A 132,585-nucleotide genomic window follows, 5' to 3' on the forward strand; every position below is an offset into this window, starting at 1 on the left:
TTTCAAAGAATTATGTTGCCTTTAAAATCAATGTATAAAATCAAAGTGGGCAAAGAACAAATGCAAATATTTTAAAAATGTAGTTAGATTCCAAGTTCTAATAAAACAGCATTTTGTTCAAGTCATTGAGCAATTCTTCACCAAATTTAATTATCTCTTCAGTATTTTAAAGGCTTTGTTGTAGAATAAAGTGTTTTATTACTTTCAAAGAATTATGTTGCCTTTAACATCAATGAGTGTTTTCTCTTCTTTTTTCCATTTTAGAGCCAACCACAACTACTACTCCACCTGCAACCACGCCCGCCACAAGCAGCAAACCATCAGGTATAATTATGCATCAACTCTCTCCATTGTTCATCTTCTCAGACATATTTGTCCCCAACCTTATAGTTTCCAAGCACCGCATGGCCCAGTTTTACCTTCTCCTCAAAATCCATGCACACAACTGCCCTGGTAGACCCATTGTTTCTGCCTGCTCCAGTCCCACTGAAATGAATTCCACCTACCTGGACTCCATCCTATCCCCCAGGTCCAAACTCTCCTGCCCTCCACTAATACTCTACTCCCCTGGTCCTCACCCTTAACAAGTTCTCCAGCTCCTCCCACTTCCTCCAAGTCCAAGGCGTAGCTATGGGCACCTGACGGTTGACACAAAATGCTGGAGTAACTCAGCGGGTCCCGGCATCTCGGGAGAGAAAGAATGGCTGAATTTTCGGGTCAAGACCCTTCTTCAGACACCCGCATGGGCCCCAGCTATGCCTGCCTCTTTGAAGGATTCGTTGAGCAATCCTTGTTCCAGGCGAGCACTAGCCCTATCCCCAAACTCTATGTCCATTACATTGACGACTGCATCGGTGCTACCTCCTGCACCCATGCAGAACTCATGGACTTTATTAACCACTAACATCCATCCTGCACTCAAATTCACTTGGGCCACCTCCGACATCTCCCTCCCCTTTCTTGATATCACCGTCTCCATCACAGGAGATAGACTATCGCCTGATGCCTATTACAAACCCACTGACTCCCACAATGATCTAGACTACACTTTTCCCAAACCCTGCTTCCTGCAAAGACTCTCTCCTCTACTCCCAATTCCTCCGTCTACACCGCATTTGCTCCCAAGATGAGATGTTCCATACCCGGGCATCCTAGATGTCCTCATTCTTTAGGGAATGGCGGTTACCCTCTCCCATCATAGATGAGGCCTTCACTCATGTCTCCTCGGTGCCCCACAGCTCCACCCTTGCTCCCCCTCCCCCGATTCGCAACAGAGACAGACTCCCCCTAGTCCTTACCTTTCACCCCAACAGCAATCGCATATAACCTATAATCCTCTGACGTTTTTGCCACCTCCAACGGGATCCCACCACAAGTCACTTCTTCCCATCTTCACACCTATCCGCCTTCCAGAGAGACCGTTCCCTCCGCAACTCCCTGAGTAACTCATCCCTTCCGACCCAAACCACCCCCTCCCCAGGTACCGTCCCCTGCAACCGCAGGAGGTGCAACATCTGTCGCTATACCTCCTCCCACGATCCTGTCCAGGGACCCCGACAGTCCTTTCAGGTTAGGAAGAGGTTCACTTGCACCTCCTCCAACCTCATCTACTGTATCCGTCGTTCAAGATGTGGATACTTATACATCAGCGAAACCAAGCGTAGACTGGGCGATGGTTTCATTGAACACCTTCGCTCAGTCCACCTGGTCCTACCTGATCTCCCGGTTGGCCATTCACTTTAATTCCCCTTCCCATTCCTACACTGACCTTTCTGGTAATGTGTTTTATTGCTATAAAATAGTTATGTTGCCTTTAACATCAATACTAAATAAATTCATCACATTACAATAACATCACAAATGTAAATTGAAACCTGCAGACAGAATTTCAAAGCAGTCACGACCAGAAGTCCAACTTTTTCAGTGTGGAATAACAAGTGACCTTTCATGCGTAAGACCAAGAACAAATTACAATACATAGCACTTACCTAACAATCAAGAACATAGATTTAGTTAGATCTCCAAGTTCCAATAAAACAGCATACCGATCAAATATTATTGAGCATTTCTGCACCAAATGTTATTTTCTTTTTAGCAGTAGAAAGGTATAGAATAAAGTGTTTTATTACTTTCAAATAATTATGTTGCTTTAAACATCAATGTGTCTTTTGTCTTCTTTTTCCATTTTAGAGCCAACCACAATTACTACTGCACCTACAACCATTCCCACCACAAGCAGCAAAACAACAGGTATAACATCCAACTGAGTCAACAGCAATCTTGAGAGGTTCCTTGTTATAGTTATGGTTATTCCAAAAGTGGACTAAAGCCAATTAACAATTGTTAAAAAAATGTGACTTGTTAACGTGTATTCCTCGGCTATTATCAACAGTCAACAGTCAACAGAGCTTTATTTGTCATTCGGTACCAAGGTACCGAACGAAATTACATAGCAGTCACACAAAAAAAAAAAAAAGAACACAAGACACATGACCCCAACGCAAACGTCCATCACAGTGACTCCAAACACCCCCTCACTGTGATGGAGGCAACAAAACTTCCACTCATCCCCGACCGACCCGCACAGTCCCCGCGGCCGAGTCGCACCGGGCGCTGAAACGTCTCGCGGCCGAGCCGGGCGATGGAAGGCCCCGCGGCCGAGCCGTGCGCAGCTAAGTCCCGCGGCCAAGCCGCGCCGGGCGATGTTAGGTCCCGTGGCCGAGCCGCACCGGGCGATGGAAGGCCCCGCAGCCAAGCCGCACCGGGCACTGTTAAGTCCAGCGGCCGAGCCGCACCAGCGATGAAAAGTCCCGCGGCCGAGCTAGTTCTAGTTTCGACAGTCATCCCCAAATTAAAACCATCTAATGTTGTATGGTCCATGAAATTTCAACCTGTTAAAGTTCTGATTCAAGTATTTTACATGCAATTTAATACTCAGCAATGTGTAAAGAATGTCACTACTTAATAAATTCATCACATAACAATTACATCACAAATGTAGATTGAAAACCTGCAAGCAGAATTGCAAAACATTCACAACCAGAAGACCAAACTATTTTCTGTGGAGTAACAGGTGACCTTTCATGCATAAGAGAAAAAGGAAAAAAAAATCCCGGGATGGCGGGTCTGTCATATGAGGAAAGATTGGAAAGACTGGGCTAGTATTCACTGGAGTTTAGAAGGATGAGAGGAGATCTGAAAGAGAAGTATAAAATTATAAAAAGACTGGACAAGCTAGATGCAAGAAAAATGTTCCCAATTTTGGGGAGTCCAGAGCCAGGGGCCACAGTAAAGGTGAGGCCATTTAAAACTGAGGTGAGAAGAAACTTTTTCACCCAGAGAATTGTGAATTTGTGGAATTCTCTGCCACAGAAGGCTTTGGAGGCCAATTCACTGGATGAATTTAAAAGAGAGTTAGATAGAGCTCTTGGGGCGAGTGGAATCATGGGATATGGGGAGAAGGCAGGCACAGGTTACTGATTGTGGATGATCAGCCGTGATAACAATGAATGGCGGTGCTGGCTCAAAGGGCCAAATGGCCTCCTCCTGCACCTATTTTCTATGTTTCTAAGACCAAGAAAATATTATAATCCATAGCACTTACCTGACAATCAAGAACAGAAATTTAGTTAGATCTCCAAGTTCTAATTCAACAGCATACTGATCAAATCTTATTGAGCATTTCTTCTCAAAATTTAATTTTCTCTTCAGTAGTTGAAATGTTTTGTCGCAGAATAAAGTGTTTCATTACTTTCAAAGAATTATGTTGCCTTTAATATCAATTTGTCTTTTCTCTTCTTTTTCCATTTTAGAGCCAACCAAAATTACTACTGTACCTACAACCACTCCCACCACAAGCAACAAAACAACAGGTATGATTATGCATCAACTGTATGCCTTCTTCATCATCCTAGTCATATTTAAGAAAACACTGAAGAAGGGTCTCGACCCCAAAGGTCACCTAATCCTTTTCCACAGAGATGCTGTCTGACCTGCTGTTACTCCAGCTTTTTGTGTCTCCATTCGGTTTAAATCAGCATCTGCTGTTCCTTTATACACTAATATTGCTAAAACATGCCAAAACAATTGATCAAAGTACAATCTCATGCCGACCATCAATCACCCATCTCACGCTAGGTCTGTTATCATGCTTTCTCATCCACATTTTGCAAAGCAAAAGAAAAGCAATAGAAAAAGATTGATTATTGTTTTTGCCAACTTACTTCAAAATGTCAGCAGGAGAAGGGAAAGACATTGTGGCCTTCCATCACAGTGAGGAGAGGACTGGAGGAGACTCACTGTGATGGATGTTTCTTTGATGGATGTTTCTTTTTTTGTGTGTTTTTGGGGTTGTGTAATTTTAATGCCTATTTAATGCTTTTATTGTTGGACTGTGGGTGACTGAATTTCGTCCAATATTGGATGACAAATAAAGCTATCTTGAATCTTGAATCTTGAATCTTGAAAATGGCCAAACTTCAAATGATCACTTCACACAATTATTGTAATAAATGAAGTAATTATATAGATGTAGCTAAATGTAGTCAGGAGATTTTTTAGAAAATAATTCATTCCACTAAAAGAAGAAAATTATGATGTACATTTGCTTTGTTACATGGCATATAGTCAAAGACAACAATAGCTGAGCCATCACTGTTAACCACTCAATTATCATATTTTCCCAGCTCCTCTCCAATCAGGAAGCATAGTTTAAACATTACGAACCACACATTAGACCGTAGTGATTGGTGGTACATATGGAGCCATTTCTCAGCAATAATTTGCATGCCTAACACATTTGTCTCATAGAAACGTCGAATCATAGAAAATTGGTGCAGGAGTAGGCCATTCGGCCCTTTGAGCCTGCACTGCAATTCAATATGGTCATGATTGATCAACCTAAATCAGTATCCTGTGCCTGCTTTCATCTGACTCAGATGGAAATCCAGTCAATATTGTAATCCCCTCACCAAATCATGGAGCCTTTGCCAATTGGAAATCAGCTGCAGTTCCATGGCTTAGTTAGCAGGTAGCTGATTACAAGATGCTAATATTTGTCTTCATAACAAAAACAAATAAATGTATTAAGCTTAGAATATTAGGGATACTTTATATAACTTCTAAGAGTAGATATCCTAGTACAGCCCAGTATTTTATAAGATGCCAATATTTGTCTTCAATAGGAAAACAAATATCTAGTCAGCTTAGAATTTTAGGGATACTTTATATAATTTCTAAGAGTAGATATCCTAGTAAAGCCCAGTATTTTTTGTGCATAGGGAAGCTTTGGTCAGTTTGACTTCTTAGGCAACTGAGTCAACAGCAACCTTGACAGGCACCTTGTATTGCAAAGATTTTTAAAACTTTGTGTTGTTAACATGTATTCCTACGCTATTATTCAAAGTTTGAGTTTTGACTATCATCCCCAAATTAAAACCGTTTAATGTTGTATGGTCTGTGAAATTTCAACCTGTTAAAGTTCTGATTCAAATAATTTACATGCAATTTAATACTCAGAGATGCATAAAAAATGTCAATACTTTATAAATGCATCACATTACAATTACATCACAAATTTAGATTGTAATCTGCAGGCAGAATTTCAAAGCAGTCACTACCAGAAGTTCAAACATTTCACTGTGGAATAACAGGTGACCTTTCATGCATAAGACCAAGAACAAATTACAATCCATCGCACTTACCTGACAATCAAGAACATAAATGTAGTTAGATCTCCAATTTCCAATAAAACAGCATACTGATCAAATCTTATTGAGCATTTCTTCTCAACATTTTATTTTCTCTTCAATAGTTGAAATGTTTTGTCGTAGATAAAGTGTTTTATTACTTTCAAGAATTATGTTGCCTTTAATATCACTGTGTTTTTTCTCTTCTTTTTCCATTTTAGAGCAAACAACAACAACTACTGCACCTACAACCACTCCCATCACAAGCAGCAAAACAACAGGTATAATTATGTATCTCTCGTTCATCTTCCCAGACTCATATTTAAGAAAATACTGAAGAAGGGACTCGACCCCAAACGCCACCTTTACCTTTTCCCCAGAGGTGCTGTCGGACCCACCTAGTGACTCCAGCTTTTTGTGTCTAACTCTGGTTTTACCCAGCATCTGCAGTTCCTTTCTACACTGATATTTACTATCTACACAATACAAAAAAATATCTTTTATTGTCATTGTACAAGTACAATGAGATTGAGAATGTCACTTCCATATCGATGCTAGTAAATATATAAATAAATCACGGCGAAAATGAAAACAACAAAAGGGGGGGGAACGAAAAAAGGAGGAACAAGGTAAAGTGCAAACAAAGGTTCATGCAGGGGTCAGTTGTGCCAGATGACCCTGGGGGCAGAGACAGATCATGGCGGGCTCTCAGCAGGACCGATTCAGAGCAGCTATAGCTCTAGAGATAAAGCTGTTTCTTAGTCTGGAGATGCGGGCAAAGAAGGCCTTGTACCGTCTGCCAGATGGGAGTAGTTCAAACAGATGGTGGCATGGGTGTGTGGAGTCCTTGTAGATGCTGATGGCTTTCCTGAGGCAGCGTGCATGTAGATGTCCTCCAGGGCTGGTTGCTGTATCCCAATAATCCTCTGCGCTCTGCAGACGACCCGCTGAAGAGCTTTCCTATCCGCTGCTGTGCAGCTGAGATACCACACATAGATGCCGTATGTCAGTATGCTCTCTGTGGTGCAGCGGTAGAAGGTCATCAGAAGCTGTTGTGGCAGACCGACCTTTTTTTAACATTCTCTGGAAAAACAGCTGTTGCTGTGCATTTTTGACTAGTGCAGCAGTGTTTGTGGCTCATGTGAGGTCCTGTGAAACGTGTGTGCCCAGTAACCTGAAGCTGGACACTCTCACCACTTCGTCCCCATTGATGAGGACTGGAGCGTATTCCCCATTCTGTGACCTTCTAAAGTTGATAATTAGCTCCAAGGTTTTTGATGTGTTTAGGGACAGGTTGTTCTCTGAGCACCAGCTCGCCAGGTTCTGCACCTCCGCTCTATAAGCTGATTCATCGCCGTTGGAGATCAGCCCGATCACCGTTGTGTCATCCGCAAATTTGACGATGGTGTTGGTGGCGAATACATGGACACAGTCATGTGTGAAGAGGGAGTAGAGGATGGGGCTCAATATACAACCGTGCAGTGTACCGGTACTCAGGGTGGTGGTGGAGGATAGGTGGCGGCCCAGTCTCACTGCCTGAGGGCGCTCCGTCAGGAATTTCAGGATCCAGTTGCACATAGGCGAGCTGAGGCCTAGCTGGTGGAGTTTGGAGGTGAGCTTGGTGGGGTGACTGTGTTGAAGGCAGAGCTATCGTCTATAAACAGCATCCTCGCGTATGTTCCCTGTCTCTCCAGATGAGTCAAGACGGTATGAAGAGCCAGAGAGATGGCGTCCTCTGTGGATCTATTTGCTCTGTATGTGAATTAATGTGGATCTAGTGAGGCAGGGATGGTGGCTTTGATGTGGGAGAGGACCAACCTTTCAAAGCACTTCATAATTATCGGTATGAGGGCAACTGGACGATAGTCATTCAGGTTGCTGATGCTTGCTTTGTTCAGCACCGGCACTGGTGGCTGGCTTCAGGCACTTTGGGACCGTTGCCAGAGATAGAAACAGATTGAAGATCTTTGTGAATACTTCAGCAAGCTGGTCAGCACAGTCGTTAAGTACCCGTCCTGGGACTCCATCCGGGCCTGCAGCCTTGCGTGGATTGATCCTCTGCAGCGCGCGCTATACCTCATGTGTGCTCAGTGTGAGCACCTGATCATCCTCCGAGGCTGGAATTTTACCGCTCATGTTGTTGATTCCGGTTTCAAAGCGAGCAAAGATGTTGGCCAGTGTGACATCACTTTGTGTCAGGCAGGGTTGCTCTTGTAATCAGTGATATCCCTGATGCCTTGCCACATGCTTCTGGTGTCAGTGCTTTTGAAGTGGTCATCCACGAGTAGTCTGTGGAGGTCTTTGGCCCTTTTTTATGCCTTTTTTCAGGTTTGACCTGGCAACATTGGATTTAAAGGCATTTTAGCAGATTTTGTACCTCTTTATTCATCCACGGTTTACGGTTAGGAATCTTCTTGTCCTCTGTGACATTCTCCACACAGCTGTTGATGTAGGAGAGCACAGTGGATGTGTACTCCTCCAAGTCTACCTCTGTGCCATGGGTGCCTGTTGTGCAAACAGGTCCCAGTGGGTGCGTTCAAAGCAGTCCTGGAGTTGTAAGGTGGATTCCTCAGGCCATTTTTTGACTGTCTTTATTACAGGTTTGGTCTTGCGGATGAGAGGTGTGTATGCTGGCATCAGGATCAGTGAAAGGTCGTCAGATTGTCACAGGGGTAACCAGGGGAGAGCTTTGTATGAGTCCTTGATGTTAGTGTTTAATTTGTCCAGCGTGTTTGAGCCCTTGGTAGGCACTGCACATGCTGGTGGAATTTGTGGAGCACAGCTCATAGATCGACCTGGTTAAAGTCTCCTGCAACAATGAAGGCGCCCTTGGGGTGAGCATCCTGCTGCTTACTGATGGCCAAGTGCAGCTGTGCTAACGCAAGATTAGCATTAGCTTGTGGAGGAATGTATACAGCCATTATGATAAATAAAGAGAATTCCCGAGGCAGGTAAAACGGTCTACATTTAAGCAGTAGGTTTTCCAGATCTGGGGAACAGTACCTCTCTATTTCAGTGTGGTTGGTGCACCAGTCACTGTTAATGAAGATACAGAGCCCCCCAACCTTGCTCTTACCGGAGTCCTTTGTTCTGTCTGCACGATGTAGTGACCGGTTTGTGAGCTCCACAGCCCCATCGGGAACCAGCGCGTTGAGGCACGTTTCCATGAAGATCAGTGCGCAGTGGTACCAAACCATATACCAAACCATGGGCGATGCTTGATCGTGGTACCTACAATTTTTCTAAAACATGCCAAAACAATTGATCAAAGCACAATCTCTTGCCGACCATCAATCACCCATTTCAAGGTAGTTCTATGTTACCACGCTTTCTCATTCACATTTTGCAAAGCAAGAGACAAGCAACAGGCAAAAATTGATCATTGTCTTTGGCAATTTACTCCAATTGCCAAACTAGAGATCACTTCAGACTTAAACAATGTAAAAAATTGAGCAATTCTATAGATGCGGTTAAATGTAGTCAGGAGATTTTTCAGAAAAAATAATTATTCTAACCAAAGAAAATTATAATGTACATTTGTTTTGTTTCATGGCATATAGTCAAAGACAACAACAGCTGAGCTACCACTGTACACCACTCAATTTACCCCTGGAGTGGGGTAACGGGCCGACGAGATCCACATGGATGTGGAGGAATCGGACTGCGGGGACTGTGAACTGCTGGACGGGGGGCCGAGTGTGCCGGTGGACCTTGGAGGTTTGACAAGGGATACAGGAGCGGGACCAGGCGGCCACCTGCCTCCGCAGCCCGTGCCAGACAAAGCAAGCCGCAACCAGAGCCGAAGTGGCCCGGATGGACGGATGTGCCAGGCCGTGAATGGTATCAAAAACCTGGCGCCGCATGGAAGTGGGCACTACCGGGCGGGCGCGTGGCAGAGAAATATCGCACCAGAGTTTGGTACCAGTGAGACCACAGGCTACCTGTGCCAACCGCAACCCCGAGGTGGTGTGGGGGTACAGGGAGGGGGTGTCTTCCAGGCGCTGAGCCTCCGCGAGCTCCTGGAAATCCACCCCGGAACTTACCTCGGCAACCGCTGAAACCGCTGGTCTGGACAGGGCATCCGCCACAGCGTTTAGTTTACCCGCAATGTACCGAACGTCGGTGGTAAATTCCGAAACGAAAGTGAGGTGTCTCTGCTGGCGGGCCGACCACGGATCGGATACCTTCATAAAAGCAAACGTCAGTGGCTTGTGGTCAGTGAAGGCCACGAAACAGCGGCCCTCTAAAAAATAGCGAAAATGACGGATCGCCAGGTAGAGGGCCAGGAGTTCCCGATCAAAGGCACTGTAAACTATCTCGGGGCGAGTGAGCTGGCGGCTGAAAAATGCCAAAGGGTGCCAGAGACCATTAACCTGCTGTTCTAAGACGCCTCCCACCGCCACGCCGGAGGCATCGACGGTGAGGGCGGTGGGGGCAGAGGAGTGTGGGTGGACGAGCATGGTGGCGTTCGTGAGGGCCAGCTTGGCCGCCGCGAAAGCCGTCTCGGCAGCAGGGGACCACACGAGCTCGGTGGGGTTACCCGCGAGGCATTGGAAAAGGGGGTGCATGATCCGAGCAGCCGCCGGGACGAATCGGTGGTAAAAATTCACCATTCCTACAAATTCTTGTAACCCTTTGATAGTGTCGGGGCGGGGAAAAGAGCGGATAGCAGCCACCTTCTCGGGCAAGGGAACGGCACCGGCCTGTGTGATCCGATGACCCAGGAAATCGACTGAGGATAGTCCGAATTGGCATTTGGACGGGTGTAGGATCAGACCGTGGTCCTGCAACCTTTGGAATATGGAGCGCAGGTGGGACCGGTGTTCGTTAGCCGACCGACTTGCCACGAGAATATCGTCCAGATAGATGAACACAAAAGACATACCCCGACCCACATGGTCCATGAGGCGTTGAAACGACTGGGCGGCGTTTTTTATGCCGAAAGGCATCCGCAGCCACTCAAAAAGCCCGAACGGGGTGATCGTGGCGGTCTTAGGGATGTCTGCAGGGTGAACCGGGATCTGGTGATACCCTCGGATTAAGTCCAGTTTTGAGAATACCGTGGCACCCCCCAGGCTGGCGGAAAAATCCTGAATATGCGGGATTGGGTATCGGTCAGCCGTGGTGATGGCGTTCAGACGTCGGTAATCGCCACACGGTCTCCACCCCCCAGATGCTTTTGGGACCATGTGTAACGGTGAGGCCCATGGGCTGTCTGACGGGCATATGATCCCCAGTCGTTCCAAAGTGAGGAACTCTTCGCGAGCGACTGCCAGCTTATCAGGGGGTAGGCGTCGGGCTCGGGCGAAAACAGGCGGTCCCTCCGTAGGGATGAAGTGCACGACTCCGTGCTTGGCGGCAGGTGTGTCGAAACGCTGGACTAGGAGCTCCGGGAATTCAGCGAGTATCGCAGCAAACGGGTCGGAGGTCGTGGTCGGAGGGTCAACGCTACTGGACGACGGTCGCAGGCACTTCCCGCGGACGTCAGGGTTCAATGAGAAAGCCCAAAGGAAATCCGCGCCCAGGATTGCCTGGCCTACATCCGCGATGATGAAAGTCCAGTTGTAGGTCCTGGAACCAAAGGACAGGGACATGTCCCGTGTTCCGTAGGTACGGACAGGGCTGCCGTTCACCGCAATGAGTGGGGGGCCGGTCTTAACTGATCGAGCTTCCTGGCAGGATACAGGCACAATGCTGACGATCGCCCCGGTGTCCACGAGGAAAACGGTACCGGTATGTTGCTCAGCAAGGTAGAGGCGATGGTTCTGGCCGATCGAGATTGCCTCTACATTTGATCGGCCGAGGCATTTCTCGAGAACGTGCAGGGGCTTCTACAGTTGCGTGCCGCTGCTCCCCACCGTTTATGAAAGAAACACCAGCCGCGCTGGTGTGTTTCTATGTCGCGGGCCTGTTTCAAAATGACCGCCGTCGACGTAGCAGTTTGGCGGGTTTTTTGAAAAGTGGCGGGCGGATGGGCGCCATCTTGGCCGCGCGGTCGGTCGCTCACCGGTGTGGAAACCCGATTTACTGAGCCGGGGAGCCTCGTCTTTGCCGCGACCAGTGCGTCCGCCTTTTCTGCGAAATCCATCGGGTCCCCGAAAGTAACGTCTGCTAGGACTACGCGGACGTCCTCTGGCAGCTTCTCGCGGAATGCCTCCTCGAACATGAGGCATTTGGTGTGCTCTCCCGCTAGAGTCATCATCTCCGTCATGAGGACCGACGGCGGTCGGTCCCCGAGCTCAGGTAAGTGCAGGAGTGTGCTGGCCCGCTGTTGTTGGCTGCGGCCGAAGGTTTTCAGCAGCAGCGACTTGAGGCCCGCATACTTGCCGGTTTCTGGCGGGTCGGTGACGTACTGCGCGACCCGTGCGGACGTCTCCGACGGCAGGACGCTCAATAGATGGTAGAACCTGGTTTTGTCCTCCTGTATGCCCCGGAGGTGGAACTGTGCCTCCGCTTGGGCGAACCACAGGTGTGGTTGGTGGGCCCAGAACGGGGGCAGATGAACGCCGACTGCGATCGGTGTCGATGCCTCCCGATGGGACATCTTGGTGATCTGTGATCACGTCGGGGTCACCACTATGGTGAGTCGTAAGGCGATGTGCGTTGAGGTAGACGTTTATTAGAAGATTAACAACCGTGACAAAACCAACGCTGTAAACGACTAACAACCATAAATCTTACAGTCTCTCTTGGAGTCCTAAACCAGTCTGCCTGGTTCCTTTACCTGCGCACCACCTCACCTCTTCTACCAATCAGAGGGTTCGATGGTCTGGACCAATCCCTGTGCCCCTACAGCATCTCATTACAATTATATCACAGCGTAGATTGAAATCTGCAGGCAGAATATCAAAGCATTCACTACCAGAAGACCAATATTTTGCTGTGGAATAAAAGGGTGACCTTTCACGCATAAGACCAAAAACAAATAACAATCCATAGCACTTACCTGACAATCATTAGCATAAATGTAATTAGATTAAAACCTATTGAGCAATTCTTCACCAAATTTAAATATATTCAGAATTTTAAATGCTTTGTCATAGAATAAAGTGTTTTATTACTTTCAAAGAGTTGTGTTGCCTTTAACATCAATGTGTCTTTTCTCTTCTTTTTCCATTTTAGAGCCAACCACAACTATTACTGTACCGATAACCACTCTCATGACAATCAGCAACACAACAGGTATTTGCATCAACTATATCCCTTGTTCATGTTTCCAGAGTAATATTTACTATCTACGCAAGTACAAAACTATAGGCCATGCTTGATCATGCCACCCACAATTTTTGTAAACATGGCAAAACACTTGATCAAAGCACTTGATCTCATGCCGTCCATCAATTATCCATTTCACACCAATTTAATGCAGAAAAATGTGAGGTGTTGCTTTTTGGGAAGTCTAACATGGGCAGGACCTACACAATGAATGGTAGTTCTATGGGGAGTGTTGTAGAGCCGAGGGATCTAAGAGTGCAGGTGCATAGTTCCCTGAAGGTGGAGTCGCAGGTAGATCGGGTGGTCAAAAAGGCATTTTGCACATTGGCCTTCATCAGCCAGAGTATTGAGTATAGAAGTTGGGTGGTCATGTTATAGTTATCTCAGACATTGATGAGGCCACATTTAGAGTATTGAGTTCAGTTCTGGGTACCGTGTTATAGGAAAGATGTTGTCAAGATGGAAAGGGTGCAGAGAAGATTTCCAAGGATGTTGCCAAAACTAGAGGGTCTGAGCTTGAGGCAGAGGGTCTGAGCTTGAGACAGAGGTTGAGTAGGCTGATACTCCAATCTTTGGAGTGCAGGAGGATGAGGGGTGATCTTATATAAGTGTATAAGATAATGAAACAAATAGATCGGCTAGATGTACAGAGTTTCTTGCCCAGAGTAGGTGAATGGGGGACCAGAGGACATTGGTTTAAGGTGAAGGGGAAAACATTTAATAGAAAGCTGAGGGTTAACTTTTTCACACAAAGGGTGGTAAATGTATGGACAAGCTGCCACAGGAGGTAATTAGGGTAGGGACTATCCCAATGTTCAAGAAGCAGTTAGACAGGTACATTGGTAGGACAGGTTTGGAGGAATAGGGACCAAATGCTGGGGGGTGGGACTAGTGTAGATGGGACATGTTGGCCGGCGTGGGAAAGTTGGGCCAAAGGGCCTGTTTCCACACAGTATCACGTTATAACTATGAATCTAAGTCTCTGAATCTAGTACTTCAACTGTTGTCCTTCTCCAGCATGCAGGTTAATTGTGTACCATCTTACAGAAATAAACCATGTTTTATCTAATATGCGATATCTCAACTGTGTTTTGTCTCTGTAGTATTAGGTCACATTGGCACCACTTTCCGCAGATCAGTCCAAAACCTTTCTCTCACTCAAGTCTCCCTTGACGTATTCTTTCATCATTAGCAATTCCAAATTCAAATGTTCCAAGCAAAAAAAAACACCAAATCAATATAAAATGTTCAACCCTTTTTCTGATCCCATGGAATTTCCTGTTTTGAACTGTGGCTTTTAATTCTTCCTTTCAATAAGATATACCTTTTCACATGACATGGCACAGTGAGGCATTGTTATGCCACTATGCAGCATAGGTGATACTTCACTACTTATAGGTTTTGCCTGGGATTGGCCCAAAGGTAATTTCAGAGTGTGCCCGAAAGAATCACCACCATGAATTTTGGGGCAGCATGGTGGCACAGCGGTAGTGCTGCTGCCTTATTGCACTTACTGTGCCGGAGATCCTGGTTCGATCCCGACTACTGGTGCTGTTTGTACAGAGTTTGTACCCTTGTCCGCGATCTTCAGTTTCCTCCCACATTCCAAAGACTTACAGATTTCTAGGTTAATTGGCTTGGCGTAAGTGTAAATTGTCCCTAGTGTGTGTCAGATAGCGCTAATATGCGGGGATCGCTGGTCGGTGCGGACGGTGGGCCGAAAGGCCTGTTCTCGTGCTGTAGCTCTAAACTAAACCATGCAGACACTGAAAGCTACAATTGAAGCACTGTACCATATAATATGAATCCCAGATTCATCTATGTTACTCCCTCAAGCATGAAGATGAACAAAGAACAATGATTGGAGGAATTCAGCACGTCAACCACCATCTGTGGAGGGAAATGGACAGTCAATGCTGCAGATCCACTTCCCTCCATAGATGCTGCTCGACCGGCTGTGTTCCTCCAGCAAATTGGTTGTTGCTTCAAATTCCAACATCTGCAGTCTCTTGTGTATCAAGACGAACCCCTTTGCGTTCACCTCAATTTTCATCCTGTCAACCCTATCGATGCTTCTCATTAATTTATGTGCTTCTGTTAGGTGTGGTATTCAATTTCATTAAGCATTGTAACATAAGTGTACAAGCTAATTTTGGTTAAACAGCTTGAACTGTTCAGTTTGGCACATAAGCAAATCTTCATTCTGAGGTCAAGGAGCTTATCCGTATTGTCAAGCAGCACATGTTATTAACCATACTGGCTTCAGACCACACTGACTAATGAGATGATATCTGAAGTTTTTGTAATAAGGAGCAAAGGAAAAATAGGTTGAAAATTCATGTTTACTCTATATTTCTTTCATTCCGATTGTGTTGATGGTTTTACTGGCTGATTATGTTTAGAAGGTAAGCTTAAGGAGATTTGACATCAACAAAAGAACCTTTGAGTAGGAAGGAACTGCAGATACTGGTTTACACCAAAGATAGACACAAAGTGCTGGAGTAACTCGGCGGGACAGGCAGCATCTTTGGAGAGAAGGAATGGTGACGTTTCGGGTCAAGACCCTTCTTCAGACTGCTTGAACGAGGATGGGGGAGGAATGAGGAGAGAGAGAAAGCCAGGGTTACTTGAGGTTAGAGAAATCAATATTCATTCTGCTGGGTTATAAACTGCCCAAGCAAAATATGAGGTGCTATTATACTTGCAGTTAACTTTTTTGGTTTTGTTTTAACTTTTATAAAAGCTTTAACTACTTGATCCCCATTCCCTAAATCACTCTTTTCTATACTAATTGCTTCATCTCTTGCATAAAAAAATATCCAGGTCTCCAACAGAAATGGTCATAATAACCTTTTGAGTTTTACACTTCATTTACAGGAAGTTTAAAAATGATATACCCACTAAATCAACATTTTTTTTCATGAAAAATGAAGAGGAAGTGCTACGATATTTCCATATCAGTTCGACTTTCAGGCAAACATGTTGTTCACATTAAAAATTGACTTCCTATTTACAAACCATGTAAAAGGCCTATGTAATTGTGGATTCAATTTAACAACATATGCAAGTTAGATTTTTTTATTTTTGAAGAGCATTGAACCAAATGGATATTAATTTTGACTATCATTTTCCAGACATAGATGAATGTCTCTCTAGCCCATGTATGAATGGAACATGTTCAAATATACGAGGAGGTTACCAATGCGTATGCAGAAGTGGCTACACAGGAACGCTCTGTGAAATTGATAGGCAGTACATTCTGAATTCTACTGTTTTTGTAAAGCTTGAAAAAATTCATAAACCTACAATGCAGGACACTGTCATATTACAAACATAATCAGATATTAAACCTCTATCTGCCAAGTATTTGGTAATGATGATCTTTCCTTAGAGAAAATTATCTGTACCCAAGATGGCATAACAATTATTTAAATTTGTGTAGAGATCTGAGTGATTTCATCACACATGTTTCACTGTCCCTGGTTTATTGGGAGTCGCTTACCTTTTGGTAGAAACAAATAATTTTGAATATTTTTAATTTTATTTTTCTTCACTTCTCAGATATTGACGAGTGTTTCAGCCAACCATGTCTGAATGGAGCGACCTGCATTGATCACGCAGATGACATTCAATGCGTCTGTTTGCTTGGATATACCAATCGATATTGTCAAAGTGGTGGGAATTTATTTATTTTCAGTACAATTTATTAAGGAAACAATTCATTGTTAGATAGTGTGCAAAGAATACTCATAAAATATATTAATTGCTTCATAAATAATATTCCCAATTACACCTATTACTGCTGCAAATTTTATTAGACCTTTGCATAACCTTATTGCCCTTCTCTGTATTTCTGCAGAATATTTCAAACGTGTCTCCTAAAAGATCTTTTGCCAATTCTAGCATGATCTAAGTCATCTGATTTTGTTGCTATTAACTCAAACCATGATGTACAAAGTACTATTTCCACAATGTAGATGACTGTTTGGTGCATTCAAACCATTAGCTGCAATGGGGAATGTGATAATCCTGTAAGTAGAGCTCACAACTCATTGCCTCTAATATTCTAGGAATTAAAGGAGTTCTCTGACGCACTGACTTATATCCAATGGACACTGAAGGAGAGGACTTCTTAAAAAACAATGATATCCAAGATTTCTCTCCTTTAGGACCATTCTGAGTATCCCTTCATACTTGATCTGCAATAACGCTTTTGTGCTTGAAGCAGGGTAAACATGGTAGTACAATAAGGGGAGCTGTGATGAGAGCCAACATTTAACATTCCCTCACCAATAGCTTGTTGCTCCTCTTGAGAAAGGTGTCCAAAATAGCATTGATTACAAACATGTACATCGGAACAGTGGTTTTTGCAGATCTGTTTCAATATATATTTTTAATTGAATAAATATTGTGCAATTGATTAATAAATTGCACAAATGAAAACTGATTTAAGCCGAGTCCACACCAACCAACGATCCCTGCACACTGACACTATCCTACACTCACTGGCGACACTTTTACATTTATACCAAGCCAATTCACCTACAAACCTGTACGTCTTTGGACTGTGGGAGGAATCCGAAGATCTCGGAGGAAACCCATGCAGGTCACGGGAAGAATGTACAAACTCTGCACAGACAAGCACCCATAGTCAGAATCGAACCCTGTTCTCTGGTGCTGTAGGGCAGTAGCTCTACTGCAACGACGCCATGTCGCACAGTGAAATGTAAAAATGACATACAGTATACTTCCTTCAATGATTGGGGCAATGAGTATAAGAAACATGAACACATGTTGCTGCTTCATAAACTTCAGTCAGATCAAATTTGGATTATTCTGTGTGGTTCTGTTCACCCCATTACAGAAGGGATGTGGAGGCTTTGAAGAGCTTGCAGAAGTGGTTTACCAAGATACAGTCTGGATTAGAGAATATTAGTAATAAAGAGAGATTGGACAAATATGGACTGTTCTCACTTGTAGCGTCGAAGGCAGAGGGGAGACCTGATCAAAGTAAATAAAATAATGAGTGGCTTAGATAGGGTGGACAGTCAGAATCTTTTGACAATGTCAAAGAGAGAAGGCTTGGCTTTAAGGTAAAAGGAGGAAAGTTTAAAAGAGATATGCGGGGGAAGTTTTTTTTACTCCGCGTTACAGGCACATGGATCTTGCTGCTGTGGGTGGTGGTGAAAGCTGGTGTTATAGTGGCATTAAAGAGGCTTTTAGATGGGGGCATGAATTTGCAGGGAATGGAGGAATATTGATCATGTGCAGTGAGTAGGGATTAGATTAATTGGCATCATGTTTGACATGGACATCATGGGCTGGAGGACCTGTTCCTGTTCTATGGACTATGTAATGTATTGATCAGAACTGCACAGAACTTCATAATTCTAATGCTTTTTCACATTTACATCTCATCCAGATCCATAATTTCTTTCGGCTGTTCCTCCCCTTTTCTCAATCTGCCATCATATCTTTTCCTCTTTAATATCTTCTCCATCTTGAGCTCTCACAAGCCTTTCATTTAGGCTTCCTCTTCACCCTCTTCACAATATCTCGGTATCCTTAAACCTGCAACATCTTTTTACTGTTACCAGTTTTTCTGTAAAGTCTTAGCCTTGAAACATCAACAGTCTCTTGCTCTCTCTCTCGTTCTCTACATCTAAATTCCCAATATTTCTATTTACATTACAAAGTACGGTGAAAAAAAATCTTGATTGCACAGCTTCTAAGGCAGATTGACTTGTTTACTCTCTTGAATATGAATTCCAGAGTATGACCATTATCAATAACATTAATGCAAATGCCTTTCCGATTTTAAGTAATGCTGATCTCAGGAACAAGAATGGAACACATCTGAATGTTTCCAACATTTTCCACGTGTAGAAGTATATCGCAGATATCACAGATGCTGACAATCTGAAATTAAAACAGAAAATACTGAAAACACTCAGCTAGCTATTGTGATGAGAAAAATAAAGTTAATGTATCAGGTTAATGACCTTCCATAAGAACTGACGGAAGGCTGGGATAGTGCAAGGCAATAATAATGCAGATTATAGCAAAAAGAAAAATTAAAAGGGAATTTAAACAAATGCTTAGGTTTAGGTTTATTAAGTTCACATATACCCAGGTACAGTGAAAGGCTTCATTTTACATGCTATCCAAAAAGATCATATATATCATACATAGATACAAGCAGTCCAAACTCAAACACAATAGAATACAGCAAAGAGGAAAATGCAGTGTACAGAATTAATTTATCAAATGAAAATTTGCTTGGTAAACAATTGCTGACTAAAATAATTTGTCTTGTTAATTTAATAAATCCTTTTCTATATTTCAATTACCTGATTAACGTTTTTTTTTCTATTTTAAAACAGTAATTAGTAAATGTCTTAGCAATCCATGCCAAAATGAAGGTGTCTGCCAGGACCGCTTTAACAACTATACTTGCATATGTCCTGACAATTGGAAAGGTCAAGACTGCACAACAGGTTTGTTAGAAGATATATTTTACTTTATTTACATAAATCAGATTTACTATTATTTAAACATAAATACAATGGTAGTAATACTCACATAAATCACAATGAAAGCATAGTCAAGGAGTCAGAAAGAGATACAGCATGGAAATTAGCCCTTCCTTGCCCTCCATTAACCATCCATTTACATGAACTTTACACTTTTATTCTCCCCTCATTGTCATTAACAATCCCCTCTTACTACAACTTACTGACACACTCAGGATAATTCGCAATGGTAATTTTAACCTACCAACCCATACATTTTTGGAACGTTGGAGGAAACCGGAGCACCTGGAGGAAACCCACACAGTCACTGGGAAAACATGCAAGCTCAAAGCAAACGTTGAAGTTTGAATCCAGGCCTCTGACACTGTGAGGCAGCAGGTCTATCAACTGCATCACTGTGCCTGCCACCCAAGGCAAAATATAACAGTTTTGATATTTCTTAAAGCAATCAGTTGTACATATATTCACTGCTACTTAGAATTATTGAACACATTTAAATAGGAATGGCTGCAGAGCTAATCCATTGTTAGGAATATATAGAGGTGTACAACAAAAATGTTTTGGATTCCACTCCACCAATGCAAGTGCAATACTGAAAACTTCTTTTCACTTTAACATGATGGACAAGGTCATTGGTATAACAGGGGCTGTTATTGGCAGCACATCATTGGCAGCTGGCTTAGCTATAACTAATCATCTCTCCCAAGTACGAACAAAACTCTGCAAACGACAAACTGGTCAATGTATAAAATAATTCATATTCCACCATTATCTGAAGCCACTCCAATAAGAGATTAACTCTCTCCAAGATCTATTAATTTATTTTAGTGAATGTTTCTGAGAATTATTTGGTGTCGGTTCATATTGCTTGTATTGCGCAAAGCTTGAACTCCACTTTTAAGTAAGAGACAGGTCGAAGATCAAGATCCAGATCCAGAACCAGAATTTTAAATTTGGCATATTTGAGGTGGAACTGAGGAGAAATAGAAATGTGTCCTCTATATCTATTACATCTATCCAGATCAGATATTTTGTGGTCTAGGTTCAATGGTCTGGACTTTGAATCGATGAATTTCTAAGTCATCTTTTAATTGAAGAAAAAGCCGGCAAGAAATATTGTCATATTTATTTATCAGAAAATCAAAGACAACGGTTTGTTTTCCTGGGAGAGAGCGCTGTGGGTGACCTGATTCAGATATACCAAGTTGTGAAGAGCTTGGATAGTGTATGCAGTGAGAAACATTTCCCATTTGGGTGGGTGCCCAAAAATAAGGTGCATCAGTAAACGTTAGGGGTAAGATATTTTGAAGGGGCTTGAGGAAGATTTTTTTACCAAGAGGATGTGAAATCTGGAGTGCACCTCCTGAAGGAATAGTGCAGCATTTAGAGGAAAAGACTAGAGACATCGAGTAGAGTGCTGGAAATGGGATTTGTTTAGATAGGTAATTTATGGCTGACATGGGAACTGTGGGCCAGTGGGTGAATCCCATGCTGTGTGGCTCTAGGACTCCAGAGAGGAGATAGCTTCATGTAATTCTCACTAATGCATCACTTGTGCTCTTGTCACAAATAATAATGCAGGGCATGAAGATCCCAGAAACACTGTTATGATGGAGGATAATTTGTTTTTAACGTTTCTATCCTAAAAGCAGCCTAAATAACTGTGTACGAGTTTTATTGCTTTGACATATTGCAAGTTATTGCTCTGAATTTTTAATCTCTCATCTGGACTTCTTGGGAATGGTTGTAATATAGAGCATAATTTTTTAGATCATACTTTTTGAAACTTTTTATTAATTCATAAATGAAGCACCTAAATCATATTATTTTATAATAAGTTTTTACATTTTTAACATCATTATGTTCTAATTCAGATGTGGATGAGTGTGCTCTAAATACTCACAACTGTGATCGGCGTGCTGGGATCTGTACAAATACACTTGGATCGTTCAACTGCTCCTGCAGGGAAGGGTACGAAGGTGATGGATTCATTTGCAGAGGTACAGTTTCATTGCAATATTAATTTAATTATTGGAACCAATATATTCACGGTTTTGTTTTATGATTACAAATCTTTGTCGATAAATTGTAATTTTTATATACTAAAAATGTATATATGAAAGATTTTTAACCTTTTGGTACTGCTTTTCACCCAGAGAGTTGTGAATCAGTGGAATTCTCTGCCACAGAAGGCAGTGGGGCCAATTCACTGGATATTTTCAGGAGAGAGTCAGATATAGCTCTTCGGGCTAACTGAATATAGGGATATGGGGAGAAAGCAGGAACAGGGTACTGATTTTGGTTGATCCGCCATGATCATATTGAATGGCGGTGCTGGCTCGAAGGGCCGAATGGCCTCCTCCTGCACCTATTTTCTATGTTTCCCTGAAATTGAAGTTAAAGTGCCAAATAGCACCCTAAATATTATGGCCAAATGAGAAAAAGTAAAGTAAAGCTTTGATTAAAATAATGAAGTTAATTAATGTGTAAATTTATTTTTAATTTTTTAATTTTGATATTTCATTGGTTTAGTAGAACTTCTGCCATAATTTATGAATGAACAATGTGCCCTTTTTATCGGCATATATTGATCTATGATTATCCTTAAAATAACATTGCATTTAGAAACGCTGACAATATAATTTACTCACAGATCATTTATGAAATGTCAGAATTATAACTCAGGCCAGTTTTGGGCATGCTTGCAGGAAATTGTTAATTTGAAGCACATGATGCAAAATGCATTATGTGTACGAGAGTCGTGAACTTCAGGCCTCCTTTACACAATTTCAAATAAAACAGCAAAATTGAACTGAAACGTAAACTTAATGCACAATCTCTTCGCATTATCCAAAACAAATCAAACTGCTAGTTCTCAGCAGGTGCAGATGCTTGGGCCCTTGAACTAATAAACTAGTGTGAAGGCCTGGTCTTATGTTTAAAGCCAACACCATTTGCCAAGTCAGTATTAGTGCTGCAAAGCGCACCAATTGTGCATTGCACATAATCAACATCACTGCAGCAAACTCAGAGGCTGTAATGCATTACCAGCTCAGTTCAGTTCAGTTCTGAAGAAGTGTCTTGACCTGAAACGTCACCTATTCCTTTTCTCCAGAGATGCTGTCTGACCCGCTGAGTTACTCCAGCATTTTGTGTCTATCTTCAGTTTAAACCAGCATCTGCAGTTCCTTCCAACACCAGTTTAGTTTAGTTCAGTTCAGATTAGATTAAAGAATGTGCAACTAAGTTAAATTAACAGGCAATAATTTTTTTGATGATCACATATAAAGGACTGAAAAGTCTATTTCTGCTTGGCATTCAAAGTAACTACCTATAATTCCTAAGAAATTATCAAAGCCTTTGTTGAAATAAACAATTAGAAAGTTCTGCATTTTCATGTCTCACTCTGTGAAGGGTTAATGTTCAATGTGATTTCATATTAATTATGTTAATTAATTTGAAATAAAAACAGAAAATTATGACAATATTTAGCAGATCACCATAACACCCTTGGAGATGCTGCCTGACCTGCTGAATAGTTCCTGCAGTTTCTATTTTTATTTCAGATTTCCACCGTCTTCCATATATTGCTTTTGTATGTACTTGCAGCTGTATTTAAATGACAATTACATTCAATTTTTCTTGAAACAGAGAAACGACTATTTGATTACGGAAAATCATTTGGAGATACAAAAATCAACAGAAAGGCATTGGACGTTAATTCTCCAATCATCAATATCCCAAATGGCTTTCCATTTGATAATGTCTTTTATTACAGATTATATGTAAGTTGAAGATTTTTATTTTCAATAGCCAATTTTATAATACAAACTGAACACTCGTTTGCTTATTTAAATGCTTATTTAAAACTCACCTCACTGCATCTATTTATTTTATGCACAGATTCATATGTGCAACACAAGGATATAGATATGATTAGCACAAAGCACGGGGCTCAGAAAACCTTACTGCTTCAAACCTTGCTTTTGGCAACAGAGATTTTCCAGTCCTAAGCACCATCTATTGGTTTTTGAAAGGGGTACTTGCTTGCAGAGTGCTGAATTTTGGTAAAAGGTGCAACCATTTGCTGAAGATAGACACAAAATGCTGGAGTAACTCAGCGGGTCAGGCAGCATCTCTGGATAGAAGGAATGGGTGACGATTCGGGTCGAGATCCTTTTCCAGAGATGCTGCCTGGCCCGCTGAGTTACTCCAGCATTTTGTGTCTATCTTCGGTGCAAACCAGCACCTGCAGTTCCTTCCTGACCATTTGCTGACCACTGCTGTATAATTTGTCACATTATCATACAGCACAGAAAAAGACCACTTGACCTTTCCTGAGTCTACAGGCAATATGAAAGATTAATGTAATATTTTACTTTCTGTCGATCCCTGCAAAAGTTCTCCTTTCCAATTTTAAATCTGTGGCATCTTTTAGAGCTAATATTGAAAAATATTTTCAGCATCTTAAATGAAAGTGGTGATGCATAAAAATAATTTTCCTCATTTGCTTCCTTGATGTTTAGGCAACTATTCGGTACTTTGGTTACACCACTGGAAAAGGGTTTCCTCCATCTGTTGTATTGAAATCTTCACATAACTTTCAGCATTTCCTTAAACCTCCCAAATGATTCACATCTGAGTTAAGGTCTGCTGATGAATGTTTGGAAAAGGACAGGTAGTTTGAGTGAAAGGAAAGAAAGAGGAGAGTGGATTGTAACTGGGTTTCCCCATTTTACCTTGTTTTAAAAGCATCAGTCCAATTACTGATCAGGATCATAGAGGACAAAATAGAGAGAAGGTAGATGTTGTCCCCATGCTTATGCTAAGATCATAATCAAATTGGAGTCTGTAATTTAAAGTTTGATGGTACATCACTTTGCAATGATCCGCTAAATACATTTGGCATCATTTTGTCCTTCTTACATAAATCTAATACAACACCAACAGGTTTAAATTTTGATGTTACTTTGAGATAGTTTTGGGTGGGACAGAAACGGAACCTCAGCTCTACCAGTGGAGCTACAGAAATGGGCAGAGAAATGGCGGATGAACTTTAATCCAAGCAAGTCCTGAGGTGTTGGATGTTGGGAGGTCAAATGTAAGGGGAAAACATACAATGAATGGCAAGACCCTTAACAGCATTGATGTACAGAAGGATTTGGGGTCCAAGTCCATAACTCCCTGAAAGCAGCGACAAAAGTAGACAGAGTGGTAAGGAAGGCATTTGATATGGTTGCCTTTATTGGTAGAGGGCTTTGAGTATAAAAGTCAGGAAATTATGATGCAGTTTTATAGGACTTCAGTTAGGCCGCAGTTGGAATCTGGTCTCGCAAATTACAGGAAAGAGATGGAGGCTTTGGACTGGTACAGAGGAGGTTTACTAGAATGATGCTTGGATTCGGAGCGGTTGGACAGATGTGGATGGTTTTGTCTGGAATGATGGAGGTTTAGGCGAAACCTGATAGAAGTACATAAAATTGTGAGAGGCATAGAAAGGGTGGACAGTCAGAACTTTGTTCCCAGGATGGAACTATCGAACACTAGAGGTCATAGCTTTATCGTGAGAGGGGCAAATTTTAAAGGAGATGTACAGGCTAAGGCAAATGAGGGTGGTGAGTGTCTAGGACTCGCTGCGGACAATGGTGGTAGAGGCAGATACGAGAGTGGCATTTAACAGACTTTTGAATAGGCACATGCATATGAAGAGAATAGAGGGATATGGACTATGTGCTGGCAGATAAGAGTTGGACTTGGCATCATGTTTGGCACACACATTGTGGGCCAATGGGCCTGTTCCTGTGTCGTTCTGTTCTACTTTCTATGGAGCCTATAATTTTAGCATCTGCCCAATTAATTCTCAGCAAAACTGTAATTGCCAGGGATTAACAAAAAGATAATGATTTAATTCTTAATATCTTAATCTTAATATGCCTTTATTGTCATTGTACAAACAGTACAACGAAATTAGAAGTGCTACATCTGAAACAGTGCGACAGTGCAAAACTTTCAAAGACAATCGTACAAACATAGGAACCAACACAACAAATACCAATATCAATAAAAAACAATAAAAAACCTAATAAACAATGAATGAGTTTTACACCTAAAATGCTGAAAATATTTAAAAAGTGCGACGAAAGTGAGAGTCACATCAAGTCAAGTGTTTCCATTCACAGTTCTTATGGCCCAGGGAAAGAAACTGTTTTTAAGTGGGTTTGTGCTGGCCCTTAGGCTCCTGTAGCGCCTCCCAGAGGGCAGGAGAGCAAACAGTTCATATCCTGGGTGTGTGCTGTCCTTGATTATATTTCTGGCCCTGTTTAGACAACGCGAGCTGGAGATGTCCTTCAGAGAAGGTAGTGAACGGCCGATAATTTTCTCTGCTGTCTTAATAACCTTCTGGAGGGCCTTCTGGTGTGCAGCTGAGCAGCCAGCATACCACACAATGGTGCAGTATGCCAGTACGCTCTCAATGGTGGAGCGGTAGAAGGTCACCAGCAGATTCTCCTTCAGTTTGTTTTTCCGGAGCAGTCTTAAGAAGTGCAGTCTCTGCTGTGACTTTTTAACTACCGCTGTAGTATTTGCAGTCCAGGAGAGGTCCTGGGAGATGGTGGTCCCCAGGAACTTGAAGGTGGAGACCCTCTCCACTTCCTCCCCATTTATAAGAAGTGGGGTAGGAACCGCTCTGTGTCTCCTAAAGTCCAGTACCATTTCTTTTGTCTTACTGGTATTCAGTGCTAGGTTGTTTGCCTCGCACCATTTGGACAGAGCACAGACCTCGTCTCTGTATGCAGACTCATCTCCTCCAGTGATCAGACCGACCACAGTTGTGTCGTCTGCAAATTTGATGATTGAATTGGAGGGGTGAATAGGAGTGCAGTCGTGTGTATACAGAGCTTAGAGGAGGGGGCTCAGCACACAGCCCTGCGGGGAGCCAGTGCTGAGCGTAATGGTGGAGGAGCTGTGGGGGCTGATCTTGACAGATTGTGGGCGGTTTGTGAGGAAGTCTCTTATCCAGGCGCAGATGGATGGGGGAAAACCCAGGTTATTATACAGCTTGTCCACTAGTATGCCTGGGATGATCGTATTGAATGCCGAGCTGTAGTCTATGAAAAGCATTCTTACATAGGTCCCCGGGCTCTCTAGGTGGTTCAGTGCAGTGTAGAGGGCTGTATTGATGGTGTCTTCTGTAGATCTGTTTGCTCGATAGGCAAACTGATGAGGGTCAAAGCTTGGAGGAAGGTTGGCGTTGATGTGTTGTGCCACAAGTTTCTCAAAACATTTCATAACAACCGATGTAAGGGCTATTGGTCTGTAGTCATTTAGACTACTGACAGAAGGCTTTTTGGGGACAGGGATAATAGTAGCCGATTTTAAGCAGGATGGGACGGTGGCTTGTGTCAGGGTGATGTTGAAGATCTTTGTGAGGACCCCTGAGAGCTGGTCAGCACAAGCTTTCAGTAATTTACCAAGTACTCCATCAGGTCCTACTGCTTTGTTTGGATTCACCATCTTTAGTACACGTCTCACTTGGTGTTCCTGTAAAGTGAGCGTGTTGGGTGTAGTAGATGGTGGGGGCAGGATGGCTGTGTGTGGCACTGCAGTCTCAAAACGGGCAAATAAATGATTTAGTTCCTCTGCCAGTGATGTATCCACGCTGGGAGTCACAGATGTTTTGCCCTTGTAGTTGGTTATCTGCTGTAAATCCTGCCACACCTGCCGTGGGTTGTTCTGAGTCAGATGGTCCTCTATTTTCCTCTTGTAATCCTCCTTGGCTGCTTTGATGCCCCTCCTCAGCTCAGCCCTTGCCGTGCTGTATTGTGCTCTGTCTCCAGACTTGAAGGCAGAGTTGCGTGCTTTCAAAAGACACTGTACCACTCTAGTCATCCAGGGTTTGCGGTTGGGGTATACCCGGATGTGTTTGTTAACAGTTACATTATCAGTGCAGCTTTTTATATAGGACAGAACAGTTCCTGTATATTCCTCTAGGTCCTGGTGTTCAAATATAGTCCATTCTGTGCGTGCAAAGCAGTCCTGAAGCTCTGTGAGTGCTCCCGATCACCAGGTTCTTATAACCTTTGTGTCTGGCTTAGTTTGCCTCCTGAGTGGGATGTATGCTGGGATCAGGAGCAGTGTGAGGTGGTCTGAGAGACCCAGATGTGGGAGAGGTACTGCTCTGTAAGCGTGCTTTAAGTTGGAATAAACATGGTCCAGTGTGTTTTTCCCCCCTGGTGGCACACTGTACATACTGTACAAATTTGGGGAGTACTGTCCTTAAGCATGCTTTATTAAAGTCCCCAGCAATGACATACACTCCTTCAGGGTGAGCCTGTTGCTGTTTGTTTACAGTGTCATGCAGTAGGGTGAGAGCTATGCTGGCGTTAGCATCTGCTGGTATGTAAACAGCAGTGATGAGTACTACAGTGAACTCACGCGGCAGATAGAAGGGTCTGCACTTAACAGTCATTGCTTCCAAATCGGGAGAGCAGTGGCTGTATATAATGTTACTGTTAGTGCACCAGTCATTGTGTACGTAAATACACAAGACCCCCTCCTCTGCTCTTACCAGAGTCACCGTTCCTGTCATGCCGGTGGATGGAGCGCCCCACTAGCTGTACTGCTGCGTCCAGGATTAGCAGATGTTGGAGTTTCCAGCGATTAGCAGCTCCAGTTTGTCTGTTTTGTGGACGATGGATCTGGCGTTGGAGAGGAAGATGCTCGGTACCGGTGGCTTGTGTGGCTGTTTCCTCAGACGAGCTAGTAGGCCCGCTCGACAACCGCGCTTCCTCCTGCGCTCACAATGCCGCCTGCGCCGCCTCCCTGGTACGGCCGCAATCCAGGTAGATCCCGGTAGCCTCGCTATGTTCTGCGGGATGTCATGAGCTCGGTTGAAAGTGCTCGTAACTTCGGTCTGGCACCGCAGTCCAATGTTTAGCAAGACCGCCTGACTGTAGACGTAGGCGTATCTTGCTTGGAAACAGGTTCTTACACACACTGCATTCACTATACATACAATCAAACAACACCATATCAGAGATCCAAAAGCTGCTGCGCCCGTGCGCGCCGCCATTTTCTAAATTCCAGTTGTGGTCAACAAGTAACAGGATGTCTTTTTGGCCATCATCCTGTTTTAATCAATCACATCAATCAATTGACCTGGTAGGAAATTTCCAGCCTCCTCTCATGCAGGACATCAAGTAAAAGCCGCAGATAGACACAAAATGCTGGAGTAACTCAGCGGGACAGGCAGCATCTCTGGAGAGAAGGAATGGGTGACGTTTCAGGTCAAGACCCTTCTTCAGACTCTTCAGAAGTAAAAACTGCATTTGGCCTTCAGTGATGTTGCGGTGTCCAATTGCTGATGTCACGATAGGCTGGTGGGCTTTGCATGGCTGTCCTTTCCTGTGGTGGCAAAAACTGGGATAACACCCAGTGGCTGTGCAGTGACAAAGTCAATTGAGGGGAATTAGCTGCCCATCTCAAGCAATCTAAACTTTTCCTGTCTTTACTCATGGCACAAGTATTACTGATGATTCTCAAGAGAACATAAGCAATGATTTTCCTCCTCATCCATCTGAAGCGGCACGGTAGCGCAGCGGTAGAGTTGCTGCTTTACAGCGAATGCAGCGCCGGAGACTCAGGTTCGATCCTGACTACGGGTGCTGCACTGTAAGGAGTTTGTACGTTCTCCCCGTGACCTGCGTGGGTTTTCTCCGAGATCTTCGGTTTCCTCCCACACTCCAAAGACGTACAGGTATGTAGGTTAATTGGCTGGGTAAATGTAAAAATTGTCCCTAGTGGGTGTAGGATAGTGTTAATGTACGGGGATCACTGGGCGGCACGGACTTGGAGGGCCGAAAAGGCCTGTTTCCGGCTGTAGATATATGATATGATATGATATGATATGAAGCAAAATTGTGTAACAAACTGCCTTTGTTCAGTTTTCAGATAACGGGCTGATTGTATTTCAACGCAACAATTTTTATGTACGATCGATATATGCATATCCATTCTATGAATTCAGTGCGTTTTTGCCTAACACGCCATCAATGATTGCTGTGTTCTGGGATGATGCTGACATGAGAAGAGGAACAGGATGTATGTACTATCAGGTAAGGAAGATCACACTTCACCTTTCAACTGGAATTGCTTTTTTTAAAACAATTTGGGGATATCCGAATAAGTCGATTATGTTTTAAAACTTATTTAAGTTTTCAATATTACAACATTTCCCTTTCTGGGAAATTACACTGCACTCTAAAGGGATTGGAAGATTCATTCTTTTGCATCAAAGTTAAATTTCAAACCGAGCTTTGGTTGCAACAAACCAGGCATTGCATAATTCTTCAATCCATTTTGTCACCTAGTTGTTGACTCAATAGAGAATAGGCAATAGACAATAGACAATGGGGGCAGGAGTTGGTCATTCGGCCCTTCGAGCCAGCACCACCATTCACTATGATCATGGATGATCATCCACAATCAGTACCCTGTTCCTGCCTTCTCCCCATATCCCTTGACTGTGCTATCTTTGAGCTCTAGCTAACTCTCTCTTGAAAGCATCTCCGTTCTAAATGGCCTACCCCTTATTCTTAAACTGTGGCCCCTGGTTCTGGACGTGTCCCCCAACATCGGGAACATGTTTCCTGCCTTGAGCGTGTCAAATCACTTAATAATCTTATATGTTTCAATAAAATCCCCTCATCCTTCTAAATTCCAGTGTAGACAAGCCCAGTCACTCCAGTCTTTCAACATATGACAGTCCTGCATCCTGGAAATTAACCTCGCGAACCTACGTTGCACTCCCTCAATAGCAAGAATGTCCTTCCTCAAATTTGGAGACCAAAACTGCACACATACTCCAGGTGCGGTCTCACTAGGGCCCTGTACAACTGCAGAAGGACCTCTTTGCTCCTATACTCAACTCCTCTTGTTATTAAGGCCAACATGCCGTTAGTTTTCTTCACTGCCTGCTGTACCTGCATGCTTACTTTCAGTAACTAATGAACACCTAGATCTCCTTTTCCGAACTTGATACCATTCAGATAATAATCTGCCTTCCTGTTCTTGCCACCAGTGGATAACCTCACATTTATCCACATTAAACTGCATCTGCCATGCATCTGCCCAATCACACAACCTGTCCAAGTCACCCTGCATCCTCCTCACAGTTCGTACTGCCACCCAGCTTTGTGTCATCTGCAAATTTGCTAATTATACTTTTAATCCCTTCATCTAAGTCATTAATATATATTGTAAATAGCTGTGGTCCCAGCACCGAGCCTTGCAGTACCCCACTAGTTATTGCCTACCATTCTGAAAGGGACTCGTTAATCCCTACTCTTTGTTTCCTGTCTGCCAACCAATTTTCTAACCATGTCAGTACCCCCAATAGCATGTGCTCTAATTTTGCCCATTAATCTCCTCTAGCCACTGGTACATCTGGGAGATTGTTTGTGTCTTCCTTAGTGAAGACAGATCCAAAGTATCTGTTCAACTCGTCTGCTATTTCCTTGTTCCCCATAATAAATTCACCTGCTTCTGTCTTCAAGGGACCCACACAAGTCTTAACTATTTTTTTCCTCCTCTTAAGAAGCTTTTACTATCCTCCTTTATATTCTTGGCTAGCTTACCTTCGTACCTCATCTTTTCGCCCCGTATGGCCTTTTTAGTTATCTTCTAGTTATTGCCTACCATTCTGAAAGGGACTCGTTAATCCCTACTCTTTGTTTCCTGTCTGCCAACCAATTTTCTAACCATGTCAGTACCCCCAATAGCATGTGCTCTAATTTTGCCCATTAATCTCCTCTAGCCACTGGTACATCTGGGAGATTGTTTGTGTCTTCCTTAGTGAAGACAGATCCAAAGTATCTGTTCAACTCGTCTGCTATTTCCTTGTTCCCCATAATAAATTCACCTGCTTCTGTCTTCAAGGGACCCACACAAGTCTTAACTATTTTTTTCCTCCTCTTAAGAAGCTTTTACTATCCTCCTTTATATTCTTGGCTAGCTTACCTTCGTACCTCATCTTTTCGCCCCGTATGGCCTTTTTAGTTATCTTCTGTTGCTCTTTAAAAGTTTCCCAATCCTCTGGCTTCCCGCTTATCTTTGCTATGTTATATTTCTTCTCTTTTATTTTTATACTGCCCTTGACTTCCCTTGTCAGCCACGGTCACCTTTTACTCCCCTTAGAATCTTTCTTCTTCTTTGGAATGAACTGATCCTGCACCTTCTGTATTATTCTCAGAAATACCTGCCATTGTTGTTCCACTGTCTTCCCTGCTAGGGTCTCTTTCCAGTCAACTTTGGCCAGCTCCTCCCTCATGCCTCCATAGTCCCCTTTGCTCAACTATAATACTGGCACTTCCGATTTTCCCCTTTTCTCAAATTGTATATTAAAACTGATCATATTATGATCACTACCTCCTAATGGCTCTTTTACCTTGAGTTCCCTTATCAAATCTGGTTCATTACACAACACTAAATTCAGAATTGCCTTCTCCCTGGTAGGCTACAGTACAAGTTGCTCTAAGAATCCATCTCGGAGGCACTCCACAAACTCCCTTTCTTGGGGTCCAGTACCAACCTGATTTACCCAGTCTACCTGCATGTTGAAATCTCCCATAACCACCATATCATTGGCGACATGCCAATTGTAACTCTTGATTCAACTTGCACCCTATATCCAGGATACTGTTTGGGGGCCTGTACATAACTCCCATTAGGGTCTTTTTACGCTTACAATTCCTTAGCTCTATCCATACTGATTCTACATCTCCTGATTCTATGTCACCCCTTGCAAGGGACTGAATATCATTCCTTACTAACAGAGCGACCCCACCCGCTCTGCCCACCTGTCTGTCTTTTCGATAGGAAATATACCCCTGAATATTCAGCTCCCAGCCCTGGTCCTCTTGCAGCCATGTCTCTGTAATTCCCACAACATCATACGTGTCAATTTCTAACTGAGTCTCAAGCTCATCCACTCAGGACTAATAAAGGTCATCATTGGCACAGTCCAGCAATATTATAGCGTTGTTGGAGATCATTTGGGGACAGAAGGGGTTAGATGGCGCATGGTATGATGGTGAAGGGAAGGGAGAAATGAGAGGAACAGGTTGGGTAGATGCACAGTCTCTTGCCCAGAGTAGGTGCATCGAGGACCAGAGGACATAGGTTTAAGGTGAAGGGGGAAAGATTAATAGGAATCTGAGGGGTAACTTCTTCACACAAAGGGTGCTGGGTGTATGGAACAAGCTGCCAGAGAAGGTAGTTGGGGCTGGGACTATCCCAACATTTAAGAAACTGTCAGACAGGTACATGGATAACACAGGTTTGGAGGGATATGAACCAAACACGGGCAGGTGGGACTAGTGTAGCTGGGACGTGTTGGTCGGTGTGGGCATTGAACTGTAGGGCATGTCTCCACACTGTATCACTCCATGGCTCTATGTGCACACGTGTGGGGGAAGAGGAGGAGCTCCACAGACACATGAGTAGAGAGAGGAAAATCAAATCCCCCAAAAACGTGACCAGCACGGTGAGAATCAAAGTACAAGGCATTTTTTTGGCAAAGGGATTGGAGCAAGAAGGCAGAGTTGAGGCATTGAATAAAAGAGAAGGAAGGTTATGCTGCGATGTTATAACACGTTGGCTGTACCTCGGCTGGAGCACTGCATGGTACTGGTCAGCATCTACAGGAAGGGGGCAATAGTACTAGTGAGGATGCAGAGCAGATTCACCAGGATGTTGCTGAGGATGGAATGGTTTAGCTCAGAAGAAACTGCAGAGACTGGGTCTGTTTTCCTTCGAGTGGTTAAGAGTGGACATGACTTAGAAACATAGAAACCTAGTTGGAGGAGTAGGCCATTCAGCCCTTCGAGTCAGCACCGCCATTCAATGTGATTATGGCTGATCATCCAAAATCAGTACCCTGTTCCTGCTTTCTCCCCATATTCCTTGACTGCATGATCTTTAAGAACTCTATCTAACACTATCTTGAAAGCATCCAGAGAATTGGCCTCCACTGTCTTCTGAGGCACAGAATTCCACAGATCCACAACTATCTGGGTGAAAAAGTTTTTCCTCATCTCAGTCCTAAATGGCCTACCCCTTATTCTTACACTGCATCTCGCCTGTCCAATGCCTTAAGAAAATGTATATAACTTTATAAGGGGTTGACTCCAGGAAACTTTTCAGTTTTTCAGAAACAGATATGAACACTGTCAGATATAGATTTAAGATAACGGATAAGAGATAAGAGATACCTGAGTGGTAGAGGCAGAGATGCTCATAGCATTTAAGAGGCATCTAAATGAGCACTTAGGGATAGAAGGCTCCTGAACTAACTAGTTAAGCAATCCATAGAGTAATACCTGTAGTGAGTAATACCTATATTGAACTTCACTTCTGAAATTCCAGTGCAAAATTTCAGAAGGATAGCTCAATCTGCCTACATTATTGTAGATATCATGCTACACCAAAACATACATTTCTACTCTTCTATGTTTGAAATAATTCCTGCCTTGCCATTTACGAATTGTTGCTCATAATAATTTGCATGCAGTTCACAACTTTACATGTTTCACAAAGTACTTCAGTATATGTACATGGCAGAAGTAAACTAACCACAGCATATTTTCAATGACGTTTTAGGCATTTAATTTTCAAGTCAGGAAAGATATTCACAGTCAGAATTTTCAGAAAAATCTTAAGACGGTAGTCAATGAACTTTACGGATCAGAACCTGGCATCCAGAGCTTTGAACCTAAATGGGCACTGAGGGTCACCTGGGAAAATATACTTCCTTTCACTGGATATATCAATGGAGACGATCAAGAGGTATGTATTTATTCATTCCATTCCCATTTCTGCCTGAATTTAAACAAACTTCAACGGGCTCAGGTATACCATAAGATAGGAGAACTGCTCAGAGCCCAGTTTTACAATCAAACTTGTTGGGGCATTTGTACATATTTATCTGCACTTTCTCTGCCCCTGCAACGTTATATTCTGCACTGTTTTCTCCTGTTGTACTGGTGTATGGTCTGACTTGCTTGGACAGGACACAAAACCAAGTTTTTTTACAGCATCTTGGTACGTAACAATAATAAACATCACTGTTCAGCATACACTCGAACATGAGAAATAATAGCAGGAGTCAGCCATTTACCCCCCCCCCCCCCCCCCCATACCTGTGTAGGAAGGAACTGCAGATGCTAGTTTAAACTGACGATAGAAACAAAACCTGGAGTAACTCAGCGAGGTTTTCTTTAATTGAATATTTTTAATACATTTATGCGTGTTATTTAACAATCATTAAAAATATTACCAGTGAAAAACCTATACTAATAGTTTCAGATATCTTTTTGAAGATCTTAAAATCAATCAATTTGGTGGCAAGGTGCTGCAGCGGTAGAGTTGCTGCCTTACAGCGTCAGAGACCCAGGTTTGATCCTGACTACGGGTGCTGTCTGTACAGAGTTTGTATGTTCTCCCCGTGACCTGCATGAGTTTTCCCCAAGATCTTTGGTTTCCTCCCACACTCCAAAGGCATTGGCTTGGTATAAATGTAAATTGTCCCTCGCGTGTGCAGGATGGTGTTAGTGTGCGGGGATCACTGGTCAGTGCGGACTCGGTGGGCCGAAGAACCTGTTTCCGCGCTGTATCACTAAACTAAACTAGACAATTTTCACAGTTCCAAAATCTCCTCACCACCTCCGCCCATCCATCTTGGCACCGCCAGCTGTCTAAGCTTGCTTGGACACAGCAGGGGTGGGGCCTCTACACTATACTGTCTGCAGCCCATTCTGCTAGACTGGAATGTACAATGGGATGTGAACTGAAGCTTCAGTATTTGGTTCCACACAAGTGCAGATGTGCTGGAACCATGGAAAGTGTTCCCGGGCAGTGGAAGCATTCCAACATGACACCTTAACTCTACATGAATGAAATGACATGGCTGACTTATTTTCTCTTTCAGACCAATACTTACCAAGCAACTTTAGTGACTGATGGTATATTCTCCTTCTGCTTAATTCAATTCAAAGACGGTGGAATGAACTGGAACTATTTTGCAAGACCGACAGAGCAACCTAATGCCTTAATGGGATTTTACAGGTACAAGAACACAATCGGGCTTGTGAATTGTAATAGAGATTTCTGAGGCACAAGTTGCTAGTGTGGGAAGGAACTACAGATGCTGGTTTACATCGAAAATGGACATAAAAAGCTGGAGTAACAGCTGGTCAGTCAGCATCTCTGGAGAAAAGGAATAAGTGACGGTTTGGGTCTAGACCCTTCCTCAGATTAATATTGGTATGAATTTTCAATATCAATAATTGAGAAATAATCAGTGAGCCACAATTTTGATTTGCTAATTGGGGGATCTTCAGCATCTTCACGTGTTTGATTACAGAAATATCGATGCTGCAATCAGCCACATGATACGATGCTGCAAACTGAGCTCAGGTGTTGAACATGGAATCTTCAGGCCCATCGCAACTTAGGCTAAATGTCCAATACTTATAATTTCATAAGTTCAGAAGTGATCGGAGCAGAATTAGGCCTTTCGGCCCATCAAGTCCACTCCGCTATTCAATCATGGCTGATCTATCTTTCATCTTTCACCCCAGTCTCCTGCCTTCTCCACGTAACCTCTGAAACCCTTACTAATCAAGAACCCATGGAAGTAATTCACTAAAGAACCCACATCAGATCTGAGGAACTGTAGGAGGTTATAGCCCATTGATTTTAATGGAATAGATTGGCTTTAAGAGACCCAGATAACAGCATTTAAGTTACATCTTGATACTTTAGGAAGGTTTCTCATGGTTTTTATAAATTATTAGCCCATTATGGGCCCATTCCACATAGAGGGGGGACAAGGAAGGGGAGAGGGTGCCACTCACCTCGCCAGCGCTGCAGCCAGAGCGAGCCGTGGACCCAAGGTCTAGCACCCCCACCACTCAATCCCCCTTATCCCTCCACCACCAACTCACCCACTCCATCCCCCTACCCCACCCCATTCCCCTCTACCCCCACTTCCCCCTCCCCTCACCCCACCCCCACTTCCCCATCCCCTCAGGTTCGATCCAGAGTACGGGCGCCGTCTGTACCGAGTTTGTACGTTCTCCCCGTGACCTGCGTGGGTTTTCTCAGAGATCTTCGGTTTCCTCCCACACTCCAAAGACGTACAGGTATGTAGGTAAATTGACTGGGTAAATGTAAAAATTGTCCCTAGTGTGTGTAGGATAGTGTTAATGTGCGGGGATCGCTGGATTGTGCGGACTCGAAGGGCCGAAGGGCCTGTTTCCGCGCTGTATCTCTAAATCTAAAAATCTCCCCCCACCCTTACCCCCCCCCACACCCCAACCCCCCTCCCCCACCCCCATACAGTCCCTCAACCCGAGCATCAGTCGAACCCCCCACATCACACTCCCCTGCATGAGATTAATATATATTGAAACAGATACAATATATTTTATATTCTTATATGACCCACTCCATCCCCCCTTCCTCCCCCACTCACCCACTCCTCCACGCCTCAACCCTCCATCTCCCCTACCCCTCTCCCCTCGCACCCCTACTCCCCTCCACTCCCCTCCCCCCACCCCACCTACCTCCGACTTTCATCCACCTCCATTCCCCCCTTCACCCTCCATTCTCTACCTCCCCCTCCACTCCCCCCTCTCCCAACTCACCCTCATCCCCACCCCACTCCCCCTTGTCCCCTCCCCACACCCCCTCCTCCCCTTGGGCCATCAATCCAACCAATCCGTGCACTCGTTAGTGAGCGGGGAGCGTCCCCCGGGGCCGTGACGGGTGCAGCAAACCCAACCGATGCGTAAACCCGTTGACGGTGTAAGCCACCTACCAGTGCCCCATGCGTACAGCGCTGATCGCTGGCGAGCAGCGGTGGCTGGGTCCCGGCGGGAGCTGGGACTACTCGTCTGGGGGGGCAGCGCGGCGGCGGGAGGCGTGCACAAGATGGAGGAGTGGGAGCAGGAGGAGAAGCAGGAGAGCGGCTGTCATTTTAGTGGAGTCGTCGACGACGCCGTCAGTTCAAGGAGGAAACGTAGGAGGAGGATGAGAAGCTGCCCGCTGGGGGTTGTATTCCGGTGATGGTGCGGGGTGCTGGGCTCGGGCGGGAGCGGGGACTCAATGACGCCGTCGGTTGAAGAGGGCGCTAGAGGAGACGGAGGCGAACGATGAGACGACGGGGATGACGACCATCTGCCTGCTACTTGGGTCTCCCCCGGGGCCGGGTGCGGGCGAGGGGGGAGAGGTAAGGGGAGAGGGAGCGATTCACCTTGCCTTCTTGTCACGGGGCGAAGTTCAGGCGCGAGGCATGCGGGGACGGGTGGCGGTCCTCCCGCTGATCCTCCGGGGGGGGGGAGCGCATTTGTTAAAGTCAGTTTATTGGCCGCGACTCCCTGGCCCCCCTCCCTCATTGGCTCGCACTTGTGTGGGTCCCGTTGTGACGTCACACGCTGAAGATCATCATGAAATGGGTGGGTGGATGGCCGGCCATTAAAATCTCATGTTAATTTCAATCGGTTCGAAGTTTGGAAGGTTATTTTTAGTATCTGAATTTCTTTCAGAATGTGATCTCTACATGCTCAGAGTATCTGGGGTTGTATATCAGCCTACTTTTCTAAGACTAGTTTCTGATTTTGTGGATGGGGTTGTCTTGGCAGTTCCAGAGGATGACACTTTTACATTTGCAATGACATTGATGGCCACATCATAGAAAAACCTCTCCCAGCAATTTACAAAAGATAATGGTAGACACAAAATGCTGGAGTAACTCAGTGGGACAGACAGCATCTCCGGAGAGAAGAAATGGGTGATGTTTTGGGTCGAGACTCTTCTTCAGACTGATCTGTCCGTCTGAAGAAGGGTCTCGACCCATTGCTTCCCTCCAGAGATGCAGTCTGTCCCACTGAGTTACTCCAGCATTTTGTGTCTACTTTCGATTTAAACCAGCATCAGCAGTTCCTTACAAAAGATAATGCTGTTTTCATCAAAAGTCAATGATGAGCTTTGTCAATTCACCAGTGATTGCAGAATCTTGGCCATTATTTTATTTGCAGTAGGATCTAATTATCAGAAATAAGATTTCAACTCCAGCTACTTGTTCTTGTAATTATTCTTCAATCCCTTTTTTTCTAGAATTCATTCGTAAAGCTAATTGAATGACCTTGCCTGGCAATTGTGCATTGGGAAACCAGTTGAGATAAGAATTTCAACTAAAAAATAAAATTTCTGACAAATATTCTGATAAATATTTAAACGCTACACCGTGACAATTTGTCTGGAAAGTTCCATTGTTAGAAATGTTCATTCAATCAGTGGAACAATTGTATTTTCAACTTTTCTGCTTGGCCCACAGTCATTGTCTTGCAAATTGATACCATTGCATTTGTTTCTGTTTACAGTGAAACGACATCCTTGTTTTTTAATGGCCCTACCACCGGATCTGGTGCATCACTTGAACAAATCTACCGCCCGGATAAGTATCCTGGCCATAAAACAAGTAAGTCACATTCATCATTAAAGTAAAATGCAAGAAGGTCCACTGATGCGAAATGTGGACGCAGCCCAGACCATCACACAAACCAGCCTCCCTTCCATTGACTCCATTTATACCTCACGCTGCCTCAGCAAGGCCAGCAGCATAATCAAGGACGAGTCGCACCATGGCCACTCCCTCTTCTCCCCTCTCCCATCAGGCAAAAGGTATAGAAGTGTGAAATCGCACACCTCCAGATTCAGGGACAGTTTCCTCCCAGCTGTTATCAGGCAACTGAACCATCCTACCACAACCAGAGAGCAGTGCTGAACTACTATCTACCTCATTGATGACCCTCGGACTATGTATGACCCGGCTTTGCTGGCTTTACCTTGCACTAAACGTTGTTCCCTTATCATGTATCCGTACACTGCTAATGGCTCGATTGTAATCATGTATTGTCTTTCCGTTAACACGCAACAAGAAGCTTTTCACTGTACCTCGGTACACGTGACAATAAACTAAAATTGAAATTGAAACTGATGCACTGCTGTTTTAAAGGCCAGTTGTTTGCAGACACTATTCACTTGAACAATGTACAGTCAACCCTTGTTTTAATCAGCCCCTTTGTAATGGATGATAGATATAGTGGACGGACCTGCCAGTGCCACCACGGTTTATACTGTCTCCATGGCCGCTTAGAGCCCCGGCTTCCATCTCCACTCTCGACTCGCAAGGTGCACCAGCGAGCTCTTCTTCACCCACCTCACGGTCCAGTGACACACCTGTTGTTGCGGCTCACATTGTAGCACCTGGGGACAGCGCATTCTTTGGGCCTCCACACCCAACAGGGCGCTGTGGAGCTCCCTCCCCTCTCACCAGCTGCTGCTTCTTGCCATCGGCGGTAGCTTTGGCCCCTCCTCCCTTCTCTCTGTCCACTCGGCCTCTTCCCCTCATCCCGTACCACCTCCTCCTTCTTCCCTGGAGTCGCCAACGTTACCCACCTCGGAGGCGGCAGTAGATGAGAGAGGAGGGAGAGGCCCCACGGTGACCGAGCGTGTCCTGCTGTAGGCAGCGGCCTGAAGAGAGCGCTGTTCTACGGGCTACAACGTGAGCCGCTATAACAGCTGTGGCAGCCGGTGAAGACGGGCTCGCTGGTCTGCACCAGTTTCATTGTTTCAACTGCACACAATGATAATACCTGACTTGCTTATAACAGACAATCGGCAATAATGGACACCATCCCCCCCCCCCTCCTCTCCATGGTCCATTATAACAAGTTTTACTGGAATCTAAATTTGAAAAAGTTGTCAGTTATTTAAAGATGTTCAGCATATAATACAATTTGGGATTAGTAGACAATGCTTGCAATAATAATTTGATTGTAACTATGAATCTCCCTTCCAACAATTATTTTCCCTGTGTAAAATGTCCACTGGAATTTGCTTGTTAATGAGATCAGTGTTATTCTTTAATTATACTCTCTTGCATCTTAGAGTCAATGAGTTATAGAGTCATCCAGAATGGGAAAAGGCCCGACTTGTCCATGCGGGCCAAGATGCCCCATCTACACTAGCCGTACCTGCCCATGTTTGGCCCATATCCCTCTAAACCTTTCCTATCCATGTACCTGTCCAAATGTCTTCTAAATGTTGTTGTAGTACTAGCCCCACCTACCTCCTCTGACAGCGTGCTCCATATATCCACTATACATAGGTTACCCCTCGGGTTCCTAGTAAATCTTTCCCCTCTCACCTTAAACCTCTGCCCTCTGGTTCTTGATTCCCTTACTCAGGGTAAAATATTCTGTGCCTCTACTCCAATTATTTCCCACACGGTCTTATACACCTCTATAAGATCATCCCTCATCCTCCTGCACTCCAAAGAATAAAATCCCAGCCCTTCTAACCTCTCCCTATAGCTCAGCCCCTCTTGTTCAGGCAACATCCTTGTGCATCTGTTCTGCTGTTGTTGCCAGGACTGGAGGATTTGAGTTATTAGGAGAAACTGGTTGGGCTGGGACTGTTTGCCATGGACTGAAGTAGGCTGAGGGATGACATTATAGAGGTTTATAAGATCATGGGACAACATTCTAGTCATATTACTATTTATGGGAACTGATTATATGCAAATTGGTTGCTGTGTTTCCTGCATTATTGAAGTGACTATCCCTCTGAACCATTTCTTTGGCTGAATAGATCCTGAAAGGACATTTGGAAAGGGACCAAGTAATTCTTTGTAATTGCTAATCATTTCCGAAAGTGAAAAATAATTGAAAACATTATTCAATTAATTACGTGGACCTGACCCTAATAAATGGTGGCCAAACTCTCTGCATGGGGTTTGTCCAATGATCTGCGAGACTCCCGACTTGCAATGATTCTTTTCCTCACCAAATCCTTATTGAATCTTAGACACATTGAGAGCACTGAATTATATTGCCATCATGATTTGGTGTATTGACCTTTAACCAGAGACCCGGGCTCAATCCTGACCTAGGGTGCTGCCTGTGTGGAGTTTGTATGTTCTCTCTGTGACTGCATAGATTTATAGACAATAGACAATAGACAATAGGTGCAGGAGTAGGCCATTCAGCCCTTCGAGCCAGCACCGCCATTCAATGCGATCATGGCTGATCACTCTCAATCAGTACCCCGTTCCTGCCTTCTCCCCATACCCCCTCACTCCGCTATCCTTAAGAGCTCTATCCAGCTCTCTTTTGAAAGCATCCAACGAACTGGCCTCCACTGCCTTCTGAGGCAGAGAATTCCACACCTTCACCACTCTCTGACTGAAAAAGTTCTTCCTCATCTCCGTTCTAAATGGCCTACCCCTTATTCTTAAACTGTGGCCCCTTGTTCTGGACTCCCCCAACATTGGGAACATGTTTCCTGCCTCTAATGTGTCCAATCCCCTAATTATCTTATATGTTTCAATAAGATCCCTCCTCATCCTTCTAAATTCCAGTGTATACAAGCCCAATCGCTCCAGCCTTTCAACATACGACAGTCCCGCCATTCCGGGAATTAACCTAGTGAACCTACGCTGCAAGCCCTCCATAGCAAGAATAACCTTCCTCAAATTTGGAGACCAAAACTGCACACAGTACTCCAGGTGCGGTCTCACCAGAGCCCGGTACAACTGTAGAAGGACCTCTTTGCTCCTATACTCAACTCCTCTTGTTACGAAGGCCAACATTCCATTGGCTTTCTTCACTGCCTGCTGTACCTGCATGCTTCCTTTCATTGACTGATGCACTAGGACACCCAGATCTCGTTGAACTCCCCCTCCTCCTAACTTGACACCATTCAGATAATAATCTGCCTTTCTATTCTTACTTCCAAATTGAATAACCTCACACTTATCTACATTAAACTGCCATGTATCCGCCCACTCACACAACCTGTCCAAGTCACCCTGCAGCCTTATTGCATCTTCCTCACAATTCACACTACCCCCCAGCTTAGTATCATCTGCAAATTTGCTAATGGTACTTTTAATCCCTTCGTCTAAATCATTAATGTATATCGTAAATAGCTGGGGTCCCAGCACCGAACCTTACGGTACCCCACTGGTCACTGCCTCCCATTCCGAAAGGGACCCATTTATCCCCACTCTTTGCTTTCTGTCTGTCAACCAATTTTCTATCCATGTCAGTACCCTACCCCCAATACCATGTGCCTTAATTTTGCCCACTAATCTCCTGTGTGGGACCTTGTCGAAGGCTTTCTGAAAGTCGAGGTACACCACATCCACTGACTCTCCCTTGTCAATTTTCCTAGTTACATCCTCAAAAAATTCCAGTAGGTTTGTCAAGCATGATTTCCCCTTCGTAAATCCATGCTGACTCGGAATGATCCTCCGGGTGCTCCGTTTCCTCACACATCCCAAAGACAAGCAGGTTTGTAGGTTTAATGGCTTTTGTAAATTGTCCTTAGTGTGTCGGTAGAGGATGCAAAAGTGGGATAAGATAGAACTCGTGTGGTAGGTGATCGATGGTCAGCGCGGACTCGGTGGGCTGAAGGGCCTGGTACTATGCTGTACCTTTAAACATCAGATAAGCTTCTCAAGCCAAGTCTCAATAACAACCCAAATATCCTAATATCACATGGCTTTTGTTTCCTTTTAATTTTTGCAATCTTACTCTATTCTTAGATAAAAATGGACGCCTGGCCTATCGTTTGGAAAATAATGATATCTCTACCAGAAACCCAAGACAAAGATGTATTGATTGGTATTTACACGAACCTTTCCCATATTGGGTCTTCTTCAGTTCGCCTTGTCCCTGTTCTCTTTGGCAAGCTGTTTTCGATAACGCCTTTATATTTGGAAACGTTATCATCAACCGTTTTCGATTTGAAGTGAAAAGGCCTCAAGGTAATGATTCATTTCATTATTTAGTATATATGTAATCAGAAATATTAGCAGAAATGCTGAATAGCAGAAAACATCCAAAATCTGGGTTTGCCACTTGCAATATTTTAGGCTTGTGCACTTTCTGAATGTTCTGGCATTTAATAGTATGTATTTGAGCCTTCATGCTCAATAAATTGATTATTGTAAGTTATTTTAATTTCAAATTTACATTCACGTCATTTGCTTTTAACCAATGTGCACAAGTTGTTGCCCAGCACTTTTGTAAAGAAACTAATAAGACTGGGAATCAATAGACATCAGTCCAGCACAAGTACAGCAGCAGATACTGAATAATAGAAGGTACACAACAAAATGGCCAGCTTTTTGAAAGGGCTTTCCAGCAATTCCTCTTTTACAACTGCGCACATGTCCCCTCTTTAACTATTTATCCAATTCCCTTTTAAAGGTTATGCTTGAACCCATCTCCAATACTTACAGGGAGCCAGTGCTTTTTTTGTGACGGTCGGTGCCGTTACTGCATATCAGCACCTCTAAAGAGTTAAAGGTCATTGTTTTGTTTTCCAGCCTTGTGACACAGATGTTTATTAGAGATGTGGACAGTACTTTTGTGTCTGCACAGAAGACTGCAGGTACTGCATTCATGGAACATAGAATAGAATCCAACAGTACAGCACAGAGTGTGCAGGAAGGAACTGCAGATGCTAGTTTACATAGACACAAAATGCTGGAGTAACTCAACAGGATAGGCAGCATCTCAGGATGGAAGGAATAGGTGACGTTTCGGATCGAGACCCTTCTTCAGACTGGTCAGAGAATTGAGAGTCACAGAGCCCTTCGGCTCAACTCATCCATGGCGACCAAGTTGCATAATTCAGCTATTCCCACTTCCCCGCAACTGGCCCATACCCCTCCAAACCGTTCCTATCCACGTAGCTGTCTGAATGTCTTTCACATTGAATTAGAAACATTGAGGGAACATGAACTATTGCAAATTAAGTTTAGAATGACTTGATGGACAAGTTAAAGTTTCCAGGAGCTGCCTGGATCAGATACTGTGCATGCAGGCAGAGATTTATGTTTGGCATAGACAGCATTGCTGAAGGGCCTCTTCCAGTGCTGTGCTGATCAATGTTCTATGTTCTAATTGAGAGCAGTCACTTGAAACAGATATTTTGGAGATGAATTAATGCAGACTGTAAGGCAAGACAAGTGAGCAGATAAAATATCTCATGCAAATCAAATGTGCTAATTTCTTTCTTAGAGATATTTATCACATTCCAAAGCCGATTTCCAAGCAGGTTGGGTTCAGGAGTGAGATGTTACTATTCAAGAAATGGAGGTCTAATCTACGGTGAAAATGAACGATTCCTTCCAACACCGTGGACTAGCTTCAATCGATTTGCTTGGCTCTGGAGAGGATTTTCATATTTTAATCAACGAAGGAATAATTATTTCAACAACGTTTTACCAAGTTTGCAAACTTCCTACAAAGGTAAGAAAAACCGATGTTACTGACCCTCTGCGTCCAGTTTATGCACTCTCAGCCTATTAAGCCAATTAGTCCATTGTCACCAATTTCCACTGAAGAATTGAGGAAAGACGGCTGAATGTTTTGGCTGTTCCCATCAGCAAAATACTTTAGTCAATTACATTGTGGAGAACCCAGATAGAAAAAAATATATTAAAAAATTTACAGGTAATGTAATTTGTTGAATTCACAAACACTGCAGATACTAGAAACCAAAACCGAGAATTTTGGAAACACTCAGTAGGCCGGTCAGTATCAACGGAGAGAACTAGTAAACAATCCAGGTCAAACACCTGACGATTCTTACAAATGTATCGGTATAAATCTTGTTTGTTCATAAAAAATGTTTTTTTTCCTCAGCTCTTTTCAATTCACCCACCTCTTTCTTTCAGATGTTTTAAATAAAGATCCATGTTCTCTTGTCGCAAGCAGGGTAGAATCTTGATCATTTTTTCATCAATTCGGAGTTAAATAATCATGACTGTCTAAAGTAAAACCTGAAGGGATGGAGACATTCAAAGGAAGTATCACAATAGTGATGTGGGGCTCGGGATCTGAGAGTAGCTCAAATTATCTGCAGACACAAAACTGACTCCAGTATTTTTATTGGGATTCCATTCTTTAGGAGAAGGCATCCATTTTAAGGAAAATTCTGTAGGAAGGAACTGTATATGTTTGTTTAAACCGAAGATAAACACACAAAGCTCGACAAACTCAGCAGGTCAGACAGCTTCTCTGGAGAAAAGGAATCGGTGACGTTGCGGGTCGAAACCCTTCTTCAGAAGAGTCACCTATTGCTTTTCTCCAGAGATGCTGTCTGACCCACTGTTACTCCACCTTTCCGTATCTATTTCAGGAAAATTCTCCTTTGTTCCCAGAACCTTACGAGGATGTTGCCTGGACTCGAGGGTCTGAGCTATAGGGAGAGGTTGAGTAGGCTGGGACTCCTTTAAGCACGGTTGGATGAGGAGTGATCTTATAAAGGTGTATAAAACCATGAGAGGAATAGTCCAAGTTGGTGCACAGTGTCTCTTGCCCAGTGTAGGAGAATCAAGGACCAGAGGACATGAGTTTAAGGTGAAGGGGAAAGGACTTAATAGGAATCTGAGGGGTAACCTTTTCACTCAAAGGGTGGTGGGTGTATGGAACAGGCCACCAGAAGAGGTAGTTGAGGCTGGGACTATCCCAACATTTAAGAAACAGTTAGACAGGTACATGGATAGGGCAGGTTTGGAGGTATATGGACCAAACGCGGGCAGGTGGGACTATGGTAGCTGGGACATGTCGGCCTGTGTGGGCAGGTTGGGCTCGAGGGCCTGTTTCCACGCTGTATCACTCTGACTCTAACTAATATTGGAAATATATTTGATCAGCATTTTTCCAAGTGGTGTAGGACATGTTTCATGTTAATATGAACGCTTTCTATCATTAATCATTTTTCACTGTTAAACTATAGAAATGGAAGTTGATCCATACAATGACTGCTGCAGAGACTCTGGTGATGGTTATTTCTGTTTACTTTACCGGCTGGTGAGACCTAGCGACCATTGCTTTGGATACAGACCCCCACGGATAGGTACTGTATTTCATTTAAAGTATTTGAATAAATTGTGTAGGAAAGAACTGCAGATGCTGGTTTAAATCGAAGATAGACATAAAATGCTGGAGTAACTCAGCGGCACAGGCAGCATCTCTGGATGGAAGGAAGGGCTGACGTTTCAGGTCGAGGCCCTTCTTCTGTGGAATTGATCCTTGGGGGGAATGTTTGGCTCTGAATTTGTAATCCTGGAGTCACAGCAAGTGAACAGATCAGCCACCAATATCTGGCCATTTTTTATTTCTCAAACATTATTTTTACAGAGATCAGCAAGTGTTCAACTTGATTTTAAATAAATATGCATGTTTAACTGCATTCTTTAATGAATCCCCATCTTGAGTAGCAGAGTACATTCTAATGTATCTGCTATTTATGCATTCAAAATTCTCTTGCAACTAACAACAATTTCTAACAAGTCTAAATCTCCTCTGCCTTCCACTTCAGCTCAATACCATTAGAGTGTCCAGAATGCAGTGAATAGGTTGCACTGTGCTCTTCGGATTAAGTATTAAGTATTAGCCTAATCAAAACCAAGCTGTGAATAAAAGTCCATGGATAGCCTACATAAGATTGATTTGTTCTTAGTGACAATAAGCTCAAATGTAAAAATTTGCATATTTGTAGATTGGATATTTTTAAGGCAGAGATAGATAGATTGTCCATTAGTGTAGGTGTCAGAGGTTATGGGGAGAAGGCAGGAGAATGGGGTGAGGAGGGAGAGATAGATCAGCCATGATTGAATGGCAGACAAGACTTGATGGGCCGAATGGCCTAATTCTGCTCCTATTCCTTTTGACCTTAAAAAGCATGTTTAGTTTATTTACATCCATAAGAACAATGCAGTTGTAGTCTGATAAGCACCAACATCCCCTTTGATGATCTGGCATCTCATGTGGTAGTTATCAAATTGGGTTATTTTTGCTGAATTTTATATTAATGCCATTTAGACTTTGAATATAGAATTGCAGCATTGCCGATTGTTCTTTAAATTATAAGGAGATGACATCAAGTTCAGAAATTTATTTTAAAGTTTATGCTGTAACCTTACTGTATACCACTGTATGTCACTGTAATTTATGCATAAAGTATGTTATGTGTTGCATATTTTGAGCATTTCTCATGCGACTGGCATCTTCATGAAACTGCCAACCCATTCCTCATGGATTTTGGATGGCTGAGAATATCCTGTTTTGGAATGAAACTTGGAGACATCATTGTGACATCAACAATGTGTTTGCATGGGCAACGGTCATTTTTATTTTTCGCTCATTTACTACAAGGTGTTGGTAACAATATAATTCCAACATTTAGGAAGGAGATGAGGAGGAATTTCTTTAGTCAGAGGATGTCGAATCCGTGGAATCCTTTGCCACAGAAGGCTGTGGAGGCCGTCAGTGGATATTTTTAAGGCAGAGATAGATCGATTCTTCATTAGTACGGGTGTCGGGGGTTGTGGAGAGAAGGCAGGAGAATGGGGTTCGGAGGGAGAGATAGATCATGCACGATTGAATGGCAGAGTAGACTTGATGGGCCGAATGGCCTAATTCTGCTCTTTGCACTTATGACCTTATGACCTGATGAACATACCATAATCCTCTACCTCGCTTATCTCAGCTATGGAGAATATTGAAAAATAAGTACTCAACACATGGTTATTGATAGGGCGCAGTGGTAGAGTTGCTGCCCAACAGCGAATGCAGCGCCAGAAACCCGGGTTCGATCCTGACTTCGGGTGCTTTTCCGTACGGAGTTTGTACGTTCTCCCCGTGACCTGCATGGGTTTTCTCCAAGATCTTTGGTTTCCTCCCGCATTCCAAAGATGTACAGGTTTGTAGGTTAATTGGCTTGGTGTATGTGTAAATTGTCCCTAGTGTCTGTAGGCTAGTGTTAATGCGCGGGGATCGCTGGTCAGCGCGGACCCAGTGGGCCGAAGGGCCTGTTTCCATGCTGTATCTCTACACTAAACTCAACTAAATTGCAACTACAATTTACAACCAACATCCAGTGAAAAAAACAATGTGAATGAAGAACTGCAGATGCGAAGAGAAAATTATGGTGCTGCCTCTGCTTAAACCCTAATTGAAAAGGAATCAAACAAGGTTGTTTAATATATTTTATGTGAGTTGTTCTTAACAGAGTGCTGTAAGCACTTCAGCTATTTCAAAATCAGTGCAAAATGAACAAAATATGGAGCCTCTCCAATTTAATTGCTCACTGATGCTATTTCGATGCATCAAATGGCTACATCTTAATTTTAATAATAGACTTTAAAGTTACTTTTTTGTTACACTTACCAGGTTTCTTCTTTGGAGATCCTCATGTGGTGACCCTGGATGGAACAAAATACACATTTAATGGTCTGGGTGAATTTGTTCTATTAAATGTGAAAGATGAAAATAATACGTTTACCTTCCGTCTACACGGTCGAACCCTCAGAGCTGGAGAAAATAGAACATCAGAGGCAACAACCTTTGTAGCACTGGCAGCACAAGGACCCAATGGAACAAAGGTATTGGTTATATGGATTCATAGTATTCTGCATTATTCTAATACAAATCTTGCCATCTGTGAAGTGGCATTTTAGTTCAGCCACTCATTCTGTGGCAGCTGGAATTTCATTGATCGCTTGCTGTGCGCAGAATGCTTTTTCATACGTTGGCAATAATGTTTCCGGGGACAGTTGTACAACCAAATAAATGTTTCCAATTGATCCAACATCACATCACATATGGCATGAAATAAATTCAGTTTGTATCAATGAATTGTAAAGGTCTATTTAAATCTTGGTATTTGTCTGTAACATAGCTACTGCGTATTGGAAAAGCCCAAATAAATTGCCAGCAGTGAGTCGAATGTGTTTTCATGCAGTTGGCAATAACCTATCCTAAGACGGTTATACAACCAAATAAACGTTTCCAATCAATTCAACATCATGAAATAAAAAGCTTACAAATCAATTGTAAAGATGTGTTTAAATATTGGCAATTGTTTGTAACATAGCTACTGTGTAGTGGACTAGGGGAAGCTAGAGAGGAAATAGCAGATGTTCTGACTGAGATATATGATCATCATTAGACATAGGGGAGGTTCTGAAAGACTGGAGGGTGGCTAATGTGCCACTATTTCAGAAATGCTGTAAGGAATAGCCTGGGAACAGTAGACTAGAGGGCCTAACATATGTGGTAGGGACATTACTGGAGAGTATTCTGAGGTAAAATATATATATGCATTTATATGCTTTCATTCAAGAAACTCATTTACTCTCCGATGAATTCATCCCTTTAAGAAGGAGATAGCCAGCTCAAGTCATATCCGCTTCATATTCTTCTTACGCAAGAGGAGTTGCAATACTTGTGCACAAATCTGTTCCACTACAGATTTATAAAACCATACAGGATCCAGCAGGCAAATTTGTAATCATTCAGGGCTCATTACTAAATCAAGAAATAAATTTAGTAAGTGTATATGGCCCTGATAGCAACGATACAAATTTTAATAATAATCTGTTTCTTACTTGATCAACATTACATGGTTTCATCAGTATAGCAGGAGACTTTAACTGTACTCTTAATCCAAAATTGGATAAATCCTCAGGCGTGGATACTTCTCATATGCAGTGTCGGAAAATAATCCAACAGTTTATGTGTGAGTTGATTCTTTGTGATATTTGGAGATATAAAAATCCTTCAATATTCAAGGCGGGAATATTCATGTCACTCTGCTGCTCGTAATTCCTATTCACGCACAGATTATTTCCTCATTTCTAAACCAATGATAACCTGTGTGAACGATTCAATGTATAAAAGTATTGTTATTTCAGATCATGCTTTACTACTAGTTAATTATAGCGTTAGGACAGCTAGTAGAGGCCTTGCTGTGTGGAGATTAAGCCCACGATGGTTACATGATAAAAAAATCCTAGAATTTATTGGAAAAAATATTGATACTTATTTCCAACTGAATACAACTCAAACTTCAGCATCAACTAGATGGGAGACATTTAAAGCCTATAATCGAGGGCAAATGGTCAGTTATACAAGTAGCAGCTCAAATAAACAACACCTGAAATTGATAGTTAGAAAAAGATATTAAAGAACTTGAGATAGAAATTAATCTTTACGATATAAAAGAGACCAGACAGAAATTGGCAATTCTCAAAGCACAGTATTACGAATTGTCCACAAATAAAGCAACATCCAACCTAATGAAACTGAAACAGACATTTTGTGATTAAGGAGAGAAGGCAGAAAAGCTATTGGCCTGGCGTATAAAATCATTGCGAAATGAAAGATCAATTTTGGAAATTGAATCTGAGAAAGGGACAACAATAATAAATCCACAAGAAATCAACAATATTTTTTAATCATACTACTCAAAACTCTATACCTCAGATGTTCCAGCCATTTCACAGACCCTCCACAACCTCCTAGACCAGTTTAGAGATACCTGTTGTAGAAGAAGGAGCTAAAGATGAGCTTAATTGTCCAGTTGTACTATCAGAACTGTCGGAGGCCATTGTCAGTATGAAAGGAGGAAAGGCATCAGGGCCAGACGGTATACCTATTGATATTTATAAAAAGTTTAAGGACAAGCTACTCATCCCATTATGAGACATGTTTGAAGAATCGGTTGGAAAGGGTGAGCTGCCACCATCACTATGGAATGCACTTATAACTTTAATATTAAAGCCAGGAAAGCCCTCCACAAAGTGTGAATCCTTTCACCCTATCTCTTTGATCAACTCCGATGTGAAAATAATAGCAAAAGTTCTTGCACAGAGGCTTGAGAAATGCCTGCCATCTATTGTTGCTCTACATCAAAATGGTTTTATTAAAGACAGGGCTTCCATAATATACGTAGAGTGCTGAATATTATGCATGCAAAGAGGCACCAGATGAGGCTGTGGTAGGACTTGATGCTGAAAAAGCCTTTGATAGGGTCGAACATGAATACCTATTTGAAGTGCTTAATCGTTTTGGAATTGGCAGTTACTTCCTCAGCTGGATCAAAGTCTTATATTATGATTCACGGGCTTCAGTAATGACCAATTATATGGGATCAGAACAGTTTTCCCTCTTCAGAGGCACACGGCAAGGGTGCCCCCCGTCACCTCTACTTTTTGTTCTGGCCATTGAGCCTTTAGCTATTGGAATTAGAAGCAATAGCGGGATAGCTGGTATTAAAATTAATGATATTGAGAATAAAATAGGAATGTATGCGGATGATATAGTACTTTTTTTAATGGATCTGAAACAATCGATACCCACTTTACTAGATTTAATTGAAACATACCGAAGTTTTTCAGGTTATAAAGTTAATACATCTAAATCTATGATCCTATTTCTTAAAAGTTCTGGAAGACTAACCCCTCCGCTACGTACTCCTTTCAGAAATGTTTTGGAAAGTTTTACATATCTTGGAGTAAAAATCACTCCAACAATAGAATTCATTGTGCCCACTAACTATAATCCGGTTGTTGACTCAGTGGTAGAATCTATTAACAGATGGAAATCCTTACCATTATCCATGATTGGACGTATTAATGTTCTCAAAATGAACATCTATCTATCTATTATACTACTAAAACTCAGATCTTGTGTATGAATAAATATATATATATATGAATATATTTCTTTGTTTGTATCAGTGATTTCGGCTAATTAAGGCAAAACGGTGAACCGTAGCGCCACAATTTTTGCACCGCCTTAATCACCACGCTGAACGCTGGTCGAAAATGATATTTTCATTTAATTTGGTCATATATTTTTTAAGTTACAGAGGTTTTAATGTTAAAACATTTTATTTCTAACCGATTTTTTCAAGGTCTTCAGCGTGTGACGTCACAATGCCCCTGTGAGATGAGCTCGCGCTGCTCCCCCTCCCACTGATTTATTGAAGGTTTTCAGTGTGGTGCTGCTGTACGTCTGTGCGTATGATGTCAGCACGCACGCGTGGCCTCTCCTCACTCGCACCAACAACATGGACGCAATTAGCGGAGCCGCCCGCTCGCGATCACCGGCTCCCCTCTCCTCTCTCCCCTTGCTTCTCTCCTCTCTCCCACACCCGGGAGACCCTCTCCCTGCTATCGCCCAGAACCAGCGCGCCGCCGCCCTATCCGTCTCCAGTAGTCCGGGATCGGCCACGCCACAGTAACGGCCGCGCTCCGCAGCTCCCTCCTCCTCCCTGCACGATCCGTAAGTGCTTTTCGCCGGGACCACAGGGGGGGCGGGGGTTGGTAGGGAAAGGGGGTGGGGGAGAGTAACGGAGGGGGCGACGAGGAGGGTGGGAGGAGGAGAGAGTGGGGGTGGGAGGAAGCAGAGTGGGACTGGGGAGGGGGACAGCAGGGGTGGGGGGTTGGTGCTGGGGGAAAGAGAGAGTAGGGGAAAGGGGTGTGCTGGGGAAAACGGGGTGGGGGAGAGTAAGAGTGTGTCTGGGGGAGAGAGAATGGGGGGGTCTGAGAATGGGGACGGGGAGGGGGACAACAGGGGTCGTGCGGAGGGGGTTGGTGGTGGGGGAAAGAGGGGTACTGGGAAAAGGGGAGGTCGTGGGGAAAAGGGGGGTGTGGGGAGAGTAAGAGTGGAGCTGGGGGAGGAGAGAATGGGGGGTGTGGGAAACTTTGCTAGTTTATTACTAAAACTCTGTGTCCATGTGTTTGTGTGTTTGTCCGTATGTGTGTACAGCTTAACTTTTGATGCTCGCGCAGACAAAACGGTACACCATAGCGCTACAATTTTTGCACCACCATATTCACCATTATCCTGGCCATATATTACAAATACGTTCATTCAAATTGAAGCTACATTTTTAAAGCTAGAGAGATTTTAAAGTTTAAATTTTTCATTTCTAACCCATTTTTTGAAGGGCTTCAGCGTGTGACGTCACAATGGCACCCGTGCGCCTATGAGAGATCAGCTCGTGCTCTGCGCCGGAGGGGAGGAGGAGGGGGAGGAGGAGGGGGAGGGGGAGGAGGAGGGGGGATGAGGGGGGGAGGAGGAGGAGGGGAGGAGGAGGAGGAGGGGAGGAGGAGGAGGAGGGGGAGGAGGAGGAGGGAGGGGAGGAGTAGGGGAGGAGGGGGGGTAGGAGGAGGAGGGGGAGCAGGAGGGGAGGAGGAGGAGGAGGGGAGGAGATGGGGGGAGGAGGGAGGGAGGCGGGGGGGGTGGGAGTAGGAGGAGGGAGGGAGGAGGGGGGGTTGGGAGTAGGAGGAGGGGGGAGGAGGAGGGGGGGAGGAGGAGGGGGGAGGAGGAGGAGGGGGGAGGAGGAGGGGGGGAGGAGGAGGGGGAGGGAGGAAGGGAGGGAGGAAGAGGAGGGGGAGGAGGAGGAGGGGGGAGGGAGGAGGGGGAGGAGATGGGGGGGAGGAGGAGGGGGGAGGAGGGGGGAGCAGGAGGGGGGAGGAGGAGGAGGAGGAGGAGGAGGAGGGGGAGGAGGAGGGGGAGAGGAGGGGAGGAGGGGGGGGAGGAGGAGGAGGAGGGGGGGAGTAGGAGGAGGGGGGGAGGAGGAGGAGGGGGAGGAGGAGGAGGGGGGGAGGAGGAGGAGGCGGGGAGCGCACTCCATTCCCACCTCAACCCCCCTCCATTCCCACCTCAACCCTCTGTTGAAACTCCCCCAAACCTTTCCTGCATTAACTGAAATTGGCTTGGGGAGATGGAGTGGGTTAGTAGGGGGAGGAGGGGGGGATAAGGGGGGATTGAGTGGGGGGTTGAGGGTGCTACAATACAAGAGAGGCTTTGGGTCCAGGCCTCACTCAATCATACCCTCTCCCCTTCCCTGCCCCCTCCTCTACGAGGAATGGGCCCAACGGGTCCACTTGGTCTAGTCCTTCCTAAATTCCTTTACCTCTTTCAGACCATCCCGCTGACTCCCCATTTTAACTTTTTACTAGAATGAAAGAGCTTTTTCATAACTATATTTGGAATAGTAGACGTTCAAGGCTTCGCTTAACCCTGTTGTACTTACCTTATGACAGAGGTGGGTTAAAACTCCCAAACCTCCAGGGATACTATCTGGAGGAAAATCCTCCTCTATCCCAATTTTCACCAATCTGGGGAAATAGAAACTTTACGCCAGGCACTAATGACTTGGGTTTTAAGATATGGGCGGACAAGGGTATCAGTAAAATCTCAGATTTATATAATATTGATATTCTTTTAAGTTTCAATGAAGTAAAATAAAAATTCGGAATTGACTCAAAACATTTTTTTAAGTATCTCCAGATTAGAAACTTCATAGTTTCATAGCAAAGCTCACTAGGTCTACCAACTTAAAACTCTTTAGAAAAGACGGCTTTAAACCATCATGAGGCAGGTTGCCAAATCTCACGGTTTTACCAAATTATTATAGCTAAAGCAAAGGAATCTTCAGAAGATAAAAGGCTTGCGTTGTGTTCAGATCTTGATGAAGAAATTACTGTAGAAGAATGGCAGGATATATGTTTACAATCTCAAGTCCAAACAATAAATACACGGTTCAAATTACTCCAGTACAAATGGATAATGACACTATATATTACTCCTGTTTTACTGCATCACATTTTTTTCATATTTTATTTCATATTTCAGATACAACGCGGAAACAGGCCTTTTCGGCCCACCAAGTCCGCGCCGCCCAGCGATCCCCGCACACTAATACTATTAACACTATCCTGCACACACTAGGGACAATTTTAAATTTTTTTTTTACATTTACCCAGTCAATTAACCTACATACCTGTACGTCTTTGGGGTGTGGGAGGAAACCGAAGATCTCGGAGAAAACCCACGCAGGTCACGGGGAGAACGTACAAACTCCTTACAGTACAGCACCCGTAGTCAGGATTGAACCTGAGTCTCTGGCGCTGCATTCGCTGTAAAACAGCAACTCTACCGCTGCGCTACCGTGCCGCCCGAATACACCTGATCTGTGCATCAAATGTGGTGTACATGAGGGTAGCTTGTTTCATTGCCTTTGGGAATGCCCCACCATCCAAGAGTACTGGAAGGAGCTAATAACAACTTTATCTATTGCCACAAAAGAGAAGCTTCCACTATGTCCTAAACTTTGTATTTCCGGGTGTTTTCCAGCAAGCTGTAAACTTAACACTCCAGATAAGAAGATGGTTATATTTTGTCTGCTTGAAGCTAAACATAAGATATCTTTGTCATGGAAATCAGTTTATAGACCAAACAAGCAAAGTTGGGTTGATGAATTTGGAATGTTATGTTACAGTTATACAATATGTTAGTCAGACTGCATTTGGAGTATTGTCTTCAGTTTTGTTCACCCTGTTGTAGGAAGGATGTTGTTAAGCTGGAAAGAGTGCCGGGAAGATATACGGGGATGTTGTCAAGATTTGAGGGACTGAGTTATAGAGAGTGGCTGGGCAGGCTAAGACTATATAGCTTGGAGTGCAGGAGGATGAGAGGTGATTTTACCGAGGTATATAGTCAAGAGTCAAAAGTGTTTTAATGTCATGTGTCCCAAAACAGAACAATGAAACTAGTGCAAGACAAAAACAATGCCTCCATGTGCATGTACTTTGGAGCTAATTTTGGAGGTTGTAATGTTCAATAGCCTGATGGTTGTTGGAGAGAAAGTTGATCCTGAACCTGGATGTTACAGTTTTCATGAGGGGAATTGATAGGGTGAATATACAGAGTCTTTTACCCAGAGTCGGGGAATCAAGAACCGTTGGACATAAGTTTAAGGTGAGAGGGGAAAAATGTAATTGGAACACGAGGGGCAACTTTTTCCACAAAGAGGTGACGGGTATATGGAATGAGCTGCCAGAAGAGATAGTTGATGCAGGTACCATAACAATATTTACAAGACATTTGGACAGGAACATGGGTGGAAAAGGTTGAGAGGAATGTGGGCCAAATGCAGGCAGGTGGGACTTGTGTAGATGGACAGTATGGGCAAGTTGGGCCAAAGGGCCTGTTTTCTTGTTGCATGACGATGACTCCATAACTAGGTTTGAAAATAATTTAGAATATTATTGTAACCTTGGCAATGAGCAACCTTATTTGCCATCAGCAACTGTGACAAAATCACAAGCACACTGCACTCTTGTTCTTCTTAGTCCGCAATTAAATCTACACACCTGGTCCTCAAATCAGATCGGTGTGAAAATAACTGTATCATGGGTCTTCACTCTGGTCTCAGATTAACATGGCAAATTGGGCCGTAATAAAATCAAGGCCCAACCATTTTTTAAAAACATCCTGTTGGATTACTGCTGTTTCACTTCTTAGTGCAGAATAAAATTATTTGAACTGAATGAAGGGGGAACATCTGTTGCAATAATCCATCTCCCTCCCCTTCCCCACCTCCCATTAAATCTTTCACCACCCCTCACCTCAACACAAACTAATCTCACCCAGGTGACTAGGTTAAAATCAAGACATCAGTTTGTGCTCAAAATATCTATTCCGAATAACCAGAGAATTTTATATTCAGCTTATTCTTCAACATTTTCAAGAGCGCTTTTTAAAAAAAGAATTAAGGGAATCTAATTAAGATGTTTACCAGAATGATCCCAAGAATGAGTCGTTTGAGTAGCTCACCTACGATGAGCGTTTGACGGCACTGGGCCTGTACTCGCTGGAGTTTAGAAGAATGAGGGGGACCTCATTGAAATGTACAGAATAGTGACAGGCTTGGATAGAGTGGATGTGGAGAGGATGTTTCCACTAGTGGAAGAGTCTAGGACTAGAGGTCATAGCCTCAGAATTAAAGGATGTTCATTTAGGAAGGAGGTGAGGAAGAATTTCTTTAGTCAGAGGGTGTAATTCTTTGCCAAGTCAGTGGATATATTTAAGGCAGAGATAGATTGATTCTTGATTAGTGCAGGCATCAGAGGTTATGGGGAGAAGGCAGGAGAATGGGGTTAGGAGGGAGAGATAGATCAGCCATGATTGAATGGTGGAGTAGACTTGATGGGCCGAATGGCCTAATTCTGCTCCTATCACTTATGTTCTTATAATACAATTATGTTTGCAAATATTTGGCACCCATTTTTTTAGATGCAGGCAATGAAATAATGTTCTTTTTACAGGTTGAGTGGAATCTCAAGAATGAAGATGAACTAACGCTCCTGGTCGATGGGAATATTGTAACTGTAACAGGTTGGAATGAATAGTCCTTGCCTTAATTAATTCCTATTGCACAATAAAATTAAAATAGCTGCTACAATATGAAATAATCCTGGACTGATATTTAGCAGAAATGTATGTAATAGAGATTCTGTTTGGGTACCAAATGCGTATCACCCTATCAACGGATCAACTGGTCGGCCAGATCAAAATCTCTTTCACGTTTCTTCCTCATTTCAACTATTCTAATGAATTCCAGTAGCAAAGAGATCACTAGTTTGTCTATGAGGGCCACATTAGATACATTGTCCTCTCCTCTCCTTACAGATGTAGCCCATTATTGCTCTCTATGTAAACTGGAATATAGATCAAGAAGATGCTTCAGCACAGCATTGGCCGTGGGTCACATCAGCCATCGCAAGGGCACATTAAACCTGTTGACCAGGTTCATTCCCTGTTCAACAGGGAATGCTGTTGCCATAAACCCAGTTCCTGCTTCTCCACAGCTACACGATGCGCCCACATCTTGGTGCATACCTGGCTTCTCTGAAACCTGTAGCTTCAGGTAATTAGACCTGACATTGAAGGAAGCAAGGATTTGGTCAGGTCCTCTGCACACCTATGATGATGATAATGATAGCTAGGTGCAGTGAAATCCCTTGTTTTTCCGTACAAAATACACAAAAGAGTCACCACAAAGATGCCGTCAAAGTTATACAAAGCACTCGTCCCTTCTTTGTCTGGCCCCCACGCTGCGTCCCCCTTTGTCTCAGCGACAGGTCCCGTGTACCTCGGTCCGTCCACCATCTCGGCCTGACCTCGACCTCGACCTCGGTCCGTCCATGACCTTGAAGCTCCGTCTCTGGCCCAACTCTGTTTGAGACTCTGACCCGACCTCGAGGTTCCGACCCAACCTCGTCTGCAGGGTCTCCGACTCGTCGCCGGCCCAACTCGACATCAGAGCTCGACCCGACCAGCGCGTCTCGACCAATCACTCTGCACTGGCGTCTTGGCAGCCCATGGTGCCCACAGGGGCGAGTCCTCCCCAATCGTCTGACTGTAGCGTCGAGTCGGGCCTGCTCACTGGGAGTGCCCCAGCCCACTGCTCAATCCCGCCTCATCTGCTCCCAAGGTGGGGATTTCCATAGAGGAGCTTCTGAGATATCCTCGTGTTTTAGTGATTGTGCCCCCCCCCACCCCCCCGCCATTGATGGGTCCTCTGTGGCCTCCCGTTCTGCTTTCCGCTGAAATGTTGGTCATTTTCCCCCCTTTGCTTAGAATGAGACCAGTTACACAATTTCTGCAGTTCTGCTCTTTAGATTTCTGTTCAGGTTCGATGTCTCTTTGCCGGATTCTGGTCTTTCAGTAGGTGATAGCCGACCAGCAGCAAACAATAGTCAGACACAAACATGTTGGTGGACGTGACCGTGAACACAAACTAGAAACCTCTTCAGCCCCGACTGACTCAGCAGGTCTCCTGCAAGTGCACATCAGCAGCCGAGCTTGATCATAATGTAGTAATACAATCTTAGTTGACAATTTTTTCTCTTTCATATGTTTTATGTTTAAGTGAGTTTTGATATAATCACTGTTCCTTAAGAAGTCCTGTTGTTAAATGAATTCAATTAATATTTATTTTCCAGTGTCGGTCAATATGTATTCAAGAGAGTTGGATATAGCCATGATCATATTGAATGGCGGTACTGGCTCTAAGAACCGAATGGCTTACTGCACCTATTTTCTACGTTTTTCTATGTAATATAGCTTAAGATTTTTTGTTAACAGAAAATTCTACCTATATAAATCAAGTAACCCTGCAGAGGACAACCAACAATGAGACAGTCGCCAGTTTTGAGGGGGGAATATCTCTTACAGTTTCAGGAAAAATGGGAGCTTTGACTTTCACTACTTCATTGGAAAATGCTTTCATAAATAAGACAGAAGGACTCTTGGGTGAGTAACATCACTGTTGACCCTATTACCTCTAGAGTGTATTAACTGACATGTCGAACAAAAGACTAAAACAAGGTTTAGTTTAGTTTAGTACAACTTAATCTTTATTAACACTCGAGTAACTTAAACATGCATGCAAACTATTGACTTCTAATAACTTTTCATTTACTTTACTATTTCAACTTATCACTTTTTAAACTAAATCACCAAACTCATGACTTGGAGTCAGATATTACCCACATGAGTGATTTGGCCAGATTCACTCTGTTGGTAGGGGGTCGTCTTCTCTGAGCTTCAAACTCAGGTCCCTCCTTCTTGCCATGGTTGTTCCCGGCTTGTCACTCCCGATGTCTCTTCTTTATTCTAATTTTCCTTCCATCTTCGAAGGGAAGCCTTTGTTCTAACCCAAAGCCCTCATGGCTTTACGGTGAATCATTTCAAGCTGTCACTCCTCCAAGGGTTGAATAAACAAAACACATCTTCATTCCTTATCAGGCTGGGGAGTTCTTAATTACGTCGCTTGTTCACATCTCCTTCTCATTATAGAGTTATTTTGCAATATGTCCGGTCCAGGCACTTTATCTTCTCAAGGCCGTGCTGCCTAGTCGTGAAGTTACCTTCAGCTCTGCTCCCACCAGAGGTCAATGACGTGACCATTTTCACTGGGCTCCTTTGTTCTCCTGGCTCCAGCATTTCGCTCTGTCTGTCTTTCGCTAGTAGCATCCTCCCAAAGCCTGTCGGGATACTGGCCATCCTTCCCAGGCCAGATCACCATATTGAGAAACATTGCTGTTCTTTTCTTTGAAAAACAACAATCATGAATAGTCAACAAAGTAATCAAATTGTCAAAATAATCGTTTCTTATTTAGTCTTGTGACCAGGAAAGTCTCCTGTCTGTCGGCAACTTTTCCTTGATCTGATGCAGCAGATCAGGCGAGGTCCTGCTGACCGTGAGATCTTGCCGTGTGATGAGCCTTCAGGTGGAATCCCAGTCCCGCCGACCGACGAGTCTTCGGGTTGGGCGTCGCAGGCGCGGCACCTTGGGAAGGCCTCCGCCGCTCAGTGCCTCCATAATATATCGATTAATGCCGAATGAATTGCTCTGACCCGAACCCATTCACATGTGTTGCAGCTCAGTGCTTCACCTAATCAAATCTTGTTTGATATTTTAATCGGCAAATGTTTACACTTATTTAATATCTACTTTGTTTATTAATTAATTTTTATTAAAAGTTATTGTCTGCATTATTTTAGTTTAGTATTAGTATAAAAATAAAACTTGCAATAAATTCAAATCTTTCCAATCTGAAGCTAAAGTGAAACAAACATGCTACCACAAAGATTGAAGGCACATGGCAGCATCTCTTTCCCTCTGCACCAAATTTCCAATGCTGACCAAATTGCTATCTGATCAAATTTGTTATAATGTGCCTCGATGGAAGAAACAAAGCTTTAGAGATGAAATTTCAGAATAGCGGGGTTGGTGGTGGTGGGGGGGGGGGGGGGGGGGGGGGTTGTGTTAATGTTTTCACCTGAATGACAAAATGAAATTATCTGGCTTGGATCACATTTAGGACTAGAAGACCTGTTCAAACCAATACACATTGCACCCATTAGAAAAGTAATACAATCAAACACAATGAACTGACTATAAAGTTCTTTGGAATTAGGTCATGAAAGGTTTGACCTGCAGCAAACTGTTTCTCATGTCTCTGCTAAGAGTTTAGACTTATTTTAACTGCTTGTAAATTCACATTTTCTGGATGTTCAAGAGTGTTTTAAGTGTCATATGTCCCAGATAGAACAATGAAATTCTTACTAGCAGCAGCACAACAGAATTTGTGACATAGTACACTGTAAACAGTATAATAAACGAGAAAAAGTTTATATATATATATATATATATATATATATATATACACACATAATAATAAAAGAGAAAAAGTATTTATATATATATATATATATATATACACACGCACACACACAAACACACATAAATTCACATAAAAGCTAAGAAACAATAATTGTGCAAAAAGACAAAACCAATGCCCCCAAGTTCTATGTAGTTCAGATCTTATTTGGAGGTTGTAGTGTTTAATAGCCTGATGGCTGTTGGGAATTTCCTGAACGTGGGCATTAGTTTTCATTTTACAGTTCATTTCTCCTCAATTTAGTTGGTAGTATAAAGACATTTTAGAAGTTTTGAACCCAAGTAAAGTATTGGAATAGGTGGTATAACTACAAAATTCTTTCCCGTTTTTGTTTCTAGGAGTCTGGAATAATGACAAAACAGATGACTTTAAAACTGCTGATGGACAATACCTTGAATATGATGGAATTAAATTGCCCAATGACACTCAGATTTTCTTTGACTTTGGTCTTACATGTAAGCCATGGTTTTCATGTACATCAATATATTGTTCTAGTTAATGAAATGACTTGCCTAGTATTTAATTAATTTCCTAATTATATCATAATTCTGATTACATTTCTCTGTTTGTGTTTTCCAGGGAAAACAACAGTGAATGACAGTATATTTACATATAACACAACTGCTGGAGAGACTTGGTTCACTTACAACAACAACAGTTTTGTGCCTAAATTTTATGATGAGCTTTTGCAAACTACAGACAAAGAGAGAATCAGCAAAGCTAATGAAACGTGCCAAGGAAATGATGATTGCATTTTTGATATTTTGAGTACAAACGATTTTTCCTTTGGAGCAGCAACATTACAAAACGTGAATTCATTTGCAGCACAGAACAGCACAATGAGTATGTATTGTGTCTATGTTTTCTTTGCTAATGTTATCATTGACACAGTTATTCATGATGTTGGAGCTGGTGATGGATTATTAGTCCAGATTTTTCTTTATTCTTAATGGCAGATTTGTTTTGTTACACTTGCCCGTTAGATGGGTTTTTTTGCATGGTAAATTGTTGAAATTGTGGGCTGCTTACAATACAGTGAGGGAAACTGGGTTGTGAGAGTCAATGTGAACAGGACGAACAACCATTTATCTAATTGAACCAATCCATTTGAAAGTGTCAAAAATAAATTGTGAGTATTCAGTTTTAGAGTAAAAGAGTCACACAGCTTGGAAAGCCCATCGGCCCAACTTGCCCATGCCGTACATAGATACATAGATACAAAGACAATAGGTGCAGGAGTAGGCCATTCAGCCCTTCGAGCCAGCACCGCCATTCAATGTGAACATGGCTGATCACCCACAATCAGTAACCCGTTCCTACCTTCTCCCCATGTCACTTGATTCCGCTAACCCTAAGAGTTCTATCTAACTCTCGTGAATACATCCAGTGAATCGACCTTCACTGCCTTCTGAGGCAGAGTATTTCACAAATTCACAACTCTCTGGGTGAAAACGTTTTTCCTAACCTCAGTTCTAAATGGCGTACCCCTTATTCTTAAACTGTGGCCCCTGAATCTGGACACCCCCAACATCGGGAACATGTTTCCTGCATCTAGCGCCTCCAATCCCTTAATAATTTTATATGTTTCAATAAGATCCCCTCTCATCCTTCTAAATTCCAGTGAATACAAGCCCAGTCGTTCCATTCTTTCATCATATGACAGTCCCGCCATCCCGGGGATTAACCTCATGAACCTACGCTGCACTCTATCAATAACAAGAATGTCCTTCCTCAAATTAGGAGACCAAAACTGTACACAATACTCCAGGTGTGGTCTCACCAAGGCCCTGTACAAGTGCAGAAGGACATCTTTGCTCCTATGCTCAACTCATCTCATTATGAAGGCCAACATGCCATTAGCTTTCTTCAGTGCCTGCTGTACCTGCATGCTTACTTTCAGTGGCTGATGTACAAGGACACTCAGGTCTCGTTGTACTTCCCCTTTTCCTAACCTGATACCATTCAGATAATAATCTGCCTTCCAGTTCTTGCCACCAAAGTGGATAACCTCACATTTATCCACATTATACTGGATCTGCCGTGCATTTGCCCACTCACCCAACCTGTCCAAGTCACCCTGCATCCTCATAGCATCCTCTTCACAGTTCACACTGCCACCCAGCTTTGTGTCATCTGCAAATTTGCTATTACTTTTAATTCCTTCATCTAATTCATTAATGTATATTGTAAATAGCTACAGCCCCGGCCCCGAGCCTTGCAGCACCCCACTGGTCACTGCTTGCCATACTGAACATGCCCCATCTACACTCGTCTCACCTGCCTGTGTTTGGCCCATATCCTTCTAAGCCTGTTCTATCCATGTATTTAATTAAATGCTTCTTAAACATTGTAATAGTACCAGCCTCAACTACGTCCTCTGCCAGCTCATTTCATACATCCACCACCCTTTGTGTAAAAAAAAGTTACCCCTCTGTTTCCTATTAAATCTTTCCCCCTTCACCTTAACGGCACGGTAGCGCAGCGGTAGAGTTGCTGCTTTACAGCGAATGCAGCGCCGGAGACTCAGGTTCGATCCTGACTACGGGTGCTGCACTGTAAGGAGTTTGTACGTTCTCCCCGTGACCTGCGTGGGTTTTCTCCGAGATCTTCGGTTTCCTCCCACACTCCAAAAGACATACAGGTATGTAGGTTAATTGGCTGGGTAAATGTAAAAATTGTCCCTAGTGGGTGTAGGATAATGTTAATGTACGGGGATCGCTGGGCGGCACGGACTTGGTGGGCCGAAAAGGCCTGTTTCCAGCTGTATATATATGATATGATATGATATGATGATATGATAATCTTATGTCCTCAGGTTCTCAATTTCCCTAATCTGGGCAAAAGACTCTGTGTTTACCCAATATATCTGCCTCATGATTTTGTACACCTCTTTAAGATCATCCCTCATCCTCCTGTGCTTCTAGGAATAACATCCTACCTGCTCAACCTTTCCCTATAGCTCGAGTCCTGGCAACATCCTCGCAAATCTTCTTTGCACTCTTTCCAGCTTGACAACATCTTTCCAGTAACATGGTGACCAGAACTGAACACAATACTCTAAATGTGGCCTCATCAAAGTCTTTATATTAATGCAGCATAACCTCCCAACTTCGAAGCTCAATACTCTGACTGATGAAGGCCGATGTGACAAAATCCTTTTTGACCACCCCTATTAACTGTGACGCCACTTTCAAGGAACTGTGTACCTGCACTCCTAGACCCCGCTGCTCTACAACACTCCTCAGAGCTCTACCATTCACAGCTATGGTGCTGCCCATGTTAGACTTCCCAAATCCAACACCTCACTTTTCTCTGTATTAAATTCCACCAACCATTCCTCAGACCATCTGCCCAACCTATCAAGATCCCGCTGCAATTTTTGACAACCATCTTCACTGTCTACAATATCACCCACTTTTGTATCATCTGCAAACTTGCGAATCATCCAAATCATTGATATAGATGACAAACAGCAATGGACCCAGCACCGAACATACCACTAGTCACAGGCTTCCAGCCTGAAAAGCAACCTTCCACCATTACCTTCAGCTTCCTTCCATGAAGCCAATTTTCTATCCATTCGGCTATCTTGCATCACATGCAGTCTAACATTCCAGAGCAGCCTACCATGTGGAACCTTGTGGAATGCTTTGCTGAAATCCATATGTACAATGTCAACAGTAATGTCCTCATCAACCTTTTTGGTCACGTTTTCAAAAAACTCAATCAGATTCATGAGACACGACCTCCCATGTACAAAACCATGCTGACTATCCCCTAATCTGCCATTGTCCATCTAAATGCATGTATATCTTATCCCTTAGAATACTCTCCAGTATCTTTCCGACTTCAAATGCCTTGTTAACTGATCCCAGGCTTTTTCCTGTAGTCCTTCTTGAATATGCAATGATAATTTATTGTCACGTGTACCTAGGAACAGTGAAACGCTTTGTTTTTCATACAGCAAACCTATCTCAAGCAAGGACCCAGGCACATTTGGTGTCGACAAAGTTACAAAAGGTCACAGAGCAGTCCGATCTACCGCCTACCGCTGCCCAATCCTCATGTTTTTCTCCATGGTAAAAACAGAGGATTTGCCCATCTCCTGTGGCTCCACACAGAGTTGACCGCTTTGATTCCTGAGGGGTTTCATTCTCTCTCTCTGCTTACCCTTTTTTCTTTTATGTACATAAAATCCTTTGGGATTATCCGTAATGTTATCTGCCAGAGCATTATCTGCCAGAGCGTTCTCCTCTTCTCTTTTTCCCCTCCTCGTCTCCTTTCGTAGCTTGCACCTCAGTTCCTGGAACTCCTCCAGGGATACACTTGACCTCAGCTGCTAATACCTGCCCCACGCCTCCTTCTTACTCTTGACCAGACCTTCAATTTCATCATCCAAGCATCCTTAGGCTCACCTTCCTTGCCCTACACTATAACAGGAACATGCATGTCCTGGACTCTTGTCGGCACACATCTAAAGACATTCCACATTCCTGGCGTTCCTTTTCCTTCAAACAACCTGCTCCAATCAACTTGAGCGAGTTCCTATCTTATATCTTCAAAGTTGCCCATGCCCCAGTTTAGAATTGTAACTCATGGGCCCACCCTGTCGCTACCCATAACTATCTTAAACCTGATAGAACAGTGGCCGCTGGTCCCAAAAGGCTCATTCATGAACACTTCTAACACCTTTCCCTCCCAATTTCCCAAGACAAGATCAAGCGTTTCCCTTTCCCTTGTTGGACCCTCGACACATTGCAGGAACTTTCCTGAACACATTTGACAAATTCCACCCCGTCTAAACCTTTCATACTATTCCATACCCAGTCAATGTTGGGAAAGTTAAAATCCCCGACTATGACAACCTTATTAGACCTGCAGCTGCCTGCATTTCCTGGCATAGTTGCTCTTCTAATTTCTGTTAACTATTTGGGGTTGTGTAGTAAACCCCCAACAAGGTGATCATCCCTTTCTTGTACCTCAGCTCTACCCATATAACCTCACTAGACGAACCGTCAGTAATGTCACCTCTCAGCACTGCTGTGGCATCCTCCTTGACCAATAATACAACACCTAATGCTCTTTTACCCCCACGTCTGTCTCTCCTGAAGCACCTGTACCCTGACATTGAGCTGCCTGTCCTGCCTCTCTCTTAACCAGGTTTCCGTAATGGCCACAACAACCCAGTCACATGTACTTACCCGTGCCCCAAGTTTATCTGCCTTAACCGTCAGGCCACTTGCATTAAAATAAGTGCAATTTAAATCAATATTCCTTCCTTGTTCCCTGCCTTTCTCCTCCCTATTCTGACCTCTAAACTTTCTCTCATCACCCTCCATACCAACTTTTAACCTCACATCTGCCTCGCTCCTGCATAGGATGCCACCCTCCTGCCAATCTAGTTTAAACAAACCCGTGTGGCTCCAGCGAACCTGCCTGCCAGGATATTGGTTCCCCTCCAGTTAACGCACAACCCATCCCTCTTGCACAGGTCGCCTCTACCCCAGAAGAGATCACAATGGTCTAGAAATCTGAATCCATGCCCCCTGCACCAGCTCCTCAACCACACATTCATCTCCCCTATCCTCGTGTTCCTACCCTCACTAACACATCTGGAGTATTGTGTACTGTTTTGGTCTCCAAATTTGAGGAACGACATCCATGTAATTGAGGCAGTGCAGTGTAGGTTCACGAGATTGATCCCTGGGATGGCGGGACTTTCATATGAGGAAAGATTGAAAAGACTAGGACTAGGACTATTCACTGGAGTTTAGAAGGATGAGAGGGGATCTTATAGAGACATATATAATTATAAAAGGACTGGACAAGCTAGATGCAGGAAAAATGTTCCCAATGTTGGGGGAGTCCAGAACCAGGGGCCATAGACTTAGAATAAAGGGGAGGCCATTTAAAACTGAGGTGAGAAGGAACTTTTTCACTCAGAGAGATGTGAATTTGTGGAATTCTCTGCCACAGACGGCAGCAGAGGCCAAATCAGTGGATGAATTTAAGAGAGAGTTAGATAGAGCTCTGGGGGCTAGTGGAATCAAAGGATATGGGGAGAAGTTGGGCACAGGTTACTAATTGTGGACGATCAGCCATGATCACAATGAATGGCGGTGCTGGCTAGAAGGGCCGTATGGCCTCCTCCTTAATCTATTTTCTATGTTTCGATGCAACACATGTCTCTGGGATCAATCCCAAGATCACTACCCTGGAGATCCTGCTTTTTAGCCTTTTACCCAAGGCTCCATACCCACTTTGCAGAACCTCCTTCCTTTTCCTTCCTATATCATTTGTGCCAACATGCACAACGACTTCCAGCTACTCCCCCTCCCCATTGAGGATGACATGCAGCTGCTCTGAGATGTCCTGGACCCTGGCACAAGGGAGGCAACACACCATCCTGGTGTCTGGACCCCTAACTATAGAGTTGCCAACAGCCATGGCTCTGCCTGACGTTACTCTTCCCTGCTGAGCCTCAGTGCCAGGGTTGCTGCGTCGTCTTGATGCATCAATCCCCCCCAACAGCCCCCAAGAGGGTGTACCTGTTGTGATGAGGGACAGCTGCTGGGACCACCTGTACTCCACGTCTAATTCCCTTCCTCGGGGTCACCCACCTTCTCTCTTCCTGGACCTTCAAGGTGACAGCCTCGCTGTATGTCCTGTCCAAGAGCTCTCATTTTCTCGGATGGTCCAGGGGTCATCCAGCTGCTGCTCCAGTTACTTAATGTGGTCTCTAAGGAGCTGCACCTGGACACAATTCAGATTCCATGTCTTCCCACATCCATTTTGCAATTAAAGGACGTTCTTTTAGGAAGGAGATGAGGAGACGTTTCTTTAGTCAGAGGGTGGTGAATCTGTGGAATTCTTTGCCACAGAAGGCTGTCGGGGCCATCAGCAGATATCTTTAATAGACAATAGACAATAGACAATAGGTGCAGGAGTAGGCCATTCGGCCTTTCGAGCCAGCACCACCATTCAATGTGATCATGGCTGATCATTCTCAATCAGTACCCCGTTCCTGCTTTCTCCCCATACCCCCTGACTCCGCTATCCTTAAGAGCTCTATCTAGCTCTCTCTTGAATGTATTCAGAGAATTGGCCTCCACTGCCCTCTGAGGCAGAGAATTCCACAGATTCACAACTCTCTGACTAAAAAAGTTTTTCCTCATCTCTGTTCTAAATGGCCTACCCCTTATTCTTAAACTGTGGCACCTGGTTCTGGACTCCCCCAACATTGGGAACATGTTTCCTGCCTCTAACATGTCCAACCCCTTAATAATCTTATACGTTTCGATAAGATCCCCTCTCATCCTTCTAAATTCCAGTGTATACAAACCTAGTCACTCCAGTCTTTCAACATATGACAGTCCCGCCATTCCGGGAAAGATAGATAGATTCTTGATTCGTGCAGGTGTCAAAGGTTATGGGGAGAAGGCAGTAGAATGGGGTTAGGAGGGAGAGACAGATCAGCCATGATTGATTGGTGGAGTAGACTTGATGGGCCAAATGGCCCAATACTTCTCCTATCCCATTTGACCTTGTGATCCTGCAGGAGGAGCATTGTACCAACTTACCTGCCATCAACACTGCAACTAAACCAATAATAAAATCATGAGACTCACACAAAAGACCAGATGAATCCCGATCCTCCCAGCCATCTCTAATAGTCTCCTCACCAGACTCCTGAGCCAGTCCCACATTGATCCTCCCCACAGGCACCTCACCTCTACACAGCCTCTCCCCCAAAACGGTAGCTCCACTACATCTTTTCCTTACTTTTATTTGCTGCTCAATTAACCAATTTGGATGCTGCAGCCACTCCAACGGTTGTCTTTAAATTACACCTTTCAAATTCCCCCGCTCTCTTGACACTGAAAGTTGGAAGTAAAAAATAAAATGGATTCAATGTTAAAACAGGTCCAGAAAGAGTTTATCAAGGTTAAGGAAAGGCATAACTACTTACTAAATTTAACATTAGACAGTTTTAAAATATCCTGTCAACAATTAATATTTGTAATGAAATTATATGCGTGTAATTTTAAAATTTGGGTGCCTGAGTGAGTGAATAGAAAATATTATTGACCTGGTATTTGGTTTAGTTTAGTTCAGAGATACAGCACAGAAACAGGCCCTTCGGCCCACCATGTCCGCACTGACCAGCGATCCCCGCACATTAACACTATTCCTATAAATTTACATTTATACCAAGCCAATTAACCTACAAACCTGTACATCTTTGGAGTGTGGGAGGAAACCAAAGATTCCAGAGAAACCCCACACAGTCACGGGGAGAACGTACATACTCCGTACAGGCAGCACCCGTAGTCGGGATCGAACCCGGGTCTCTGGCAGCAACTCTACTGCTGCGCCACCATGCCGCTCTGTATTGTGACAATGAATTTTAATGCAATAAATGTAAGTGATAGGATGCTAATATAATGAGGTATGATCTGTTCAGTATTCAGTATGAGTAATATAATGAGGTATGATCTGTTCAGTAATATAATGAGGTATGTTCAGTAATATAATGAGGTATGATCTGTTCAGTAATATAATGAGGTATGTTCAGTAATATAATGAGGTATGAACTGTTCAGTAATATAATGAGGTATGTTCAGTAATATAATGAGGTATGTTCAGTAATATAATGAGGTATGATCTGTTCAGTATTCAGTATCTGAAAAGTGGCATAAAACATGATATTGCAATTTTATTTCTCTGTTACTGTGAACTTGGAAACCAAATGAAATGTTTCCAGGCTGGAATTTCTGTTGCATGCCAAAACACTTTAATTGTAATAACCAATAGCTCACCTAAAGCAATTGGCAGCTGTGTGAGCAGACAGCACACGGTTATAAATTGTGTTGCTGTCCTCAAATCTCACCTGAATCCTTTACGAGTTACCAAACCAGTGTGTATTTTAACCCACTGATGAATTTCTGGGTCCCCAACACTGAATTTGTTTGAATTTTTCACAAATGAAATCCACATACATCATGATTTTGCGTATGATGCCTTAAATTTGTTTTCACATTGAAGGTAACATAAGAGCGAAGACTTTGAATAACAGTTGCGTCTTTTTCACAGATAATTTCCCTCCTAACATCACTGGAGAATCATCCCTTCAGACCCATCTCAATGAACCAGTTTTCATTCTTTTTACTGCTACTGATGCCAACAATGACAATGTAACATTTGCAGTCCTGACAAATTCATCAGATATCACAATGACAAGTAAGGATTGGGTATCCGTGACTTTTGCCATATTTATTTACCACTCTAGTCACTTATTAGGTTGACATTCAATCAACACCGAAGATGATATTTTGACTGTGGGTGCTTGACCATCTGTATGTCCAGCAGTAGCAAAGGAGATACTTGAGTAAAACTGGGAACTTCAAGAGAGGAGGAATACAATTGCTTAGCTCATATTTGACACAGCAGATGAGACAAAGCTGGGTGGCAGTGTGAGCTGCGAGGAGGATGCTATGAGGCTGCAGGGTGACTTGGATAGGTTGAGTGAGTGGGCAGATGCATGGCCGATGCAGTTTAATGTGGATAAATGTGAGGTTATCCACTTTGGTGGCAAGAACAAGAAGACAGTTTATATTCACTGGAATTTAGAAGTATGAGAGGGAATCTTATAGAAACATATAAAATTCTTAAATGATTAGACAGGGTAGATGAAGGAAAAATGTTCCCGATGTTGGGGGAGTCCAGAACCAGAGGTCACAGTTTAAGAATAAGGGGTAAGCAATTTAGGACTAAGATGAGGAATTTTTTTTATACCCATAGTTGTAAATCTCTGCCACAGAAGGCAGTGGAGGCCATTTCACTGGATGTTTTCATGAGAGAGTTAGATATAGCTCTTAGGGCTAGTGGAATCAAGGGATATTGGGAGAAAGCAGGAATGGGCTACTGATTTAAGATTATCAGCCATGATCATATTGAATGGCTGGCTCGAAGGCCGAATGGCCTACTCCTGCACCTATTTTCTATGTTTCCATGTTTCTTTTTATGTTTTAGTCCAGAATTTATTTAAAAAGTCATCAAAATGTATTGTTTTCCCAGTGGTTTTCTATGTTTGTAATGTTGTTCTCCTGAGAAGTCAGATGACTCTTTCTGGAATCAGAGAATGTAGATCTAGTTTGGTTGATTGGTTACCTTCTTTAGTTAACAATATTTTCTTTTCACAATCTGTGTGTTCCCCGGCTTTTTGCAATGTTGTGATCTCTAGGGGCAAAACCAGTGTTTATGGACCATCTATAATTGCTTTTATGAAGGTGGGAATGAGCAGCATTCTTGTACCACTGCAACCTTTCTGTTGAAGATATTGTCACAGTTCAGTAAGGAGTTGCAGGATTTGAATCCAGTGGTGATGAATGATTGGTATTGCCAAGATGGTGTGTGATGTGGAGGGGGATCTGCAGATGGTGGTATCTCCAATTTTGACAGTGAAGGATGTGGGTGTGTTATGTATTGCTGGAGTAGCCTAGGCAAGAAACCTCATTGAATTTTGTACATGATACATATCAGTTTCATTTCAGTTTAGTTTATTATCACGTGTACCAAGATACAGTGAAAAGATTTTGTTGTGTGCTATCCAGTCAGTGGAAAGACAATACAATCGAGCCATTTACAGTGTATAGATACATGATAAGGGAATAACATTTAGTTCAAGATCAAGCCAGTAAAGTTCGATCAAAGATAGTCCGAGGATCACCAATGAGGCAGATAGTAGTTCAGGATAGCTCTCTAGTTGTGGTAGGGTGATTCAGTTGCCTGAAAGCAACGGAGAAGAAACTGTCCCTGAATCTGAAGGTGTGTGTTCTCATATTTCTATACCTTATGCCCGATGGGAGAGGGGAGAATAGGGAGTGGCCAGAATAGGGAGGGGAGAATAGGGAGTAGGAAGTTACTCATCCTTGATTATGCTGCTGGCCTTGCTGAGGAAGCGTGAGGTACATTTGTAGCCAATGGAAGGGAGGCTGGTTTGTGTGATGGTCTGGCCTGTGTCCGCAATTTAGTGCAATTTCTTGCGGTCTTGGACGGAGCTGTTCCCAAACCAACCAGTGATGCATCCTGATAAAATTGCAGTCTCTATGTGCGGATGGCAAAGGGAATAAACATTCAGGGGTTTTGAATTAGTTTGTTATTATTGGCACATGTACAGAGACACAGTGAAAAGCATGTTCTGCATGCTATCTAGACAAATCATACTATATATCAGTTTCATAAACCTTCATCTGGAATAATCATGTTCTGGCACCATCTAAGGTATCACAAAATGCTGGAGTAACTCAGCAGGTCAGACAGCATCTAGGAGAGAGGGAATGGGTGACGTTCGGGTCAAGACCCTTCTTCAGACTGGCACCATCTCATAACTTCCAAGTCTCTGAAAAGTCTGATCTTGGCCTAAGGAGATACACAATTTCTTGTATTCCCATGTTAAGGGCTGGTCTCCTGGCAGCATTGAATGGTGAAGTGGGGATTGGCCTGGCCCTGGTGATGCAGTCGGTTCCCTCCACTGCTGTGCGATGCGACTGTGCTCGATCTGAAGCTCACCCAGCTGTAGGGACTCCAGCAGCTGCCTCTGCAAACACCACGACCACCAAAGTCTGAGCAAGTGTTGCCACCCCTCTGCTTTTATATGTCCCACTGCCTTGCCCCACTTCCTGATCCATCACGGAAAGCCAATTTCATTAAAATAATTTCATTAAAATGTCATTAAAATTTGAGTATAGAGGTTGGGAGGTCATGTTGCAGTTGTAGAAGACGTTGGTGAGACTGCATTTAGAGTATTGTGTTCAGTTCTGGGCACCATGTTATAAGAAAGATATTGTCAAGCTGAAAAGGGTTCAGAGAAGATTTACGAGGATGTTGCCAGGACTAGAGGGTGTGAGCTATAGGGAGAGGTTGAGAAGGCTGGGTCTCTATTCCTTGGAGCGCAGGAGGATGAGGGGTGATCTTTAGAGGTGGATAAAATCATGGGAGGAATAAATCGGGTAGGTACACAGAGTCTCTTGCCCAGGGTAGGGGAATCGAGGACCAGAGGACATAGGTTCAAGGTAAAGGGGAAAAGATTTAATAGGAATCTGAGGGATAACTTTTTTGCAAAAAGAGTGGTGGGTGTGTGGAACAAGCTGCCAGAGGAGGTAGTTGAGGCAGGGACTATCCCAATGTTTAAGAAACAGTTAGACAGGTACATAGATAGGACAGGTTTGGAGGGATATGGACCAAATGCAGGCAGGTGGGACTAGTGTACCTGGGACATGTTGGCCAGTGTGGACAAGCTGGGCCGAAGGGCCTGTTTCCACACTGTATCACTCTATGACTCTGAGACAGAGTCTGGTAAGGGAGCATATACTTGAACACAAAGGAAAGCATTCAATGGAGAAATAACAAGAGTTCAGGGTCATCAGAGGAGAAGAGATTTTCTGCAAAGGTGAAAAACAAGGGTAACAAGAACAGTGAACCCTAGAATGTTGAGGGATATTGAGGGTTGGATGACGAGAACAATGAAAGCATTTAGCTGATATAGAAAACTATAGGTGTGGAGACCCATCTGGTGTATGGATCATGTCGGATGAAAAGGACATTGTGAATGCAGAGAGAATATCACTAGCAGCTAGTATTAAGGTAAATCTGAAGGTGTTTGATATGTATATGAGGGGTGGCACAGCAGTAGAACTGCTGCTTTACAGTACCATAGACCCGGGATCAATGCTGACTATGGGTGCTGTCTGTACGGAGTTTGTACATTCTCCCCGTTACCTGCATGGGTTTTTCCGATGTTTTCGGTTTCTGCCCACACTCCGAAGATGGACAGGTTTGGAGGTTAATTGGCTTTGTTAAAAATTGTAAAATGTTCCCGAGTATGTAGGATAGCGCTAGTGTATGGGATCGCTGGTCAGCACAGACTCGGTGGGTCGAAGGGCCTGTTTTTGCACTGTATCTCTAAAACTAAAACTAAAACAATGCTGCTAGCATGAGGACTCTAGTAAACACTTGGTTATCGTAGATAATTTGTCTGTCAGTTTAAATTGTATGAAATAGTTTTGACATTAAAATTATAAAATGTTAGTTCACTCAATCAACATAGTACAATATGACCGCTTAATATTTTAGAAATAACGTGAATTTTGTCTTTTACACCTATAGAAAATGGGAACTTTTCTTGGCATCCAACAAGCTCCACTCCAGTGTTTGCCATAATACAAGCCAATGATTCAAAGGTCACTTCTGAGCTGGGATTGACACTGACAATATGCAACTGCAGCATCAATTCAACCTGTGATTATTCCAGATCACTTATCAGCATGGAATCAGATAATGCCATGTTTGTGGTATGTTAAATCAAAGGCATGCTTAATAACTTGGTTATTGCTCCGAATACTAGGTTATTTTATTGGAAGTTCTAATACTAAATAGACTGTCTTGATGTAGAAAATTCTGTGATGGCAATGTTTGGATGTGGGCCTGGCAAGTGAAAAAAAGTAATAATTAGAACATGAAAGCTATCTGGATCATTTATCAATCAAAATCATTTCTGTTGACAATTTAGGTTGCAGCATGTAACTGTACTCCTGCTTACATTGGTGATTACTGCACTGAAGATTTTGATGCTTGTCAAGACAACCAATGTTTCTCAAATGATACCTGCAAAGATCAACCTGCACCTCTGGAGAGTTATACCTGTGGTCCATGTCCCACCAATTTAATAGGAGATGGAGAAAAGTGTTATGGTAATTAAGATGTCCATTGTTGTCTACTCATTCTATGTATACAATAATACAAACAAAATGGCAGTACTTGAGATAATAATCCTTCAGTAGGAAATATGTGTACAACACTTCTATTTGTTGTTGGAAATTTATCAGTGCTGCAAAGGTGCATTGATACAAAGATCTCATCATTGAAATGTTCTGAAAGTTATTGCATGTACAAGTGAATATTTGTCAGCAAAATTGTGAAATTGTAATTCAGATACTTGTAAATTCGAAAATCATAACCAGGTTACATAGAAGCATTGAGTTTTATAAAGGAAATGTCTTTAGTCAGAGGGTGGTGAATATGTGGAATTCTTTGCTACAGAAGGCTGTGGAGGCCAAGTCAATGGATATTTTTAAGGCAGAGATAGATATATTCTTGATTAGTGCAGGTGTCAGGGGTTATGGAGAGAAGGCAGGAGAGTGGGGTTAGGAGAGATAGATCAGCCATGATTGAATGGTAGGGTAGACCTAATGGGCCGAATGGCCTAATTCTGCTGCTATCACTTATGAACTTATGACCTTAAATCATGGCTGAGAATGTAATTACCAGTATGGAGAAGAGGGAACTGGTTGGTGGCATTTGTAGTTTCAAAAGGTATTCTGTAAGATGCTCCCGACAAGATTGTTGCACAAAACTCAAAGCTTTGTATGATTGTTTGAGGGAGAATTGGTTAAAATTCAGAAAGTAGAGAGCAACTTGATCTTTATCATCTTATTGCTAGCAGGACACCAAAAGAAATCTGAACTGGTACTTGGCTATTTATATTAGTTCAATTCTTCTACTTAAGATCCCTGCAGATCCAAGCAGAAGAGTTGACTTCCAAACACGTGAAGGAAAACTCAGATTTCAGGAACATAAACTGTATTTTTCTGCTAAAATTGCCCGAGGTTGCTCAGTCATTGAGTGTAAGTGTAACTGAGATGAAAAGATTTGATGTTATTGAAAGTTGGAGCAGGTGCAAGGGCTCTTAAGGCCGACTATTTAGTAAGCCTTCTCACCAAACTTTAACATGACTCGATTTAATATATTTTTCATGAGGGAAATGTTCCTTTTAAGTAAGAGTGAAGTATCACTCAAGTATTGTGAAGGTCTGTTTTGAAATGTGGTATTCAACTGTGCATCTGTTTAGATACAGAGCATTGAAACAGGCCCTCGGCCCACTGAGTCTATGCCAACCATCGATTATTTATTCACACTATGTGAACCCACTTTCTCATCCACTCCTGACACTTTAGGGCCAATGAACCTAAAAGCCTGTATGTTTTTAGAACATGGGGGAAACAAAAACACATGGAAGAATCTCACTCGGTCACAGAAAGAACGTGCAAACTCCCCACAGACAGCAACCGAGCATTCGTCAGAATCGAAGCCGGGGCTCAGGCACTGAGGCAGAAGCTGTGCCATTATGCTGCCCAGTGAATGCAAGCGCATGCATGATGGATCCTCTGTGCATTGACACATCACATTACGTTACCTTGGAGGGGAAACTGTAACTTGGAATGCACCATCATTTTAATCACCCATTTTAAACTGAATTTGAATTATATAGCAAGGAAAAACTCGACTAGTTCATCCAATTTACAGAGCTTTCATTCTAAACAGCACCATGCCACTAATCACATCAGTTTGTACAGGAAATTTTAGATTAGTTTAGTTTATTGTCACGTATACCGAGGTACAGTGAAACGCTTTTGTTGCGTGCTAACCATTCAGCAGAAAGACAATACATAATTACAATCGAGTCTTTCGCAGTGTACAGATACCTGATAAGGGAATAACGTTTAATGCAAGACAAAGCCAGTAAAGTCCGATCAAAGGTAGTCCAAGAGTCTACAAATGAGGTGAATAGTAGTTCAGGACTGCACTCTGGTTGAGGTAGGGTGATTCAGTTGCCTGATAACAGCAGGGAAGAAACTGTCCCTGAATCTGGAGGAGTGTGTTTTCACACTTCTGTATGTTTTGCCCGATGGGAGAGGAGAGAAAAGGGAATGGCCGGGATGCGACTCGTTCTTGTGCCTGCCTGAATAATTGGATTAAGAAAAAGATGTGTCACAAATGATTGATTTTTGTTACAGATTTTTGTTGTTAAAAATGTGAACAACTCTTTGATGTCTTGTTGCTTGCTGTTGTAGATTTTGATGAATGCCAAAACAAAACAGACTCTTGCGAGCAGATCTGTGCCAATGTGTTGGGAAGTTACATCTGCAGCTGTAAGGAAGGTTATGCAATAAACGCAACAAACAGCTCCTTGTGTGATGGTAAGCTGCCAGTGCTTGTCACCTGAAGAAAAATCACATTTTAGTTTTGTTTTGTTTATTTTAGAGATACAGCACGGAAACAGGCCCTTTGGCCCACCAAGTCCGCACCGACCAGCAATCCCTGTGCACTAGCACAATACTACACACACACGAGGGGCAAATTACATTTATACCAAGCCAATTAACCTTCAAACCCTGTACGTCTTTGGAGTGTGGGAGAAAGCCCATGCTGTCATGGGAAGAATGTACAAACTCCGTACAGACAAGCACCTGTAGTCAGAATCGAACCCGGGTCTGTGGCGCTGAAAACACTGTAAGGCAGCAGCTCTACCGGTGTGCCACCATGCCGCCTTCTTTTACAAAGGAACGGAAGAAAAAATGACATACTGTTCAACCCATTTGAAGTATTCATTATTGCAAATGGTTTTGTTGACAATTGTTGTTGCAACTAGTTTTAAATATTGTTTTCAAGACTCAAGAGTGTTTAATTGTCACATATGCCCACAACAGAACAATGAAATTCTTACTTGCAGCAGTATAACAGGCCCATAAACACAATACTCGTAAATAACATAATAAACCAAATTAATAACTCCAATACTGGTGCAAAGCAAAGCCCAGAGCCCAGAGCATTTGATTTGTGATATAACTGAATCATGAAAAAAATGTAATTATTTTTTTTATCATCTCGAGATGCAGTTCATCAAACTGGGGCCTTTTCAATGACTCATCAAAGGCAGAAAAATTGCCCCTCAGGTCTCACACACTGACAAAATTGGTCGTTCTCAATGTGCATTTTATAATAAAATCTCAAAACTATGTTGTTCGTAATCATTATTTTATTACAATTAATGGTCATGCGAACTCGTGTAGGAAGGAACTGCAGATGCTGGTTTACATCAAAGATGGACACAAAATGCTGGAGTAAGTCAGCGGGACAGGCAGCATCTCTGGAGAGAAGGAATGGGTGACGTTTCAGATTGAGATCCTTATTCTCTGCCAAAGTCTTTTGCTCCGTGGAGAAATCAGATTTCCACATCTATAATGTCCCACCCATCCGTAAATCAATACTTTATATCAGAAAGTTCTCCAACTATAGCAGTGGAAGTATGCATTCTGTTAAAGAATACCGTGTAAAAATATCACCCGCAAAAATTAAATCTAATCTTACACCATTATGCATGTTCATTACTTCGTATCACTATTATATTTGTTACGTGAACTTCGATCGCTGCTAATGTAAATCTTTTCTTTCAGACATTGATGAATGTCGTAATACATCTAGCTGTCCCCAGAATGCAAAATGCATCAATTCAAATGGAGGTTACTCCTGTATGTGCAAGGGAGGATATATTGGAAAGCCAAACAGATTCTGCATTGGTATGGTACTTTTTTAATATCACCATTTAATACACAAAAATCATGAAGAATAATTAAAACAATATGAATAGTCCCGTAAAAAAAAGTGAAATTTTCTACTACAGTAGTTTTCATGTAAAGAAGCTTCTGTTCTCTTCTTCTGAGTTACATCAAATTATTACTAAATGGACCAGATTTTCCATTAACTAACAAGCGATGTAAACTCATTGACCAGTTGTCTGCTGATTCTCTGTTCAGTGCAAAATCCAGGCATAGGTGATTCTATAATTTAGCTAACTATTCTTGTGTTCATTTGTTTATTCTTTTAGACGTGAATGAATGCGCTACTGAGTGTTCCGGAAATAATTCTATCTGTACAAATACTGAAGGCTCTTTCAACTGTACATGTAGACCAGGATATGAAGGGTCCAACTGTACAGGTGAGTAAACTCTGGAAGAAGAGGTATCTTTGGAAGCAAAGGTATCTAACACAGTTATTTGGAGTTTATTTAAGAATGACAAAAATCACATGTTTCTTACATTATGTTTGCACAGGTCCAAACAACAAATATTTTTTTATGTAATAGGAATATATATTTAGTTCTTTGACAGGGAGTAAAATTGAAGTACATTAATAACGGGCAGTTGCAAATCTACCAGTTATATTGTGTAGGAAGGAACTGCAGATGCTGGTTTACACCGAATATAGACACAAAAAGTGGGAGTAACTCAGTGGGTCAGGCAGCATCTCTGGAGAAAAGCAATAGGTGATGCTTCTGTGAAGCAGATCAAGACTTACCGTCTCAAGTCTCTCAGTCATTTCAACAAACTGCTTTGTGTTCATGTCACCTCATTCCTTCTTTCTTTGTTACACATTTTCGATAGATCCGGCTTTTTAATCTTTTTCCTAACTCCCTGTATTCACTCTGCAGGACCTCACCCTTTCTCCTGACCATGTTATTTGTGCCAACGTACACAATGACTTCTGGCTGCTCACCCTCCCCTTTAAAAATGTTCTGCTGCTGGTCCTGAACTCTGGCTCCAGGGAGACAGTACACCATTCTGGGCTCCTATTTGAAGGCCTGCCTTCATCTCCTGCCTGACCCACTCTCCAAACACAATGCTCTGTCTGCCTCCACCCTTCCCTGCTGGGCCTTAGGACCAGATTTGTTGTGCCAGACCTTGCTTGTTGCCGCTGGTCTCCCTGAATGTTCATCCAGAGTTTACTCACCTGTACAACCATTCCTTTTCAGTGGACACTGACTGTCAACTGGAGGTGACTCCCAAATATGGAGAAATGTTTTTAAATTAGAGCAAAGTTTGTGATGGGTGACAATGGAAAGCTTCCATGCATCTTCCTTGCTGCATCCATCTACTGTGCTTCAAAACATCAAATATATTCTCTTAACTGAGATATTAACTCTCCTAATTGTTGAAATTTGTTTGGATATCTCGGCATTTTAGTCATTACATAGTTGATTGCATTTTCAGAAATTACCTTCACTACCAGTTCAACAGCAAGTCCTTCGAATGGAACATTGAATCAAACAAGTACCCCCACTGTTGCCTTGGCCCCATCAAGCACCTTGACAACTACTTCAAAACCCACCAATACCATTGCTGTTACCTCCACACCACCAAGGACCATCACAACTACTTCAGTACCCACCAATACAACTGCTGTTGCCTTGACATCATCCAACACCACCACAACTACATCAAAACCCACCAATACCATTGCTGTTACCTCCACACCATCAAGGACCATCGCAACTACTTCAAAACCCACCAATACCACTGCTGTTGCCTTGACACCATCCAACACCACCACAACTACATCAAAACCCACCAATACCACTGTTAATACATCAGCACAAGCTAGGACCACCACAACTACTTTAGTACCCACCAATACCACTGCTGTTGCCTTGACACCATCCAACACCACCGCAACTACATCAAAACCCACCAATACCACTGCTGCTGCCACAACTCCATCCAACACCACTACAACCTCTTCAGTACCCACCAATACTCTGGCTATTACCTCAGTACCAACAAGCTCCACTGCGACAACTACAACAGCCGTGCCATCACCATCTGCTACTAGAGGTAAGTGCATGAATTATTTATGATGATATGAAATTAAGATAATATTAAAACGTGATGTCCCCTTGGAATAAGTCAAATTGGTTTGAAGCATATTTCATGAACTTCGTTACATTCTAAGGAACGATGAAAATAATGTTGTGATGGAGACATAGATAGCGAGGAAAAGGATAGAGGTGTTAGAGATAGTCCACGTAAATTTGAGGGCAAGGTGGAAGTTACGAAAACACATATGCTCGATATCGAATTAACAGAGCAGTTCCTCTTTTCTTCTTATTGCATAGATCTAAGTCAGACGTTGCAATTTTATTACCACAAAATGATCACAGATGTAGCCAATTCGATGGTACTGAATGTGCCAGAAAATATTTTCTGCCTATATTCAGTATTCTAATTATTAATTGTTTTTTTAAAATATATATGATTTGCAGCTGTTTGATTGAAAAAAAAATCATGTTCAAAGAGGAAATGATGCACCTTCATATTGGAATAATAAGAATCAAGTATTTTGTTTCAAATTATCCTGGGTTTAGCTGCTAATACAACTCTGTTTGAAGAGGGTCAAATAATTAGATAGTTTGATAATGGTGGTAATGAGAGAATCGAGTTGAGCTATATATTAGTTTAGTTTTGTTTAATTTAGAGATACAGCGCGGAAACAGACCCTTCGGCCCAGTGGGTCCGCGCCGACCAGCAATCCTCGCACATTAACACTATCCTACACCCACTAGGGACATTTTTTACATTTACACCAAGCCAATTAACCTACAAACCTGTACGTCTTTCTGTCATCAGAACAATGAAGGAAGCAATCAGTCCTCCCCCTACCTCTTCATACCCATGAACATTTCCCATGACTAGTTTATATTATCAATGAGAATATATCAAACGATTTTGTCAGACTTTATGACTTCATTTTCATTTTGGAATTAGACATTCAATAAATGTCAATTATGATAAACTATTTCATCCTTTCTTTTAGCTCTTCCTGACAGAACAGTCAATATTACATTGCCTTTAACCATCAATCGTAGGAGATCAAATATTTCAGCTCAGGTTCATGAAAAGGTATGCCAAATTTTTTTCTCTCCTTGCTTGTTGAACTTTTATTTGTGTACAGTGTATTTAAGTATTCTATATAAATGTAAAATGGTTAAGAGATAATTTCTTCAAGATGTTTACAATAATTAACAGCGCATCTTTTTGCACCAATGTGAAGCAGAAGTACAACACAAGATTTTGTCTCAACAAGTTAATGTCAGATTATTCCAAATCAAGAACACTAAATACCCTAAATTTGCAGGGTTTCACACAAAATCAAGATTAAAACATTGTTAGATCAGTCCATGGGAGATTTGGCATCCTTTTCAAACTCGGAATCCGGTCAGCCTGCATGAATGATCCAACAACATTGAAAATGTAAACAGATTTGGACCCCACTGAACAGAACTGTAGCTGGTGTTTTCCATTGGCTCTGGGCCGGAAGCCATGTTGGACCAGGCAGTGTTCGTGGCACCAGCTGGGCTTTGCAGATATCTGTTCTGAGGGAAATTATGACGGGGGCCACAGATGGATGTAATAATGATTAATTTATTATTAGTTTAAAAAACTGGATCATATGTGTTTCAAATGTGCTGGTTACACCTTGGTCATTTCCTCTTCTACCCTCTCCCAACAGGCAGACAGTACAAAAATATGAAAACACGTCGTATAAGATTCAGGAAGAATTTGTTCCCCATATGACTAGACTATCGAATAGTCCTCTCACAGGCTCAGAGTGCAGACCCAAGCTCCCAACCTGTTTAATTGCAGCCCTTGCGTTTTTAACGCACATTTCTCTGTAACTGTAAGGTTACAATACTGTAATGCTATATTCTGCACTCTGGCATTTTACTGTTTGCCATATCCATTGGCTTGATTGTACTCATGATTAGACTAGCGAGCACACAAATAATGTTATTCGCTGTATCTTGGCACATGCGACAATTATAAATCAACAAACATGCATTCTGTAGAGATTTATTTTGGTGTGTTTCACTGACATCAATCAGTATATAGCAGACGACTGACGTCATGTTGCAAAGCTGCACCATGATTACAGGCTCTGAAAGCATTGGAGACCTGAACTGCAAGAGCAGGTCTTTATTGAAGGCTGAAGATCTCAACCTGCATCAGTTAAACAATCCATCCATTCCTGACCCACGTCTGAACTCGATTCCAGGCAGAGAGATTTGAGATTGTTCTCGTGCATTTTAAGTTCTTTATTGCTGGAGATCGAAACCAACACGATGCCCAATCCTACAATCTAATGGACGAATATTCCATGAGTACTTAGACGCCTATCTCCAATAACCACCCACCACTAGAGTGCTATTCTACCTCAAGGCACTAGTTGAAGAAGCAAAGTGGAACCCACCACTTTAACAAATCGAACCACAGGGAGAGATTGAAAATCACGGTTCACACTGCTTCTGGAGACCTTGATGGACAGTTTAGTTTAGTTTAGAGATACTGCGCGGAAACAGGCCCTTTGGCCCACCGAGTCCACACCGACCAGCGATCCCCACACATTAACACTATCTTACACACACTAGGGACAATTTACAACTATACCAAGCCAATTAACCTACAAACCTGTACGTCTTTGGAGTGTGGGAGGAAACCGGAGCATCCGGAGAAAACCCACGCGGTCACGGGAAGAACGTACAAACTCCGTACAGACAGCACCCGTAGTCAGGATGGAACCCAGGTCTCTGGCGCTGCATGTGCTGTAAGGCAACAACTCTACCACTGCGCCACCGTGCCACACTTCTGACACATCTGTGTAATTGTACAGAGTGCCTGGATTTGTGATTTCTTTATTCTACACATTGTGTGAGACTAACATTGCAGAGTTCCAATTTCTACTTCATTACATCGAACAATGTTATCCTTGAAAATAAACAAAAAATACTTTGTTTTTTATAGATCTATGAAAAGGCAAAAAATGTGAGACGCTTTAAGAATGCTACGGAACCTCTAATCTGGTTGGTATAGTTTAAGTCTTATTCTATACTGTAAACCCTCATTTTAATGGACCCCTTTATAACGGATTTCAGATATAGTGGATGAACCTGCCAATGCCACTCCCAGCTCTCATTGTCTCCCCGGCTGTTTAGAGCTCTGACTTCCGACCCCAGCCCCGACTCACAAGGTGCCAAGCGAGCCCTCCTTCACCCACCGCATGGTCCAGTGACACGGCTGTTGTTGCGGCTCACGTTGTAGCCCCTGGGGGCAGCGCTTTCTTCAGGTCACCCACACCGACAGGATGCTCTCGGTCACCTTGGGGCACCCTTCCCTCTCACCTGTTGCTGCTTCTTGCTGTCGGCAGAGGCTTTGGCAGCACGTACCAGGCACCCACCAATCTCTGTGTAAAAAAACTTGCCCCACACATCGCGTTTACCTCCCTCCATATCACATCTGAAACATCAAAACCCAGCATCATTGAGCTGCCAGCCCTACCCTGTCCCTCTTGTAACTAAGTCTCCATAATGGCCATGTCATCATAATTTCAAACACTGAGTCAGGATCTAGATTGATCTACAAGGATATTGGTCCTTCTTGTCCAAGTCATGGGGAGAACGTAAAAACTCCGTACGGATAGCACCCGTAGTCGGGATCAAACCCGGGTCTCCGGTGCTGCAAGTGCTGTAAGGCAGTAACTCGTCCGCTGCACCACTGTGCTGCCCTTGCTACTAAATAGTTCATTTAGTTAATACTAATGTCTCAAATTTAAAGACAGTTTGATGCATTTTAAAAGCAATATTTTTTCTCTATTAATATATTTTTTTAATTATTGAAATCCAGCAGTTTCTAAACATCTCTGATTATCAAACATATCGAAACATTGGAAAATGACAACAGGTGATATAAGCATAGAGTAATAAAGCATGAAAACTGGCCATTCAACCCAACTTGTCCATGACGACCAAGATGCATGATCTACTCTCGTCCCATCTGCCTGCATTTGTCCCATCTATATTTTAAAACTCTTGTTTGTTTGTTCATGAACTACAGCCAAAACTGTACACGATAGTGCAACAATTTTAGGTCCACCTTACTCACCAATGTCCCTTTGGTGCTAATGGAAGAGGTTTCATTGAAATCGGTGTTATATTTTTGAACTTATTCACATTTTAAAGTTTAAATCTATCTCCTAGCGAATGAGGGGGGGGGGGGTGGGGGAGGAGGGGGGGAGGGACGGGGGAGAAGGGAGGGGGAGGGGGGAGGGAGGGGAGGGGGAGAGGAGAGGGTGCTGCACCAATGCAGGAGAGGTTTGGGCCCAACAGGTCCACTTGGTCGAGTATCCCTCTAAATATTTTCTATTCATGTATCTGTTCAAATCTCTCTTAAATGTTATAGAACCTGCCTCAACCACCTCCTCTGGCAGCTTGTTCCACATACTCATCACCATCTGTATGGAAAAAGTTGCCCCTCAGGTTCCAATTAAAACTTTCCCCTCTCACCTTAAACGATGTCCACAGATCCTCAAACCCTAGCAGCATCTTTGCAACTCTTCTCTATGCTCCTTCCAGCTTAGTAACGTCTTGTACGACTGTAACATTACATCCCAAATTCTATACTCAGTATGCTGACTGATGAAGGGCAATGTGCCAGATATCTTCTTGACCACCCGATCTACCTGTGATTCCACTTTGAAGGAACAATGTACCTGTCCTCCAGACCATTCTGTTCAATAACACTCTCCAGAATCCTTCCATTCACTGTGAAGGTCCTATCATGCTTTGACTTCTCATAATGCAATACCCCCCACTTAGACACAAAAAGCTGGAGTAACTCAGCGGGACAGGCAGCATCTGTGGAGAGAGAAAATGGGTGAAGTTTGGGGTCGAGACCCTTCTTCAGACTGGGCTTTTGAGACATGATCTCCCACATATAATCCCATGCTGACTGTCCCTTAATCAATACCTGTTTGTCCAAATGCACATATATCTTGTCCCTCACAATAATCTCCAGTAACTTGCCTACCACAGATGTTGTGCACACTGGTCTACATTTCCCTTTGGCTTTCCTTTGGAGCCCATCTTAAATAGAGACACAAGATTAAGCACCCACCAGTATTCTAGAGGCACCAAGATTAGGCACCTCACCCACATCTAATGATGGTTCGGAAATCACAGCCGTGGCGCCTGCAATTTTGTTCTGTAGCTTCCCGCAGTGTCCTCGGATATAGCTGACCAGGCATGGGAGATTTGTCTACCTTCATTATCCTTGGGACGTTCAGCACCTCGACTGTAATACTGACTGTCCTCAAGATGCTTCCATTAATTTTCCCAATATCCCCAGCCTATCCTTCTCCACAGTAAAAACAGATGAGAAATATTCATTACGAACATTGCCCATCTCATGCAGCTCCACACAGAGATGAATGCTTTGGTTTCTGAGGGGCCCTATTCTCTCTCTCGTCACCCTCTTTCCCTTAATTTATAATCTCTTTGTATTTCCCTTGATATTATCTGCCAAAGCTACCTCCTACTCTCTTTTTGCCCTCCTGATTTTTTTCTTCAGTATCTCCTCAGTTCTCGAAACTCCTCCACTTGATCCCAGCTGCTTATACCTCTCCCTTGCCTCCTTCTTTTACCTGACTAGAGCCTCAACTTCTCAAGAGCAGTCAGTGGGTATCAGGGTGGTTGGTGCTGGATCAGGGTCTCAGATTGTTCAATCTCAGATTGCTCTCCACAGACTGTTCCACTTCAAGAATATTGGGAGATGTATGGCCCCATAAGATAAATGCAACAAATGCAAGGGACAAGGGCCATTGTTGTCTTAAGTTCTTCCCCAATCCCCAGCCCTTATAAGGCCATGATAGGAGCAGAATTAGGCCATTCAGCCCATCAAGTCTACCCCGCCATTCAATCATGGCTGATCTACCTCTCCCTCCTCACCCCATTCTCCTGCCTTCTCCCCATAACCCCTGACACCCGTACTAATCAAGAATCTATCTATTTCTATTTCTATCTATTTCTGCCTTAATAATATCCATTGGCTCTGCTCCCACAGCCTTCTGTGGTAAAGAATTCCACAGATTCACCACCCTGACAAAATAAATTTTTCCTCATCTCATTCCTAAAGGGACGTCCTTTAATTCTGAGGCTATGACTCCTAGACTCTCCCACTAGTGGAAACATCCTCTCCACATCTACTCATTCCAAGCCTTTCACTATTCGATAAGTTTAATTGACGTCCTCCCTCACCCTTCTAAACTCCAGCAAGTACAGGCCCAGTGGCGTCAACAGCTCATCATTTGTTAACCCACTCATTCATGGATAAACACTTTATATTCCCTTATAAACATCTCGAGCTTTATCTGAATGATCCTGGGTAGTTCCATGGTCTTCCAATGATTCCTTGTCAAAAGCTGATGTCATTCTCTAACTTCAAGTAACCCCTGCATTCCGTCTCTCTCCATCCCCCCCCCCACCCAAGTCACACCAGGTTCCCGTTCTCAAATAGCAAACAGCTAACAATGGCCTGTTTCCTTTATCATCGTTACTTTTTTTACATACCTTTTATTTATTTGTTCTATATTTCTCTACATCACTGTCTATATCTCACGTTTCCCTTTCCCTTGACTAGTCTGAAGAAGGGTTTCGACCTGAAACATCATCCATTCCTTCTCTCCAGCTTTTTGTGTCTATCATGCTTTAGAGACTCCTTTTTCCCAGTAAATTGGCTAATAATCAATAATAATAATGTGGCGTGGCTACTTTAAATGAACCAGTTTTTCCCATAACTTGAACAGCAGTCAGAAAACTTAAAATCCATGCAACAACTTTTAGAAATGCTTTTAAGTTCTCTCATTGCTGTAAGTCTGAGTGTTTTATTTTTGAAACAATTCATTCATATAGGCATTGTCATTTTAATCTCAACAAAGTGACACAGAGTCATATAGTCACAGAGTGATACAGTGTGGAATCAGGCTCATCGGCACAACTTGCCCACATCGGCCAACATGTCCCAGCTACACTAATCCCACCTGCCTGTGTTTGGCCCATATCCCTCCAAACGTGTCCTATCCATGTAAGACATTCAGATTTTTAGTTTTTTACTAGACCAAGTGGACCCGTTGGGGACAAACTTCTCCTGCATTGGTGCAGCACCCTCTCCTCCCCCTCTCCACTCTCCCCCTCTCCTCTCCACTCTCCCCCTCTCCTCTCCCCCCACTCATCCCTTCCCCTCTACCCCCACTCCCTCCTCCCCTCCATTCCCTCCCCCTCCCCCGAACATTCCCCACCCTCCCCCACCACTCCTCCCTTCTCCCGCTCCCCTCTCTCCCTCCTCCCTCCCCCCCACTCCCCCCTCCCTCCCTCTTCCCTCCTCCCCTCCCCTCTCCTCCCCACTCTCCCCCTCCACCCAACCCCCCTGCCCCACTTCCCCTCCCCTTCCCTTCCCCTCCATCCCCCTCAACCCCCCTTATCCTCCCTCCACCCACCTCCCTCCCTCCCTCCCCCCCCCTCCCTCCCCCCCCCTCCCTAGGAGATAGATTCAAACTTTAAAATGTGAATAACTTAAAAAATACAACACTGATTTCAATGAAACTTCATCCATTAGCACCAAAGAGACTGTGGTGAACAAGGTGGGCCTAAAATTGTTGTGCTATCTTGTACCGTTTTGGCTGTAGTTCAGGAACAAACAAACAAACAAGAGTTTTAGTATATAGATTCTACTGTTGATAAGTAAATACAAGTCATAAATTAATATAATAAATACGATGACTAATTTATGCATCTGCCATCCACAAACAGGACACGGGAAGGAAATCTGGTTACTTCTGCTGTGCTTCACTTTGAATACGATGCAATGCTGAGAGTAATTAATTTTCTAAATAATGAATTGCATTCTGCAATTCTGAGTGCTTTCAATGATGTCACACGTGTCCGACGTGCCGTGATCCCTCAAGTTGTCCTTGGATATTTAAATAGCACTGATATTCAAGATATAACTACATGTAAGTACAAGATTACAATGTTTATTGAGTGATGTGCTACTATGATGGCACAGTGATATAATAATCTGGAAGCAGAGTTTAATTCTCACCATGGTAGTGGTGAAACTTAAATACAATTTATCTGGAATCTGGGAAAAGAACAATCGGTCTTGGTAACGATGACCATGAAATTTACCAAATTGCTGTAAAAATCGATCTGGTGCATGAATGTCCGTCGGGGAAGATGCCTGTCCCATCATTCCTACCTGTGTGGCCTGCAAGTGGTTCCCAGAATGCTGTCCGAATTAGCGGGAATCACCAATAGGGAGAGGCTGATCAAAGTCCGATCGTTTTCTCTGAAACGGTGGATGTTGAGAGGAGACCCTATAGAATATATATATCCAAGGTGACAATAAACTTACCTTGAAACCTTGAATTGTGTGAGACATGGATAGTTTGGACAGTCAGAACCTCTCCCCCATCCACCCCCACCCCCCACCTCCCCACTCTCCCGAGTAGAGATAGATGTTAACACTAGAAACCATGGCTTTAAGGTAAAAGAGGACAAATCTAAAGGAAATGTGCGGGTCGTTTTTTTTACAGTGGGTGGTGAGTGCCTGGGAGCAGATAGCATCCCCATTTTGTACTGAAGGCCATAACTAGCTGGGCCTCTACATAAGGAGATTAATACAATCAAGACACTGGATCAACTCAATAGTGTAGAAATTGCCCAGGTACATCGTATTCACAAAATTCAGGACAAATCCAGTTTGGTAAATTACTGTCCAGTCAATGGGGTCGAAGGTGTCATCGACAATGCTGTCAAGCAGTCAGTCTCACTGGTGTCCAGTTTGGATTTTGCCTGCAAATCTTATCACAGCCTTGGTTCAAACATTGACAAAAGAGCTGAAATCCAGATTGCCCTGTATTATTAAGGCATCTGACATCACAGGTAAAATATTAAAGTGTTTGGAGTCATAACTAATGTAAAGAATTATGATTGTGAATGTCAAACAACAATCATGTCAGCCTAGGTTATCACTGCTCAAGATCCTCAGGGTAAAGTCCTATCTTGGACCATTTTCACAAAAGTGCCAGGTAAAGGCCTTTAATAAAAGACGTCCCCTTTAAGTTCCCTTATCAAGTAACCTATCATAAACATCCTGGGGGGTTCCCACTAACCAGACATGAAATTGGAGCAGCCACATTAATGCCATCATAGAATGGTTAGTCTGCAGTGAGTGACTCACCACTGACTGCCCAAGGGCTTTCCACCATCTACAGGGTGAAGTCAGGAATATAATGGGATTCTCAACAAAGGTCTGGATGATGCAGCTCCATGAATTCTCAAGAAGCTCTGCACCATTTGAAAGGAAGCAGCCCCTTTGATGGGCACCCCTTCCCCCATTCATTTTGACTCACAGTGATTGCAGTGTGTGCCATCTACAAAATATACTGCAGTTACTCTGGGGCAATTCTGACAGCGCTTACCAAAAACGTGACCCCCTGCTGCATTAGAGGAAAATAGGGAACAAGCGCCTGGGAATACCACCTCAGGATATTCCAATCAGTATTATGAAACAATATTATACCACCTCAGGGTGGTATAATATTGTGTCTTAATATTATATGATTATATTAATATTGTGTTATAATACTGTGCATTGGAAATATATAATTGGTTCATCATCATCATAGGGTCTAAATCCTGGAACTCCTTACCCAACACTTGGGCAGTGATGAGTTGGAAGGAACTGCAGATGCTGGTTTACACCGAAGATAGACACAAAATGCTGGAGTAACTCAGAGGGGCAGGCAGCATCTCTGGAGAGAAGGAATGGGTGACATTTCGGGTCGAGACCATTCTTCAGACTGCTTTCAGATTCCAGTGAATAAGGGCATCGACCTGAAACATCACCCATTCCTTCGGCCCAGAGATGATGCCGTTACTCCAACATTTTGTGTCTAACTTGGGCAGTGATAGTATTTTCACCAGAAATTCTACAGAGGTTCAAGTAGGTATCTCACCGCCACATTCTTAAGCAAGGGTAGGGACGGGGAATTGATGTCACCCATGTTAACAATGTCCATGTCCGGGTAAAATGGATAAAAATGATTTTTGTCTGATTTATTAATGTGGTCTTTGCTGTCCACTTATCCCCAGGCAAACATCAAATAGGCCATTGTCAAAGAAAAAAAATCAGTAATTATGTAATCTTGTAAAAAAATCTAAATTAGATTCAAATAGTTAGAATTGCTTTATACTTCACCAAATGTGTGCATGAAGTTAGTTTTAAGTAAACAACCGACATGCCAGAGGGAGAACAACTCAGAATCGTAATAAAGATTCTCAAGGTGACATTCTTATCGATTTTCCTTTGATTTCAGCTGTAAAAAGTTTGGAAATACCCAACCTTGCAGTTACTTTTCAAAGCACTTATGATAAATGTTTCCCTTTCCTAAATATTATTGATAATAAATCCATTATTTCCCAATTATCTGAATTGACACACAGCCTTAAATTACAGAACATTTTATTTTTTATTACAGTGTCGAACGAACAGTTATTGGATTTCTTTAGCTGCAACAACTCCATATTTGCTGGTTATGTGGTTCAGTGGGATGAGCAAAATGGAGTCGTTTGCCGATCACCCTGTGACATGAATTACTGTTTGAATCAAGCAGAGTGCCAGCATCTGCTAACTGGACCTTCGTGCAGGTATAAAGACATATATTTTTTAACATTTTGTTGCTTGAAAATGCAAGGAAATTAAATTTAAGTGCAGGCATTTTGTCACTGTTATAAGCTAATCTTATTAATAACTTACGTACCTTTTCAAAAGCTTTTCTCTGTCATATAATGAAAAAAGTCATTGTATTATGCCACTAAAGGTTTCCAGAAATAATTCTAGTAACTGAGCCAGGTGCTGCATTTCTCAATGTTATACCATATAACATACAATAACATGGTGGCGCAGCAATAGAGTTGCTGCCTTACAGCACTTGCAGCGCCGGAGACCCGGGTTCAATCCCGGCTATGGGTGCTGTCTGTACGTTCTCCCCGTGACCTGCGTGGGGTTTCTCCGAGATCTTCGGTTTCCTCCCGCACTCCAAAGATGTACAGGTATGTAGGTTAATTGGCTCGGTAAATGTAAAAATTGTCCCTAGTGTGTGTAGGATGCAGGGATTGCTGGTCGGCGCAGACTCGGTGGGCCGAAGGGCCTGTTTCCGCGCTGTATCTCTAAAACTAAAACTAAATAAAGTAGCTATGACACCTGGCTTTTGACCCCGTCCCCCACCACCAGCACCATCCTATTGGAATTTGGACCAGCCCCTGAGGTATTGCACTGATATTTCTTTCAATTATTAATTGCAACTCAATTGAAGCTGATTTCTCGCACTATTGGAACAACAAAGTCTAGAAATCTTGCTCATCCTCGGCCTCCCTAACCACAATTCTCTGCAACTACTACCTTGTTAGGGTCACGGAGAATTGTCAGGCATATTATTCCCTGACTGCCACTTACCTGTTCATGTTCAACAAACCGCAGAAGTGTAAACTGTAATTGAATTCAATGTGTGCAGGTGATGATGATGTTTTTACGGTGCTACCTCAAAGTTTACATGGACTTTGGCAAGGCCTTTGTCCAGCTACCATGTGGCAGACTGGTCTCAAAGGTTAGATTACATGGGATCCAGGCTAAGCTATCCAATTTGATACAGAATTGGCTTGCGGATAGGGTGGTGATTCGGCATTGTTGTTCAGACTGGACACGTAACAAGCTGTGTGTGACAGGGAATGGTGCGAGGACCACTTTTGGTCAATATTTATATGAACAATTTGGATATTCATTTATGTGGCATGGTTAATAGGTTTGCGGATCACACTAGAATTGGTGGTATAGTGGAGGTTTCCCCAAGATAAACTGGGCCAATAGTCTGAAGAGAATCCAAAAATATGTTATTGAAAATCTAAAGAGATTTTAAGAAATACACTGGGGAAAGAGTAACTAGAAAGAGAACAGAGTCTCTCAGAAATCAAAGTGGTCATCTCTGTGTAGAGCTGCAGGAGATGGGCAAGGTCCTCAATGATCCTTCATGAGTATTTCTCCAGTTTTTACTGTGGAGAAAAACATGAAAGCTAGGGAACTTCAGACAGTTAAGATAGATACAAAATGCTGGAGCAACTCAGCGGGACAGGCATCATCTCTCTGGAGAAGGAATGAGTGACATTTCGGGTCGAAACCCTTCTTCAGACTCAAAATGTCACGCATTCCTTCTCTCCAGAGATGCTGCCTGTCCCACTGAGTTACTCCAGCATTTTGTGTCTATCTTTGGTGTAGACCAGCATCTGCAGTTCCTTGTGTAGGAATGCTGGTTTAAACTGAAGACACTAAAAGGAGTAACTCAGCAAATGACACCCATTCCTTCTCTCCAGAGATGCCTGCCTGTCCCGCTGAGTTACTCCAGCTTTTTGTGTCTATCTGCAGTTCCTTACTACACATTGAGACAGTTAATGCAATTGTCTTCAGGATATTAAGGACGATGGTGCTGGATGGCCCAGAGCGTTTGAAGGTCAATAAATCTCCTGGGTCTTATTAGACATCAGGGAAGCTACAAATTTTTTTGGTGAAAATCCTAATTGAGATATATGAATCATCGTTTGACACGGGTGAGGTAATGGAAGACAGGAGGTGGCTAATGCTGTCCCTCTATTTAAAAAGGATTGCAAGTAATAGGGCCTGTAAACGATAGACAAGTGAGCCTCATATCTGTGGTAGGTAGTTTACTGGAGAGAATTGTGAAGCATATGATATATATGCAGTTGGATGGACAGGGGCCGATTAGGGATGGTTTTGACAGCGGGAGATCACGTTTTACAATATTGATTGATATTTTTGAAGAAGTAAACAAAAAGTCTGACAAGGCAAGGCCGTAGATATTGTCTGCATGGACTTCAACAAGGCCTTTGATAAGGTTGCGCCTGGTTGTTTTGGCAAGTTAGATTGCACAGCATTCACGGAGAACTCGCTGCCTGAACACAGAATTGGTTTCATGGAAGGAACCAGAGGGTGGCGGTGGAAGGTTATGTTTTAGACTGGAAACTTGTGACTAGTGGTGTGCCTCAGAGATCAGTGCTGGGTCCATTAATGTTTGTGGTTTATATTAATGATTTGGATGAGAATGTACAAAGCATTATTAGTAGGTTTGCAGATGACACAAAAATAGATGATATCGTAGACAGTGAAGATGGTTATCAAAATTTACAGCAGGGTCTTGATCAGCTGTGGAATAGGGTTGATGAACGGTAAATGAAGTTTAATGCAGATACGTGCATGGTGTTGTATTTTGGGAAGTCAAACCAGGCCAGGATCTTCACAGTGAATATGTAGGGCCCTGGGGAGTGTTGGAGAGCAGAGGAATCTACAACAGGTAGGTAGTTCCTTGAATCACAGATTGATAGGATAGGAAAGAAGGATGTTGATCCATTGGCCTTCACCGTATAAAGTATAGAAGTCAGGACATCACGTTCGGGTATAAAGTATAGAAGTTGGGACATATGCTACAGTTGCACACGACGTTGGTGAGGCTGCATTTGGCGTATTGTGTTCAGTTTTGGTCATCCAGCTGTAGGAGGCTAAGGGGTGATCTTTATAGAGGTGGATAAAATCATGATGGGAATAGATGGGGTGAATGCAGTGAGTCTTTTACACAGTGCTGGGAACCAAGAACCAGAGGACATAGGTTTAAGGGACGAGGGGCAAGATTTAATGTGAACCCGAGAGGCAACTTTCGCACTCAGAAAATGCTGGGTATATGGAACAAGCTACCAGAAGGGGTAGCTAAGACAGGTACTATAACACCAATTAAAAGAAACTTGAAAAGCTACGTGAATAGCAAAGGTTTAGAGGGATAATGGGTCAAACACAGGCAAATGGGACCACAAAATGCTGGAGTAACTCAGCAGGTCAGGCAGCATCTCAGGAGAGAGGGAATGGGTGACGTTTCGGGTCGAGACCCTTCTTCAGACTGATGTCAGGAGGACGGGACAAAGAAAGGATATAGGTGGAGACAGGAAGACAGTGGGAGAACTGGGAAGGGGGAGGGGAAGAGAGGGACAGAGGAACTACCTAAAGTTGGAGAAGTCAATGTTCATACCGCAGGGCTGCAAGCTGCCCAGGCGAAATATGAGGTGCTGTTCCTCCAATTTCCAGTGGGCCTCACTATGGCACTGGAGGAGGCCCATGACAGAAAGGTCAGACTGGGAGTGGGAGGGGGAATTGAAGTGCCCAGCCACCGGGAGATCAGGTTGGTTAAGGCGGACTGAGCGAAGGTGTTGAGCGAAACGATCGCCGAGCCTGCGTTTGGTCTCGCCAATGTAGAGAAGTTAACATCTAGAGCAGCGGATACAATAGATGAGGTTGGAGGAGGTGCAGGTGAACCTCTGTCTCACCTGAAAAGACTGTTTAGGTCCTTGGATGGGGTCAAGGGGGGAGGTAAAGGGACAGGTGTTGCATCTCCTGCGGTTGCAGGGGAAAGTGGATGGGGAGGGGTGGTTTGGAAGGGATGAGTGAACCAGGGAGTTACGGAGGGAACGGTCTCTGCGGAACGCTGAAAGGGGTGGAGATGGGAAGATGTGGCCAGTAGTGGGGTTCAGTTGGAGGTGACGGAAATGTTGGAGGATGATTTGTTGGATACGCTGGCTGATGGGATGGAAGGTGAGGACAAGGGGTATCCTGTCCTTGTTATGAATGGGGGGAGGGGGAGCAAAAGCGGAGCTGCGGGATATAGAGGAGGCCCTAGTGAGAGCCTCATCTATAATGGGATCTCTTCAAGTGTTTTCTATTTTAAAACAAACCAGGACACGATTTACACAGTAAATGGAAGGGCCTAAGCAGTGCTGTAGAACAGGGAGACATAGAGGTGAAGATATATATTTCCATGAAATTGGCAACACAGTCAGACAGGGTGGTGACATTTTGCATATGTAGGAAAATAACTGTAAACGCTGGTTCATCCCCCAGGGCATTGAGTATGGGAGTTGGAACATTAGGGTCCAACTGTACAAGTTGCTGGTGAGGCTATACTTGGAGTATTGTGTGCAGTTCTGGACGACCTGCTCTAGGAAGGATGATATTAAAATGGAAATAGTGCAAAAATGATTTCTGATAATGTTACAATATTGTTGGGTCTGTAAGGTTTGAGTTATTAGGAAAGGTTGGATAGGCTGGGTCTTTTTTCACTGGAACAAAGAGGCAAGGGGTGCCTTTGCAGACGTTTATAAAATCATAAACAGCATCAATAAGGTGAATAGCCACTGTCTTTTCCTCCCGGGTAGGGCAGTGTGGAACTAGACGGCATGGGTTTAAGGTGAGAGTGGAAAGATTTAAAAGGAACATGAGGAACACACACAATGGAATGAGCTTCCGGAGGAAGTTGTCGAGGGGGTACAAATTAAACATTTACAAGACATTTGGTACATGGATAGGAAGGTTTAGAGGGATATGGGCTAGACACCAGCAAGTGAGACTTGGTCAGCATGGACAAGTTGTTTCCATGCCTTCTGACTCATCCCCATATTATGTCTCAGATCATCACTTCAACATTTCCAAACGGAAGTTTAAGATATATCAAATGCCACTGAAGATCAATGGGTTTGCCTCAGTTTTGCTTCTAAATCAGAATGTTAATTTTCAAATCAACTTTAAAAACTTCAGCAGTTCAGTGTTGCACAGGTCTTTAGGTTAAAGCATTGAAGTGATGCCCCTTCAGCTGGCATTGAAGATTCAAGGCATGACTTCAAGAGAAAGGTGGCGAGTTAAACTTGGTATCTTGGCCAATATTTACTTCTCAATCAACCTAATTAAACACGTTTATTTAGTCATTATTACATTGCTGTTGTGCATGAAACTGTGAGCAAATGGACTATACTTAAAGTACCTCTGCTTTCTGAAAAACTCTTAGGAACTCAAAAGTTATGATAAACATGCTAATCTTTTTACTTGATATCTTGCCAGTGCCTCATGCCGCTGTTTTTTGTTTTCCAGATGCGTTCCACACACAATATATTCCAGCTTCGGTGACCGCTGCGAACATTTATCGCTGAACCTCCGGGCATTTTTTGGCATTCTGTTTGGAGCTTTAGCATTCTTGTTGTTACTGATGTTAGCCATATTTTTTATTGTGTGGAAGTGCAAATCAAATAGACACAACAGATTCACAAATGACACAAGCAGGTATATTATTCTTTATATCGCTTCAAATTATAGCAGAATTATGTGGAAGATGCACCTTTGTTACTGTGTATCCAAGACTATGTTATTAATTTCCATGTTCATCACCAAGACCAGCATGTGTTGTAAACTAAAACTGCAGTCAATCAGAATTGTAATTACAACAGTTGATAATGAAAGAACAATTAACTGCAGGTTTTGATTTTGTTTATAAAAGAAAATACATTTCTTAAAGATTAGGTTTTGATTTATTATTGTCATGTGTACCGAATTACTGTGCTTGGCATGCTATCCAAACAGATGAGGTAATACAATCAAGAAAACACAAGTGCAATAGTCAGAGCATAGGGGAAGATACAGAATTGAGAATATAGTTCTCAGCATTGTAGTGCATCAGTTTTACAAACAAAGTCCGTAATCAGGTAGAGGTGAATTGGACAGTACCATAGTTTATGAAAGGACCGTTCAGAAGTCTGATAACAGTGGGGAAGAAGGTGTTCTTGAATCTGGTGGTGTGTGCTTTCAAGCCTCTATAAAAGAGAAAAAGGAGTGGAAGTGCGTGGAACAGCTGTTCAACACAAAGATGTGGGACTCGGGGCTCCATCCAGGCCAGCAACTTCTGTGCTGGCCATTGGTGAGGACGGGTAGCAGCTGCTCTGTCTTTTGAGTCCTAAAGTCACCATCTCCACCCTGTATTGGATCTGATAGAAGCTGCCGTCTCCTCCTCTTGTGTAGGAAGGAACTGCAGATGCTGGTATAAACGAACACCAGGTGGCGCCCGTAATGGCTGACTCGCCAACAGTCTGTCTCGTCCTTTCCCTTCTTTGTTGCTTTTTAGTATGTGTTAAATGTATATTTTAGTCTTCTTTAGCTTGTTTTATGTGGAGGGTTGGGGATTTAAAAAAAAATCTCTTACCTCGACGGAGACGCGATTTCTTGCCGTATCGTACCTCCGTCTGCACTGCGGCCTAACATTGTGGAGTTGGCGGCCACTGCTGGGGACCGACCGGAAGCTCCAAATGTGGGAGCCTGTGGATTTTAACATCATGGACCTCGCAGTCCCTGGTCAGAGACCGACTTCAGGAACTCCAAGCCACGGGAGCTTCGATCCCCCCATCGCGGGAGCCTCAGTCGCCCCGTCGCGGGAGCTTCGAATGCCCCATCGCAGGAGCTTCGATCCCCCCATCGCGGGAGCTTCGATCGCCCAGTCGCGGGAGCTTCGATCGCCCCGTCGCAGGAGCTTCGATTGTCCAGTCGCGGGAGCTTCGATTGTCCAGTCGCGGGAGCTTCGATCCCCCCGTCGCGGGAGCTTCGATCGCCCAGTCGCGGGAGCTTCGAACGCCCCATCGCAGGAGCTTCGACCGTCACGTCACGGGAGTTTCAGTCGCCGGCTGCGGGAGCTTCGATCGCCCAGTCGCGGGAGCTTCGATCACCCCGTCACAGGACCTTCGATCGCCCAGTCGCAGGAGCTTCGATCACCCCGTCGCAGGAGCTTCGATCGTCCCGTCGCAGGAGCTTCGATCGTCCCATCGCAGGAGCCTCGGTCGCCCCGTTGTGGGAGCCTCGGTCGCCCCGTCGCGGGAGCTTCGATCCTCTCATTGCGGGAGCTTTGATCGCCATGTCGCGGGAGCCTCGATCGTCCCGTCGCGGGAGCTTCGATCACCCCGACTGCGGATGGTTCGACTCACCCGACGGCGAGAGAATACAGAGGGAAGTTTAGACTTGATTGCCTTCCATCATAGTGAGGAATGTGGGGAATCCGCTGTGGTGGATGTTTATGTTAACTTTTATGCAGTTGCGTGTCTTGCAGTTGCGTGTCTGGCAGTATGGTAAATCGAATATCATTGTACCTTAATTGGTACCTGTGACTATAAAAGACCTTTGAACCCAAGATAGACACAAAAAGCTGAAGTAACTCAGTAGGACAGGCAGCATCTCTGGAGAGAAGGAATGGGTGACGTTTTGGGTCGAGAACTTTCTTCAGACTGGTTTGGGGTAAGGGAAACAAGAGATATAGATAGTGATGTGGAGAGATAAAGAACAATGAATGAAAGATATGCATAAAATTAACGATGATAAAGGAAACAGGCCATTGTTAGCTGTTTGTAGGGTGACAACGAGAAGCCAGTGCAACATGGGTGAGAGAGGGAATGCCGGGGCTACCTGAAGTGAGAGAAATCAAAATTCATACCACAGGGCTGTCAGCTGCCCAAGCAAAATATGTTTCCCTTATCCCTAACCAGTTTGTAGAAGGGTCTCGACCCGAAACATCACCCATTCCTTCTCTCCAGAGATGCTGCCTGGCGACACCACACCATTGCCCATCCTGACATGGAAATGTATTTCAGTTTCAACATCATTCCTGGATTTCATTCAATAGTGCTGAGGTGTACCTTCATGAAAAAATGTACAGCTTCTTAGCAGGCCAGCTCCCAGCAGTTTTGTAAGGAAATTGGCAATGAGCAGTATATACCAGACACAGAAAATGGTTTGGGGCAAGTTTACATCTGAATTTCATGTTATCTTATATTTAATCAATGTTCATGTAAGTGTGGTACATTCTGTCCACCCTCCATATTGCCTACATGGTTGTGACCTTGGACATTATCTGGTTACCCAAGTATTCCATATTTGACCCTCCCCATAGACCTTTAAAAATCATTATCCAACTAGGCTTTCATCAACTAGAAATGTTTGATCCCAAAAGGGTTCAACACTTTCTGAAGAGACCCAGTTCTTCCTCTTGGGGCAGATAATGCAAAAAACCTGCCGTAGCTGTGGGCAGGCGTCTGACATTTGAATCATTAGGTCTGTTGACGGCTCAATTTTGTTTTGCAGTGTTGGAGATGAGAATCGGCAAATATTCTCTTGGCAAACTAATCCATGTAAGTATTTTAGTCACAATTTTATATGTTGATACACAGACCTCTCCAGACAGAGATTATTCTTTGATCTCATGTTAAATGTTGCCATTGGATAGTTATTGCACTGCTTTGAATCATTTTACATTTTGTCATGATGTAGATTTATGAGGGTTTAACTGAATAGTGGGGTTCATTTCAACTATTTAGCAAAGCAAAAGCACTTTTAGTTTAGTTTAGTTTAGAGGTACTGCACGGAAACAGGCCCTTCAGCCTCCCAAGTCTGCACCGACCAGTGATCCCTGCACTTTAACACTATCCTACACTAGCGTCCATTTTTACATTTATAACAAGCCAATGAAGATACAAACCTGTATGCCTTTGGAATGTGGGAGGAAAACGAAGTTCTTGGAGAAAACCCACGTAGGTTACTGGGAGAACGTACATACTCCATACAGACAAGCACCTGTAGTCGGGATTGAACCCGGGTGTCTGGCGCTGTAAGGCAGTAGCTATACTGCCACGCCACCGTGCTGCCCACTTGTTGTTACTGATTCTCATATTCTGTAGCACAGGAGCACCACCGCCTGGAAGTTGCCCTCCCATTTACACACTATCCTGACTTGGAAATATAGAAGCATAGAAACATAGAAAATAGGTGCAGGAGTAGGCCATTTGGCCCTTCAAGCCATTCAATATGATCATGGCTGATCATCCAAAATCAGTACCCCAAGATTTCCTACTGGAAGAAACAGCAAAATTAAACTACAACTTTTAATATATTCCATTATCAGATTAAAATAAGATATTCAAGAAGAGGGAGTTCTATCTGATAGATTTCACTTCATCAGCAACATGGAACCATTTAGCTTAAAAATGGCGAGAATAGTTAGAATTGCTCGAAACAGTTAGACAGGTACATGGATCGGACAGGTTTGGAGGGATATGGACCAAACTAGCAGGTGGGACTAGTGTAGCTGGGACATGTTGGCCGGTGTGGGTAAGTTGGGGCAAAGAGCCTGTTTCCATGCTGTATCACTCTCTCTAATAGTTCTGGTATCTAGCATTGCTACACCTGAAGTGGAGGTTAAAACACATGGTGATGACTTACTGTTTGCAAGGGGATCAAATGAAATAGACAAGCTGGGAAAATCAAAGCTCAGCAAACATCAGCAACCAACCTACCCTACAGTATTACACTCACTTATCTGCCTCTCTCTGAGGTGTGCAAACCACTAGTCGTCCAACTATTTACAGCTATATTGGCAATTGAAAATAGATGCTATTGGAAACGTTTACTCATGCTCTTTCAACTAAATGAAAAAACTAATGAAATGAAATGTATTTATTATTTCAGTTTCTAAAATGAAAGAAACACGCATCTTGCCTACTTTGGATGAAAAAAATCTGTCAGCGTTGGGCTGGAAACCACACCTTGAAAATGTCAGCACTGTGGCAGAGGTACAAAATAATAAAGAATTAGCCCATAGTTTGCATTATGATGTAAATATTGTTCTGCTTGCACTATAATAGAATATTTCTTAATAGTTGGGTTTTGGCAACATTATGGCAAAAGCATTAACCTCACAAACTGCAATTATTAATATTAATATTAATATTAATATTAAAGAGCACCTTCATCATGAGTACAGGCTTTTGTATTCCTTTTAGTTTAAACCAAAAGTATGATATTGACAACCTCCATGATTATTCTCAGTAGTTATCATCTTTATCCTTGTTTTAATTAGTTTAGACCAAGTCAATGGTTATTTTTATAGCAGAGATGGATAGATTCTTGATTAGTACAGGTGTCAGGAATTATGGTGAGAAGGCAGGAGAATGGGGTTAGGAGGGAGAGATAGATCATCCATGATTGAATGGCGGAGTAGATTAGATGGGCCAAATGGCCTAATTCTGCTCCTATCACTTATGACCTTTGTTTTCCAACTCCTAATTATTTTTCACTCAAAAAGACTTGCGCAGAACAGCTTAAGGAACATGTAGCTATAGTGAGCTATAGTTGCTCACAGAAAGTTAGCAGCCAAGTATTTCTGACATTTATTTCCTGACAACAAATGAAGCAGTGTTGAGAAGCATAATATTTGATTTTCATAATTATACAATAGTTACACATTAGATAGACACAAAATGCTGGAATAATTCAAAGGGACAGGCAGCATCTCTAGAGAGAAGGAATGGGAGACTTTTCGGGTCGAGGCCCTTCTTCAGACTGGGAGTCAGGGGGGAGGGAGACAAGAGAAATGGGTGGGAAAGGTGTGAAAATGACAGATCAAAGCAGATGGTAGTCAAGGAAATGTAGAATTGGCTGAGGAGAAGGTGACAACAACGTGTACAAACAGTAAAATTAATCAGGACAGAAAAACAAATCAAACTAACGTGGGGAACCGACACAGAGAGAGGGGAAGCAAGGGTTACTTGAAGTTGGAGAAATCAATGTTCATACCGCTGGGTTGTAAGCTGTTCTCATACCTGGTAGTCACTCCATATAATACTTCAGCTGATGGTTCAGTGGAGAATTGCTGACCTGATGCAGGTCACTTCATTTCTGAAGTCTACTCATGAACATTGTAATGCAGACGTCAGGAACAGTCTAGAGTTTAGACTCTGGACACTGGGTTCAGCAACGAGTACACGCTATCGTTTTCTAAAGGACAGATGTATTTTGTATCTGATCCTTCAACTTTCCTACTGAGAGAGCTGTTTTTAATTATTTGTTTTATGTGGCATGCCTTCACAGCAGTGTTGTGGAATCCTTTAGCAAAGGCCTTATTGCCACTCAATCTCCCTGCTTCAAGAGATGATGGAATCAACCAGGGCTCACATTTCAGCTCAGTTTGGTATTTCAGAGCCACAAAACAATGAGGCTTCAGATGCAGTATATGGACACATCAGTGATAGAAATTCTCCTAATCTCTCACTGTGCTCCAGTAATTTGTGGAATCTGTTTAGCTACCCATTTTTCTGATTTACCATCTTTACATCCTGTAAAACTACAGCATCTTGATTAGATGTGCTCATAACATTTCCTTTCCAATGGAAGGGATACCAACATCTATTTTGCACAAGATATGGTGAATTAGCCAAACATTGTAGTCTATTTAAACTTAGAGATTTCAAATAATTGTTGTTTTTCACTGTATCTCTGACAGTATTACACCATTTAATTTGTCCATATTTGATGATGACTGCTGATTTATACAAGTCTAAAAATTATTAGTACAATAAAGCACAGAAAGTAGCCAGTTCAGTAGTTTTGGAATACCTCCATCATCCATTCTCAGCACTTTGAGCAATAAAACTATATATTTATTACTTCTGTTCAGAATATAGCTTCCTATTCAAATCAAAATCAGTTCTTAGATTTAGTTTCGTTCTTGTTTAGTTTAGAGATAGAGCGTGGAAGCAGGCCCTTTGGCCCACCAAGTCTGCACCGACCAGTGATCCCCGCACATTAACAGACTAGGGACAGTTTTTACATTCATACCAAGCCAATTAACCTACAAACCTGAAGGTCTTTGGAGTGTGGGAGGAAACCAAAGTTCTCGGAGCAAACCCACGCGGTCACGGGGAGAACATAGAAACATAGAAAATAGGTGCAGGAGTAGGCCATTCGACCCTTCGAGCCTGCACCGCCATTCAATATGATCATGGCTGATCATCCAACTCAGTATCCCGTACCTGCCTTCTCTCCATACCACCTGATCCCTTTAGCCACAAGGGCCACATCTAACTCCCTCTTAAATATAGCCAATGAACTGGCCTCAACTACCTTCTGTGGCAGAGAATTCCACAGATTCACCACTCTATGTGAAAAAAAACTTTCTCATCTCAGTCCTAAAAGACTTCCCCCTTATCCTTAAACTGTGACCCCTTGTTCTGGACTTTCCCAACATCGGGAACAATCTTCCTGCATCTAGCCTGTCCAACCCCTTAAGAATTTTGTAAGTTTCTATAAGATCCCCCCTCAATCTTCTAAATTCCAGCGAGTACAAGCCGAGTCTATCCAGTCTTTCTTCATATGAAAGTCCTGCCATCCCAGGAATCAATCTGGTGAACCTTCTCTGTTCTCCCTCTATGGCAAGAATGTCTTTCCTCAGATTAGGAGACCAAAACTGTACGCAATACTCCAGGTGTGGTCTCACCAATGCCCTGTACAACTGCAGCAGAACCTCCCTGCTCCTATACTCAAATTCCCTTGCTATGAATGCCAACATACCAATCGCTTTCTTCACTGCCTGTTGCACCTGCATGCCTACTTTCAATGACTGGTGTACCACAACACCCAGGTCTCATTGCATCTCCCCTTCCCCTAATCGGCCACCATTCAGGTAATAGTCTGCTTTCCTGTTCTTGCCACCAAAGTGGATAACCTCACATTTATCCACATTATACTGCATCTGCCATGCATTTGCCCACTCACCTAATGTATCCAAGTCATGTTGCAGCCTCCTAGCATCCTCCTCACAGCTAACACTGCCCCCCAGCTTCGTGTCATCCGCAAACTTGGAGATGTTGCATTCAATTCCCTCGTCCAAATCATTAATATATATTGTAAATAGCTGGGGTCCCAGCACTGAGCCTTGCGGTGCCCCACTAGTCACTGCCTGCCATGCTGAAAAGGACCTGTTTATTCCTACTCTTTGCTTCCTGTCTGCCAGCCAGTTCTCTATCCACATCAATACTGAACCCACAATACCATGTGCTTTAAGTTTGCATACTAATCTCTTATGTGGGACCTTGTCGAAAGCCTTCTGGAAGTCCAGATATAACACATCCACTGGTTCTCCCTTATCCACTCTACTAGTTACATCCTAGAAAAATTCTATAAGATTCGTCAGACATGATTTACCTTTCATAAATCCATGCTGACTTTGTCCAATGATTTCACCACTTTCCAAATGTGCTGCTATCCCATCTTTAATAACTGACTCTAGCATTTTCCCCACTACCTATGTTAGACTAACTGGCCTGTAATTCCCCGTTTTCTCTCTCCCTCCCTTTTTGAAAAGTGGGGTTATGTTAGCTACCCTCCAATCCTCAGGAACTACTCCAGAATCTAAAGAGTTTTGAAAAATTATCACTAATGCATCCACTATTTCTGGGGCTACCTCCTTAAACACTTTGGGATGCAGCCTATCTGGCCCTGGGGAATTATCGGTCTTTAATCCATTCAATTTACCTAACACCACTTCCCGACTAACCTGGATTTCACTCAGTTCCTCCATCTCATTTGACCCCCGGTCCCCTGCTCTATGAACGTACAAACTCCGTACAGGCAGCACCCATAATCGGGATCGAACCCGGGTCTCTGGCACTGTAAGCGTTGTAAGGCAGCAACCCTACTGTTGTGCCACTGTGTGCCCCTCTCATTTCCTCTCATGTTTAGTCATTCAAATAACATCTACCATACCCAGTAAAAATATTGTTATTTTTTTTAAAGGTTAAAATTGAAAGACCATCATTCAGCAGGAGCGGCAATGACTCCCAAATACCATAAATCCACCAACCTGCCTTTTGAGAACTTCGTTGAAGCTCTGTTCTGTACAACAAGTGACCCACAGGCGTGACCTTTCAATTCCACCGAGAAACCATCACAGGGATCTGAGTTCATCAGATACATGTACTTCAATACATTTTGAATTACCTATGCTTTAAATCAACATTATTTCCTTGTCTTGTTTTAAAATACGGACACCATGTTCAAATGAGTAATTACTATTTTTGTCATTTTTATGTTTTGAATCATATAAAGATTTGTTTTGTTCCTGCCTTCTATCCACATCTGCACCTTATTACTTATTTTCATGATCATTAATTACTTTGTAAAAGGTACAAATAAATGTTTTGGGGAAATAAATGGATACACTTCAATGCTGCACATTGCTCTGATAATGTAGTAAAATCCCTTAATATTTGTTTTAACTATTGAAATGTACAAATATAATTAAAAGTACATAATTGTATGTATTTTAGAGCACTTTAATATAAATTTAAAAAAATATATATATATAGATATATTTTATATGAATAACTGGATTTTTTTTGCATGGAATGTTACTCTCTTACAATCTGATTTTTGGGATAAAATGTAATTTGTATGTGAATATTATCATTATTTTTTGTGAAGGCTGACAGTTTGCACTAGAAATTCATATGCATTAAATACATGAATCAATTTAAAGAAAATATTTCAAAAATTATCTTCCAAATATTACATTTTGAAACATTTAAATAAAGAAAGCAACTGATTAAAATAGTGAACATTTTCTGTTCTGTTCTGAAGAATAATGGTATCTCTGACAGATAACATTAAGGTTAATCCCAAAAGATTTTACGTACATAGAGGGGAAAAGGGTGACCTGAAAGAAAATGGGACCGCTCAGAAATCAAAGTGGTCAAATCTGTGGAGCCACAAGAGATGGGTAAGACTCTTAATGAGAATTTCTCCACGGAGCGAGCTGATCTGTTGGAGTGGGTGAGTGCGGCTCTTAAAAAAGCCTGAAACCAATTTAAATTAATGCACCACAGGTTTGGGAGAGTTAAGGGGGATTGAGGGGGGAAATGGAGTGCATGAGCGGGGCTCTGAAAAAAATTCTAAACATAATTTCAATTAATGCAGGAGAGGTTTGGGGGAGTTTTAAGGGGGGGTTGAGGTTGGAATGGAGTGCCTGAGTGAGGGGGGTTGAGGTGGGAATGCAGTGGCTGAGTAAGGGGAGGGTGTTCGACCAATGTTGTCGAGATTTGGGGGGGTTTTAAAGGGGGCTCAGGGGGGATGAATTGGGTGAATGGAGGGTGGGGGAGGGGGTAAGGGGGCTGAGGGGGATGGAGTGGGTGAGGGGAGGATAAGGGGGGTTGAGGAGGGTTGTAGCAGGGGATGATAAGTGGGGTTTAGGGGGTGTGGATGGAGTGGGGCTCTTACAAAAACCTGAAACCAATTTAAGTTAATGTAGCACATGTTTGGGGGGGTTTTAAGGGGGTTGATGGGGGGAATGGAGTGCGTGAGCGGGGCTCTGAAAAAAATTCTAAACACAATTTCAATTAATGCAGGAGGTTTGGGGGAGTTTTAACGGGGGGTTGAGGTGGGAATGGAGTGCGCTCCCCAGTCCATCCCCCTCCTCCTCCTCACCCGCTCCATCCGCCCTCAGCACTGCCGTCAGTCGGGCGGGACCCCCCCCCCCCCCCCTCACGGAGCGGGAGAGACGACGACACCTCCCGGCGGTCAGCGCCGCCCGATCTGAGGAATGGCAGGCGTGAGGCATGCCGGGACGGGCGGGAGGGGGGGCGCATTGTGAAACACAATTTCAATTAAAGGTCCTGGGGGAGGGGGAGAGCGCAACAGTTAAAGATCCAGGGAGGGTGGGGGAGAGCATCAGTTAAACGAACGGGTGGGGGCTCGGGGCTGCGCGGAGCGAGCTGATCGGTTAAAGACGTGCATTGTGACGTCACACGCTTGGGGTGGGAACGGAGCGCGTGAGTGAGGGGATGGGGTGGCTGACTGAGGGGATGTGGTGGCTGAGTGAGGGGATGGGGGTGGCTGAGTGAGGGGATGGGTGTTAATGCAGGAGGTTTGGGGGAGTTTTAACAGGGGGTTGAGGTGGGAATAGAGTGCGCTCCCCAGTCCATCCCCCCTCCTCTTCCTCCTCCTCCCCCCTTACCCGCTCCATCCGCCCTCAGCACTGCCGTCAGTCGGGCGGGTCCCCCCCCCCCCCCCCCCCCTCACGGAGCGGGAGAGACGACGACACCTCCCGGCGGTCAGCGCCGCCCGATCTGATGAGTGGCAGGCGTGAGGCTTGCCGGGACGGGCGGGAGGGGAGGGGGAGGAGGCGCATCAGTTAAAGGTCCGGGGGGAGGCGGCCGGGCGGTGCGTGGCGCGGAACGGAACGAGCTGATCTTTTGAAGACGTGCATTGTGACGTCACACGCTTGAGGTGGGAATGGAGTGCGTGAGTGAGGGGATGGGGTGGCTGAGTAATGGGAGGGTGTTAGACCAATGCCGTCGAGGTTTGGGGGTGTTTTAAAGGGGGTTCAAGGGGGATGAATTGGGCGAATGGGGGGTGGAGGGGACGGGATAAGGGGACTGAGGGGAGGATAAGGGGGTTGAGGTGGGGATGATAAGTGGGGTTGAGGGGGTGTGGATGGAGTGGGTGAGTGCAGCTCTTAAAAAAGCCTGAAGCCAATTTAAATTAATGCGCCACAGGTTTGGGGGGGAGTTAAGGGGGTAGAGGGGGGGAATGGAGTGCGTGAGCGGGGCTCTGAAAAAAAATTCCAAACACAATTTCAATTAATGCTGGAGGTTTGGGGGAGTTTTAACGGGGGGTTGAGGTGGGAATGGAGTGCGCTCCCCAGTCCATCCTCCTCCTCCTCCTCACCCGCTCCATCCGCCCTCAGCACTGCCGTCTGGTCGGGTGGGTCTCCCCCACCCTCACGGAGCGGGAGAGACGACGACACCTCCCGGCGGTCAGCGCCGCCCGATCTGAGGAATGGCAGGCGTGAGGCATGCCGGGACGGGCGGGAGGGCGCATTGTGAAACACAATTTCAATTAAAGGTCCTGGGGGAGGGGGAGAGCGCAACAGTTAAAGATCCAGGGAGGGTGGGGGAGCGCATCAGTTAAACGAACGAACGGGCGGGGGCTCGGGGCCGCGCGGAGCGAGCTGATCGGTTAAAGACGTGCATTGTGACGTCACACGCTTGAGGTGGGAACGGAGCGCGTGAGTGAGGGGATGGCTGAGTGAGGGGATGGGGGTTAATGCAGGAGGTTTGGGGGAGATTTAACAGGGGGTTGAGGTGGGAATAGAGTGCGCTCCCCAGTCCATTCCCCCTCCTCTTCCTCCTCCTCCCCCCTTACCCGCTCCATCCGCCCTCAGCACTGCCGTCAGTCGGGCAGGCCTCCCCTCATGGAGCGGGAGAGATGACGACATCTCCCGGCGGTCAGCGCCGCCCGATCTGAGGAGTGGCAGGCGTGAGGCATGCCGGGACGGGCGGGAGGGAGGGAGGGGAGGGGGAGGCGCATCAGTTAAAGATCCGGGGGGAGGGGGGGCGGCGCGGAACGGAACGAGCTGATCTTTTGAAGACGTACATTGTGACGTCACACGCTTGAGGTGGGAATGGAGTGCGTGAGTGAGGGGATGCAGTGGCTGAGTAAGGGGAGGGTGTTAGACCAATGCCGTCGAGGTTTGGGGGAGTTTTAAAGGGGGTTCAAGGGGGATGAATTGGGCGAATGGAGGGCGGAGGAGACGGGATATGGGGGCTGAGGGGAGGATAAGGGGGTTGAAGTGGGGATGATAAGTGGGGTGATGCGGTGGGGATGATAAATGGGGTTGCGGGGGTGGGATGGAGTGGGTGAATGCAGCTCTTAAAAAAGCCTGAAGCCAATTTAAATTAATGCACTACAGGTTTGGGGGAGTTAAGGGGGATTGAGGGGGGAATGGAGCGCGTGAGCGGGGCTCTGAAAAAAATTCTAAACACAATTTCAATTAATGCAGGAGAGAAGCGAGAGGAGAGAGGCACGGCGGGAGGTGCGGCGGGAGGTGCACACAAGATGGCGGAGCGTGAGTAGGAGGAGAGCGGCCGCCATCTTTCTGAAGTTGCTACGGGCCATCGGTGGCAGCGGCCCTCGTCGACACCTCCATCGGTGGAAGGGCTGCTGAAGGAGGAGGAGAAGCTTCCCGCTGCGCTGCGGGTTGTGTGCGGTGACGGTGCGTGGTGCTGGGCCCGGGTGGGAGGGGGGACTTGAGGATGCCGTGCTTGGACGTTGAAGGGACGGAATGGAAGGATGAGTGGACTATCAGTCCGACCATCTCCCTCCTGCTCGGAGACGTGTCCCCCGGGTGTGGGATAGTGGGGAGAGTGAGGGGAGAGTAGAGGGGAGCCCGTGTTTGCGGGCGGGCGGCTCCGCTAACGGCGTCCATCTTGATGGTGCGAGTGAGGAGAGGCCGTGCCTGCCTCTCTGGTGACCTCATACGCACAGCACTTGGAAAAAATGTGTTTAGAAATTAAAGTTTTTAACTTTAAAATGTCTGTAACTTAAAAAATATATGACCAATTTAAATAAAACCTGTTATAAACAGTTGCCAGGACAGTGGTAATTAAGGTGGCGCTGAAATTGTGGCGCTGTGGTTAACTGTTTCGGCTGCAGGTCCACTTGTGTCTCAGAGAAATATACATACATACCAATATATTTATGTATATATCTGCATGAATTGTACGGGGGAGAGTGGTGATTAAGGTGGTGCAAAAATTGTTGCGCAACGGTTTACCGTTTCGGCGAAATCATTGTTAGTCCATACATATATATATATATATATATTATATACAAGATCTTAGTTTTAGTATATAGATGGAAGTTATTCTTCCACAATTCACATTACTCTCTCAAATCCAAATTTGCATCTGCAGGTTTCAATAATAATGTAATTTCACCAATCATATCATATCATATCAAATATATACAGCCGGAAACAGGCCTTTTAGGCCCTCCAAGTCCGTGCCGCCCAGCGATCCCCGTACATTAACACTATCCTACACCCACTAGGGACAATTTTTACATTTACCCAGCCAATTAACCTATATACCTGTACGTCTTTGGAGTGTGGGAGGAAACCGAAGATCTCGGAGAAAACCCACGCAGGTCACGGGGAGAACGTACAAACTCCTTACAGTGCAGCACCCGTAGTCAGGATCGAACCTGAGTCTCCGGCGCTGCATTCGCTGTAAAGCAGCAACTCTACCGCTGCGCTACCATGCCATATGTCAATATGAAGATACTCTGAGGCAAAGGAATATCACTAAAGCCATCATCATATGCAGTATTGCTACTGTATAGCGACATCCCGCAGACAAATCTAGTTCAAATCTAGTTCAGAATATTAAGTGACAAAGTTTCCTTCAGCAAAGCCAAATAACGTGCTAGTGTTTGACATTTTGGTCACTTGTTTCCCTCCAGATATTGAAGAATGTAAAACCAACACCTCAAACTGTACAGATCTGCATCAACACAAACGGAAGCTTTGTGTGCAGTTGTGACCCAGGCTTCGGCACCAATGTGACCAACTCTTCCATCCTGCTCTTAAATATACCTGGACTATCTCCGACATCTCCCTCCCGTTTCTGGACCTCACCATCTCCATCACAGGAGACAGACTAGTGACGGACATTTACTATAAACCCACTGACTCGCACAGCTATCTGGACTACACTTCTTCCCACCCGGTCCCCTGCAAAAAGTCTATCCCCTACTCCCAATTCCTCCATCTAGGCTTATACTCGCTGGAATTTAGAAGACTGAGGGGGGATCTTATTGAAACATATAAAAGGGGTTGGAGAGGCTAGATGCGGGAAGATTGTTCCCGATGTTGGGGAAGTCTAGAACCAGGGGTCACAGCTTAAGGATAAGGGGGAAGTCTTTTAGGACCGAGATGAGAAAACATTTTTTCATACAGAGAGTGGTGAGTCTGTGGAATTCTCTGCCACAGAAGGTAGTTGAGGCCTGTTCATTGGCTATATTTATGAGGGAGTTAGATGTGGCCCTTGTGGCTAAAGGGATCAGGGGGTATGGAGAGAAGGCAGGTACAGGTTACTGAGCTGGATGATCAGCCATGATCATATTGAATGGCGGTGCAGGCTCGAAGGGTCGAATGGCCCCCTGCTGCACCTATTTTCTATGTTTCTATGTTTCTATCTGCGCCCGGGATGAGGTGTTTCCCACTAGGGCTTCAGAGATGTCCTCGTTCTTCAGGAAACGGGTCTTCCCCTCCTCCATTATAGATGAGGCTCTCACTAGGGTCTCTTCTACATCCCACAGCTCCGCTCTTGCTTCCCCTCCCCCCACTCGCAACAAGGACAGAATCCCCCTCGTTCTCACCTTCCACCCCACCAGCCAGCGGATCCAACAAATCATCCACCAACATTTCCGTCACCTACAACGGGACCCCACCACTGGCCATATCTTCCCATCCCCTCCCCTCTCTGCGTTCCGCAGTCCCTTCCTACCCAAACCACCCCAACCCCGGGCACTTTCCCCTGCAACCGCACGAGATGCAACACCTTTACCTCCCCGCTCAACTCCACCCAAGGACCCAAACAGTCTTTCCAGGTGAGACAAAGGTTCACCTGCACCTCCTCCAACCTCATCTATTGCATCCGCTGCTCTAGATGTCAACTTATTTACATCGGCGAAACCAAGTGCAGGCTCGGCGATCGCTTTGCTGAACACCTGCGCTCGGTCCGCATTAACCAAACTGATCTCCCGGTGGCCGAGCACTTCAACTCCCCCTCCCATTCCCAGTCTGACCTTTCTGTCATGGGCCTCCTCCAGTGCCATAGTGAGGCCCACCGGAAATTGGAGGAACAGCACCTCATATTTCGCCTGGGCAGTTTGCAGCCCAGTGGTATGAACATCGACTTCTCCAAATTTAGATAGTTCCTCTGCCCCTCCCGTCCCCTCCTCCTTCCCAGATCTCCCTCTATCTTCCTGTCTCCACCTATATCCTTCCTTTGTCCCGCCCCCCTGACATCAGTCTGAAGAAGGGTCTCGACCCAAAACGTCACTCATTCCTTCTCTCCCGAGATGCTGCCTGACCTGCTGAGTCCAGCATTTTGTGAATAATTACCTTCGATTTGTACCAGCATCTGCAGTTATCTTCTTATACCCTTTTTGATGGTAGGTATTTTTAAACATATAGATTAGTTTAGTACAGATTAGAGTTACAGCATGGAAACAGGTCTTTTGGCCAACTGAGTCCCCACTTCTAGTTCTGTCTTACACATGAGGGCCAATTAACCTATAAACTTGTATGTCTTTGGGATGTGGGTGGAAACGTTGGCACCCAGAGAAAACCCATGCAGTCACAGGGAGAATGTACAAACCTGGGTCTTTGGTGCTGTAAGGCAGCAACTCTACTGCTGCATCATGATCTGTTTCCATCTAAATCTCACTGAATGTGGCTCCAACACCTCCTACTGCCAACAAATTTGCATCAACACAATCGGAAGCTTCATGTGTACATGTATTCCATAGTTTGTCAGATTTAGGAATAATATTGAATGTGGTAGTATAATTGCCCTGTACAAACTAGGTGGTCTAAAAAACAAATTTTAGTCACTTGAATACTGAGTAAAAATGGATGGCATTTCATTCTCAGCGTGCCTTCAAAATAATAGAATTATATATTTACTGCAGAGTCGTAAAATATTTTGTACATTTTTATATGTGAATGAAGTTAAACTTTCACAATTCACATTATCCTCTCACATTTAAATATTACATCTGCAGGTTTCATTGAACGTAGAACAGTACAGCGCAAGAACAGGCTCTTCGGCCCACACTGTCTGTGCTGAATAACAGGCCAAGACTGACTCTTATCTACCTGCACATAATCCATATCCCTCCATTCCCTTCATATTCCATGCCTCTTAAAATCCCCGAAAGTCTCTTAAATGCTTCTGTTGTATCTGCCTCTGCACCATCCCTGACAGCACGTTCCAGACAATTACCAGCCTTTGTGTAAAAAGACTTGCACTGCACATTTCCTTTAAACCTTGCCCCTTTCAATTTAAGGCTATGCCCTCTAGTATTGAGTTTTTCCCAACCTGGGAGATACATTTTGACGCTACTCTGTCGTGGTTACCGGTTATGTCTCAATTCTGTCAAGTTCCAGAAATAATAATATAAATCTGTCCATCCTCTCTCCCTGCAGCTAATATCCACTAATCTGGGCATTATTGTGGTAAAGCCCCTCTGCACCCTGTCCAATTTCCTCACCTTGTTCCTACAATGGGGTGACATGAACTGCATACAATACTCCAAATGCGGCCTAACAAATGTCCTATAAATTTGCATCATGACTTTTTGATTCTTATACTCAATGACCCAACTATGAAAGCAGGCATCCCATCAGGGAGTTATAGACTTGGAGCACAGGTTCCCTCCCTTATTCTTGAGTGGTCCTACCTTTTCCCTGGTTACCCTCGTGTTTTTAATGTGGGCATGAAAAGCTGTGGCATTTTCTTTAATCTGACTTGTCAGAGCCATTTTGTGGTCCATTTTGGCCCTTTTAATCACCCACTTTAATTCTCTCCTTCTGTCCTGATATTCCTCAAAGGCATGCCCTGATTCTATCCTCTTAAACCTTGCATGAGCTTACTTTTTCTTTTTGACAAAATTTGTTACCTCATTTTTCCATCCAAGGTTCCCTTACTTTGCCATCCTTATCCCTTCTCTTTACTGGTTCATACTGGTTCTGAACGTCAATCAACTGGCCTTTTAATGTCTCCAACAAATCTGATGTGGGACTTACCCGAAAACAATTGCTCCCAGCACTCCCACCCTCCTGAGCTCCAGTCTAATCATGTGTGGTTTGCTTTACTCCAATTTAGTACCTTCCAACAAGGACCAGCCTTCTCCTTATAACGATCTTAAAACTTATGGAGTTGTGGTCACGATCCCCAAAATGATCTTCCATTGCAATACGAGTCACCTGGCCACGTTCATTTCCCAACACAAGGTCCAGTATGTTCCCTTTTCTGGTTGAACGATCCACAGACTTTTTCAAGAAACTTGGATACATCTCACACAATCTGCCCCATCTAAGCCTTTGGAAGTGATCAAGTCACAGTCAATATTGGGAAAGTCAATCACTAAGACAATCTCTGTTGCTTTGGAAAGCTGGTTGAGTAATCTGTCCACATAACAGTACCTCCATCTCCTGTTGCTGTTGCGGGGCTCTATAGTACTATCCCGTTAGAGTACTGGCACCTTTCTTACTTCTCAACGCCACCCATATCATCTCAATGGATGAATCCTCCAGTATGTCCTCTGAGTGCTGCCGTGACAGTCTCCCAGATTAGTAGTGCAACTCCTCCAAATCTTTTGGCTCCTTCTCGGGGAGTCTCGAGCTTTAATCTAAGCTCCAAGTCCATCTGTTTACCCCACTATACTCCTTGCATTGAAATAAACACACTTCGGCCTTTCAGTGTCACCATGTTGCTTCACCTCCCCCTGCATGTCCTTCCTTTGAGACACTGCTTATGACCTCTAACTTCCCATCAGACAGCCAAATTCTGACCAACAACACGGGCTACTAACTCCCTGCCTCCATAATTTAAATGCTCCTGGTAGCAAGGATATTGGTCCCTTACCAGTTCAGAATCAACCTATTAATCTTGTAGAGGTCACGTCACGTCTGCCCCAGAAGGGATCCCAACTGCCTAATTATTGGAATCGCTGTCCCCAGCACCAATTCTTGAGCAATGCATTCACCTGTCCTATCTTCCTATTAACCTCACTAGCTTGCGACATCGGAAGGAAACCAGAGATTACCGCCCTCAGAGTCCCCCTTTGTAATCCTCTGCCTAATGCTCTGTTTTCACTTTGCAGGACCTTGTTCTTTTTCCCATCTATGTCATTTGTGCCAATGTGCACAATTTCTGGCTGGTTGCCCTTCCCTTTTGAGAATGTTTCAATAATTATGCACATTTACCAAAGGATATGTCAATGTGAAGGCACTCTGATCTCAATGACATGTGGAGGCAAGGGTGGCAAACTGCCAACTACTCCTGTTCAGAATATTAAGTGACAAAGTTTACTTCAGCAAAGACAAATAACGTGCAAGTGTTTGACATTTGTTTTCCTCCAGACATCGATGAATGTGGAACCAACACCTCAAACTGTCAACAAATTCTTACCAGAGCAAAATTATTATTGACGTATGATGCTAAATAACCACAATTACTTCACATAATTATGTGAAATCCAAATTGAGAATCGGTGCTTTTCAGAATTCTGTTATTGACCAATGTGGACTAACAACATAGACCATAAACACAGACCGGGCTGCACGGTGGCGCAGCGGTAGAGTTGCTGCCTTACAGCACTTGCAGCGCCGGAGACCCGGGTTCGATCCCAACTATGGGTGCTGTCTGTACGGAGTTTGTATGTTCTTCCCGTGACCTGAGTGGGTATTCTCCGAGATCTTAGGTTTCCTCCCACACTCCAAAGACGTACAGGTTTGTAGGTTAATTGGCTTGCTATAAATGTAAATTGTCCCTAATATGTGTAGGATAATGTTAGTCTGCGGGGATGTTAGTTGACGTGGACTAGGTGGGCCGAATGGCCTGTTTCCATGCTGTATCTCTAAACTAAACTAAACCAAACTAAACCATCTAGAAGATAAAACAAATCAGCACATGAACAAACCCTGTGTCCTTCTTCTTTTCCATCTCATGATTAGATGTGGTATAGTGTTCATTGGAAAAGCCAAAAGACTTGTAAGTGCTTGACACGTCATTCATTCTTTTTCCTCCAGACATTGATGAATGTGGAATCAACACCTCAAACAGTCAACAAATCTGCACCAACACAATCGGAAGCTTCGTGTGCGGTTGTGACCCAGGCTTCAGGACCAACGTGTCCAACTCTTCCCTTTGCGATGGTAGGAATTTTCAAATGGAAAGTTTTGCACATCGGGAAAAAAGGCATGTTAGATGTTCTCTGTGAGTTTTCACCCAAAGGATTTTCTTTGCAATTAAAAAATGTAAAAATAGAGCTGAATTGAACTAATAGAACTCAAAACCTGTAAAACATTGAGCAGATCTGCCCATGAACAAACCTTGCAGATCATCATTCTGCACCAATTGCCAACTGACCTTTCCACATAATAGAAAGTGCCAGCGTAACTCAGCGAGTGCAGCCGCATCTGGGAGGGAGGGATACAGGTGGAATGTGATGGGTGCAGTGTGGCAAAGGTGGACAGGATAGTGGAAGAACTGGGTGTTCACCAGCACGCTGGGGGGAGGGGAGGGGAGGGGGACGGGGTGAGGGACATGTGACTTAAAGGAAAAAGGGAGGGGAATGTGGGATGTTACTTAAAATGGGAGAATTCAATGTTTATACTGTAGTGTTTGAAAGATACCCATGCGGAATATAAGTGCTGTTCTTCCAGTATGTATGTGGCTTCACTCTGTCAATGGTGGAAGCCAAAGACCCGAAAGGTCGGAATGGGAATGAGAATGGTAGTTAAACCCTGAGAAGAGCTGTGGAGGTCATGTGTATATTTTTAAGGCAGATATAGGCAAATTCTTGATTAGAATGGCTGTCAAGGGTTATGGGGAGAAAAATTGAATTAGGCCGAGATCAGCCATGATTGAATGGCGGAGTAGACTCAATGGGCTGAATGGCCTTATTCTGCTGTTATGATTAGGAACTTATGAATAACCTATTAGAGCAGCAGGATTGCATATACTCCTTTGCATCTCATGATGCCAAGTGTTCAAGTTTTATTTGGCAAAGACAAAAGACTTGCAAGTGTTTGACACGTCATTCATTTTTTTTCCCCCAGACATTGATGAATGTGGAACGAACACCTCAAACTGTCAACAAATCTGCACCAACACAATCGGAAGCTTCGTGTGCAGTTGTGACCCAGGGTTCAGCACCAACATGACCAACCCTTCTCTTTGTGAAGGTGGGAATTTTTTAACATGACGTTATTTACAGATGGGCAAAAGGGATAGTAGTTTTTCTCGGTGTGTTTTCACCCTGGTGCAGCTGTCATATGCATTAACGTATCAATCCCTGAGGCTTTTTATTTTTAATGTACATCAATTAATCAATAGTACTTGGTCGTACATGCCATATTTTGAATTGTTAGTTTTTTATGATATAACGTGTAACATTTTGGATTAATTTATTTATTTTCCCATTTTCAAATGTTTCTGATCAGAAACATTTGGAGAGAGATAAGACCTTCTGATAGCATGAGCTATTGGATGGACATTGAAGTGGGCAGGTCTCTCTTTTCAGCACTTGCTTTTTCATTGCTGATCAATTGTGTTAGCCATTTCTGGGAGGGCTGTGATGGTGCTGTCAACAGTACATTGGGAACACTTGTAGCTGCAACATTTTGGTTGACTAGTTAACCACTGGTGCAGGCACCAGATAGAGGAGGTACTGAACAGGATAACTGTACATCAAGTGGACAAGTGACCTGGATGAGAAGGTTTGCACCCTAGATTGCTGTGGGAAGTAAGGGAGTTGTGGAAGCATTGGTGATCATTTTCCAATGTTCTATAGATTCAGGATCAGTTCCTGTGGATTGGAGGGTAGCTAATGTTATCCCACTTTTTAAGAAAGGAGGGAGAGAGAAAACGGGAAATTATAGACCAGTTAGTCTGACATCCGTGGTGGGGAAGATGCTGGAGTCAATCATAAAAGACGAAATTGTGGAGCATTTGGATAGTACTAACAGGATTGTTCTGAGTCAGCATGGATTTACGAAGGGGAAATCATGCTTGACCAATCTTCTGGAATTCTTTGAGGATGTAACCAGGAAAATTGACAGGGGAGAGCCGGTGGATGTGGTGTACCTTGATTTTCAGAAAGCCTTTGACAAGGTTCCACATAGGAGATTAGTGGGCAAAATTAGAGCACATGGTATTGGAGGTAGGGTACTGACATGGATAGAAAATTGGTTGACAGACAGAAAGCAAAGAGTTGGGATAAATGGGTCCCTTTCAGAATGGCAGGCAATAACTAGTGGGGTACCACAAGGCTCGGTGCTGGGACTGCAGCTATTTACAATATACATTCATGACTTGGATGAAGGGATTAAAAGTACCATTAGCAAATTTGCAGATGATACAAAGCTGAGTGGTAGTGTGAACTGTGAGGAAGATGCTATGAGGTTGCAGGTTGACTTGGACAGGTTGTGTGAGTGGGCGGATGCATGGCAGATGCAGTTTAATGTGGATAAGTGTGAGGTTATCCACTTTGGTGGTAAGAATATGAAGGCAAAGTATTATCTGAATGGTCAAGTTAGGAACAGGGGACATACAACGAGATCTGGGTGTCCTAGTGCATCAGTCACTGAAAGGAAGCATGCAGGTACAGCAGGCAGTGAAGAAAGCCATTGGAATGTTGGCCTTCATAACAAGAGGAGTTGAGTATAGCAGCAAAGAGGTCCTTCTGCAGTTGTACAGGGCCCTAGTGAGACCGCACCTGGAGTACTGTGTGCAGTTTTGGTCTCCAAATTTGAGGAAGGATATTCTTGCTATTGAGGGCGTGCAGCGTAGGTTTACTAGGTTAATTCCCGGAATGGCGGGACTATCATATGTTGAAAGACTGGAGCGACTAGGCTTGTATATACTGGAATTTAGAAGGATGAGAGGAGATCTTATCGAAACGTATAAGATTATTAAGGGGTTGGACACGTTAGAGGCAGGAAACATTTCCCAATGTTGGGGGAGTCCAGAACAAGGGGCCACAGTTTAAGAATAAGGGGTAGGCCATTTAGAACTGAGATGAGGAAAAACATTTTCAGTCAGAGAGTTGTGAATCTGTGGAATTCTCTGCCTCAGAAGGCAGTGGAGGCCAATTCTCTGAATGCATTCAAGAGAGAGCTGGATAGAGCTCTTAAGGATAGCGGAGTCAGGGGGTATGGGGAGAAGGCAGGAACGGGGTACTGATTGAGAATGATCAGCCATGATAACATTGAATGGCGATGCTGGCTCGAAGGGCCAAATGGCCTCCTCCTATTGTCTATTGTCTATTGAAACGGTAGCGGACTCGACCATAATCTTCCAAACACGAAAGAATTTTCTGTTGATGCCTAAAGAGTGGAAAATTGCAAATGTAACAACCCTACTCAAAAAGATTAAATGTAACTCAAGAATAATCAGTTCAATTTCAATAATGATGAAAATTCTAGAAGTAACAATGAAGGATAAAATTAGTAGTCACTTGGACAAGTGAGTTTTAATTGGAGAAATTATAGCAGGATTTGTTAAAAGCAAACTATGTCTATCAAACTTGATAATGTTTTTTGATGAAGTACCAAAGAAGGTCAATAAAGTTGATACATTAGTATTTATGGACTTCTGATAGGAATTTGTAATAATAGTTTAGTTTGTATTAAAAAGGCCTAAAGTGGAATTGATAGAAAATTGTTTAAGGCTGAGGGAAACTGAAAGTGGGAGTGAAGGGTTTCCATTTTGACTGGTGGGAATTGTACATTGAAGTTCCCCAGGGGTCAGTACAGGGACCATTGCTGTTTATGGAAAGCTTGCAAAAAGACAACCTTTTTGTGGTAGAGAATACTACAAGGGGTTGTGAGGAATCCGATTTGGGTATTTTAAGTTATAAAGGGTGTAGACTGAACATCAGAGGGAGAAAGAGTGTTCCCCTTGATGGAAGTAAAAAACAAGGGGAATATAGGTGAACAGAATAAAGACAAAAGTGACACAAAGATTGTTATAAGTATTGCAAGTGATTAGGTTATGAAATGCAGTGCCTGTGGTAGCACTGATGTCAGATACAATTGTTGCATTTAAGAGGAAGCATTACAAAACAAGAGATTGTTATCCATAATACCAGTCCCACTCAAATAAATACATTTCTTCCAAAAATCTTGCATTCACTTTCTCAAACTTGGCCGTGAGGTAAACATGCTTTTAAGCTTGCACCAAAATGTGCTTATTTTTTATTATATTTTTAAACAAGCTTAAAAGCATGTTTATCTCACGGCCAAGTTTGAGAAAGTGAATGCAAGATTTTTGGAAGAAGGGGGTAAATTTTATCGTCTGCAATAATTTCACCATCAGTGGCCTATAATTTATATTTACTCACATTTGGAGAAAAATTAGGGACAGTCAGCTTGGTTTTGTGTGCGGTAGGTTATGCCTTGCCAACCTGATCAGGTATTTTGAGTAGGAAATGAAGTGTGTATGTATATATGTATATGTGTATATATACACATACACACCACATACACACTTCATTTGCTACTCAAAATGCATCCATATTGCCTCAGTGGATAAACCCTCCAGTATGTCTTCTGAGTGTTTAGTGTAGTTTTAGTGTAGAAACAGGCCCTTCAGCCCACTGAGTCTGTGCCGACAAGGGCTCCCCGCACATTAACACTATCCTACACACTAAGGACAATTTACCTTTATACTAAGCCAATCAACCGACAAACCTGAATGTGAGTGTGGGAGGAAACTGAAGATCTCCGAGAAAACCCACGCAGTCACAGGGAGAACATACAAACTCCGTACAGACAGCACCCATGGTCGGGATCGAACCCGGTTCTCCGGCGCTGTAAGGCAGCAACTCTACCTCTGCGCCACTGGGTCTCCCTGATCAGTAGTGCTACTCCTTCACATCTCTTCCCTTCCTCTCAATCACGTCTAGCACATCAAAACCTTGGAACATCGAGCTGCCAGTCCTTTCTGCAATGGTCACAACAGCATAATCCCAAGCACTGATCCAGGCTCTAAATTCATCTGCTTTCCCAACAATACTTGCATTGAAGTAAACACACCTCAGCATATCGGCTCCATCACATTCCTTCACATCTCCCTGCCTGAATCCTTTGGGATTTAGTGGTCTTAACCTCCACCTTCCTATTACTCCTCCCCATTTCTGACCTACTGCTGTGGTTCCCACCTCCCTGCTCTCTAGTGTAAACCATCCTGCACAGCACAAGTATCAAACAGGAAATTAGAAATGAGTGCACTAAAGGTGCAGCAGTTATAATGGGTGACTTCAATCTACATATAGATTGGGTGAACCAAATTGGCAGGGGTGCTGAGGAAAAGGATTTCTTGGAATGTTTGCGAGATTGTTTTCTAAACCAACATGTCGAGGAACCAACGAGAGAGCAGGCCATTCTAGACTGGGTATTGAGTAATGAGGAAGGGTTAGTTAGCAGTCTTGTGCGAGGCCCCTTGGGCAAAAGTGACCATGATATGGTGGAGTTCTTCATTAGGATGGAGAGTGACAAAGTCAATTCAGAAACAAGTGTTCTGAACTTAAAGAAAGGTAACTTTGAGGGTATGAGACGTGAATTGTCCAAGATAGACTGGCAATTTATACTTAAAGGGTTGACTGTGGACATGCAATGGAAGGCATTTAAAGATTGCATGGATGAACTACAACAATTGTTCATCCCAGTTTGGCGAAAGAACAAACCAGGAAAGGTAGTGCATCCGTGGCTAACAAGGGAAATCAAGGATAGTATTAAAACAAAAGATGAAGCATATAAATTAGCCAGAAAAAGTAGCATACCAGAGGACTGGGAGAAATTCAGAGTCCAGCAGAGGAGGACAAAGGGCTTAATTAGGAAAGGGAAAATAGATTATGAGAGAAAACTGTCAGGGAACATAAAAACTGACTGCAAAAGCTTTTATAGATATGTGAAGAGAAAAAGACTAGCTAAGACAAATGTAGGTCCCTTGCAGTCAGAAACAGGTGAATTGATCATAGGGAACAAGGAGATGGCAGACCAATTGAACAACTACTTTGGTTCTGTCTTCATTAAGGAAGACATAAACAATCTGCCGGAAATAGCAGGGGACCGGGGCTCTAATGAGATGGAGGAACTGAGGGTAATCCAGGTTAGTCGGGAAGTGGTGTTAGGTAAATTAAATGGATTAAAGGCCGATAAATCCCCAGGGCCAGATAGGCTGCATCCCAGAGTGCCTAAGGAAGTAGCCTCAGCAATAGTGGATGCATTAGTGATAATTTTTCAAAACTTTTTAGATTCTGGAGTAGTTCCTGAGGATTGGAGGGTAGCTAATGTAACCTCACTTTTTAAAAAGGGAGGGAGAGAGAAAACGGGGAATTATAGACCAGTTAGCCTAACGTCGGTAGTGGGGAAATGCTAGAATCAGTTATTAAAGATGTGATAGCATCACATTTGGAAAGTGGTGAAATCATCGGACAAAGTCAGCATGGATTTATGAAAGGCAAATCATGCCTGACGAATCTTATAGAATTTTTCGAGGATGTAACTAGTAGAGTGGATAAGGGCGAACCAGTCGATGTGTTATATCTGGACTTTCAGAAGTCCTTCGACAAGGTCCCACATAGGAGATTGGTGTACAAACTTAAGGCACACGATATTGGGGGTTCAGTGTTGAGGTGGATAGAGAATTGGTTGGCGGACAGGAAGCAAAGAGTAGGAATAAACGGGTCCTTTTCGGAATGGCAGGCAGTGACTACTGGGGTACTGCAAGGCTCAGTGCTGAGACCCCAGTTATTTACAATATATATTAATGATTTGGACGAGGGAATTGAATGCAACATCTCTAAGTTTGCAGATGACACGAAGCTGGATGGCAGTGTTAGCTGCGAGGAGGATGCTAGGAGGCTGCAGAGTGACTTGGATAGATTAGGAGAGTGGGCAAATGCATGGCAGATGCAATATAATGTGGATAAATGTGAGGTTATCCACTTTGACGGCAAGAACAGGAAAGCAGAGTATTACCTGAATGGTGGCCAATTAGGAAAAGGGGAGATGCAACGTGACCTGGGTGTCATGGTGCACCAGTCATTGAAAGCAAGCGTGCAAGTGCAGCAGGCAGTGAAGAAAGCGAATGGTATGTTAGCATTCATAGCAAGAGGATTTGAGTATAGGAGCAGGGAGGTTCTGCTGCAGTTGTACAGGGCCTTGGTGAGACTGCACCTGGAGTATTGTGTACAGTTTTGGTCTCCTAATCTGAGGAAAGACATTCTAGCCTTAGAGGGAGTACAGAGAAGGTTCACCAGATTGATCCCTGGGATGGCAGGACTTTCATATGAAGAAAGACTGGATAGACTAGGCTTATACTCGCTGGAATTTAGAAGACTGAGGGGGGATCTTATTGAAACATATAAAATTCTTAAGGGGTTGGAGAGGCTAGATGCGGGAAGGTTGTTCCCGATGTTAGGGAAGCCCAGAACCAGGGGTCACAGCTTAAGGATAAGGGGGAAGTCTTTTAGGACCGAGATGAGAAAACATTTCTTCACACAGAGAGTGGTGAGTCTGTGGAATTCTCTGCCACAGAAGGTAGTTGAGGCCAGTTCATTGGCTATATTTAAGAGGGAGTTAGATGTGGCCTTTGTGGCTAAAGGGATCAGGGGGTATGGAGAGAAGGCAGGTACAGGTTGCTGAGCTGGATGATCAGCCATGATCATATTGAATGGCGGTGCAGGCTCGAAGGGCCGAATGGCCTACTCCTGCACCTATTTTCTATGTTTCTGTTTCTAAGTAAACCTTCCTTCAAAAATAGACACAAAATGCTGGAATAACAGCGGGACAGGCTGCATCTCTGGATAGAAGGAATGAGTGACGTTTTGGGTCGAGAGGGTTCTCTTTCAATTCGGATGCAATCTGTCCCTCTTGTACAGGTCACCCTGCCATAGAAGAGATTCCTTTTCTTACCGATGTCATTGGTGCCAGTGTGCACAGCAACGTCTGGCTGCTCGCCCTCCCCCTTGACAATATTCTGCAATGGCTTGGAGGCATCCTGGACCCAGGCACCAGGGAGGCAACTCGTTATCCTGGAGTCTCTGTTGCCTCCACAGAAATTTCTGTCGGTCCCCTAAGTAATGAGCCTCCATCACTCTGGTTGTGTCTGATTATTCCCTTTCCAGCTTTGCCTCAGAGCTTCTTCCCTACAGCCATTGGGCTATTAAACACAAAACTGCAAATAAGCTCTGAACTACATGAACTATTATTGTTATTAGTGTTTGTTTTTAATGTGTACCTTTGAGCATGTGCATATTTTTCTTTTAGAAAATAGGTGCAGGAGGAGGCCATTTGGCCCTTCGAGTCAGCACCGCCATTCATTGTGATCATGGCTGATCATCCACAATCAGAAACCCGTGCCTGCCTTCTCCCCATATTCCTTGATTCCGCTAGCCCCTAGAGCTCTATCTAACACTTTTAAAATCATCCAGTGAATTGGCCTCTACTGCCTTCTGTGGCAGAGATTTCCACAAATTCACAATTTTCTGGATGAAAATGTTTTTCTCATCTCAGTATTAAATGGCCTCCCCTTTATTCTTAGACTGTGTCCCTTGGTATTGATTATAGGTGTAAAGAGGTCCTTCGGCAGTTGTACTGGGCCATAGTGAGACCACACCTGGGGTATTGTGTGCAGTTTTGGTCCCCAAATTTGAGGAAGGACATTCTTGCTATTCAGGAAGTGCAGCGTAGGTTCACGAGGTTAATTCCTGGGATGGCGGGACTGTCAAATGTTGAAAGAATGGAGCGACTGGGCTTGTATGCACTGGAATTTAGACGGGTGAGAGGGAACCTTATTGAAACATGTAAGATTATTAAGGGATTGGACACGCTCAAGGCAGGAAACATGTTCCTGATGTTGGGGGAGTCCAGAACCAGGGGCCACAGTTTAAGAATAAGGGGTAGGCCATTTAGAACGGAGATGAGGAAAAACTTTTTCACTCAGAGTTGTGAATCTGTGGAATTCTCTGCCTCAGAAGGCAGTGGAGGTTAATTCTCTGGATGCTTTCAAGAGAGAGTTAGATAGAGCTCTTAATATAATATAATTTAATATAAGGGTATCAGAGATGTCCTCATTATTCCGGAAACGGGGCTTCCCCTCTTCCATTATAGATGAGGCTCTCACTAGGGTCTCTTCTACATTCCACAGCTCCGCTCTTGCTCCCCCTCCCACCATTCGTAACAAGGACAGTATCCCCCTCATTCTCTCCTTCCACACCACCAGCCAGCGTATCCAAAAAATCATCCGCCAACATTTCCGTCACCTACAACGGGACCCCACCACTGGCCACATCTTCCCATCTCCTCCCCTTTCTGTGTTCCGCAGAGACCGCTCCCTCCGTAACTCCCTGGTCCACTCGTCCCTTCCTACCCAAACCACCCTAACCCCGGGCACTTTCCCCTGCAACCGCACGACATGCAACACCTGTCCCTTTATCTCCCCCCTGAACTCCATCCAAGGACCCAACCAGTCTTTCCAAGTGAGACCTGCACCTCCTCCAACCTCATCTATTGCATCCGCTGCTCTAGATGTCAACTTATTTACATCGGCGAAACCATACGCAGGCTCAGCAATCGTTTCGCTCAACACCTTCGCTCAGTCCGCCTTAACCAACCTGATCTCCCGGTGGCTGAGCACTTCAACTCCCCCTCCCACTCCCAGTCTGACCTTTCTGTCATGGGCCTCCTCCAGTGCCATAGTGAGGCCCACCGGAAATTGGAGGAACAGCACCTCGTATTTCGCTTAGGCAGCTTGCAGCCCAGCGGTATGAACATTAACTTCTCCAACTTTAGATAGTTCCTCTGTCCCTCTCTTTCCCTCCCCCTTCCCAGTTCTCCCTCTATCTTCCTGTCCTGCCCCCCTGACATCAGTCTGAAGAAGGGTCTCGACCCAAAACGTCACCCATTCCTTCTCTCATGAGATGCTGCCTGACCTGCTGAGTTACTCCAGCATTTTGTGAATAAATACCTTTGATTTGTACCAGCATCTGCGTTATTTTCTTACACTTAAAGATAGCGGAGTGGAGGGATATGGGGAAAAGGCAGGAACGGGGTACTGATTGTGAATGATCAGCCATTATCACAGTGAATGGGGGTGCTGGCTCGAAGGGCCGAATGGCCCACTCCTGCAGCTATTGTCGTCTATATATATTTCTTTGTAATGTGGTTTTACTACAACCAGTAAGCAACTCTACATTACTGTTAAAAATAGACTTCCACAACTAGGCCTTGGCTGTCTGCATTCCAGTTCCATTTGAATGAATGCCATAGCTTCCAGGTATCATGTTTTCAGTTTCCATAATTAAGTTTAAGAAAAACCACGTTTACGATTTTGGTTTCATCCTTAAGGAATGCAGGCAGATTGGATTAGTTTGGGGCTGCTGGAACATGTTTGTATTAATTATTTTTAGTGGGTGGTTGCTGAGAAAACCACTCCCTGCTCTCTCCTCTGCTGCAAAGGTGGCCTGCAGAGAGAAGGGTTCACTGCGGGGAATGGCAGGCTTAAAATCCGCCGTTATTTATTAAACGGGGAGCCACTGATCAACAGTAAGTTTATAAGCTTAAGTAAAAAGCATCCATCCTTTTTTAAACTATATTTGAGCACGTGTAGGTGTTTTTAATCTGGCCCACAGTTGAACAAACTTTTGCGGTTTGCAGGCGATCAAATATTTTGCCTCAGCTCTGCGTTAAACAGGTGGACCTTATTTTTACAATAGTGGCATCTAATTCTAGATTCTCCCACCCGAGGAAATGTCCTTTCCTTATTCACCCGGTTGAGATCTCTTGTGATTTTAAATGCTTCAATGAAGTCCCCTCTTACACTTGTGAACTACAGCAAATCTGCAACCCTGTCTACCTCCCTCCATGAGATGATCCACACATTCCAGTATCAGTCAAGCAATCCTTCTCAGAACTGCTATTACATCAGTTGCATCCTTCTTTAAATAAGACCAATACTGTACAAAGCTCTCGATGTAATTCCCAAAACAATTGAAGCAAAATCTCTCTGCTTTGCTATTCAAATGTTCTTGTAATAAATAAGACTGTTAGCTTTTCTCACGACTTGCCTTTAATCAACTGTTGATCAGATATCCAGCTCCCTCTGCATCTCACAACTGCATTTAAAATGTTTTTTTTAATGTTTCTAGCTGAAAAAGACACATCTTAGATTTCCCTGCATTATAATGCCAGACCTTTTCCCATTCGCATTGTAGCCTCCATAAAGCCCTTTTCACTGTGTATTCCAACCTCTCCTTGTGCCAACAGCAAATTTAGCAACCATGCCTTCAGAGTATTTCTCCAAGTTATATATAGACGTTGTAAATGTGATGAGTTCATCATTCATGTGACACACCACTTGTTACATCTTGTAAAAAAGTATAAGACCTGTTTATAAACATTGACAAATAAACGACTATTGAGTAGCTTAGCAGGACAGGCAGCATCTCTGGAGAGAAGGAATGGGTGATGTTTCGGGTCAAGACACTTCTTCTGAGTTACTCCAGCTTTTTGTGATGTTGCTTGGCCCGCTGAGTTACTCCAGCTTTTTGTGATGTTGCTTGGCCCGCTGAGTTACTCCAGCTTTTTGTGATGTTGCTTGGCCCGCTGAGTTACTCCAGCTTTTTGTGATGTTGCTTGGCCCGCTGAGTTACTCCAGCTTTTTGTGTCTATCTTTAGTTTCAACCAGCATCTGCAGTTCCTTCCTGCACTAAAAGACCTGTTTAGTTTAGTTCAGAGATACACGGTGGAAACAGGCCCTTCGGCCCACCGAGTCCGCACCGACCAACGATCCCTGCATATTAACACTATCCTACACACACGAGGGACAATTTACACATATCAAGCCAATTAACCTACAAACCTGTACGTCTTTGGAGTGTGGGAGGAAACCGAAGAACTCAGAGAAAACCCACGCCGGTCACGGGGAAAATGTACAAACTCTCTACAGAGAGCACCTGTAGTCAGGATCGAACCCAGGTCTCCGGCACTGTAAAGCAACAATTCTACCACTATGCCACCATGCCACCCTATTGATGCCTGCTCTCTTTTTCCATCTACTATCCGTGACAACATGTTACCTTTTATACCTTGAGCTTTTATTTCCAGCAGTAGTCATTGGCGTGTACCTCATCAACTCCCTTTTGGGTTTTTTTTTCATCTGCACTGTGCAAATTATTCAAAGAATTTGAACCTATAACTTGCCAATGCTATCGCAGGCAACAAAGGTGGACAGGGTCATTAATATGTTCTCTTCAGTCTCCGTCAACTCAACTGCAATGTAATTTGGGAGCAACTCTGCCCAAGTCCACAAGAAATTGCAGAGAGCTGTGGATGAAGCCCAGGCCATTATACATACCAGACCTCCCACTATTGACTCCATCTACATTTCATGTGGTCTTGGATAGCAGCCAACATAATCAAACACTTGTCCCCATCCTGGACATTCTTTCCTCTCACTGTTCCTGTCCGGCACGGTAGCTTGGCAGCGCAGGAACAGGTTCTTCCCCTCTGTTGCCAGGCTTCTGAATGGTTCTTCCATAAGCTAGGGTACTGTTTGATTTACCTTTAACCCATTGAGGACATTGGACTTTGTCTAAGGAACTGATGCACTACAATGCGCTCCTATACTGAGAACTATATTCTGCACTCCATGTCTACCCCTTTTGCTCTATCTATTGTACTTAATTTTGAACTGATTATACACTGGTGAGCCAAAACATTATGACCACCTGCCTAATATGCTGTTGGTTCTCCATGTGCCGTCCTGCCGAGGCATGGACTCTGCAAGATCCCTGAAGGTGTCCTGTGGTATCTGACACCAAAACATTAGCAGCAGATCCTTCAAGTCCTGTAAGTTGTGAGGTGGAGCCGCCATGGATCAGACTTGTTAATCCAGCACATCCCACAGATGCTCAATCGGATTGAGATCTGGAGAATTTGGAGGCCAGGGCAACACCATGAACACTTCATGTTCCTCAAACCATTCCCGAACAACGTGTGCAGTGTGGCAGGGTGCATTATCCTGCTGAAAGAGGCTACTGCCATCAGGGAATATCATTGCCATGAAGGGGTGTACCTGGTCTGCAACGATGTTTAGGTAGGTGACACGTGTCAAATTGACATCCACATGAATGGCCGGACCCAGGGTTTCCTAGCAGAACATTACCCAGAGCATCACACTCCCTCCACCCGCTTGTCATCTTCCCACAGTGCATCCTGGTGCCATCACTTCTCCAGGTAAACAGCGCACACGGCCATCCACATGATCTAAAAGAAAATGGGCCTCATCGGACCAGGCGACCTTCTTCCACTGCTCCAAGGTCCAGTTCTGACGCTCACGTGCCCAACGTAGGCGCTTTCGACAGTGGACAGGGGTCATCATGGGCACTCTGACCAGTCTGCGGCTATGCAGCCCCATATGCAGCGGGGTGCGATGCACTGTGTATTGTGACACATTTCTCCCGTGACCACCATTAAAATTTTCAATTACTTGTGCCGCAGTAGACCTTCTGTCGGTTCAGACCCGACATGATAGCCTTCGTTGCCCTCGTGCATCAATGAGCCTTGGGCGCCCAACATCCTGTCGCCAGTTTGTAGTTTGTCCCTCCTCGGAACATTGTCGGTAGGTACTCACCACTGCTGACTGGTAGCACCCCACAATCCTTGCCGTTTCAGAGATGCTCTAACCCAATGTCTGGCCATAACAGTTTGGCCCATTGTCAAAGTCACTCAGGTCTTTACTCCTGCCCATTTCTCCCGCATCCAACACATCAACTTCAAGAACTGATTGTTCACTTGCTGCCTAATATATCCCACCGCTTGACAGGTGCCATTGTAACAAGATAATCAATGTTATTCACCTCACCTGTCAGTGGTCATAATGTTTTGACTCATCGGTGTATCTAAATGTGGTATATCTGATCCGTTTGGATAGTTTGTAAAACAAAGCTTGTCACTGCATGTTAGTACATGTGATAATAATAAACATAAACCTGCTCTGGCACCTTGTAGCTGATCCTTTCTCCCAAACATTTTTATGTCAGATCCCCATATTACTTGATTCCCTTACTAATCAACATTCACACTCAAGTAATGGTCAATGTAGAGATAAAAAAATAAAAATGATTCACAACCGTGTATGTGGAAAAGCTTTCCTCATCTTTCTTAATGACGTGTCCTTTATCTTGAATTTGCACCCTTTCCTTGCCCTGGACCAAGTAGAGGAAACAGCCATATCGTGTTGGAAAATCTATCTTGCTAATGTCTATCAGAGAAACATAGAAAATAGGTGCAGGAGGAGGCCATTTGGCCCTTCGAGCCAGCACCGCCATTCATTGTGATCATGGCTGATCATCCATAATCAGTAACCCGTGCCTGCCTTCTCCCCATATCCTTTGATCCCACCAGCCCCTCGAGCTCTATCTAACTCTCTTTTAAAATTCATTCAGTGAATTGACCTTCAGTGCCTTCTGTGGCAGAGAATTCCACAAATTCACAACTCTCTGGGGGAAAACGTTTCTTCTCACCTCAGTTTTAAATTCTTTATTCCCCTTTATTCTTAGACTGTGGCCCCTGGTTCTGGACTCCCCAACATTAGGAACATTTTTCCTGCATCTCGCTTTTCCAGTCCTTATATAACTTTATACATCTCTATAAGATCCCCTCTCATTCTTCTAAATTCCAGTAAATACAAGCCTAGTCTTTCCAATCTTTCCTCATATGACAGTCCCACCAGCCCGGGGATTAACCTTGTGAACCTACGCTGCACCGTCTCAATAGCAAGGATGTCCTTCCTCAAATTAGGAGACGAAAACTGCATACAATACTCCAGGTGTTGTCTCACCAGGGCCCTATACAACTGCAGAAGGGCCTTATTCCTATACTCAAATCCTCTCGTTATGAAGGGCAACATGCCATTAGTTTTCTTCACTGCCTGCTGTACCTGCACACTTACTTTCAGTGACTTGTGTGCAAGGACACACAGGTCTCATTGCACTTCCCCTTTACCTAATCTGACACCATTGATATAATAATCTGCCGCCTTGTTTTTGCCGCCAAAGTGGATAACCTCACATTTATCTGCATTATACTGCATCTGCCCACTCACTCAACCTGTCCAAGTCACCCTGCAACCTCCTAACATCCACTTTGCAGTTCACACTGCCACCCAGCTTTGTGTCATCTGCAAACTTGCTAGTCGTACTTGTAATTCCATCATGCAAATCATTAATATATATTGTAAATAGTTGCGGCCCCAGCACTGAGCCTTGCGGCACTCCACTCGCCACTGCCTGCCATTCTGAAAAGGATCTGTTTATTCCTACTCTTTGCTTCCTGTCTGCCAACCAATTCTCTATCCATGTCAATACCCTACCCCCAATACCATATGCTCTAATTTTGCTCATCAACCCATCAAAGGCTTTCTGAAAATTTGTTCATCAAAGGCTTTCTGAAATTCAAAATACACTACATCCACCGGCTCTCCTTCATCCATTTTACTTGTCACATCCTCTAAAAATTCCAGATTAGTCAAGCAGGATTTCCCCTTCATAAATCCATGCTGACTTGGACCAATCCTTTTACTGCTATCTAAATGCGCCTTTATTACCTCTTTAATAATTGACTCCAGCATCTTCCCCACCACCAAAATTAGGCTAACTGGTCTGTAATTCCCCGTTTTTTCTCTGTCATTCCTTCAATCCCTCCAATCCACAGGAACTGATCCTGAATTTATAGAACATTGGAAAATGATCACCAATACGCCCACAATTTCTAGTGCCACCTCCTTGAGTACCTTGGGATGCAGTCCATCAGGCCCTGATGATTTATCAGCCTTCAGTCCCATCAGTCTACCCAATACTATTTCTCGCCTAATGCAAATTTCTTTCAGTTCCTTTATCTCCCTCATAGGGCCAAATGGTTTAATCCTGCACCTATTTTTTTATGTTTTCTATGTTTCCCTAGATCCTCTGTCCTCTAGTACATCTGGGAGATTGTTTGTGTTGTAGGGACATACGGATTAGCGGGGGGGTCTCGAACCCTCGGTTGGGCTAACGAGTCACGGGATGCGGGAGCGCGAGGTATAGTTGTGTCTGGCGCCAAACTCAAAAGATTAGATTAGATTATGTAAGCAGTTAAGTAGTGGTGTCCAAAGTAAGTGCGCAGCTTGTTACGGTTTTTGCTATGAATAAAGATCTTTGGATAATAACGCTCGTTTTGGACTCACTACATTGGTGACCCGAACGTAAGAACACGCAGAATGTCGCAAGTGGGAGCGAGCGCGGGCGAGGTTCAC

At 43.7% G+C, this 132,585-nt stretch overlaps 2 protein-coding genes and 2 long non-coding RNA genes across 4 annotated transcripts; 3 read left to right on the forward strand and 1 right to left on the reverse strand.

Moving 5' to 3' along the window:
- Positions 1-45,232: 45,232 nt before the first annotated feature.
- Positions 45,233-107,270, reverse strand: LOC144590574 (uncharacterized). The gene is made up of 5 exons (XM_078395093.1): positions 107,138-107,270; positions 105,519-105,612; positions 48,860-48,929; positions 48,745-48,779; positions 45,233-45,350 (listed from the first exon to the last, which is right to left on the reverse strand). Exons 1-5 carry the CDS (start codon positions 107,268-107,270, stop codon positions 45,329-45,331), a joined length of 354 nt encoding a protein of 117 aa, XP_078251219.1. The 3' UTR covers positions 45,233-45,328.
- Positions 80,696-83,902, forward strand: LOC144590573 (uncharacterized). The gene is made up of 3 exons (XR_013546445.1): positions 80,696-80,911; positions 81,891-81,976; positions 83,876-83,902. It is a non-coding gene; the product is annotated as an uncharacterized LOC144590573 (long non-coding RNA).
- LOC144590571 (mucin-4-like) lies at positions 91,520-105,667 on the forward strand. Its single transcript, XM_078395091.1, has 5 exons — positions 91,520-91,614; positions 96,944-97,132; positions 99,968-100,014; positions 101,348-101,451; positions 105,452-105,667. Exons 1-5 carry the CDS (start codon positions 91,556-91,558, stop codon positions 105,506-105,508), a joined length of 456 nt encoding a protein of 151 aa, XP_078251217.1. The 5' UTR covers positions 91,520-91,555; the 3' UTR covers positions 105,509-105,667.
- Positions 107,271-109,498: 2,228 nt separating the features above from the next.
- On the forward strand, positions 109,499-117,481 carry LOC144590572 (uncharacterized). Its single transcript, XR_013546444.1, has 3 exons — positions 109,499-109,706; positions 116,313-116,438; positions 117,345-117,481. It is a non-coding gene; the product is annotated as an uncharacterized LOC144590572 (long non-coding RNA).
- Positions 117,482-132,585: the final 15,104 nt, after the last annotated feature.

This window comes from Rhinoraja longicauda, unplaced genomic scaffold (assembly GCF_053455715.1).
Source record: "Rhinoraja longicauda isolate Sanriku21f unplaced genomic scaffold, sRhiLon1.1 Scf000213, whole genome shotgun sequence".
Lineage (NCBI taxonomy): Eukaryota > Metazoa > Chordata > Chondrichthyes > Rajiformes > Arhynchobatidae > Rhinoraja > Rhinoraja longicauda.

What these genes read in the sequence shown, in the direction of transcription:
- LOC144590574 (XM_078395093.1), bottom strand. Translation starts at nt 107,270, where the DNA reads ATGCCTCACGCCTGCCATTCCTCAGATCGGGCGGCGCTGACCGCCGGG. An exon ending in GCTGAGGGCGGATGGAGCGG is followed by an intron (nt 105,613 to 107,137) that starts GTGAGGAGGAGG and finishes TGATGAACTCAG; the next exon opens with ATCCCTGTGATGGTTTCTCG. An exon ending in ACGAAGTTCTCAAAAGGCAG is followed by an intron (nt 48,930 to 105,518) that starts GTTGGTGGATTT and finishes TTGTGCTGCCAG; the next exon opens with TGCTACAAAGGTTGTTGCCT.
- LOC144590571 (XM_078395091.1), top strand. Translation starts at nt 91,556, where the DNA reads ATGAATTACTGTTTGAATCAAGCAGAGTGCCAGCATCTGCTAACTGGA. An exon ending in CTCTTGGCAAACTAATCCAT is followed by an intron (nt 100,015 to 101,347) that starts GTAAGTATTTTA and finishes TTATTATTTCAG; the next exon opens with TTTCTAAAATGAAAGAAACA. An exon ending in ATGTCAGCACTGTGGCAGAG is followed by an intron (nt 101,452 to 105,451) that starts GTACAAAATAAT and finishes TTTTTTTTAAAG; the next exon opens with GTTAAAATTGAAAGACCATC.